Genomic DNA, 130,733 nt, shown 5'->3' with positions numbered 1-130,733 from the left:
CCACCGCCTAACTGAGCCAACGAGAAGATGCCACGTCGATCCGCTTGCAGCAGGCGCATTAAATGCGTAGACCGACTTAGTTAATTATAAATAGGAGGGTCTCACCCCTCACTTCTGATATCTGCATCTCACAACAACTGCTACTTACTACTTGTAACCTTCACCCTGTAATAGCAACCCACTCATAAGTTGCAACCTGCACTCTTGCGGCGGTCTGCACTTGTAACCACTTATTACTTGCAATACTACTTAGTCTTGGATCACTCAGTCGTTGCCCAGTAGACCGACCGATCGACCGACTGACCTACGAGCGCTTCATTCTACTCATTCACGAACATATGTATTCGTAGTGTAATTGTAACCCCCGGTTCAATTTACGTTATCACTCCTAAAATGTCAAAATACATCCTCGGATGTGATATGAACCTAGTCCAAGGTTCAAATAAAATGGAATATTGTCCCAAGAATGCTCTCAAAACTAAAGATAGAGATGGATCAAAATATCTTAAACCTCACGAGAAACCCTTTGTCTCGAATCCTCAAAGACTTGGAAGAATCCCATGTAGCTTCAAGTACCTCGATGTTGCAATCTTCAATCAACTAGAGTCGGATCTAGTTTCCTTCGATTCAAGAACGAGTCCACGAACCTAAATCTAAGGTTGAAGAAAGTAAGATTGATTCGAGTCCACGAATCAATTTGCTAGTCAAGTCCACGACTAGCCACTAATTGAGTCCACAATTAGCCATAAGGTTTCTTACACAAGTGTAAAGAAAGACTTAAGAATTTTATTGAATTAAAGCCTGTTTCAAACTGATATGGATGTGCCCTATTTATAGGTATAGGGCAGCATTGTAATCTAAATACAATGGGAAAAAGAGTCCTAAACCTAATCTAGAAAACAAGTAAATAGAGTTTTATTTAGAAAGGGATTTAAGGAATCCTTTCTAAATACAACTAGTGTTTTCTCTTTTATGCCAAACAATTTAAATTAATGATGACCAAAAATAATAGGGCTGATTTGGGCCTAATTTAATCACCAAAATCAGCACTTAAACAATTATAAAAAAGCCTTGAAATCTTCTTCATCTTTTGCAAATAGGCTTGACTTGGATTTCCATCATCTTTGAATATCATCAATGAAGAGTTGTCTTAATCGTTTGGACTTGGGACTTGTGATTGGCCCAATTGGTACTCTTGATGGATCTTCATTATGTTGGGCCGCATCATCCTCACCTTCTTGAAAATGATTCGACCTCGAATCTTGTAAGCATTGTCTTCGATCCATGATATCACTTGAAATTGGCCACTATAATATTTTCCTCTATCGAATGGACTTATTATTGGTCTTTGTTGTTTCTTCCACCAATGATGTTTTAAGGTCGTCGTTATGGGCCTTGTGATGAGCCCACTATTTACCCTTTCTGGATTCCATGTGTACTGGTTCCTATTATTCTCACATTCTTGAAAAAGGATTCGTCCTCGAATCCAAATCTTCAGTGTAAGACAAAGTAGCAAGCTCACTTTCTGTTTTATCACGCTCATGGAACTTTTTCTTGGGATGCTTGACACGAGTCGCTCCAATCATCATCCTACAATCAACAAGTAAGGCAATTAAGTCTAATGACACATCAGGGAATTTAAACATTCTGGATGGTAATAATTCAACAAAATGAGACATATTAAATTTATGCATCTTGTTTGAATTGTCAACAAGCATAAAATCTTTCCTCCTAGAGCTTAAGGTAAAATCAAACAGAAAATTCATGGAAATATCAATTAATGATTTAGATGTATTATGGTGGTAAGTAGCACAATTCTGAACATAAGATTCTACATCTTTTTTCTTCTTTGGCCAATGAAAATATCCATGCAAAACATCATCAGTCTTTGGAAAATCAAAATGTCCCTTATGTGAATCAACAATTAAATCATTGTCCAAAACAAAGCAAAAGTGCCAACCCCATTGATTTTGAACCAAAACCCCTTGTGCAAGTAGTATTTGCCATAAGAAGTTTTCAAAAGTGCCTTATAACTTCCAAGTGATTCCTTATCTCTATCAAATAAAGTTTTAGTAAAATCAAAATTAAGGAATCTTGGATGTATGGAGGCAAACAAATTTCTAACACATCTAGCAAGTAGGTCATTAATAGAAACATGGCAAACAAATCTAGAGAATTTTAATGCATGCTTTTGAAATAAAAGTGTGTAAATAGTTACTCCCCTTCTTTTCTCTTGCTTAATATCCTTTGTAGTTACCAAGAGAGGTTGCACTTTGACACCTTGGGCTGGTCCTTTCCACTGTATCACTGATTGTGGTCCCTTTGTTTGGCTACAAACCGAAATAGAAGATTGGAGTGGTGATTGCAATTCCAAACATGGAGGTTCCACTTTTCTCTCTTTGATTTCTTCCTTTGATGCTGGTTTGAGAGCTTGCATCAATGTCAATTGAATTTCTTCTACTTGTTTAAGATACAAACGAGGCAAGACATATGTAACTCCATTCATGTGAAACACATAAGTGTTCCTCATTCCATCATAACTTATTTTTCTGTCAAATTGTCATGGTCTACCTAACAAGATATGAGCATCCTGCATTGGGATATTATCACACAAGATTTCATCAGAGTAACTGTTAATAGATAAAGGAATAAGAGCCTGTTTGGTTACTCTAGCTTCTCCTACATCAGTTAACCATTGCAAACAATAAGGATTTAGATGATTAAGCAAAGGTAACTGAAGAAATTTAACCATAGTTGCACTAGCCACATTTGTGCAACTTCTAGAATCTATTACCATAGCACACACATTCTCTCTAATTGACCCTTTAGCACAAAATATATTTTCTCTTTGAGACTGATCTTCTTTTAAAGGGTGAACATTCAAAACCTCCTTAACAACAACAATATGACTAGACTCACTATCAACATATTTAGAATCAGAATCTAAAGGTATGGATGGTTCTCTCTCAACATGTTCATTGGGGGTTTCAAAATGGTCACAAACCTCATCCTCAGATTTATATTCAAGACAAGAAGTAAAATTTTCAGATTGTGTTGTTATCTTAACTACCCTCTTGTTAGGGCAATCACGAGCTATGTGGCCTATCCCATTACATCTATAACAGATCAATTCTCTATCACGTTGAGGCTTCACTGCCTCACTTACCTTTTCTTTACCTTTGTCTCGTGAATCATCTCTTGGAAGAGGACGTTCATCACGTCTTTGAGAGGTAGAACAAGTGTTGTTCCATTTTGATGCACCATTGTTGGCCTTGTACATTTTCATCTCTTTGATTTTTGCCTCAGATTCACGTGCAGCATACAAGGCATCATAAAGGGTGTCATATCTCTGAATACTCATTCCACATCGAATTTCTAAGTTCAATCCATGTACGAATCGAGCAATAGATTTTGCCTCTTCTTCATGTACGTTTCCCTGTTCAAGCAAAATATTTATAGTTTGGTGGTACTCATCAACTGACATTGTTCCTTGCACGGTTCCCTGCAATTTTCTTTCAAGATCATAGAAAAAAGATTTAGGACGAAAGGTTAGGCGCATATCTTCCCTCACTTGAACCCAAGATTCATAGGGAATAAAATTAGCAACTCTCTCTCTATTTCTTTTTCGCCACCAAGACAAAGCATACCCCTGAAAAGATGTAGCAACTAGCCTAATTTTTGTAAGATCAGAATAGTGCTTTAAATAAAAAAGAGTTTCAACAGCATTCTCCCATTCTATGTATTCGGTAGGTCCTTTCTCACCAGTGAAGTTAGGAATTTCATGTTTAATGTTTCCTAACTCCGCATTACGCTGCTGGATCCTTTGCCATCTAGGATCCACTCTTCCTGCTGGTGGCAGGTATCGCTCATCATTGTGTGGTGGTTGCACTTGCTGTGAGCGTTGCTCCAAATTATTCATTCGTTTGAGTAACCTGTCTATCTTTTGTTCTAATGTCTGGGGCAAGTTTGGAACTTGTTCAGCCATCTGTATAGAAAAAAAAATCTAAAAACAAGAAGATGGTGTGAGTAATCACGTTAGTGAAACCAAAAAGTTGGCTCGCTCCCTCTCTATTTTCAGCTCACTGGTAAGAGGTGGATTATATGGCTCTGGGGGTACACTACACTCTTACAAACACACACTCCACTCGTGTATCACTCCAAGTGGCAGATACTCTCACAAGCCTTTTTCCAAAAAGGAAAATTCTAGTCCGGAACTCAAGTTGATATGGATTCAACCTCAAAGTTCAAGAAAACGTACCTTGAAAAACTTCACAAGCCTTTGAGAGTAAGGGTGTATCGCGAGATAGGTAATAAAATTGAGAGCAAGAAGCAAAGAAAAAGGACAATACGAGCAAAGAAACTAAATAAGATTTGAAAGAAAAAGGAAACTAAAGAAGGAAGTATGGCAGAAAGATGTGCAAGACCAATATCAAAAGATAGAGACCAATTAGGAATCTATCAATAACTCCTTCCAACCTTATACTTTTCCCCTTCCTTGTCCCTCCAAAATTCTCCTACCAGCCAAATTCTTTCCCCAACCTTATTCTTCTTCTTTATTGCTTTTTTTTTTTTTTCAACTTTCTTGATTTTTTTTTTGATTTTTTTGATAAATAACCTCCAAATAATTACTGTAAATATCACCAAAAATTTCAGACCAAGTGGTTCCACACAAGCACTTCAAAACAGAATCAAGAATTTCAAGAATCATCCAGAAAAACAGAAACGCTGCCCTTACTTCGAAGATCAATATCTCAATGACCGTAAGGAATTAGCAAGTGTATAATATATCAATAAAACGCCCCAGAAGAGATCTAAAACATATCCAAATTTCAGATAAAACTAACCAGTGGATCTCGAGATATAGGTCATTCTTTAAAACTGGTCACAGAATGCGGAAATCTGGACAGGGTGTGATTGCGACGTGATTGCGCGTAAATGCGCTTTGGATATAGGTAAGATTGAGATGGGGTTGTTTTCTTGACAGAATATATGGTAATATGGTGCTTAGGAGGTGTGAGGTCTCGTTGATATTGGACGGGAAAAAGGGAAAACTCTTTCAGGATTGTTTTTCAAGAAACTGGAGAACATGTATCAAGATTCAAGAACACAATCAAGAATGCAAAGGAAAATTTTTTTGGGTGTTTTTAATGAATAAGACACGAATAAAAGTAGTTTGTAAGATAAGAACGAGATAAACCTTGGGAACCAAAGAAATCAAATTTCTAACGATAATGAGATAAACCTAGGCTCTGAATACCAAATTGATATGAACCTAGTCCAAGGTTCAAATAAAATGGAATATTGTCCCAAGAATGCTCTCAAAACTAAAGATAGAGATGGATCAAAATACCTTAAACCTCACGAGAAACCCTTTGTCTCGAATCCTCAAAGACTTGGAAGAATCCCATGTAGCTTCAAGTACCTCGATGTTGCAATCTTCAATCAACTAGAGTCGGATCTAGTTTCCTTCGATTCAAGAACGAGTCCACGAACCTAAATCTAAGGTTGAAGAAAGTAAGATTGATTCGAGTCCACGAATCAATTTGCTAGTCGAGTCCACGACTAGCCACTAATTGAGTCCACAATTAGCCATAAGGTTTCTTACACAAGTGTAAAGAAAGACTTAAGAATTTTATTGAATTAAAGCCTGTTTCAAACTGATATGGATGTGCCCTATTTATAGGTATAGGGTAGCATTGTAATCTAAATACAATGGGAAAAAGAGTCCTAAACCTAATCTAGAAAACAAGTAAATAGAGTTTTATTTAGAAAGGGATTTAAGGAATCCTTTCTAAATACAACTAGTGTTTTCTCTTTTATGCCAAACAATTTAAATTAATGATGACCAAAAATAATAGGGCTGATTTGGGCCTAATTTAATCACCAAAATCAGCACTTAAACAATTATAAAAAGCCTTGAAATCTTCTTCATCTTTTGCAAATGGGCTTGACTTGGATTTCCATCATCTTTGAATATCATCAATGAAGAGTTGTCTTAATCGTTTGGACTTGGGCCTTGTGATTGACCCAATTGGTACTCTTGATGGATCTTCATTATGTTGGGCCGCATCAGGATGGATTCGTGAAGTACTCTGGTATTAAATTGCCAGATACTCAGTTTTCATGGTTTAATAGCAGTATGAACCTTCAAGAGTGTGAGCAAGTTTGCCTCAACAATTTCTCTTGTACGGGTTACTCAAGTTTAGATATAAGCAATGGACAAAATTGGGGATTTAATTACAATGCAAATCATCCAAAAGAAATCCACAATATTAAAATAAGCCAAATCAAACCAAAAGATTCCATACCAAAGTCGTCGTCAGAGCGAAAAATAAGAGAAAAACAAAATCAAACAAATAAAACAAAAATATGCGATGAATTGAGATAGCACTCAAAATTTCTCGCGCAGCTCGGTTTGGATGTTGGCTAGGGTCAGTTTCAAGGCCGGATCTTCATCACGAAAATATATCTGGTTATACTTATCAGCGCGAATACACAACAGCAACAGCTTGAGGGGAATTTCTTCAGCATCCTTGCGCTTATGATTTTCTGAACGATGACCGGTGAGGGCTAAATCCCGAGCGGTTTGGCGTAAGAAGATATACTGGCGAGGTTTTGTGTAAGGTTTGACGTAACAAGATATACTTAACGGTGATTCTTAATATTTTAACGAATGAAGTAACGGTGTGTGGGTATTTAAGGAAATCTCAGTGTAAAATTTAAATTTGATCAATCTTTTGATCAATCTAAGCCATTCATTTGATTAAAATCTGTGACCGCCATTTTTCTACCCATTATATGCCTAACTCTCTTCAGCGCTTATTAGTATAGTAGATAGTAGATATGGTACAAACAACACTACATACATACAACACCCTATGCCCATGCCCTACATTTTTTTTTCTCTTTCTTATCTGGTCTACATTTTCTTTGTTTATTCCTATGCCCTACATTTTTTTTCTCTTTCTTGTCTTGTATACATTTTCTTTGTTTTGTTTTATTTTATTTTATTTTGGATGACGAGAAAAATGTTCAGTCGTTAATTGAGAGTATATAAAAGATTAATCTCGCTTTATAATTCTAGTCAACAAAGAAGATTTAATTCCATCAGAGGTCTTTTACTTTTGGTGTCAATTTCAAATTTAGTCTCAGATTATTGTTTTTACCATTTAACATCCCAGATTATTATTTTTTGTACACTTTTAGTTCTTTTCATGACTTTTCCTATTTTTAGTAAGGGTACCTTTTGCAACATTTGAAAACTGAAATGCTACATTTTGCAACATTTCAATTTTGCATTTTGAGAAAAGAATAACATTTTCCCAAAACACTATTATATTATATTTAATTTTTATTTAAAAAAAAACTTATAACTGAAGCCATTAAAGACTCCTTAAATGAAGGAATGAAGGAGCCTTTTAGGCTATCAATGCTTGCCCAGCAAATAGAGGAGCTCAAAAGAGCTCATCTTCTGAAGCCATGCTCCTTTTTATATAGAGCAGCTCTTTGAGCTCCTCTTCATTTAGTAACGATGTGGGATCAAAGGTTATTCCACATCAGTTACATTTTGTTTTGTTTTTTTTTTCTAAAATTTTTATTTTATATATATTATTTTGCTTTGTATGATTATTATTATTATTATTATTATTATTATTATTATTATTATTATTATTATTATTATTATTATTATTATTATTAAGGAATTCATCTTTACGCAAATAAATTAAGGAATCCATATTTACGCAAATAAATTGAAAAAGAAATCTTCAATAATTACTATTACACAAAATACTATTCTGTGTGTAGAATTAAAATTATTATTATTTGTGTAAATAATAATTAATAAATTATTATTTCCTTATAAAATTAAACAGAATTTCCAAATAATTTTTTCATTTATTACGCAGAATTTGTTTCCATTATTCTCACAATTATAATGGTTTAATTATTCTTAGAATTTGGTACCCATTTTTCATTTTTAAGTATATATTGACTTTAATTTGTGGTAACAATTCATTAGATATTAATTAATTTCCATATAAAGTTTTGTTACCAATTAAGCTTTATTAATATTAATTAATATGCATATTAGTTTTAGCGTGCAAGTTGAAGATGGAGATTTTACTTTTATTAATAGTATAGATTATTATTGTTACTACTAGTATTTTCACCCGTGCGATGCACGGAATGGATTTGTTATAATATATTAAGAATATTTGAATCGATATATAATTATTTAAATTAGAACATCAAATATTATATAGTGCAATTAAAGTTATGGTTTGGATCGTTTATGTATTTTGATGTTATCATTGCTTGAATTTTCAGTCAATTAATCAATTAGAATATCAATTGTAGTGATATTTTTACCTAATTTTCATTCTATTTTTAATTGATGATGTAGATATTTTTATTGAAATATTTATGTTCCATTTTAATTTACCTTTACTATCTTTTAAAATATGCATTTACTATTGATGATATAGAATATTATTATTGAAATATTTTTGTCTAATTTTTAATTTCCGTTCCATTTTTAATTAAAATGCAATGATCTGACAATTTCGTTCCATTTTTTCCTGTTCATTTTCTGAAAAATGAACCAAATACACAAAGACATTTTCTGAAAAGTGACTCAAATACACACAGAGACAATTTTTCAAATACACAGACATTTTCTGAAAAATGAATCAAATACACAAAGACAATTTCCTGATGTGCAGCCAAACATTGAAAAGAAAAATGTTTTATGAAAAATAACTCATTTTCATAAATCAATTTCCTACTTTTCAAACGAATTTTAATATCTGTACAATTAATTTGTTAATTTCCATAATAATTATTAGAAAATGACATTGATTGATTATTGACAAACTCCCCAAAATCTTAACAAATTCACCATTTTAACATTTTGTCTTTAATCAAAACACCAAAAATATTATTTGATAACTTAGCGATTTGTTCCGAACTACTAAAAAATAAAACAGCACATATACATTTTGGGGAAAAATTAAGATTAATCTTTCCCAAAACCCCCTAATAAATAAATTAATTAATTAATTAATTAATTAATTAAAATTAAAATTAATTAATATAAATTAATAAATCAATAAAAAAAACTAAAATAAGAAGCCATTAAAACTTTTTATATAAGAGTCTTTTGGCTTCTCAATACTTGACCACATTGATAGGCAATCAATTATGTTTGTAAGACGAGTAGTACTCCTCTTTCCAAACATTTTTTATGTGGGATCAAAATGATCCAACACCGTTTACAAAGGGCAACTCGTGTGGTATCAAATAATTCCCCAATTTTCTCGAAACTACTAAAAACAAAAACAACACATATACATTTTGGAGAAAGATTAAGATTAATCTTTTCCCAAAATCCCCTAATAAACAAATAAATTAATTAAAATTAATAAATTAATTAAAAAAAATTAAAATAAGAAGCTATTAAGACTTTTTATATAAGAGTCTTTTGGCTTCTCAATACTCACCCACATTGATGGGCAAGCAATTATATTTGGAAGAGGAGCATTGCTCCTCTTATATAAAGGAGCTCAAAAATTCATCTTTCCAAATATTTTCAATATGGGATCAAAATGATCGCACACCATTTACAAAGAGCAGCCCGTGTGTCTCTCCTTTGTTTTTTGTTTTTTTTTTTTTTTTTTGTTAATTTTTTTATATTTTATTTTGTCTATAATTTTGTTTTGATTATTATTATATTATTATTAATTAATATCATTATTATTGTAATTTTATTTTATTATTACATAATAATAATAATAATAATATAAATTTCCTTTTAGGTATACACTTATTGTTACATAATTGTAATTATACTAATATTATGCTAATGATTAGCTTGATTACCATAATAATTATTAGTCAATTATAATATTATTTGTGTAATTATTAGCTTAATTATCATAATAATTATTAGATTCATATAGTAATAATTTGGGAGATATAAAAAAGCTTTTATATATATATATATATATATATATATATATATATATATATATATATATATATATATATATATATATATATATAAATTAAAATATTGAAGTATACAATTTAACTCATTTTCCAAAAAATGAACAAAAAACCAGTGTTGCAAAAATCACGCCTAGGCGCCCGCCGGCCGCCGCGAGGAAGGCCGGAATCGGCCTCCTCCGTGGACGGCCGGCTGAACCGGCATTGATTTTTTTAAAAAAAAAATTTTGTTGTAAAGTGCGAAAAGTTCGGGAAGACATAACTTTTGACTCGGTTGTCCGTTTTGGAAAAAAAAAATTTCAAATCGTGTATTTTTTTGAGATCTATATACTGGCGGTTTGGCCCTCTAATTTCTCCAAAAAATGCTTTTTTTGCTCTTATTTTTAATTTTTTATGTATTTAGATGGTTTCAATAATATTCTGAACGATTTTACAACCACTTACGTAAATAATTTGTAAGACAAAACTAGATGAACCTTATGTTTTATTAGTGAATTTTACAATTATTAAAAATATATATATATATATATATATATATATATATATATATATATATATATATATATATATATATATATAAATCGGCGCCTAGGCGCCCCCTTGGAAGTCCGTAGCTGATTCTTCTCTTTTTATTTACTGCTCGAATGATGTAATTGTATACTTTTTAGTCTACGTAGACGATATTATTCTGACAGGCAACAATGATGCGTTCATTAGTGCGTTTGTGGGTCGCCTTGCGCGTCGGTTTGCGCTTAAAGATTTGGGCCCGCTTCATCACTTTTTGGGTGTTGAAGTAGTTCCTACCACCAGAGGCCAGAGGTCTGTTTCTATTACAGTCTCAGTATGTGGTTGACGTTTTGGACCATTTTGGTATGACGGGGGCGAAAGAAGTGTCGACACCAATGAGTGCTTCTGTGGACTTGTGCGCTACTTCACCGGCCTTCGATGCCACCACGTTCGGCAAGCCATTGGCCGGTTGCAGTACTTGGCTATTACCAGACCGGAGATTTCGTTTGCAGTCAACCGGCTGGCTCAATTTATGTCTTCTCGCACTGAGCTCCATTGGCAATAGGTGAAACGAGTACTTCGCTATTTAGGGTACGTTACATCATGGGTTGCATTTTCGCAGGGGTCGGTCCCTTTCCTTGGTTGCCTATTCAGACTCAGACTGGGGTGGCACTCGTGATGGGAGCCGCTCGACTACCACCTATGTTGTTTATTTTGGTCCAAATGTTGTGTCCTGGAAGTCTGCTAAGCAACACTCTGTGTCTTAGTCCCTATGGAGGCAGAGTTTCGGGCTCTGGCTAATTCTGCTGCTGAAGTTATGTGGGTCCAAAGTCTGCTGTGTGAGCTAGGGGTTCGGTTACCATCTTCTCCCATTCTGTTACTAACAATTTGAGTGCTTCCTACGTGTGTAAGAACCCGGTTTTTCACTCGCAAATGAAGCATTTAGCTCTTGATTACTTTTTTGTCCGAGAACAGGTTACTTCTGGCTCGCTGCGAGTGTGCTACGTCAAGTCGTCTAACCAGGTTGCAGATCTTTTGACTAAGCCGCTTGGCAATCAGCTGTTTACTAAGTTCAGAACCAAGATTGGTCTCACCGATGGTGCCTCCATCTTGCGGGGGCGTGTTGAGACTTAGTTAGTGGCTGTTAATCTTTTGCCTAGTCTTCAGGGTTTTCTGTAACTAGTTTCCTGCTTCTATGCTTTATTCTCTATTTAATCCCGTTCTCAGTTATTGAAAAAATAAGTTCAGTTGTCACTCTCACACTCTGAATCTCCACTTTACCTTAACAGAAACCCAAAAAGAAAATCAAATCACAAAACATATATGGAGTAATTTTTATTATGAAGGGTTGACTTGGTTTGGAGTTTGGACCCATCATTTTAATAAGATTTGAAATGCCAGACAATTGATATCGCAAGAAGGTTATTATACATACAATCATATGGATAGTAATGCAAATGAGATAGACAAATCATAAAATTTAAGTTCCATCTCACCACTATAGCAGGTCATAGGAGATAAAACATGTAAATATTCTAACCAATACCAACAGGAAAAAAAACACACACAATTTAAATTGGATATATATTCAATATGCAGATCATGTGGAAAGTTGTATATTCCCTTTAAATAATGCCTTCTCATGAGAGCAAAAAAGAAATGAAGCATGTCCAATGCTCTATAAAGATTAAAAAAAAAAGAGTTAATTACCAAAATGGTCCCTTGACTATAGCGAAATTACCAATTTGGTCCTTGACTATTTTTTTAACCAATTAAGTCCCTCAACTTTAAAAACTTTAACCAATTTGGTCCTCCGTTTGTTTGACCGTTAGTCAACCGTTAACTTGGGACGAAATTGGTAATTTCGCTATAGTCAAGGGACCATTTTGGTAATTAACTTTAGGGGTGGGCAACTCGGTTTAGTTTTCTCGAATTGAACCGTATCGAACCGAACCGAACTGGTTTGGTTTGGTAATATACCGAACAACCGAACGATATTGGATTCTTGTATACCGAACGGTTCGATAAACAACTGATCCGAACCGATCCGAATTGTTCGATAAAAAATTGAACTGAACCGAATACCGTTTGATTTTTTTAAATATAATAATAATAATAATAATAATAATAATAATAATAATAATAATAAATAAATAAATAAATAAATAAATAAAAAGTAAATCCAAGTCCCTTGCTACTTGCTCTACCGTTCGGTATACAAGAATCTATAACCATTCAATTTTTCGGTATACTACCGAATATAATCTAACTAGTTTGGTACGGTTCGGTTTGAGAAAACTTAACCGAATTGCCCACCCTTAAAGTTAATTACCAAAATGGTCCCTTGACTATAGCGAATTACCAATTTGGTCCCAAGTTAACGGTTGACTAACGGTCAAACAAACGGAGGACCAAATTGGTTAAGATTTTTAAGGTTGAGGGACTTAATTGGTCAAAAAAATAGTCAAGGACCAAATTGATAATTTCGCTATATTCAAGGGACCATTTCGGTAATTAACTCTAAAAAAAAATAGCAACCTGACAAAATCTCCCTTTACAGAATATTGGATACTTATATTCCCCATGATTAGCCCACACTGCACATAAAATTGAAGGGTAAAAAGAAAACAGAAGAGTGTGTAGGGGCATAAAAAGGAAGAAAAAGAGATATAATGCATGCTGAATATCTTATAAGGTAATGAACTTTCTATACCAACGGCAAAAACAGTCTATACATTGGAAAAAAACCATAATCATAATAATTGCTTGATATACTCACAGATTTTGATAGAATATATTTACGCATGGAGTATTTGTAGTGCCAAATAAAATATATTGTCCTATTGTACGAATATGAATTTTAATGTAGAATTATTGTACAAATAAGAAAGAAAAATTTTAATGTAAAATTATAGTACAATATGAAAGTGTAAAATAATATATTCTATTATATTAAGAGTTATATTAGAATGTTTTCTCTCCCTCTGCGTAAGGGATTCCCTCGTTTCTCTCCCGTAATTAGGGTTTTAGAATTTTCCTTCTCCGATCGTAAAACAGGTCGACACAGTATAACGCTACAGGATCACGCTCGGCAGACCCGTCTAGGGGATTCGCTCTTGATCTCCTGTGTTTAGGTTTCTTCTTGTTTCCGTTCGCAGAGCAGATTCCGGCTGTTTGTTTACGCAAAACAGACTCGTGCGGCAAGCTACTGGTGCGCAGATATGGCTGAGTCTGAAGAGGTCATGGCGGGGCTGACGAACCGATGGGCTGATATTGTATTGGAGGATGAGGACGCCGGTGTTGAGGCGCCGGCGGTCGACGATAGCGCAGCGGCGATCGCGGAGTCTTGGATGGTGGTTGGACGCTTCTTGACTCAACGTTTGATTAAGGTTGAGTATATGCGTCAGGTTATGGCCTCGGCATGGAAACCGGTTAGTGGGGTGCATATCACGGAGCTACAACCAAATCTATTCCAGTTTGTTTTCCATCATATAACGGATGTCCGGAGGGTTATGGATGAGGGGCCGTGGTTTTTTGAAAATTGTACACTCTTGTGTAAGGAGGTGAAGGATGGTCAGTTGCCGGAGGACATGGTGCTTGATACTGTGGATTTATGGGTGCAGGTATATAATCTACCGGTTGGATATAATACGGTACCGGTTCTTGAACAGACAGGGAATTTTCTGGGGAAGTTTCTAAAAATTGATGAAAGACAGATGAAGGGACCCCTCAAAACATTCTACCGAGTTAGGGTTTGTATGCCTGTGGATAGACCTCTGAAAAGAAGGATGAAGTTGATTCGGCGGGACAAGTCTTGGGGATGGGTGAACTTCAAATATGAGAGACTGCATACTTTCTGTTTTTTCTGTGGACTCTTAGGGCATTCGGAAAAATTCTGTTTGAAAGCTAGAAACTCGACATTGACTCCTGAGCAATACCCTTATGGTGTATGGATGAGAGCGGGTCAAGCAAGAGGACCACGGCCAGTCGGAGAATCGTGGTTACTAAACTCGGATGACTCGCCGATCCGTAATGTGGCAGTGGGTGGGGCACCAGTAAACCCGGGTGGTACTGAACAGGCACACGGCCGAGCTGAGGAGGAGGAGGAAGGGGTAACGGCATTGGCTAAACGGCGTAGACAGGATAATGGACAGTTGACTGATACAGATATAAACATGGCAGAAAGTTCAAAAAACTTGCTTCAGGCGGGATCTGGTTCCCAGACCCGCCCACAACAATGAGTACTCTGAGTTGGAACTGTCGTGGCTTGGGCAATCCACGGACAGTTCGCGCGGTAGTGGACATGGTGTCCAAGAAGAAGCCTGATTTTGTATTTCTGATGGAAACGAAGGTGCCACGAATACATGCCGAACGTGTTCGTGTTACGATTGGGTACGAGGGCCTTTTTTATGTTGATAATACGGGCCGTAGTGGTGGATTAGCATTACTTTGGAGAAAGAACAACACTGCAAGATTACTGGGTTACTCGAAGACACACATTGATGTTGAGGTTAGTATTACTGGTCTCCCGAACTGGAGAATGACTTGTTATTATGGCTATCCAGAACGAACACGAAGAACTGAGTCATGGGACCTATTGAAACGGTTGGCAACACAGTCTAAGCTACCTTGGGTTTTGATAGGTGATTTTAATGATCTCCTGTATCAGTATGAGAAGAAAGGTGGAAACCCACACCCGAATAGACTCTTACGCGGCTTTGGAGAGACTATTGATCAGTGTGGTTTAGCACAGTTACCAATGAGTGGTAACCAGTACACATGGCAGACGGGCAGAGGCACTCCAGGATGGATCCAGGAAAGACTAGATAAGGTATTAGTCACTACCCCCTGGAGAGATATTGTTAATGGGGTCACGGTTACAAATCAATGGACAAGACGATCAGATCATTCAGCTATTTTCATGGGGATTCGGTGGTATGGAAACGGAAGGGGCGGGGGCCGGAGATTCCGCTTTGAGATGGCATGGCTCTATGATGAGGGATGTAGAGCAGTTGTGGCTGAATCATGGGAGGAGGGAAGGAGTAGGGGTGCACAGAGTTGTATTGCGCACTGTGGAAAGCGGTTAACCCGATGGGGGGGAGATCGTTACCATAAGTTTGGGGAAAAGATTGAACAGCTCCGAAAACGACAAGATCAACTTAAGGGATGTATTGATCAAGCATCCCTGGATGAGTACAATAGATTAGAAGCGGAGTTATGCAGAGTGGAGATGCAGGAGGATGCATACTGGAAGCAGAGGGCCAAACAGCACTGGCTCAAGGATGCTGATGCCAACACAAAATTTTATCACAGGTATGCCTCGAACCGAAGAAATAAGAATGCTTTATTTAAAATTATGGATAGACATGGTCAGTGGGTGGAAGGGGATGATATGACGAGTGTGGTTCTGGATTATTTTAAGCACATTTTTACAACTAGTAATCCTATGAGCGGTGATCTGATTTATAGCAATATTACTCCACGAGTGACTCAGGCACAGAATGAGTTATTAATGCGGCCCTTTGAGGTTGGTGAGGTGAAAGATGCTCTATTTGAAATGTATCCTGATAAGGCACCAGGGCCGGATGGGATGAACCCAGGTTTTTATCAAAGTTTTTGGGATATTGTGGGAGGTGATATTTCGGTCTTTATTATAAACTGTCTGAATGAAGGATCAATTCCGCCTGGTCTAAATAATACTGATGTTGTGCTAATCCCTAAGAAAGATGTTCCTGAGCAGGTCTCTGATTTGAGACCAATTGCACTTAGCAATGTAATTTATAGGATTATGGCCAAAATGATTACCCGGAGGATGAAACCCCTAATGGATAGTGTTATATCTGAGTCCCAGAGTGCATTTATACCAGGCAGATTGATAACAGATAATATTTTGATTGCCTCAGAGGTAGGCCATTATTTGAACAGGAAACAGTGTGGAGCAGTTGGTTGGAGTGCCTTAAAGCTGAATATGGCAAAGGCCTATGACCGGATGGAGTGGCCGTTCTTGAAAGGTATGATGGGGGCCCTGGGATTTAATGATAAGTGGATTGATCTTATTATGATGTGTGTTACGACCGTATCCTATAGTTTCCTGGTAAATGGGACACGAAGTGATTCACTAATACCAACTAGGGGCTTGAGGCAAGGGGATCCGTTGTCTCCGTACCTTTTCATAATTTGTGCTGAAGGGCTCTCGATGTTGTTACAACAAGCACAAGGAAGGGGTTTAATACATGGATGTAGAGTAGCAAGGGGTGCCCCGCCTATCTCACATCTTTTCTTTGCTGATGATAGCTTATTATTTTTTAAAGCAACTGTGCAGGAGGCAAATGAAATTAAAGCATGTCTGGCTCTATATGAAAATCTGTCTGGGCAAGCTGTTAATTACCATAAATCCAGTATATGTTATAGTAAGAATACGACAGAGGTGACCAAGGAAAATGTGGCGCAAGTTTTGGGGGTGGTCCAAACACCTAACTATGGGAAATATCTTGGGTTGCCATCTTTTATTGGAAGAAATAAGAAAGCGGCATTTGCTTATATAGAGGACAAGATAAGGCAGAGAATAGGATCTTGGAATAAGAAACTATTGTCACAGGCAGGGAAGGAGGTCTTATTGAAAAGTGTGGCTCAGGCTATGCCTACTTTCTCAATGAGTGTTCTCTTGTTACCTACTGCTATCTGTACGGCTATTGAGAGATTGATGAATAGATACTGGTGGGGCTCAGGGACTGACCGAAAAATCCATTGGAAGGCCTGGGATAAGTTATGTATTCCAAAGAAATTTGGTGGATTGGGTTTTAAAGATTTAAGGGCTTTCAATGTGGCACTATTGGGAAAGCAAGCTTGGAGACTTTTGACTAATACAGATTCTCTAGTTTCAAAAGTTTATAAGGCAAGATATTACCCGAAACAACATTTTACTGATGCGATGCTTGGGAGCAACCCAAGTCACTGTTGGCGGAGCATTATGGCGGCGAAGAGCTTAATTTGTAATGGGGTAAGAAGACGAATTGGGAACGGAAATTCTACCTTGGTATGGGGACACCCATGGTTGCAAGATGAGGACCCTATGATCCAAACAGAAATGCCACCCCAACTGAGTGATGCCAGGGTAATCAATTTAATTGACCAGGATACAGGCACTTGGGATTATGATCTGCTTACTGATATTTTTGGGCCCAATGATGTGGCTAGAATCCTAAAAATACCAGTCTCCCCAGAGTATGAGGATATGTGGTACTGGCATGGCGACCCTAAAGGCAACTATACGGTTAAACATGGGTATAAATGTATGTTGGGGAATTATGAGAATATGGCAAATGGGGGTTTCACGAAATGGCTAACATTGTGGAAACAAAAAATACCACCCAAATGGAAAACTTTGTTATGGAGGGCTTTGAGTGATATTCTTCCTACTACCAATAACTTGCTTATAAAGAGGGTGGAGGTTGATCCGGTGTGTGCCATGTGTGGAGTTGCAAATGAGAATATCATGCATGCATTGGTTTTGTGTGACTATGCAAGAACCATTTGGACACTATCTAACCTTCCATCTATAAGTATTGTGACAAATATTTTTTATGAATGGTTTAGTGCAATGTTAAATATTTTAGATTCTGATGGTATTGCCTACGCAGCTGCAATTATTTATCATTTATGGAAGGCTCGGAATGGTGCGGTTTGGGATGCATATTTGCCCAGACCACGACGATTGCTCGCCGCGGCCCAGGCCGAGATAGCTGCGTGGCGCCGTGTACATGCACCAAGAGAAGGAAACTATACTGCTATGCCAAGAACCCACGAAACTGCCGCCCCACTGCCTATCCACGTAGCTGCTGCCCAACCGGCACCAATACACGGCCCAGTGGCCAGTATGGCTTACGGAACTGGCAACATGCATACGGAGACTCACGGCCCAGCACAGCTATACCCCAAATGCTATGTCGATGCTGGATATCACCATACGGACAATGCATCAACGGTAGGAGCAGTATTAATTGGCCCGGATGGTTGTTTTATGTCGGCATATGCCGCACCTTTGCCACATTGCTTTTCCCCACTAATGGCGGAGGCATATGCTTTGAAGGAGGCCTTATCTTGGCTACGCGAACGAGGAGAACAAAATGTTGAGCTTTATACAGATTGCCAGATGTTACAGAGTTATATAACCACGCCGCAACTGAGCACACGATCATATACTGGCTATGCTATTGATGGATGCAGGAACTTATTATCTATGTTTAATTATAGTCAGGTTAATTTCATTATTAGATCGCAGAATTTATTAGCGCATAGTTTAGCTTCTACAGCTTTCCAGTATGACACAGCTATGTATTGGGATATTATCCCACCTGATGCTATTACAGCTTATCTATGAATACAACCCATTGGTTGACCTTAAAAAAAAAAAAAAAAGAGTTATATTAGAATATGAATTTTAACTTAGAATTATAATACGAATATGAAAATAGAAAACAATATATTTTATTAGAAAACGGGGGTTTTTTTTTTTATTGTTATTGTTATTATTATTAGTATTATTATAAATTATAAATTTTATTTTATTATTGCATAATAATAATAATAATAATAATAATAATAATAATATTATTATTATTATTATTATTATTATTATTATTATTATTATTATTATTATTATTATTATTAATGACCTTATATGTCTTTTTATATTTAACCGTCAATAGTAAAAAGTTAATTTTAACAAACATCTTTTTACAACTCGCTAATGCAATCCGCTGGTCAAACCCGCTAACACAATTCGCTATTCGTTAACCGCCAACCGCTAACCGCTAACCGCAAATTATCAAACAAAGCCGAAGTGTATAAATAGGAAAAAGGAATTCATCTTTATGCAAATAAATTAAGGAATCCATATTTACGCAAATAAATTGAAAAAGAAATCTTCAATAATTACTATTACACAAAATAGTATTCTGCGTGTGTAGAATTCAAATTATTATTATTATTGATATAAAATCAATATTAGAATTATTATTATTTGTATAAATAATAATTAATAAATTATTATTTCCTTATAAAATTACACAGAATTTTCAAAGAATTTTTTCATTTCTTATGCAGAATTTATTTCCATTATTCTCACAATTATAATGGTTTAGTTATTCTTAGAATTTGGTACCAATTTTCATTTTTAAGTATATATTGACTTTAATTTTTGGTAACAATTCATTAGATATTAATTAATTTCCATATAAATTTTTTTTACCAATTAAACTTTATTAATATTATAATTAATATTCATATTAGTTTTAGCATGCAAGGTGAAGATGAAGATTTTACTTTTATTAATAGTATATATCATCATCATCATCGTCTTGGAGATCCTAACAACTAGTCATAACTCATTTTCGTGTGTTTGTCTAGCTTAACACGAATTACAGAGGAGTTATGGCAACTCTCATCTAGGACGAAAGCAGCGATCGAAAAAGCTAATAGTTAGGGGTCTACTTTGTATATCACACTTAAATGAAATTAAATGAAAGCTATGACCCAAATCCAGAGATTCTTTAGTGTGTATCTGTTGGTCCCGATAGAATGTAGCGAGAGTCTAGAGAGTGGGGGGGGGGGGGTGAATAGACTCTTTTCGTGAAATGCCCTAAAAGTCACCTTTCGGTGTTTTGGCACAGCAGAAAAGTCAGATTCGTTTTAAATGCTTTGCACGAGTTTACGATATTAGGAAAGCTTTCGTTAAGGGTGATAATGAGGATGATATGAATGCAGAAATAAAATGCATAAGTAAAGAGATAAAAGGGACAAGAGATTTTATAGTGGTTCGGCTAACATTGCCTACTCCACTCTTCTTCCACAACTGATGGAAGGATTGCACTATCACTCTTTAGTACAATTACACAAAGACCTCCTTGATCACTAAGCCGGACAGCCTTCGTAGGTTTTTCAACTTCTCGAGTTTACTCCGCCTCAATCAACTTCTTCTTCAGAGTTGAGGTTGGTAGAAAATGATTTCTTGATTTCTCCAACGTGATGAAGTCTTGACAGTGAGAGATGATTGCTTTGAACAAATGGCAAGACTTCTTTAAGGTGTAAGAAAATGATCAATAATCTTCTTCAAGTAACTTAACACCTTAACACTGGTTCACAAAAGCTTTTGGAGATTTGAGAGAGTTCAAGAGCTTTTGCAAGTGAATGAGTCGAGTGAAAATGAACCAGCACCTTCTTAGTTGATGAATGTGGGTTTATATAGGTGATGAAAATTCATCCGTTGGAGGGAGATGAGATTTTTGAACCTTTTACCCAGTGGACAAGGACCGGGGAGCCTCATGCATTAAATGCTTCATTAATGAGGTTATACCATGTAGCCGTTGAAGATATGGAAAGCATTAGGGTTTTGTCCTTTAGCTCCAGGAGATGGTACACCTTCATTTAATGCTCTTTGATAAGTGTGTCCCATAAGATGAGGTCCTTATTGTCCTAGGATGTTGTCAAATCAGACAGGTAGAACATTCTTCTCGTTATTGAAGAGAAGTAATGCTTGGTAAGAATCGTCTTTAACAAAACTGTCCTTTCGTGATGGTTGACAACTCCTGCTTTACTTTCGTTGTTGTTCATCATGCCTTGTGTCTTCTTTCGTCTTGGAGATCCTAACAACTAGTCATAACTCATTTTCGTGTGTTTGTCTAGCTTAACACGAATTACAGAGGAGTTATGGCAACTCTCATTTAGGACGAAAGCAGCGATCGAAAAAGCTAATAGTTAGGGGTCTACTTTTCTACAATACATTGGTATCATCAAAATCCTAATACAAGGTTCCTAACAGTATCACACTTCAATGCTTGAGTTCATTGCCAAAGCATAACTCTGAATCTCCACTTTACCTTAAAAGAAACCCACAAAGAAAATCAAATCACAAAACATATATGGAGTAATTTTTATTAGAAGGGTTGACTTGGTTTGGACCCATCATTTTAATAAGATTTGAAATGCCAGACAATTGATTTCGCAAGAAGGTTATTATACATACAATCATATGGATAGTAATGTTGTTAGTGTTACTATTATTATTATTATTATTTCATTATGTAATATAGTTTATATTTGTGTGGTCCTAGAATTAGTCTTGTACAGCTAGTCTACTTGTCAGGAGAGATTAGTGGTAGGATTAGATATACACTTCTGTATTCTCTTTCTGTTGAAACTGAATGAGATAATTGTTCTAATCTGGTATCAGCCTAACCGATCCTTCTGATCGCTTCTCGCTTGCCAAACCACCACCTTTCTTCTCCGATTCCCACCACCCAAAAGCCGCCATGTCATCCCGGTCCTCCGATCAGCCCTCCTCCGCCGGCGGTGCACCAACCCCGGCCGGTAACAATCCCCTCCAAGGCGCGCACCATTTTATTTCTATGAAGTTAACAAGCCGAAATTTTCTCTTTTGGAGAACTCAGCTACTGCCGTTTCTCTGTGGGCAGGACCTTATTGGGTTTGTGGACGGCTCCACTCCTTGCCCATCTCCGACGATCGCCGCCACACCCGCCGGCGAGTCAGGCTCCGACGCCACCTCGGTTGATCTGGTTCCCAACCCGGCGTACAAAGTGTGGGTGCAGCAGGACCAGGCAATCCTTTCTCTCCTCATATCGGCGATGTCTGATGAGGTACTCCACCTCGCCGTTGGACGGAACACTGCTGCGGACGTTTGGCGTTCCATTTGCACCGCTCTCGGCTCAAACACTCAGGCCCGATGCCTCAACTTGTTGAACCAATTTCAGACGATGCGACAAGGCAACGCGTCTCCGGCGGAATTCCTCGGACGAGCAGAGCTTCTTGTCGAAGCACTTGCTCAGGCCGGCCAGCCTCTCTCGTTGGGAGAGCAGAACCTGTACGTTCTGCGCGGGCTCCGTCCTGAATACCGCACCTACGCTGCATCGCTCACCGCCACCACTCCTCTCACCCTACCGCAAATGGCAGACCATCTCCAGGCTGCGGATTTCTTTCTTGCTGATGATTACGGATCATCAGTGGCAGATGGTGTCGCTGCCGGCTCTCACACGGCGCTGTTCGCTGGCCGTGGGCGTGGAGGCAGTACGTCGCACGGTGATGGGGGTCGCCGAGGCAGCAGGGGTGGCCGGAACAATAACCACGGCCGGGGCGGTCGAGGCGGTAGAGGTGGTCCACGGTGTCAAATATGCCGCTCCCACGGGCATACGGCAATCTATTGCTTCAAGAGGTACACCACACCACCACCGCCGGCGCAGGCCAATGTGGCCGTTTCCACTGATCCCGCCGCGGCACAGGTATCTCCGGCGGATTCTTGGTATCCCGACACCGGGGCATTTGCACATGCCACTCCTGATGCTGCTATGTTAAACAATTCGGAGGAGTATGTTGGCCAGGACACGCTACGCGTAGGAAACGGTACAGGTTTGGCTATCTCGCGGATTGGTCATGCATCTATTCCATCCGTGTCAAAACAGTTGGTCATGTCAAATGTGTTACACGTTCCCAAATTAACCGTACCTTTACTTTCTGTGCAAAAATTTGCTAGAGATAATCATGTTTATTTTGAATTTCATGATAATTCTTTTTCTGTGAAGGATTCCAAAACCAAGGTCACGCTCCTTAAAGGTCCAACCTCGGGCGGTCTGTACAAATTACCCGTGTCACGTTCCCACTTCGCGTTTGTGAGTTCCCGTGCTACGCCGGCTGTGTGGCATCGCAGGCTCGGTCACCCGCATAGTGTGGTCCAAAATAAAGTCCTTCAGAACTGCTTCGTTCAGGAAAATAAATCTCAAGAGTTGGGGTCGTGTATAGCTTGTCATCTCGGCAAGTCCTCCCGTTTCAAACTAGATAGAGTTCAAGATTCTAGTCATCATGTATTAGACCTTTTGTTTACAGATATCTGGGGCCCTGCTCCTATAGTGTCAAGTAGTGGATGTTGTTATTTCGTTTTATTTGTTGATGACTTCACACGTTTCACCTGGTTTTATCCATTACGGGTAAAATCAGATATCTATAAAATTTTTGATGCGTTTCGTTTGTTGGTAGAGCGACAGTTTTCGCGCTCTATCAAATCAATTCAGTCAGATTTAGGGGGTGAATACCGCAAGTTACATACCACTTTTCAAAACTTGGGTATTGAACACCGGCAGTCATGTGCTTATACACATGAACAAAATGGAAAAGTTGAGCGCCGTAATCGACACATTGTCGAAACGGGCTTAGCGCTTCTTGCTCAAAGCTGCGTACCGCAACAATATTGGGACTACGCGTTTGAAACTGCCACCTGCCTAATCAACTATCTCCCCACCTCGGTCTTAAAGTTTCAAAGTCCATATTATCGTCTCTACCAAAAATCTCCACACTATGAATTCCTTCGTGTCTTCGGGTGTCAATGTTACCCTCATCTGCGGCCTTATAATTGCCACAAGATAGAGTACCGTTCCACCCCATGTGTCTTCTTAGGTTACCCACCGTCCTATAGGGGATATAGATGCATGGATCCAGTCAGTGGGAAAACCTATATCTGCCGCCATGTGCGGTTTGACGAGAATGTTTTTCCCTTTGCAACAGGTTCAATACAGCAGGACTCTACACCTGCAGCTCCTCCTTGGGCTTCAGCACCCATATCACCTGTGCAAGCTCAACAAATTGTACCAACACTGGGTCCAATTCCGGACCCTGAGCCTGTTCCATTGGCTCAAGAGGCACCCTTATTGGCCATTGAGTCAAATGCTCCTAGGCGGACCAGGAAGCGAGCCACGGTCCCACCTTCGGCTATGCGCCTAAGGCATATGACCCGGGGTACTAATGAAGAGTTTCATGCCCTAACGGCGACAACTGATCCAACGTGTTACTCCCAGGTTGTGGGACATCCACAGTGGCGTGATGCAATGGATCAAGAATTCAATGCCCTCCTGTATAACAACACTTGGCGATTAGTACCACCGGACCCTACCATGAACATTATTGGTTGTAAATGGGTTTTCCGTACTAAACGCACCGCGGATGGCTCGGTTGAACGCTATAAGGCTCGTTTAGTAGCCAAAGGCTTCAATCAAGTCGCAGGGGAGGACTTCTTCGACACCTTCAGTCCAGTTGTCAAACCCACTACTGTCCGCATATTATTCTCTTTGGCTATCTCGCACAAGTGGACTCTACGTCAGTTAGATGTCCACAACGCTTTTCTTAATGGCCATCTAGCTGAGACAGTTTACATGAAGCACAACCGGTTCATCCTGATCATGTCTGTCATCTACAGCGCTCGCTCTATGGGCTTAAACAGGCCCCGCGTGCGTGGTTCAAAAGACTACACGACTATTTGTTGTCTGCAGGGTTTTTCTCATCCAAGACTGATGTGTCATTATTTTACCACTCAACGGGTGCATCTAAAGTTTTTCTCCTCGTCTATGTGGACGACATCATCATGATGGGCAGTGATGCAGATATGGTCGAGTCTTTGTTACGCCGTTTAGCCACCGCGTTCAAAGTTCGTGACCTCGGCACCCCAGGGTTCTTTTTGGGCATAGAGACGATTGCAGCAGGTAACAATATGATTCTCTCTCAGCGGCGGTACATGATCGATATCTTGGGTCGTTCTGGAATGTCGGACTGCAAGCCGCTCACTACACCGGCTTCGGTTACTCAGGCTGTGACTCCGTCTGAGCAGCATTTTGAGAACCCTACGCAGTATCGACGTATCGTCGGGGCACTTCAGTATCTGACTATCACTCGGCCAGATCTAGCCTATGCAGTTAATCGCCTGTGTCAGTTTATGCACTCTCCGACTGACGATCATTGGGCAATGGTGAAGCGTGTGTTACGGTATATCAAAGGCACTCTGGGTTACGGTCTGCGGCTAACTCCCTCCGACTCAAGTGCCATCCACGCCTACTCTGACTCTGACTGGGCTGGATGCCCGGTAGACAGGAAAAGCACCAGTGGCTATGCTGTTTTTTTGGGAAGTAATCTGGTCTCCTGGTTATCTCGGAAACAGCGCACCGTAGCTCGTTCCTCCACTGAGGCAGAATACAAAGCTCTAGCCGATGTCGCGGCCGAAGTCACCTGGATTGTTTCTCTGCTCCGTGAACTTGGGCTACACACTGGACATCTCGCTAGCTTATGGTGTGACAATTTAGGTGCAACTTATCTGTGTGCGAATCCTGTTTTTCATGCCCGGACGAAGCATGTCGAGATAGATTATCACTTTGTGCGTGACAAGGTAGCCTCGGGTGACTTCGTGGTGAACTTCATCTCCACCAAAGATCAACTAGCTGACGTTCTTACCAAGCCTAGCTTTACCAGGACCCCGGTTTGCGGCTCTGCGGGACAAGCTCAATGTTGTCAACCACGAACCTTGTGCTTGAGGGGGTGTGTTAGTGTTACTATTATTATTATTATTATTATTATTATTATTATTATTATTATTATTATTATTATGTAATATAGTTTATATTTGTGTGGTCCTATAATTAGTCTTGTACAGCTAGTCTACTTGTCAGGAGAGATTAGTGGTAGGATTAGATATACACTTATGTATTCTTTTTCTGTTGAAACTGAATGAGATAATTGTTCTAATCAATGCAAGAGAGACAGACCAATCATAAAATTTAAGTTCCATCTCACCACTATAGCAGGCCATAGGAGATAAAACATGTAAATATTCTAACCAATACCAACAGGAAAAAAAAAACAAACACAATTTAAATTGGATATATATTCAGTATGCAGACCAAGTGGAAAGTTGTATATTCCCTTTAAATAATGCCTTCGCGTGAGAGCAAAAAAGAAATAAAGCATGCCCAATGCTCTAAAAAGATTTTTAAAAAATAGCAACTTGACAAAATCTCCCTTTAAAGCGAGGAGTACCAGAATATTGGATACTTATATCATCATCTCCATGAATCCATGATTAGCCCACACTGCACATAAAATTGAACGGTAAAAAGAAAACAGAAGAGAGTGTAGGGGCATAAAAAGGAAGAAAAAGAGATAAAATGCATGCAGAATATCTTATAAGCTAATGAACTTTCTATACCAACGGCAAAAACAGTCTATACATTGGAAAAAAGCATAATCATAACAATTGCTTGATATACTCACAGATTTTGATAGAATATATTTACTCATGGAGTATTTGTAGTGCTAGATAGAATATATTGTCCTATTGTACGAATAGGAATTTTAATGTAGAATTATAGTACGAATAGAAAAGTGTGAAATAATATATTCTATTAGGAATTATATTACACTTTTTTTATTCCTAGATCAGAAAGTTATTTAGCTCATAGTTTAGCTTCTTCTGCTTTTATACACACTGCAACTATGTATTCGGACTCTGTCCCTCCAGATTCCATTGCGGAATATTTTGAATAAATGCCATGTTGGCTCCTTTCAAAAAAGATTACACTTTTTTTTTTTTTAATAATATTAGAATATGAATAGAATATGAATAGGAAAGTAGAAAAAATAATATTTTATTAGAAAATCAGATTTTTTATGAATTGGACGGGAAGTTAAAGTTTAGGATTTTTTGTTTGTATATAGTACAAAGTATAAATATATAGGATGCCCTTAGCTGCATACACGGCATGCAAATGGGCTTATCTAAGATAGTCTTCTTCCTGGTAGCAGGTATCCACACCACAGACTCGTGTATTTTGTTTTATTTATATATTTTTTGGTTGCATCTTTGGCGGATTGATCTGATCTAATCAATTTGTATTCATGTGTTAGGGTACACTGTATTCATGTGTTAGGGTACACTACTGCCGTGCTTCTGCACGGTAAATTGTCAGATGTGCTGGGCCAATTTCAGGTCCTTAAATTTTTCTGCGCTTTCTGCGGTGATTGAATCTACTCTTTGATTAGTTAGCTTCATGTTATTGTCATTACATGGGTTGAATGCTGTAATTGCATTCATAGAAATACTAAAAATAAAACATTCGATCAAACAAAGGATTTGATATGATTCCTGCATTCCTATTTCTTAAATTTAACGTTATTGCTTTGTAGGTCCGATGGTTTGCTATGGAGGTTCAATCAAGGGCCTCCCCACGACTAATCACGGTTCTCAATGGGGTCTCCCCACGACTAATCACGGTTCTCAATGGGGTTTTAATGGTATTTTTGTTTATACAAGATTAATTGATAAAGTTGGCCCATCTTACTTTATCTTATATAAAGTGAAGTCTAAATAGACTGACTTAACCATTTTTTAAAATTTATATGTTTGACCTAACTCTATTTCTATTGCACACTCTGTTAGATAACATAGCAAATCTGGTGGTTCTAGCTGCTGTATGATGGGCCCTGAGTTATGGATACATGTGGTGGATGGTGAATTCTTCAAGTTCTCTATTTACTTGGCTGGGCCCTGAGTTATGGATACATGTGGTGGATGGTGAATTCTTCAAGTTCTCTATTTACTTGGCTAGGATATTTAAGCTTTTAAATGCTTAGTTCTCATGTGCATATTATACCTTTATGCCTCAACTAAATACCCCTTAAAAGAGGAGAAACAATAAACTTTTCAGTTATCTACCGGAAGATGTTAAAGTTTTCTTGCCCCTGAATTGTGTTCAATGACTTGTATTCTAATTTCATGTCTATGTGGTAGGCAACAAAGAGGCATTTGAGAATGTAGAAACGAAAATGGGACAAATTGAGATATCAAACAGATCCGAACTGAGGTAAACTCAAAGTAATTCTTATTTTCCATTCACATGATGGATTTTGGTTTAAGTGAATTAATTCATGCTATTCTTAACATGAACATATTAGTGAAGGATCCAGATTGTGATTGATGTCTTAAATAAAATGAGAAAATGAATTTATATTCCAAATACTATTAAGCATATTTTATCATATATTTTCCAACCAAATGATGTGCCAAGAATTTTAAATATCCCGATCTCGCAGGAGTACGAGGATATAATACTGGTTTTGATAAGTGGCAAACTCTATGGAAATTGAAAATCCCCTAAGTGGAAGACATTTCTATGGAAAGCTTTGGGTGATATATATCCTCCCTACTACAAACAATTTGCTTATAAAGAGGGTGGAAGTTAGCCCAATATGTGCCATGTGTGGAGTTATGGATGAGAGCACAATGCATGCATTAGTGTTGTGTGACTATGCTAAGTCCATTTGGGATCAATCTAACCTTCCACTTCCCCATTTTGTAACGAATATTTTCCACGAATGGTTTAGAGTAATCCTAAATGTTCTAGATGCTAATGGGATATTGTTTGCAGCTGGGATATTATACAACATTTGGAGAGCCCGGAACGATGCTGTTTGCAGCTGAGGCTTTTAATCACAATACGACTATGTACTAGGATGCTATCCCACCTGACTCAATTTTGAGTTACGTATAAATATAACCACATTGGTTTTTCAAAAAATAACCAAATTTTGGAATGATGTTCGGGGTGATCTTTCTCAAATTGGTTTACTAATTACTGCTATTACAACTATGGCAACAGGAGTTTTCACATGCTTGTGTCATGTATCTCTGTGGCATTTTTCAAAGAGTAAAAATGTCTGAAAAAGTCCAAGTTTGTACAAATTATTTTTAACAGAAGTGAAATTTTACATTTTTTATGTTTATCTTTTTTGGATGGGTGGTGCTTTTGCATTACAGTTTGGGTAAATACAAAAATCTTTATAGTCAGTGGTGTTGAAAACTAAAAATCTTTAATTTCATGGAAAATAGATTTCTTATAATCCTCACTCATCCATGCTTTTAAATTCTTATTGTTGAATTATTGTATGCTTGATATCACGTAATCTATGTGTTTCTTTCTACTTCCTTTTTCAGGAACAGCTCCGTTTTGATGGATAGATGAACTTTCTTGTGTTTACAAACTGAACTCCTACTGTCTATAGCATAGGCAAGTGACCCATAGAACCATGTGGCCATGTGACCATGGCATCAGCTAGCTCTGCAACTTATATTCGAGCAATTTATCGCTTTAATATGTAACCTCCCGTTTGGAGATCGACAAAAGTGTTATTGAACTACAAGTTACTTGGCATTTGTAAATATGTTATATCTAGTTTTCTTTGTGTTGTACTTTATTTTAGAATATTTTTCTAGGAGTGAAGGACAAATAAAATTGGGGTGGTGCAATCAAAGCAGCCCATTCTTGGGAACATTAGGCTGAAACCAAAGCTAAAAACTCACGGGGTTTTGCAGCATTTGTCCAATCAAAATTCTTTACCAAATCTCTAGTACCCTTAGAGTATCCACACTAGAGCATAATTCCAAGTTATTTGTACATAAATCTCTCAAGCCCAAATTCAAATCTGATGTGAGTGTGAGTTATTTGAGAAATCATCCTCCTCCAAAGAAGATAATAATGTCAGGGAGAAAAGAAATAAAGAAAGAATGCAGTGGCCGCTAGCTGGGCAATTGAGGTTTTTTTTTTTTTTTTTTTTTTTTTTTTAACTTCATATCGCAGGCATGCAGTATACATGCATCTTTTTTGTTTTTAACATTTAATTTATTTTTTTTATTGTTTTATTATTTATATTTTAAATTTTAAATTTTTCACAAATTTCAGAAATTCTCATTTGCAAATTTTTCACATTTAAAATTTTCTATTTGCAAATTTGTTTTTTTTTTTATTGTTTTATTATTTACAAATTTTTTCACATCCATCTTTTTTGTTTCATTTGCAAATCCAGTAGGCATGTTTCACTATTTTTTATTAAAATTATAAATTTATAAATAAAATAGATAAAAAATAATTAAAATATAGTGGGTTAAATGGTGGGTCTGAAATAACTTAAAATTGATGTGGAGAAGAGTTTTTTGTGATTGACTGAGATGCAGGAAGGGACGTAATAAGTGAACTGCCAGTAGAAGGGAAGGAAATTATAGGATTTTGGAGTGCTTTCCTACTCGAGACGCTGCCAGAACTGCTTTGCTCTCTACTCACTGGAATGAGGTTTGGCTGCGGCATGGGCATCTTGTGTTTTTTTGAAAACCAAAAATAGCACTGCATTAATCAGATGTTAAATACAACTCGGAATAGAAGAAGTCCACACAATGGGACCAGATTGAAAACGAGTCGCACTAGCTAAAGCATGAGCAACTTTATTCACTGATCTAGAGATAAACTGAATAGACACATTAATAAAGTGTCGTTGAAGTAATCGGCACTCCTACAGAACACAACCTGCATACGTACGATCCGGTAGAGAAGCCTTAAGCAAATTACAAATATTCTGACAATCCGAATATACCTTAGCTTGCATAATACCCTTCTCTTTAACCCATGACAATGCCTCCTTCACTGCAACTGCTTCAGCTAAATGAATATCATCCATGCATCAAATAGGGCTGTTTTTAGCCGCAATGTACTCCCCATCTGCAGATTGAAGAAACACGCCAAAGCAAGCTTCATGCGTTTCCATGAAGACAGCAGCATCCACATACACTCTGACCATATTTTCCGTAGGCCCCTGTACTGCCACAATATTAGAGGAATGAGAATTGCTACCAGTAACCATTTCCTTCATCGATTAGGTAGCCAAGGCTGGTTCCAAACATTAGTGTCCCTTCCATTGCCAATCCGCTTATAACTTCCCTGCTTCAACAACTGCTGCCCCGCAAGTATCGATCTCCAACAATAAGAGGGATTAGCACCAATACTAGCTTCTAAAAAACCAGAATGTGGGTAGTACCCTGCTTTGTATAGACGAGCAGCCAAGGAATGTGGTTGTGTCAATAATCTCCACCCCTGCTTAGCTAACAAAGCTATATTAAATGTGCTTAAATTCTTGAAGCCCATCCCACCAAACAACTTTAGAGAATTCTTGTGTCATACTTGTTTAGAACCGTGAGAATGGAACCAACACATGCTTCTCAAGCTCCCTCAGCGGTGGAAAGCTGTGATGATAACTTGACAAAAGGGGTTCAACTGCATGTGTCTACGAAATCAAGAATGAGAGTTGGGCGACTACCAGACCCAGTATGACCCGAGGGACCGATCATCTCCTGTTGGCAGAACATCACCGGTAAAAAAAGGTTAGTAAGTAAGAAAAGCTATAGGGCTAGCTCAGAAGAGACCAAACAGTTGCATTATTAAGCAAGATCTGAAGATTCTTAACACAATCATAATTGTCGGGTTTAGTGAATTTACACTTGAAATGCTTTTTGTGAAAATGCTGCTCTCAAAATCTCCTACACTAGAGAGAGTTGCTATTATGGAATATGTTGATATTGATATAGAAGATACCTTCGAAGATGTCAATAGTGGACGAAAGGAATTGTTTTGTTTTCGTCGCGCCTTATTTCCGAAAGCACAACTTGTTTGCACTGAAAATGACGATTCCGTGCTCGAACTATTTGATTTCATGTGGTTTTAACCTTGTTGCAGGAATTTAGTATGATGATGCTCCATGGGTTAAGTTTGGATGCAACCTAGAAATGTAATTAATGGTTGTGGTGGAAGTTTAAATCTTGTACCTAAGTATTATGTTGTAATTAAAGTATTTTGAATCTGCAAATAGTGGGCTCCAAGAATGTTCTTTTTTATTCTGTTAATTGTACATAGTAGGTTTTACCTATGTAGGGTGTATCTTATGACTTCATTCAGAACTACTCCAAGCATGTTTCAAACTCATTTGTCAATGTCTAGGATACCAAACTTGTTTAATAATATATACCGAAACAACTTTAGAAACAATACTAACAATAGTGAATTGAATTTGTGTATTTATATTAGTAAATTTATGAATTATGAATTATAAATTTATAAGTTTATAACATTATGATTTTAACTACTCTAACCGGTATGGTTAATTGTACTTCAAATTGAATTAACCATTAACTATAATTTAAAAAAATTCTTAATCATTAATCAAATCAAAATATTTCGATTAAAAATGACTAATTAAAAATTTTCAGTTTTATCGTTTAATTGTGTTTTTTCACCAAATTGTGTACACCCCTAATCAATGTCCAGAAACCTTGCTTATGAATTTCAAATATTCTCATGACCCAATTAACTTTTGTGCTTCAATTTCCCCAACTCAATTGGCTTTAGACTTGGAGTCCATTCCACCTACATATTTGGCAAATTACACAGTCCATAGTTGTGTAGACCATAGTCCAAAACGACGTCGGGTTGATGTTTAAAAAATTATGTTAGTCAATAACGACGTCTGTTTAGTCGTTATGATTTAGAAGATTTCAAATATTCTCATGAATTTCAAATATTCTCATGACCCAATTAACTCAGTTGCTTATTAAGTAAGATTTGAAGATTCTTAAAACAATCATAATTGTCGGGTTTAATGGATCTACAGTTGATTTTTTTTTTTTTTTTTTAAATTTTGCTCTCAAAATCTTCTATACTACAAAAGTACAAAGGCTTGTTATTATGGAATATGTTAATATTGATATAGATACCTTCGAAGATGTCAATTGCCTAAAGGAATTATTGTGTTTTTCTCATACATCTCTAAAAGCACAAATTATATGCATGAAAAATGACTTGTGAAATGTTCCCGTGCGGTTGAATGCTTCCCGTGCGGTTGTGCCGTTATTAATGTGCGTGAGATTTGTACTCAATGTGCGTGAGTGTTGTGTCTAATGTGCCTGAGATTTGTACTTAATGTGCGTGAATGTGTAAAATGCAGCAGAAAATATGGATATCAGCTTCTTCTTCCCCATCCCCAGTACCTGCACTCTGTGAGTTGCTTCAGAATAACTTCGATTATTGGGTTGCTCATAATGTGGTATGGAATATGCTGGCCTGTGCTTATTCGACATCTGAGATGGTTGCTGATGCTCTTTTTGTTCTATCCAAGATGAAAGATTTGAATCTTCAAGTTTCAATAACGACATATAATAGTGTGTTGCTCTGCTTTACTGATGTTTACAATGAAATAAAAGCTTCCCAAAGTGAATACACAAATTCTATCCTTATCAATGGTCTATGCAGACCGATCTTGGTGCGAGAATCTGGAACTTCTGTTGTTTGCTTCAATTCCAGATTGTTGAAAATTCTCTTATTACTCACACACATTAAGCACAAATCTCACGCATATTAAGCACAATACTCTGACACATTAAGTACAAAACTCACGCATATTAACATGACGCACATTAAGGACAAATCTCAAGCATATTGAGCATAACACTCACGCACATTAAGTATAAACCTCACGCACATTAATTCACCGCATGGGAAGCAACAAATGCACCTGATCCCTTCCCTATATATATATATATATATATATATATATATATATATATATATATATATATATGTAATTTTGGTTTGTACCAAAATAGGTTGGAATTAATTTTCTACAAATTAAAATCCATTTTCAAATATATATATATATATATATATATATATATATATATATATATATATATATATATATATATATATATATATATTGTGTATCGATTTATTCACCAATATATATATTGTGTATCGATTTATTCACCAATATCTAACAAAATGTAGGTCGTGTGAAAAAAAAATTGTGCGACCCACGTCTCTAAATTAACGGCGTTGTATCTTCTTAAATGAGAGACGATGTCGTTTTGGACTGTGGCCCACAGAGCTGTGTGGACAACAGTCCAAGCAATAACGATTGCACAGGTTTAAACCAAGACGAGAATTGAGGAGCAATCATCATTTGAACCCAACAAGATGAATAGCATTCCGGTTCCCTTCGGTTATCGTAACTGGCAAAGGCCCAAGCCAAACATCAGAGGATAGGGGTTCCGTAACCGGCAAGTGATTAAGTTGTACGAGTCAAGTGTTTCATGTAGAGAGAAGCTTACCTTTGTTTTGCAGTTGCTTGAAAAAATTCCTCCAACCTATGCAAGCTGAATATTGCGGCATCAGATGGTGTAAGGCACGAAACCTTTGGACTATAAATTTGGCAATCATATATGATTGTTTTCTTTTCAATTCCTTGTTAATTCATCACGACTGTGTTGTAGCTATGTTCTTGTGATATAACAATGGGGTACAAGACTTTTGAAGGATCTAAACACTTGCATTATTAAGTAAGCTTTGAAGATTCTTAACACAATCATAATTGTCGGGTTTAATGGATCTACAGTTGATTTTATTTTATTTTAAATTTTTTTGTATAAATTTTGCTCTCAAAATCTTCTATACTACAAAGGCTTGTTATTATGGAATATGTTAATACTGATATAGATACCTCTGAAGATGTCAATTGCCTAAAGGAATTGTTGTGTTTTTCTCGTACATCTCTAAAATAACAAATTGTATGCATGGGAAAATGACTCCGCGCTCAAATTATTTGATTACATATGCTTTTAACCTTGTAGGGATTTAGTATGATGAAACTTCATAGAATCATAGGTTCAATTTGGCTGTAAAGGATGCACCTTGTATAGACTTCTAAGAATGTTCTTCTTTTTGCTAATAATGTTAATTGTACAAGATTTTACATATGCTTATGTTTCTTATTATTTCATTTAGAACTACCTAAGCACATTTCAAACTCATTTGTGAATTGTACGATAACAAAGTTTAATAATTTTCAGAACAACTTTACAAATGACTTAACAATAGTAAATTTATATATTTACGATAGTGAATTTATGTATTTAGGGTGTGTGTGATTCATAGGTAAATGAAAATCAAAATCATAGTTAGTGTCTGGTTGACAATTTTATATAAAACCATGATTAGTAACATTTTGAAACTTAGAGAAGAAGAACTAAAAAGAATGAAGATGCATTTGCTAGTCCAAAGGCTATATTTTCATTTAAAAATGGAAGAATAACATGAAAGGACATTTTTGCCCTTCATTTACACGGTGCAAACTGAGCAAATTAATGGCTGGATCACGGTTGATAATATTTTAAAACTCGAAAGATCACCGTTGATAACATTTTGAAACTCGGAGGGAGGATCATGGATGGTCACTTTTAAAGTTTAGAACTATAAGTAGCAAAACCATCATATTCGGACGACCCCAGATAATATAAATAAATAAATATGTAAATATATATATAAGGTAAAATCTAGATACAAAAAATATAAGGTAAAATATCTAAAACTAAAATGAAATCCCTAGACTCTAGTTCAACACTCTGTCTCTCCACCGCGATTCTCCACTCTCCACTCAGCTCCACCGGCGGCCGGCCTTAATCTTCTCTGTCTGGCGTATGCTACTCTGCCCCGTTTCCCTTCGGCTTTCCTAACCCGCAAAGGCCCAGACCAAACATCAGAGGTGAGGGTTTCTGTCACTTTTCCCCAATCTCTGTTTTCTCCCCAACTTTTAGCTTCCTAGTTCCTAATTTCCTTTCTATTTACGAAATATGGAATCCTGCAGTTGAAGAACAGAACGATTTTAGGTTCCGATTTCGACCGACGCCTCATTGTTCTTTCAATTTAATGGCTCGGCGACTCAAACCCGTACCGGATGCAAGTACGGATTTAATAAGTGAGCTTCCGGTAGAGGTAATGAACATAATTTTGGGGCGTTTGTCCCCTCGAGACGCCGCCAGAACTGCTATGCTCTCAACGCACTGGAATGATGTTTGGTTGCAGCATGGGCGGCTTACGTTCAATAGGGAATTCTTCCAAAGTGTCGAACAGTGCTATGATGATGAAGGTAGAACCCTTGTGAACATAATCAATAATATCCTCTTTTTTCCGTTCTGGGCCGGTTAAGAAATTTACTCTACAGATTTCATGTGATGATCCTACGCCACAGCAGTCTGATTTTGATAAGTGGTGTCTTCTTCTGTCAAGAAATGGTGTGAGGAACTTAACATATCTTTAGCGAATAGTTATGTGGAGGAATATAAGCTGCCATTTTGTTTACTCTCTTGTAGGACAATTAAGCAACTGATAGTCTGTGGTCCCTTTATTGATTTGCCTGTAAATGCTTGTGGTATATTTTCCAATGTCACTTCATTAGCTTTCTACAATGTTGAATTTAACTGTAGTGGTAGTGGAATTGCCTCTAGTATTAGTATTCCTAAACTTGAGAAGCTGGCTTTCGGACGTTGTCGAGGGATCCATAAGTTTGAGATCAGTCCTCCAAAGCTTGAAATGTTGTCCGTTATTCATTTTATGGACGGGGTTGAGTCGAGATGGTTGGCGCCACATTTGAAAGCCATTAAGACTCTTTGGTTGTGTGGCTTTTCGTTGTCGGTGAGAATCTAACTCATTTTACTTTATGCAAATGCATGGATAGATATAATTCTTTATCTTTGGCTTGTTAATGTTCTTGTGGTGGCTAATTTTGTTTCTTTTTTTCCTATTTTTCAAGGGTATGGATGTATCTGTGTTTCCAACTGCAATAAATTTGCAAGTGATGAAGCTATATCAGTTAAGTTTTGGTTTTTGGAAGCACTGCGTCGTTGCAATGCAATTGCTTCAAAAATGCCCCAACCTATGTGAACTACGGATTATTGCAATTAAGGTAGAGTATATATTTGGTAATCTTGTATGATTCTTCTTGTTTTGATTTTTCAAATGTCTCATAGTTGTGCTTGTTTTTCATTTTTTCTTGAGTTATAGTCCCGTGGGAAGGATGACAAAGAAGCTTCAAGGCTTTTGGAGGATCCAGACAGTGGCTTTGTTATTCAGGAGCTGAAGATGCTTAAAACGATCAAGATTGAATTATTCAGTGATTTCGCACTCGAAATGCTTTTTATGAAAATGCTGCTCTCAAAATCCCCTGCGCTAGAGAGAGTTGTTATTGTGAAGTTTTGCGGTATGAATGCCTCCGAGGTGAGAAAAATCCAAAGGGAGTTGGAGTGCTTCCCTCGTGCATCTCCAAACGCACAAATTGTCTGTGCGGGCGATTACTATGCATCTATGCATGATGACTAGTTGGATACCCATGGTTTTACCCTTTTCGAACCTTAGTATGGTTAATCTCCATGGGTTCTATTTGGGTGCAGCTTAGAAATGTAAGCAAAGGTTGTGTTGGAAGTTGACATGTTTTCTAAGTTGTTCAACATGATCGATGTATTTGTAATCAGCAATCAGCGAGCATTGTGGGCAATTAAGAATGTTTCTAAATTTGCTTTTGTTAATAAATTACTTCAATTATGTTGTTTTTTTTTTTTTTTTTTTGTTTGTGCGTAAATTATTTCATCTAACAATGTTAAGTGAGGCATTTGATAGTCAGAAAAATTCCTTCCATAGATAAGCCAATTACTAATTTACTAGTCATTAAAGCATTTTCATATAAATGAGAGGTTCTCTAAGCATAACATCATCAAAAGAATGATTAATAGATCAAAACATAATGAAGATGCAACTTCTCCCGTGTAAGGCGGAAGCATGTAATAAAAACAAATGTGCATTTTATCAACTTCTTTTTGCGTGTCAGAACGTTACAAGTTATCAATGTCATACAATGGACTATTATTATCCTCCATAGCCGGATGTGCCTTGTTATCATTAAGACTCAAATTTCCGAATAGGTCCATTGTGCTACATACCCAACAAATGGGCACATGTATTTGAGTTGTTTAAGACTGGACCAAATATCTCTCAATCCAGTGGACAATACAACATTCTAGCATCTTTTGACAACAATTCCAAAATATTTTCAAGAATCTCTATCAGAAGTTCACTAATTCTATCTCTCTCCGACATAATTTAGATAACTCTAACATATATGCTAATTAAAGAGCAAATACATTAAAATTAAAACATAATCTTTAAATTGGTGGACATGGTAATAGTAGTTAAGTAAAATAGAAATAAGAGCAATAACTTACCAACTACCATGTAGTATGATGACATCTCAGTTATCATTCTAAATGGATGATCATAGGTTCAAATCTCGGTGATAGGGTCTTAGATTCTTAATACTACCTTGTAAGAAATTATGAGTATTTAACAAAAAAAAGAAAAAACAATAACTCAAAATCTGAATTGAAATTATATTGCTTAAATACTAAATTTCTAAAATATGAGTTCAAAACCAACAAATGAGTAGAAAGTTAGCATTCAAATTGTGTAAACCCTATCATTCAATCCCAATATGTAAAACTCTAAACTTTTTTGCATTATAAAATGACAATATTTATGTTATTTTAGTACATTTTAGTACTATTGACTCTATTACAAGGTAATATATATTCTATACTTTCTTTATTTATTGCAGTTCAAAGAGTCAATACCCCACTGAGATTTGATCCTGTGACTTTCTCTCAAGGAGAGGATGTGACAATATTTATGGTATTTTAGTTCATTAGAAAACTAAAATAAATAAAAAGAATCACTGTACAAAAATCTAAATCTTAATATAATATGATGGCTTGCACTTTATTTGGAAGCAATTAATTAAGGTTCTTTGCTTGGATTACCGCAGCTTGTTCTTGGTGAGAATCGCTCTTCCTTCATATAGTATTCAGAGATTAAATACTCATTTCCTTCTGGTTTGTTAGAATTTTGGCTCATAATTTTTAAAATAGTGTGTTGCGAATTGAAGGATTTAGTGGCGTTTTTTTACAACCACAAGTATTAGTGGGAAACTTATTTTGCGACAGTCTTTGACTGCATTTAGTGACGATTCATCATGAACCACAACTAATATTTACTTAGGCTATGTTTGGCAAACCTAGCTGAAAAGCTATAAGCTAGGAGCTGAAAGCTGAAAAGCTATAAGCTTGGAGCTGAAAGCTGAAAATTAAAGGAGCTGAAAGCTGAAAAGCTATAAGCTTGGAGCTAAAAACTGAAGAGCTGTTAAGCTAGCGGTTATGACTGAAAGTGTTTGGTAAAATTAGCTTTTTGATAAGTTGGTAAATGTAAAAAGACTAAAAAGGGCATCTTCATAAAACTTAAATTAGTTTGTTTACGTATTAAAATTTAACATTTTGTCTTTAAAGAAAAAACATTTTGAAATAAAACTATTAGCATAATCATGATCTAACATCTCATAATGAAGTAGCGATATTGTTGCAAATCTCATAATAATAATAATAATAATAATGATGATGATGATGATGATGATGATGATGATGATGATGATATTATTATTATTATTATTATTATTATTATTATTATTATTATTATTATTATTTGTGGTGAAAGTTGTGGATAAAGGAGAAGAGAAAATGGTTTTAATTGGGAAGGGTAAATTATGTCATTTCTTTAAAATAATAAGGAAAAAGATGGAAAAAAAAAATTAGGAAACTAGGAGCTTATTTTGAAACGCTACCTAAGGTAGCGTTCCAAAATAAGCTCTTATTTTAAGCTAGGAGCTTATTTTGAGAACATTACCAAACAGAGCTTATAGTTTATTAGTAGTTTAAAATAAGCTATAAATTCCTATATAAGCTCTGCCAAACAGAGCCTTAATATTAACCTTAAACATCAATGACGGTTAAAAAGTGTCGCTTGTAAAAAAAATACTTTCAGATTTTAGTGTTATTAGTAGCGATTTTATAACTATTGCTAAAATATATTTTCATTTTTTTCTTACTATTTTCTTATTTAAAAATTATTGATCATAATTGCTACTAAATTTTGTATAGTATTTTTTGTTATATATTTTTGTAATTGTCATCAAATTACTTTTTGACGTAAATCTTCCAAACACAAATAAATACACGTTTAATTTAAAAAAACCAATGTAACTTATATTGCCAAAGACTAATATTTAACGATAATCAAGGAAGTTTATATATTAAAAAAAAATTTCACTTTTGGTTTTATGACTATTGAGATCTTGTTAATTTCAATCCACAACTTTAAAAACTAACAATTTAGTACCCTAACTATGCAATTTTTAACATATTTGATCCACCAAGCCAAATTTCACCGGAAAGTTGTAATCCATTTTAAATTATATAATAATAGGGTAAAATCGATCATTCTAAGTTTTAAAAATAGGAAAGTTGAGACTTGAGCTAGCTATTAAACCCATTTTTTGTCTCTGCATTCTGGAAGAAGGAATAGTTACGCAGTACGCACAACGCAGAGCAAAGCAACGAGGAAGAGAAGAAGGAAGAGAAAGAGGAAGACACACACACCATTCTCCATCTACTCGTCCTGGGTATGACTAATTCCTATTTGTCTTGTTCTTCTAACGATGGTAGTGTTTACTATGGATTTGGAGAAAGGTTTTCAATTATCCACTGTAGATGTGGTGAGCAACTGGAAATTCAAACTTCATGGATAAATGAAAATCAAGTTGTAGATTTTGACAATGCTCTGGTGGTATTGTAAGTTTTTTTTTTTTTTAATAAAAACCATTAAACTTTATTAAAAATTTTTTTATTACACAATATTTTAGTACTTTTTAATATTTCTTTTTAAATTACAATATTCTTTATTATAGATATTTCATTTGTAAAATAAAAAATTTGATTTTAACATGTTTGTGTAGGGAAAATATGAACAATGTACCACAATTGAAGATGACTTATATTTAAGGAAGAAGGTATCAATGATCTATTTTGCATATGAAATGCTAAAATTGAAAAGTCATAAACAATAAAGATAATAAAATTATAAAATATCGATGTACTAAGTAAAATTTGAATAGAGTAATAATTTGCTAGATGGGTTCTAAACAATCAAGTCACCGCTTCGGAAAGCTTCCAAAGATTTATTGATGCTGCCGAAAAGGGGGAAAGACTTGCAAGTCATTTTGTACCCGCATCCTATGCACCATAGCCGAGAGGACCAATTGTTGAGCTCATTCGGCCAACAACATCTAGAGGAGCATCTCGAGGAGAATCTAGTAGAGGTCGTGGTGGAAGCATGACCGACTATCTCATGGGTACACATGCTAGTTCAAGCTTAACCCCACAAGGTGTTTCACAGTCCACGCCAATTGCACCACTGCCGAAACCAATTGCAACTAAGATGCAAAAGTTGCAAGAGCTACAAACCGAGTTTGGATATCGAAGTGAGCAAATGTGTGATGGCCGATCCTTTGATGAGTGCATTGTAACATTTTCCTAATTACATTATTATAATATTAAGTCAACTTTATAATAATTAAGGTAATATGTTATGTGGTGCAATTCTTCCATACATACTCCTATCAATTAAGGTAATATTTGATTGTAAAAGATAAGGAGTGTGATTAGGAAGGGATTCAGTTACCATATTGATGGCATATGGTTATTATATAAAGAGTCCTTAATAGTCCTCTCACTACTTAACATTCATTCCTCATACACCATCCAGAGAGGGTTGAGAAAGTGAGAGAAACATATACTGTTACTCTGCCGCAGCAGTCCCGTGTCTATACAACCTTCATCAATCGGAAGCTATGGCTGGAGGTTAGTACTTAGTACTTAAATAAAGATCCTGTCACGTATTTAAGTTCCTACGTGATTAATATGCTTACAGTTGGTATCAGTTGCCTGTATAATCTCTGCCTAGCTTAAGTGTTTTTTGATTGCATATGTTAGATATTCATACTTGAATAATTATATGCAATTGTTTGGACTGCTGAAATTTTTTTTTTCCGCATTAAGTATCTTTTATTTTATGTTTAAATCAATTGGATAAAGGCTATTTTACGGAAGATTAAATATAAATACAAATAAAAATGGTTGGATTTTTATTTTTTTTCTTGCTGTCTTCCTGGTGGTTCGGCCAGATAAAGAAAGAAGAAGATGATGAAGAACTTTGGCTGGGTCTGGCCCAATTTGGGCAGACCTGGATTAAAAAAAAAAAAAGGCATGTTTGGTTTGGGCTTGCTTAAGTATTATTTGTTCATCATATTTAGACTTCTTCTTATTAAAATTATCCAATTGATTTTGCCTAAAGTCAATATTAAATTATTATTCATTTTTTTGAACAAATTATTAAGTGTTAAATTTGTTTGAATATTAATTTAATATTGAATTTTCAGATTTAAATTGTATTAAGTGTTACAATTTATTTATGGAGTATGAGTAATTGATATGCATAATCTAAGCATGCCTTATATGTTTATTGCCATAACTATTTTACTGTTATAATTATGTCTTTAGAAATGCATGCTCTTTTAAGGACTAATTTAGAGCCTTTTAGGTATGATTTAAATGCCTTTTAAGCATGATTTGGTGCCTTTTAGGTAAATTAGTGCCTTTTAAGAATAGATTGCGCATATCATTATTTACTCATCAATTATTACTCCACTCGTGCTTAAAGTTCTTAAAGCACATAAAGTACATAAAAATTATAGTTTACCCTATTAAAGCCTTATCCATAGGTGTATCCAATCTTATAGATCTCACAAACAATTTTACTTCAAACATGAGAACACATGACTTAGGGAAGTTTCTTGGGGAGGAATACTAGTTCTATGGCCTTGGCTTAAAAGCCTTGTTGCTACTAGTCCTCTTGCGACGTTACTCTGTCTAAGGAGTTGGTATTTAACCGAGTTTATCTCGACCAACTTTCCTGGGAGTATACCTAATGATTGTCTATCATGTGTTGGTTTAATATGTTTGCTAGGCTTTAAATTCTCGTTTTGCCAAGTGATTACAATTTTTGTAATTAAAGAGTAGCCACAGCATCTTTAATTGCCTAAATTGTCTTTTTAGTTTAAATCACATTGAGAATAGGCAATACCTTTGTAATTCATTCTACGTAATATTGCAAGATTTAGCCCACATGCAATTTTGTTGTATTTGTAGGATGAATTAGGATTAAATACTAAACTATGATCATAATTTGCCCACAGGGATTATGAATCGGCATATAGTTTGGTAGTTTTATCATTAAGGGTGGAAAAACCAAATCAAAATCCGTACCCATTCCGTTTCCACTATTCAGCTTTGATAGATTTATTTTGCGTAAAAATTTAGCCCACATGCAATTTTTATGGCATTCAAGTCTATCTCTTGCATAACTTACATTGGTAATAATATGCACATCAGTCTTTCTCTATCTATGTGCCTCGGAAAAATCTAACCAAGCTTTTATTATACTTTACAGAACCTCAAATCTCAACTCAAAAGACAATAATGATTGACGTTCCTATGCTAAGCGATGATAATCACCAAGAGTGGAAAGACGTTGTTCTCCTACACTTAGGGTTGTTAGAGATGGATTTCCCCTATTCACAATAAAGAGCCTGCTCCTATCACTAATGATAGCTCTGAGGCTGACAAGAAATTTCATTCACAATGGATTAGATCTAATCGGTTGTGTGTGTATTTCATTAAGACACGAATCCCAAGAAGCATTCGTGGGTCAATTGAGCATTGTGATAAAGTCGAACCCTTGTTCAAAGCTATTGATGACCAATTTGCTACATCCAATAAAGCTTTGGCAAGTACTCTAATCATGAAGTTTGTTGGTCTTCGTCTTTCCACTATTAAGGGCACGCGCAAACACATCATGCAAGTAAGGGATATTGCGGCTCAACTGAATAAGTTGGACATAATTTTGCCAGATACCTTTGTTGTGCACTTTGCACTTAACACCCTCCCTCAACACTATAGCCCTTTTAAGATCTCCTATAACACACATAAGGACAAATGGTCTATCAATGACTTGATAACCATGTGTGCACAAGAGGAACATAGGCTTATTGAAGAGGTTGGGGAGAGCGCAATGTTGGCCACAACAAACCCCAAAGGAAAATCTGGGAACCCCAAGGGATTCACTGCAAAAGCAAAGGGAAAATTGACCCCAAAAGCTGATATTAAGAAGGTACAAAAGTGTTTCTTCTGTAAAAAGAAAAGACACATGAAGAAAGATTGTACCAAATTCAAGAAGTGGATGTCTGATAAGGGTAATATTTCCCCCTTCTTTATATATTCTTAATCTAATATATCAGATGTTAATACTAATTCTTGATGGATTGATTCTGGTTCACCAATCCACATTGCAAATTCTTTGCAGAACATGCAGAATCTAAGGCAGCCGACGGGAACTGAGTGAAGCATCTTATCTGGAAACAAGATTGCATCACTAGTTGAAGCTGTTGAAATTTGCGACTTAGTTTTTTGAATAATGTTTTGTTTTGACATTAGGTGAGACCTTTTATGTTCCTAGTTTTCGAGGAATTTAATTTCAGTTTCAAGACTTGTACCCTTTTGGATTTACATTCGAATTTAATCACAAGTATTTCAAATTATTCAATAATTCCACTTGTGTTTGTGATGGTACATTGTCTGATGGTCTCTATCGTCTTAACTTAAAGAATGATTTAAATCATAATTCTTTACATGTTCAAAACGGAACCAAACGATGTAGTATTAACGAAAATTCATTCACAAATATTTCATCACCATCATTAATGATTTATGAAGATCTACCTATGTTAATTTTCTTCTATAATAAGCATGAAACATTGGATGCCTTTAAATTATTTAAGGCTGAAGTTAAATCCAATGTAACAAGAAAATACAAATAGTTAGATCTGATGTGGGTGGTGAATACTATGGTAGATACACTGAAAATGGACAAACACCAGGTCCCTTTGTAAAGTTTCTTCAAGAGCATGGGATTATTTCCCAATACACCATGCCTGGGTCTTCGGACTAAAACGGTGTTGCTGGATGAAGGAACTAGACCCTTTGAATATGGTGTGGAGTATGCAAAGTAAATCTTGCCTTCCAAAATCGTTGTGGGGTGAAACACTTAAGACGGAAACGTATATATTAAACCGTTTTCCAACCAAGGTTGTCCTTAAGATACCATTTGAGTTCTTCAAAGGTTGGAAACCGAGTTTGCAACATATGCGTATTTAGGGATGTCCGTCTGAGGGGAGGATATATAACCCGCACGAAAAGAAGCTTGACCCAAGGACTATTAGTGCTTTCTTTATTGGATATGCACAATCTTCTAAGGGTTATAGGTTTTATTGTCCATCTCATACTACAAGGATACTGGAATCAAGGGACGCTAAGTTTCTTGAAGATGACTTGATCAGTGGGAGAGATTGATTAAAGGACTTAGTTCCTTCATTCGATCATAATGGCTCTCAACCTTCTACGTCATCTAATGGGGTTGTAATTATACGCAATGTTCCTTCGGTCCCACTTGCGATTATACAACCTACTGTTAAGATTCCACCAACTGTTAAGACTCAACCTTTGGAAGAATCACTTCAGGACTTATAGCAATTTCCTGAACTAGATTCTAAACTTATGGTTGAACCAATTCAGGATTTACAAAATTCTGAACCCCGATACAGACTAAACCAATCCAAGGACTGCCCCCAGTTTTTGAAGAGGTAGTTGCACCACAACCTTTGCAAGGTGATGGAGGTTCAACATTAAGACGGTCTACTCGGTTGAAAAGATCAACAGTACCTAGTTATTACGTTTCGTATCTACAAGAATCTGACATTGGAGTCGAAAATGATCCTAAGATGTTTTCTCAAGCCACTAAATGAGCCCAATCCGACTTATGGTATAAAGCCATGAAATAAATTCCATGAAGTGCAATGGGGTTCGGGAACTTGTTGAATTGCCTTATGGTTTGTAAATTGGTTTTTAAAACCAAAAGAGATTCATTAGGCAATATTGATAGATACAAAGCCCGACTTGTTGTGAAGGGATTTACTCAAAAGGAAGGAATTGATTACAAGGAAATGTTCTCCCTTGTATTAACGAAAGATTCACTTCGAGTCATTTTAGAATTAGTTGCACATTTTGAGTTACAACAAATAGATGTGAAAACTGTGTTTCCTAATGGTGATCTAGAAGAAGAAGTTTATAGGTTTCTCTTCTAGGGGTGGTGAGAATTTATTTTGTAAGCTTAAGAATCCATATACGGTCTAAAACAAGCTTCCCATCAATGGTATATCAAGTTCGATGGGGTTATTTCTTCATTTGGTTTTGTTGAAAATCCTCTTGACCATTGTATATACCGGAAGGTGAGTGGGAGTAAAATATGCTTTCTTGTTTTATATGTGGATGACATTTTGCTTGCCACCAATGACAATGAGATGTTTCTTATGTGAAACAATTTCTCTTGAGGAGAGTTTTGAGGTATCTAAAAGGAACTAAGAGTCACGTGCTTGGGTTTAGGCAGACGGACATCCTAGATGTTGTCGGTTATTCTGATACGGACTTCGCTGGTTATGTTGATTCTCGAAGATCAACTTTAGGGTACATTTTTTATTATGGCCGGTGGGGCTATCTCATGGAGAAGTGTTAAACAGTCTTTAATAACTACTTCTACCATGGAAGCCGAGTTCGTTTCCTGTTACGAGGCCACTTCATAAGGTGAGTATATTATTACATCTACTATCTACTTATATATACTAATAAGAGCCAAACAAAGTTAGGCCTATAATGGTAAAAAATATGGTCGTCAAATTATTAATTCAAATAAATGGTTTAGATTGTTCAGATTTTAATTTTTCCTTGAGATTTCCTAATTTATCTTTAATTATATGATTATCCGTTAACTTTCCCGTTAAATATTATCTTTTTCGTTAATTCACCGTTAACATTGCCTAAAAATCCTTATAAAATTCTAATATTAAAGTCTTAAGAACTCTGATCTAACCCACAATTTTGTTAATGATATATTTCTATATATTAATTTTTTTCTACAAAAAAGAAAAATTAAAAATAAACTTAATTTTTTTATTGAAAACAAAATAAACTTAATTAAAAAAAAATAGAATAACGTGCCATGGTATATGACTATATGGTATACCCGTTATTATCAATAACATATCTTTATCTATCTGGATTTGATAGTTCCCACGTTTACATGCGAGTGAAATTTTGCATACATCATCTTTAATCTATATCAAGTCTTTCTAACGTGTTGCATGTTTTGAATCTCTCTTTGAGCACCGCACAATCAAGCATAACACTTTACCGTTACATATTCCGCTGTGCACACTCTAAGTTGTTTAACTTGTTTATACTTGTTATTTAGAGTTGAAATTACCAAAGTGTTGTGTGTTTAAGAAAAGTTTGAAAAGTTAGAGAAGTCTATTAATCCCCTCGAGACTTCTCGCCACCCATTCGGGACCAACACATGTATCAATTTTAGTCCTTGACTATTAACATTTTCAAATTTGGTGCATAACTATTTAAGTTGTATCACATTTGGTCCTGCTGTTAAATTTCCGACCAAGTCACCAGTGACCGACTAATTTATTTATTTTTTATTTAAAAAATTATTTTTTAAGTTAAAAACCTTTAAAAAAAAAAAAAAGAAGTCCGGCCACCCTCCTACCCTCCTCCTTCGTCTCCGGCAGAGACGATGGATGAGGGTGGCCGGCATTTTTTTTTTTTTTAATTTTATTTTGTTTTATTTTTATTTTTATGTTTTTAAATTTAAAATTTATTAAAATAATTTTTAAAATAAAAATTAAATAAATTAGTTGGTCACCGGTGACTTCGCTAGAAATTTGGTCAAAAAATTTAACGCCAAGACGAAATGTGATACAAATTGAATAGTCATGCACCTAATTTAAAAATGTTTATAGTCAAGGACTAAATGTAATACAAGTTGAGTAATTATGCACCTAATTTGATAATTTTAATAATCAAGGACTAAAATTGACTCATGTATTCTTGTCGAGGGACTAAAAATGATATGTTCTAAAAGAATTGTATATATACAAGTGCAAACTCACTTTTTTTTTTTGACAATAGTGCAAACTCACTTCTTTCTCCAATGTGAGAAAAAGGTTTCATCAAAGTCTTCCAATTTTTTTCAACTCAAATGGTTCTTGAAAATCAATTTCCTATTCACATATTATTATCCGTTTTGACTATATTATATATTAAATTAAAGCTCTTACTTTGGAAAACTTAAGTCCACTTAGATCAGAGCCAAATTCAAAGTGGATCCACTCAAAACATGCCCGAAAATAGTCATTTCACATGTCAAAAATAACTACTTTTTCGACATAATAATTGTAAGTGTACAAAGTTAGTACACATTAAAACTTATGTTTGCTAATTTATTTTATTTTATTTTTAATAGATTTAAGTTAGGCTAAGCTTTTGGAACATTTCCTATCATATGATATTTATTTGAGTGGCTATCAATTATTGGTTACATGAGAAAGGAAAGTCAGCAGAACTTGTATTTGGTGGATGCTCATTATGAGGATTTCAAAATTAAAAGAGTGGTTGTGGTTCTTCGAAGCAAATGGCATGCTATTAATATAGATCAAGCTGGTTGAGTAAGTATTACTATAAAAGGAAGGCATCCCATTATGGAAACTGACGAATTGAGAACTGCCAAATTGAGAGAGAGGAAATTCTATACAGTGCTATCTTCTTAATCTATTTTATTACATTGCTCTATGTGGGTTTTATTCTGAGTTGTACTGTTTGTACCTGGGTTAGTTGAAACTTCACTTGAAGATTGTTAAGACATACACGGTTAAGTTCTAAGTAGGTGTTAGGAAAGGTTGTGGTAGTAACGGTTGATAGTCATTTGTACTTACCTCTTGTAAAACTCCTTGGTGAACATCTATAGTGGATTGGGCAGACGTGGGTTGCCCCGCAGATGTAGGAGAAGCGCTCCAAACTGCGTAACAATTTATTGTGTACTTGATTTATTTTTTGTACTTAATTATCGTTATTTATTATTGATAAATGACTAAATTAATGAATATGATTATAACTTAATATAAAATCAAGTTAGTATCATCTTGCATTCAAGATTCACGGCACACTTACAATGATCTATGGTAAGAAAATGTAATAGGAAAGTATAGAACTATTTTCTAAGAACACTTTACAAGGCATTGGCTCATATTAAGAATAAAAAGTTATAAGTTAAAAAATAAAAGTTAAATTAGATGATTATATATATTGGAGTTATGAGTGTTTGGTAAACTTGTTAATTAATTAGTAATTTATTGTGTGTTTTTATTATTTAGTTACACTTTTATTAGGATGTAAATTTGTTAGATTAAAGGATTAGTTTTGAAATTTACAAAAATTAATAATGATTCTGTATTTTGCGATTTTAATTTTCATCTTCATCTCTTAAAATTTTAAATATATATTTAATTAATTAGTAAAATGAATATCAATTAATTATTAAAAAAAGTTGTTTGACAAAACAATTGACAACGTTTATTTGATAAAAGAGTGACAATGCATATTTAAAAAAAATGGAAATACTTTTTTTTTTTTTAGCATTTAATCTATTTTGTGTTATGTGAAAATTTCAAAAGTAATGTTTGACGTCGATCAAATTCATATAATTATATATTTCATACATTATTGCACATAATATAATTAAAAATAATTATCAACAATAATCAACACAATCATGTATAGTATGTATAATGATATTGAACTGTTGGTACTAATAATGTCGACTGACATGATAAATTTGTTCTATAACTTCGGCTCTTCAACTCAAGTTTTTTGGCTCTGTCCCTACTTTCAGGTCATTGTTACAGACTTACCGCCAGTTTGTTCACTGGAAAATATTTGAAAGGAAATGGAATTCAAATTCCATGGAAAACAAATTACCAGAAAAATAGATTTTATTGTTTGGTTAGTGGAAAACAAATTAGTGGGAATATGAATTCCATTTGTTTGGTTGAATATGGAATGGTAAGAAATTATGAATAAAAGACCAATATGCCCTTATCAATAATATATACATGTGTAATTAATAAACTTTGATGAGGGTAAAATAGTCCAATTTTGTTAATACTTTCTTCCCAAATCCTTTGGAAAACAAAATACCAATCTTTTGTTAAGATTTTGTTTTCCTTCACTTTTAAAAAGCCAAATTTCAATAAAAAAATATTTTCTATGCAACGAAACAACATAAAACAATATTTTTCTCCTATTTTAAAAAAATATTTTTCATGAAAAATATTTTCCATCCCACCAAACACTCCCTTATAATTGATTCGAATGATAGTAACTCGTCTATCTAATTAATGAAGAGACGAACGTATTGGTAGAAAATTTCTTGAAATTGTTGCCATCGAATCAGGAGATGGCAGAATTGGACGTCCAAGAAGACTTGTTGGCAAGAATGACTTATTCTCCACGCTCATATATACAAAAATGTTTAGCAGCGGCGAGTTCTCAACGTCATAAAAAAAAAAAAAATTATATGAATGAAAGAAAGCTTTTAGATTATACCATTCAAACACCTTTAAAAAATTGTATATATATTAATACAAATTTATTGGTGCAAACTCGCTTCCTTCTTCAATGTGAGACAAAAATTTCGTCAAAGCCTTTTCAATTTAAATGGTTATACTTTGAGAATCAATTTTTCATTCATATATTATCCGTTTTGAGTATATTATACGTTGAATTAAAGCTCTCACTCAAGAAAATCGAGTCCACTTAGATCCGATCTAAATAGAAAGTAGACCCCACTCAAAATTATGCTTGAAATAGTCATTTCACATGCTAAAAATGAGTTAATACCCAGTATAGTCCTCGACTATAGTGGTTTTACTCAATTTAGTCCTAAATGACATGTTCTGCTCAATTTAGTCACCGACTTTAATGGTTTTACACAATTTAGTCCTTTGTTAAAAATTCTGTTAGTTGATGGTTAGAATTGTGGTCCTAACAGTAATTTCTCATCCTTCATCCCATTTGAGATTTTTCTTCCCCTTATTAAGATCCACACAGAAATACAAATCTTCATACCCAAATCCAATTAAAAAGGCTATTTAATTAAAAAAAAAAAACATTTTAGGCAAATATTTATTTATTTAGGATTGAAGTTGATTTAGGGGTGAAGATCTCCATTTATGCGTTGAACTTAATAATGGAAAGAAGAAGGAATCATCCGAAATGAGGTAAAGATGATAAATTATCATTAGGACACTATTTCTAACATCCAACTAACAGAATTTTTAACAAAAGGATTAAACTGTGTAAAACAATTAAAGTCGAGAATTCAATTGAGCACAAAAAAGTCATTTAGAACTAAATTGAGTAAAATTACTATAGTTAAAGACTATATTAGGTATTAACTCTGCTAAAAATAACTAATTTTCCAACATATTGATCCTTTTGTAAGAAAATGTAATAGGAAAGTATAGAAATATTTTCTAAGAACACTTTACAAGGCATTGGCTAATATTAAGAATAAAAAGTTAGAAGTTAAAAAATAAAAGTTAAATTAGATGATTATATATATTGGAATTACGAGTGTTTGTTAAACTTGTTAAGTAAGCTGCTAAATATAAAATGACAATAAAGAATATCTACCTGAAGTAAAACATGTGGATTAAGGTTTTAATTTTCTCCAATTGTTCTCAATTTCTCATGCCAGCACTTGAACAACCATATGCTCAATGGACTGAATAGTAGAGAGTGCTCCATTGTGTGACACAAAAGTTGAAATAGTTGGGATTCGTCTCTCCCTCCATTGGCGCCAATCATCAATATATGATGGATGGTCGGGACCAATGCTTCTAAGTTAGCACTCTTTGAAATGATTCAGGATATTCTCAATTTCACGCAAAAGGATAGCTACTTCACAAACATTTTTCACCATTTGCTTTATGGCATTGTAACATCACTTGGTAGTTATTAGATGCGGCAAATTGGTAAGACGATGAGAATATAATTGTGTTGTATTCCGTGATAATGTCTGAGAGTACATGGAGCGAATATATAGAGATGCGAGATAGAATCCTAGTCTAACACGAATAATATAGTTCTAGTCTAATATGGATAATAGTCCTAATACTCACCCTCAAGCACAAGGTTGGTCAGCCAAAACATTGAGCTTACAACGGAGTAAATTAAAACGTACAGACGAAAGAGACTTAGTAAAAATATCCGCTATCTGATATTTGGTAGAAATAAAATTGACTTATAATTCATTCTTCGCGACTTTATCACGAACAAAGTGGTAGTCGATCTCAATGTGCTTGGTGTGAGCATGAAACACCGGATTAGCACACAGATAAGTAGCTCCCAGATTGTCACACCAGAGTTTGGGCACAGCAGGTGGCGCAAACCCGATTTCCTTCATCAGAGAGACGAGCCAAGTAACCTCTGTAGAGACATCAGCCAGTCCTTTGTATTCAGCCTCAGTTGAGGAACGAGCCACAGTACGTTGTTTTCGACAAACCCATGAGACAAGATTGGTCCCAAAAAATACAGCAAAACCGCTAGTAGATTTTCGATCATCAGGATTGCCAGCCCAATCCGAATCAGAATATGCATGAATATCTAGAGAATGAGAAGAAGTAATCTTAAGACCAAGATGTAGTGTCCCATTTACATACCGTAACACCCTCTTGAGAGCCGCCCAATCCGCAGTAGAGGGAGAGTGCATGTGCTGACACAAACGATTGACTGCATAGGAAATATCAGGCCGAGTTATCGTAAGATATTGCAGAGCACCTGTAAAGCTGCGATACTGAGTGAGATCAGCATACGGTACCACGACATTAGTCTCGGCCTTCGCGGTTGAAACCGGAGTAGCCACGGGCTTGCAATCAACCATACCTGCCCGTTTTAGAATATCCTTCATGTGCCGTTGTTGAGACAGAAGCATGCCATCAGACAACGGAACGGTCTCAATACCCAGAAAGAATGAGGGCACACCCATATCACGAACTTTAAACTTAAGAGCCAACTTGTCAATAAGAGCAGTCACATGAGCCGGATCAGAACCCATAACCAAAATATCATCCACATAAACCAGAAAATATAGACGAGTATTGCCATGTGAATATATAAATAGAGAGACATCCTTCTCGGAAGGTGAGAAACCAGCAGAAACCAGAAATCATGCAAACGAGTGAACCAAGCACGGGGAGCTTGCTTAAGCCTATACAAAGAACGTTGAAGGAGACAAACGTGCCCGGGCATCGTTTTGTCTTCATAGCCAGGGGGCTGACGCATATAAACTGTCTCAGCGAGATTGCCGTTTAGGAAAGCATTGCGTATGTCTAGCTGTCGAATAGTCCATCCACGAGAAATAGCTAGGGATAAGAGAAGACGTACCGTAGTCGGTTTAACAACGGGACTAAAGGTCTCAAAGAAATCCTCACCGACAATCTGATTTAATCCCTTGGCAACTAACCGAGCCTTTTAATGCTCAATCGAACCATCAGCCTTTCTCTTGGTTCTAAACACCCACTTACATCCAACTACATTCATACCTGATTTAAAGGGAACAAGCCTCCATGTATTGTTGTGCACCAAGGCATTAAATTCCAAATCCATTGCATCCCGCCATTTAGGAAATTTAACCTCTTGAGCAAAACATGTAGGTTCTGGAGTAACAGCAGTAGCAGATAAAGCAACATGATCGTGTGGTCCCAAATTTCTCGTATTCATTCCATGAGAGCGAACGGGTGAGAGCGCGGGACGAGACCGACCATGAGGCCAGCCTCTTGGCCGAGGAGCTGGCTGGTCCGTGACTGTTCGCTCGGACTCGGTCACGGGCTCGACAGTAGCAGCCTGCTGGCGGTCGTGGTCAGAAGCGGATATGGGCGCGGCAGGAGGGTCATGAGCCGTGACAATAGTTGGACCACCACCAGAAACAATTGGTGCAACACCCCACGGCTCCGGGCGTGGTTTTGGAACCTGCGAATCCACAGAAGCAACAAAAGGAAAGACAGCCTCATCGAATCGCACATGGCGACAGATAAAAACCTTGTTAGTGTTAGTGTCTAAACAACGATAGCCACGAAAAGATGGAGGATATCCTAGAAAAACACAAGGGGATGACCGAAACCGTAGTTTGTTGCGATTATAGGGACGCAGATTTGGAAAGCATAAACACCCAAAAACACGCAGATATGAATAAGATGGAGGAGACCGATGCAAGAGATAATGAGGAGATTTATCAGATAAGACAGGAGTGGGCATTTTATTGATTAGATAAACCGCAGTTTCAAAAGCATAATCCCAAAAACGAGACGGAACAGAGGATTGAGCCATTAATGCTAGTCCCGTTTCAACAACATGCCTATGCTTACATTCTACCCTGCCATTTTGTTCATGAGTATACGCACAGGATTGCCTATGACGAATACCTAAGGATGCAAGAGTGGAACCAAGCTTTTATATTCTCCCCCTAAATCAGATTGAAAAGAAATAATCTTGCGAGAAAAGGAACGTTTAACTAGTGACCGAAACTTATCAAATATAGCATACAAATCAGATTTAGCACGCATGAGATAATACCATATATAACGAGTGTAATCATCCACAAACAACACAAAATATTTAAAGCCAGACGCAAAAAGTAATGGCGCAGGGCCCCAAATATCTGAATAAATTAATTCCAAAGGATGCGTACTAGTAGTTTCGATACGAGACAAAGGAAAACGAGAATATTTTCCTAATTGACAAGAGGAAGAGACATTGGGAAGATCACTAGAATTAAATGTACCAACAGACGAAGACGCTAAAATTTTACGTAATACTCGAGAATGAGGATGCCCCAACCGCATGTGCCAAACGTAAGAGGACCGTGCAGCAACAAATGCAGCAGGGGAAGCAGAAGACGCAGGCCATGTGTAGAGACCCCCAGACGCATGTCCCTTAAAAAGAACCTTCTTGGTCAAAATGTCTATCACATAGAAACAAAGAGGGTGAAACTCAAAGAAAACATTATTGTCCTTTACAAAACGCTGGACAGATAACAGAGAAGAAGAGAGACCAGGGACATGCAAAACATCATGTAACTTAAAAGACATAGAATCAGTGGCTAACGAAGCAGAACCAACATTAACAATAGGCAAACCTGTACCATTGCCGACTCGCAGAGTCTCCGGGCCATCATAACTTGTCGCAGAAGTCATCAAAGAGGAATCACGCGTAGCATGATTTGTAGCACCAGTGTCAGGGAACCACTGATGAGGACCGTTGGAATCACCATTATCACCAGAGACGGCCACATTAGCCTGAAAACCCGGAGCCCCTGAATAACGCCGAAAACAGTTGGCTCATGTGTGACCAAATCGGTTACAAATTTGACACGGATCATCATAGCGCCAAAAACAATTGGCTCCCGTGTGACCAAAACGGTTACAAATTTGATACGGATCATCATAATGCCGAACACAATTGGCTCCCGTGTGGCCAAAACCTTTACAAATTTGACACGAATCATCAATGTCACGTCGTTGACCGGACCGCTTCTCATACGGTGTATCTTGGTTTGATGCCATCGGCTACTGCTACGAAGTGAGGAACATGGATGTTGGAAAAGAAAACCCTGGCTAACTGATACCAGATGAGAATATAATTGTGTTGTATTCAGTGATAATGTCTGAGAGTACAGGGAGCGAATATATAGAGATGCTAGATAGAATCCTAGTCTAAAACGAATAATATAGTCCTAGTCTAATATGGATAATAGAGTCCTAATAAAGACAAGCCGTCAATATGTATGCAATCATGCAAATTAACTTTCAAAGAATCTATCCAGGTTGCTGGCACTCATCATTTTCATAGCATAGCAAATAGAGCCGTCAATATGTCCCGCCCCCTCATAGGTACGGGGTGGGTTTCGAAAATCGCATCCCGCCAAGGAGCGGGACTTTATGGCCCGCGGGCTACCCGCCACATTTTAAAAAAATAATATATATATATATATATATATATAATATTTTACTGTCCCGAGAAAATTTTGTATGGCGCAGTCGGAAAAATAAATTTGCAAAAAATACTTCCTGAACTCTTTTTTGCTTGAATTTATTTTTGGAGAACCTACACTTATATATCTTGATATCCATAAAAAGTTTGGGTTGAAAACATGTTCCAATAATCACAGAAAATTCCGTTAATTTCTTGGCAGTGTGCTGTCCAAAAAAATTCTGGCTAATGTAGTTTAAAGAGTAAATTTGAGAAAATTACTTCTATGTCATGGATGTTAGAATAATTATACAATCAAACACTTGTAATGATCTAACCTCATAGCGGAAGCATAGGAATCGAGAAAAACTCCAGCCATAGTTGACACCTTTGTGTATTGCGTTGTGAATAATCGTAGTAGAAATTTCCGCAGAGTAACGATGTCTCTCACTTGGTCTCCGGACAATATAGATGGTGTATTTCAAGTGTTCCGGAGCAGTGGTAGGACCTAAACTTATATAGCCTTATATGCGCTTTGTAACGGAAAACGTTACATCCTTTTCAAACCGCAACATAATGGTCATAAATGACCTATTAAACTTGCACCACTTAATGGTGAAATAATGAAAAATGTTACATTCTCCCAATTAGTGCAAGTATTAACTCAAAGAAGCCAAAAAAAAAAAAAAAAAATACATGTGTGAACCATAAAGATAGTTCCTCTTAATCAGAGTAGTATCCACTTATGATTACAATATAACTTCTTCTCTAAGTACCTTATGTGGCATAAAACTTAATGAATAAACCTTATGTTCATTCTTGATTATAATTCGTTATCAAAAACTAATTATTGCCGCAATGGCTAAATTTGGCCTAATTAACTTGCACAACCTCATTGTACAATATTAATGGAAAATGTTATAATTTTCCATTTGGTGCAAGTATTGGCACAACCTTTGTTGAAGATAAAAAAACATGAATCATAGTGATATGTCATATAAATTAAAGTGTGAGTAATACCATCTATGCATCACATGCATTTTGATTCCCAACTCAGGTCCTTTATGAATAAACCCTACGTTTATTCTTGGTCCAACCTTAGGGATGTTTCTCAAATAAATATGCGCATAACCATAGGAGAAACCATCCAAATTATTACATAGAAGTGACAACATAAATGTATGTATAATATAGTTACTTAATAAGTTCCATGTGCCATGTATGATCCCTAAAATTCTTATAAGCATGCCTTAAATAGGGATCCGAAACTATTAGCAAAATGCTAATATATTACATGACTGACTCATAATCTTTAATATTATCGCTGACAACTAAGTTTTCAGAGTTGACACGTCTGCCACTCCTACTCTCATTAATCTTAGCCAAAAGATACTAAATGAGTAGTCCATATTCCAACGACTTAGATAACAAATTCATGAGTCTTAAGCCCACAAAATGAAATGTTAAACATACACCTTATAAATAATCTCCAAAATAAAAAAGGAAGTCCAACTTTTATGTCCGAGAGCAATAACGAGGATTTATTAATGTAATGTTATGAAACAATAAAAAAATATTGTATCATCATAAAAACAAAAAATCCCCAAGATTCATCTATATGAACCAACATCATGAGTCTTTGCATGCTTTATATCTCTCAACATTGAATCTTGAACCTTTTAAATCTTAATGGCCCAGGATCAATTTGATGAGACGAAAGACTCCAATAAATTCTAAAGAATCTAATTCGTGATAGTTCACCATAAACATAATGCCATTGTTATAATAATAATAATAATAATAAACTATTAATGTTGTTACAACATTTTCAGAAATATGTTGCACAACTTGTAGTTCAACAAATTGAACTATTGATTTTATAATAACAAGGCGAGGTGTCTTATCCTTGAAGTGGACCAATCTTGAAGTGGGACATCTTTAATGATTTTTCCAAATGATCACTCCCACTGATCAAATGGGGCATCTTATTGATCTTTTAAATGATCACTCCCGTTGATCAAACCATTACTCCCACTCTTAAATTTATTCTTGAGCATAAATGGTATACCCACTAATTATCAGCAAGTCCAACTAATCTAACAAGGATTATAATTCCCCACCATAGTTGGACATGCTAAATATGTACATGTAACAGACACAATTTTCAACTATTTAAACAAATTAAATTGCTTTAGTTGAAATTTGGCTAGATATGTATAATTCCAACATAAGGATCCAAGAGTATATCATGTCCAAATTCAAAAGCTCTATTGTGGTTGGGCTGAAAAACCAAGTAAGCCACATACAATAACAATTTCAAGTTACTAAAGTTTTGGAGTTTAACAAAATACATGTGTTGCCAATGCAACCCATGTGACAGAATTATAACTGGCCTTAATGTTATAAATTCTAAAATTGGTATGATAAAATTTTATCTTGATTATCAATTTAAACAGAAGAATCCAGTGACATAAAACTTGCCTGTAGGCTAAAGATTTATTCAATTAGACTCAACTGAGACTTTATGATAATCAAATAGAAGAATCTAGTGATACAAAACTTGCCTGTGGGCTAAAGTTTTGTTCAATTAGACTCAACTAAAATTATATGATAAAATTATTATCAAAAGGGATAGAAGAATCTAGTGACATAAAACTTGCCTGTGGGCTAAATTTTTATTCAATTAGATCCATTTACAACTTTATGATAAAACTATCAAACCATGTTCCTTTTCTCAATCCTTGTGGGTAAATTAAGAAATATGATTTGATATTTTATCTTGACTATTTACATTAATATAATAAAATTCATGTGGGTAGATTTTATTATACTTTATGTAATTAGTCACAAAGTGATCAAAATAACTTAATAATTTTAGTTATGAAATTGTATTGATCACTTGATATTTGTACACAAAAGAATATTAATGTACCAAGCTATTAATCCAAATTTCTTCCATGCATAATAAATACACATAAAAGAAACTAGACTAATACCACAAAATGTACACATAAAAATACCTTTGAATATGCACATATATCATAACTTTATGATAGAAGACGCCAATTTATTTATATTATAACCATATGTTAAATAAATTGACCTTCCTATCTGTAATGATAAAACTCACCAAAACTATATTCCGATGCATAATTTCCTGTGGGCTAAATTATGATCATAGTTTGGTGTTTTTACCCTAATTAATTATATAAACATAAAAAATTGCCCGTGGGCTAAATTTTATTATATCATATAATTAATCACAATCAATACGTCTATGACTGTATGTGATCTCAAAAAATTTCAATTAATCAAAGATACCGTGGCTATTACTTAATTAATCAAAATTATAAGATCACTAGACAATTTTCTTAATATCTTAGGCATCAACTTTAAAGCCTAAAAACAATTATGCAACAATATGATAAACAATTTCAAGTGTACTCCCAGGAAAGTTGGTTGGGACAGTGCCTCATTAAAAAAACCAACTCCTTATACAGAGAAAATGTTTCAAGGGAACTAGTAGCACATTGGCCCCTTCCCGAAAAATTTTTCACCGGTTCATGTTTTCTCACACTAAATGCCTAATTGACGAGCAATCTTTCCAAATCTTTAATAGTTCACCTATGGAAAAACTTTTAATCTCAGGTGAACATAATGCACTACCGTTTATTATTCCACACACAAAGTTCATCTTAACAAGGAATTATTATAATTCCTATCTTATGCAATTCCAAAGGCATAATTAAATTCACATAACTAGAAAATATAATGTTATATGCTAGTGAACAATTATATGTGAAATTCAATATGCTCATATCCAAATAAATTGTACACCATAATAACAATTTAAAATGAGCTATAACATTATTATTCAAATAACAACATAAATCCAAAACTTAAAGGATTATAAAATTTGAATAATAATTTATAATAACCACATACTTTTCAATTATTGAAAATTTTTAACTTGTAGGCCCAATACAAAAATGATCCAATGCATATAGTAAACTTTATGAGAACTAGCTTAAAATTGTAAATTCTAACCATAATAAAACCATATGATATGTTGACATTTACGAATTAAATTCTCACAAAATTGAATAATTTAAACAATAATAGTATGCACTTAATTTAATTATATGCATAAAACAAACTCAAAAAATATGAATATAAAATCAATATTCATACTTAATCAAAGTGGGCATCACAATCCAAAAACAATAATGATAACAATATCATTATTAACACATATGTTTTGGATCAAGAATGAAATAGTTTCAAAATTATGATTTCAAATCATACTATCAAAATCGAAACCAAATGATGATAGTAACGACACAAAACATTGATCCATCGGTTCAAAAATCAATAATCGTTATTACTATATTAATTCTAATAATTATTACATATCAGTAATAACGGAATAATCAATTTTCTTAATTGTAACCGAACAACATTTAATTATAATAATGAAAATCATCATTATTATTAAATGTTACATAATATCATCATTATTACCATAAAAGTTTTGGACAAGAAAATTCAAAAGAATTTCAAAATATGATTCTTAACATCACAATCTAAATTATTATGAAAATAATAAAATAATATTCAATTGTCATAACTATATGTTTTTCCTTAAATCCTTAATGTCTCAAAGCAGGTCAAGACAATAATTATAGCATTTAATCACTCAAATTAGGCTCATAAACCTCAATGGCCTAAGTGTATTATAACATGGAAAAAATGGTCTAGTACTGATATAGACCCAAAACTTAATATTATTACCAACGATGAATACCAAAATATGGTAGTTAGTAATAATTAAAACTTAATAAACATGTTATAAATCCAAAAAGGAGCTACAATTATTATTAAAATATCAATCAAAATGGTAGGATCCATACTTTAATGACCCAAGATAGGTCCCAAATAACTTGTTAAAAATAGGTTCTAAAGTCCCAAATGAAAAATAGGACTAAAGTATTCTCAAAATTAAATGAGAGAGGAAATAATTCATTTGAAAAAAAAAAGCTAAAGATAATTCATTTGCAAAGTTGAATGATAATTTAGTAATGAATGAGAGAGAAAATAATTCATTTGGAAAAAAAAAAAAAAACTAAAGACCCAAATGAAATAAAGGAACTATTAAAGAAAATTAAGCAGGCCCAAAATAACTAAAAATAGACTCACAGTGAATGAAAAAACTGATAGGGGCTATTCGGGTTTGGGCCTAAGCCCTACCCATTCCTTTTTCATCCTTTCTCAAACCAGAAGTGTTGAGTATTCTCCTCCAGTGCGGCGCCGAGAAGAAACAGAAGCAGCATCGCCGAGAAAGGAGGCTCGCCCGCTCCGCCGTCGTCCTCAATCGTGACGCCATCACCGCACCTCACTGTAACGCCAACCGCCCTTAGTTGCCACCCAGCGCCGCCACCACTCTCGTCGACGATGCCATCCACCGTCTGTCCGTCTGTTGGATTTTCCGTAGATAAGAATTGGGGAAGAAGAGGTGAATGTGAAAGTGTATTGAATGAAAAATATCAAAATCATATTATAGAGGGAAGCTGTCTGCTCTATATACAAGCTAGCTAACTAACTGATTTGCAGAAGTAGAAAGTAAAATACTGTTAACTGATTGTAACTAACAAACTAATCTTCAACTAAATCTTCGTGACTTGACTTCTTGTTTGACCTGTTGTATGAGTTCACAACCCCCCCTTCCCACCCCGGAAGCTGGAAGATACATATTATGTAGCTCAAGCTTGGAAATAATATCATGGAAACTATTCCGTGCAAGGGTTTTGTAAAGACATCTGCAAGCTGATTAGAGGTGGAGACATGTAGAAGTTTTAGGACTCCTTTTTGTAGCTTTTCCCTTACTAGGTGACAATCTAACTCAATAGGTTTTGTTCTTTCATGGAACACAGGGTTCTCAACTATGGCAATGGCAGATTTGTTGTCAAAACACAATGAAGCTGAAGGATTTTCAATAACCCCTAAGTCTTGCAGAAGGTATAGAAGCCATTGAATTTCACATGTTGTAGATGTTAAAGCTCTGTATTCAGCTTCAGAGGAACTCCTTGAGATTGTGACCTGCTTTTTGGATTTCCAAGATACCAGTGAGGTGCCAAGGAATATGCAAAATCCAGTGAGTGCTCTCCTGGTGTCTGGACAAGCAACCCAGTCTGAATCAGTGAATCCCTTCAGCTGTAAGGAAGACTTTGCTGAGAAGAAGAGACCCTGACCTAGAGCTGCCTTAATGTATCTTATAATTCTGTGAGCGGCTTGCATATGTATGTTGGTAGGACAATCTAAAAATTGAGATAATTGTTGAGTGGCATAGCTAATGTTAGGCCTTGTGATTGTTAGATACAATAGCTTTCCCACAAGCCCTCTATATTGAGAGACAACTTCAAGTTTTTCAACAATGTCTTTGCTGAACCTAGCTGAGGTAGCCATAGGTGTTTTTGCTGGCTTGCAGTCTGTAAATACTATTTCCTCTAAGAGTTCTAATGCATATTTTCTTTGTGTCATGGAAATTCCAGAGCTATTCCTTGCAATCTCTAACCCAAGAAAGAACTTCAAGGGGCATAAATCTTTAATATGAAAGATATTGTCTAAATGCCTTTTGATCTGCTGAACTTGATTTGAATCTGGACTTGCTATCACAACATCATCAACATAGACAAGTAGAGCTACAAAACTATCTCCTTCAACTTTAAGAAATAGAGAGGAATTAGATAGAGCTTGCCTGAAACCCATATGTAACAACTCTTGAGTCAGCTTCATATTCCACTGTCTACTTGCTTGTTTCAAACCATAGAGGCTTTTTATTAATCTGCACACCTGACTAGGTTTTTGAGGAGTAAATCCAGGAGGGAGTTTCATGTAGACTTCTTCAACTAGGTCACCATGAAGAAAAACATTGTTCACATCTAGTTTGTGTAGAGTCCATCCTTTAATAGCAGCCAATGCCAGTAGCATTCTTATTGTGGTTATTTTTGCAACAGGACTGAAGGTGTCCAGATAATCAGGCCATGAGTTTGTGTGTACCCTTTTGCAACCAGCCTAGCCTTGTGTCTCTCTATGGTGCCATCAGCTTTAAGCTTGGTTTTGTACACCCATTTGCAGCCTATGGGCTCTCTGTTTGGAGGAAGTTCTGTCAGTCTCCATGTGTTATTGGCCTCCAAAGCATTGATTTCATCCTCCATAGCCTTTCTCCAACATCCTTCATTTATAGCTTCATTGTATGTATTGGGTTCTTTGGTTATCAGGACATTTACTGCAAAAGCCTTAAAATTTTGAGATAACTTGTCATAAGATAGAACATAATAAATGGCATGTGGGGATGTCCTTTTTACAGTGGCATTATGATAGGTGTAGTCAGCAAGATAAGTGGGAGTGGCCCTGGTTTTGGTAGACCTTCTTGGTTCCCTTACTTGAACTGGGGGTGCAGGGACTGGTTCTGTACTGAACTCCCTTATTTGAACTAGGGTTTCAGATTGAGCTTTGACATCAGTGTCCTCTTGGCCTTGATGCTGATCATTTGGACTGATGAAATCTTCTTGCACCTGTTCATCAATGTCTAAATAAGTTACCCCTTCAGATGGTAAAATAAGGTCAGTTCCCAGGCTGTTTTCATTGTCCTGTGCACTTTATTTGCTTTGATAGGGAAAAGTACTTTCATAGAAGCAAACATCCCTAGATAAGAACACCTCTTTGGTGTGTAGATCATACAACTTGTACCCCTTTACTCCATTAGCAAAGCCCAAGAAAATGCATTTTCTTGCTCTTGGAGAGAATTTGTTCCTTTGACAGCTAGGAGCAACTGCAAAGGCTAGACAACTAAAAACTCTTAGATGTTGATACTATGGCACCTTGCCAAAAAGGATTTGATAAGGTATCTTGTTGTCTAGAACAACTGATGGAAGTCTGTTGATAATGTATACTGCATGAAGGATGCAATCACCCCAAAAATGCTTAGGTAGATGAGCTTGAATTCTGAGAGCCCTAGCCACTGCCAAGATGTGGCCATGTTTTCTTTCCACAATGCTGTTTTGTTGAGGAGTGTATATACATGATGTTTGATGAATGATACCCTTGGTTTGATAGATTTCTTTCTAGAAGAATTCCTTCCCATTGTCAGACCTCACACATTTAATAATTTTGCCAAATTGTGTGTTAACCAGCTCACAGAAATCTTGTAACAGCTGCTTTACCTCACTCTTCCACCTCATCAGATAAACCCAAGTAGCCCTGCTGTGATCATCCACTAAGGTGAGAAAATACCTGTGTCCATAAACAGTGGGGGTTTGATAGGGTCCCCAAATATCAACATGTATAATATCAAAGCAGTTATCTGAGATATTAGTGCTAGGTTTAAAAGGCAATCTTCTTTGCTTGGAAAAATGACAACAATCACATACATTTGGTTTGTCATTACAGATTGTATTATCAATGGAATGTAGAAATCTAATCTTGCCTTCTGAGGCATGTCCCAATCTAGCATGCCAAAAACTACAACTATTTATAGTAGGTTTACAAAGAATGAAGGCAGTGAGATCAAGTTGTTAAAGTCTCTTCTTCAATTCAGCCACCCCAATCATCCTCCCATGGAGTTGATCCTGTATAATACATTTGTTAGAGTGAAACAAGATGCTACACTTGGATTGTAACACCCCTGATTTACCACATATTTAAAACGTAAATTCAAGGTAAACATCTAAACATCAAGACATAAAGCAAGCAGAAGCTATATAAAATCGGTAAGTGTTATGCCACACCTATCTCAAACATAGGTGCACAGGCGGGAAAACTAACAAGTCAACAAAACATAAAGTGTCTAGGCACACAGGCCGCTAAACTAAGCTCACAAGCCAACAAAAGATAACGTCTAAACATGGTAGCTAATCTATCTAGCGCTCTCAGCATCTACTCAAAACCTGTAGAATAAAGGGATAACACCCAATCAGCCCGAATATTGCTGGTAACCCATCAATACGCGTTAAATAACATATATAGATAGATATAATCAAAACCATTTGAAACAGGAATACAATATATATCATTTCAAAACCAAGGAGGGAAATCAACTTCAAAGACTCAACAATCACTCACAAGAGAGATGAGGATCTTCATCCTCACAATACAATAAGACCACAAACTTGAGAGACTCACAACTCAGGATGCACCCTACTGATCACAAAGTAGAGTACACCAAGACATGCTCAAAGGCAAGGAATCACATTCACACGGTGACAACTACATGTCACAAGTATCATAGTTCCAACCTTATGGCTACCCCCGACCTTATTACAGTTCCAACCTTTACCTCCAACATACCACCGAACTCTCAGTACACGAGGGTACCATTAATTTCATTCACACAGCCTCCAACATGTGAGCCAAGCTCAGATACACACCACCAATCACAATCATAGTCACACAAGATCATCATCATTACCAAGAAGACTAAGGCTCAACAATAGCCTCAACCAAGTATCAATCAAGGGTACAACGATTTACATATGTTCATATCATAGGAATCAATCAATAGATCACAACAAAGACATGAGACCATACTCAACAACGAAGGATCACAATCCAACACCAAATGATTGTCAACAAGGGTTGCTAATCCCAATAAGAAGGAACAAACTGCACATACTAGCATTTCAACATGAAACTAGCATGCTTATCAAACGGGTAAACCAAACATAGTTCCATAGAACATTCAAGACTCACAATAGCCCAACAAATCACAAATTCGGACCCTTAGTACGATTCAAGACACCAAATCCTACATGGATTCCTAACATACCGTTCTAGACATACAAAACATCAAGAAGACTCACAAATTGCCCAATAAAACAACATCGGGAGGTCAAAACATCAATACCGAGACAAAAGAATCACGGGGAAAAAATCACCGCACGTCGCCAACAACGTTCCCCTCGGGTGGGGCGGCGGGTAGGCCTCTGCCCGTCGTTCCGCCCGCGGGTATGTACATGTACACCAAAAATATCCCTTCGGGGATTTCCAACAACACAGCCAAGTTCAAGTCCAAAACACCCAAAATCTCACACACAACAACAATATGACTTGAACCCAAGAAATAACCAAGCAATGGCATTCAAGAACCCTAAGAACAAGCTCTAAACATGCATCAAATCTCACAAATCAACACAAGAATCACAAGTAGAAGCCAAGAATCTTCATATAAGTAAGAAAATAGGTTTTGTAAAGCATGGGCTACCTTTGTAGCCGTACAACTTTCACTTATCCACCCTTAAAAGCCTTTCCTAGAGCTGCTCTTCCACACCAACTTCTTACACATAACAAAACACAACAAAGATCCTAACTTTAGAAAAAGACACCTAAAAGGATATTAGAAACACCAAAAAGCCAAGGATCTTACCCTCCCCTATGCTCAAGATGAAGAAAGTAGGAATCTTGGGAGAAAATCTTGCAAGACTTGGATGCTCAAATTATAGCTTGGAGAAGCTAAATCATTTTAGAGAGAGACTAGAGTTTTTGTGTTTTAGGTTGAAGGGTGAATGAAATGAAAGAGTCTTGCTAGGTTAGCTTGAATCACAAACTTTTGGTAGAAAGACATTTCTACCCTTACTAATGTTGGAAAGACAAGGGAACAAAGGCACAACTCAAGAAGCACAATGTACAACCCTTTGACTTAAGTGACTAGTCAAAATCTAGTCCATCGACTATTAAATTTCAGGATTTTAGAAATAGATTAGCAAGGAAACTTGGATTAATTCTTCAATTAATCCTTGATTAGTGTTTGGATTTATGGGGTGTCACATGGATCTCCTTGTAAGTTCACCCAAGGAAATTAAGTTGCAGTGAAAGATAGGCACACAGAGAACATTGAATAGAACTAGATCTTCTGACAACTAAATTGTCCCTGTTAGTGCATTTTTTTTTAGAAAAACCCCAACATATAATTGACAATATTATTATGGCAAATTAAGATAGAGTTTAGCTTGGTGTCTATTTTGCTCCAGAAGATGAATGATTGATCAATACAACCAACAGACGCGCCGCTTGGTCAAGCCACCAAAGATCTAATAAAGGAAGGTTTCTAAAACATGGAACACGGTTATGAAATGATAGTTTTGGAAAGAATATCAGCGAATCAGCTTAAGAGGTATGGATCGAATCTTAAGATTTCTTTCTTCACAAAAAGTCCTACCATCTACGATCAGAGATATATTTGGAGAGTGTCCAAATCAAAGAAGTACATATATTCTTATTCGCTCAGAAGTTAGGGTTGCATTGAGTGAAGCCGCAACACTCTATACTAAACAGAATATACATCTCTGGTTGTCATGCCTCTTCTCAAGACTATGCGTTCTTGGTGATTGCGAAGAATAACTTGAGAAGCATCAACATTGCTTAATTTATAGGTCGCGAAGATCACTCAGTTGTAGGAACAGTGTGGGACTGTGTTATTAAAGCGGACTGCATCAGAGTTAGCTCTCCAATTGAAGGGATTTCATTGGACTTTTGAATGCGTGGCTCTCCGACTTCAACAATCCACTAAACCTTTGTAGACTGGGTACTGACCTTGTGTGGGGCACTTGGGTGAGATTTTTTTTCTCTTCCTTTGTACATTGGATTATGAGTTAGTGGATTGGACGTATCGGTGATCATCCCCCAGATGTAGATACACACTGTATCGAACTGGGTAAACAATCATATGTGTTGATTTACGTACTTTTTGCATTAACCTTCCGCGTGACTGTTTAAACTAGAATCTAAATCAGTCAATCCGTATTCAACTGCTAGAAACTAAATCTTAATTTGGATTAAGAGAATATGCAAAATTATGTGTGGTATCAGAGCATTTAAGTCTATATAGTGTCTTGATCCATACGGGAAAAGCTTTTTGCCTTTTATCTCCCTTTTAGAAGCTGGTTGCTTGGTTGTCTGTTGGATTTTAGACTGCTCTCTACTTGTGTGTTCTGGGCAGTTGTCTGTTTTTGAATCAGGATGGATGCAAATATGAAACCACCAGAATTGGATGGTCATAAATATTCCTTCTGGAAGGCTTGAATGGAGATTTATCTTCAAGCTCAAGGCACCAGAGTTTATCGTACTGTCCTCACTAGATGGAGTCCTCCGACAGTTTAGAATGCTGATGGAACCACTGAGATCAAACCATTGGAGACACGGACTGAAGATGAGATATCGTCCTCTGATCTGAATAATAAAGCACTAAATTCTATTGTAGGATCTCTACATGAATCAATCTTTACTTTGGTTATAGGAATAAAAGAGGCAAAACGTGTATGGGAAATCCTTGAAACCAGGTTTGAGGGCACCAGTGATGTAAAACAGTCAAAGCTCCAGATGGTCCTATCAGAATTCGAAGCTCTCAGGATGGGTGAAGAAGAAACTATCTCTAACTTCCACAGTCGTGTTCAGAATTTGATGAATAGAGTATCAGTACTTGGGGAACCGTTTACTGATGAAAGAGTTGTCAAGAAGATCCTTCGTTCTCTACCCAAACGATTCCGAATGAAAGTGACTGCAATTCAGAAAAACACAGTCTGGGAGAAGAAGAGTGTATGAGAGCTTATGGGGAATCTGCATACTTATGAACTATAGGTGTTGGCTGATGACGATCCTGTAGTCAACAGAAAAGGCAAGTTAGTGGCTTTTGTAGCTAAGGCTGATCGAGAATCTGACATAGATGATATAGATGATGCAGACTTAGCCTTGTTAACAAAAAAACTTCAAGAAAATTCTGAAAGGTTTCAATTGAAGGACTCAAGGACAGCCTAACAGGACTCAGTACAAAAGTGGAAACTTTTCATATCAGGAATTGGAACCGACCTCTTTCACAAAGAATAGTCAGTCCCAGACTGGATGAATAGGACAACTGAGAACCACATCTACAGATGGAGTTAAACCGTTAAATCGGTCAGTGCAATGTCAAGAGTGTGAAGGGTTTGGACATATACAGTCTGAATGTGCAACTTATCTCAAAAGAAAGAAATCTATGTCTATATCTACCCTAAGTGATGATGAAGAGGAAACAACAGATGACCCGTCTGATGATAATGTTGGAAACTTCGTAGCCTTCTTCATAGCAACAGAGGTTCACTTAGAAGAAGATGAAACTGATGGTGAATCCTACATATCATCAGATGATTTTGAAGAGCGACAAGTTCAGCTAGAGATGGAATTTTCCAAACTGGTTGGTAGTTGGGAACAACTAGTGAAAATCAACAAGAATCTGAATGAAGATTTGAAACACCGAGATGAACTACTCAAGAAACTAAACACTGAACTAGTATCAAAAGATGATCTTATTGCTCAGATTAGATCTCGAGAAGGAAAGCTGATAAAAGAACTGGAGGATCTGAAGAAAAATATCAAGATGATGGATACCACTTAAACCTCAGACAAAATCCTGGATTCTGGTTGAAATCCTAATGATAAAAAAGGGCTTGGATTTGAACGTGGACAGTGCTCAATGTCAGCTCCTGCATTTATCAAAAAAGGAACCTCTGGTGGTGATTCAGTTCTCTATCATGAACGTGGTCAATCATCAAGATCTACTCAGTTCTATCAGAGTGGAAGCATGACTGCCTTGCTCACTAAGGATGAATCTAGAAGAGTCAAATTTCTGTCCCAACACTCAAAGTTTAAGACCAAGTATGTTAAAGTCAGATCATATGTACCCATCTGTCACTACTGTCTAACAAAAGGGCACACCAGACCTGAGTGTTACTTCTTTTACAGAGATCAAAGGAAAGAAAAATATCGGAACAAGACAATTACTCCATTCATAAAGCAAGTTTAGGTCAGGAAATCAGAAGTAATCTGTTATCCCACAATAGTATTGACTGCCTCTATGACCAAAACAAGATGGTATTTCGACAGTAGATGCTCCAGACATATGACTGGGAATGCCAAGTGTCGTATGTCTGTTCATCATAGTAGCGGATCAGTGACCTATGGGGACAGACAAAAGGGAAAGATAGTTGGTAAAGGTACTCTAAATGTGTCGGGGCTGCCACATCTGGAAGATGTTCTCGTGGTTAGTGGTCTGAAAGCAAATCTTATTAGCATCAGTCAGCTGTGTGATCATAATTGGAATGTGTGTTTCAACCGAGACTGTTGTAGGGTTCGTGATAAGGCAGATCAAGTGGTAATGGAAGGAACTCGCTCGTCTGACAATTGCTATGTTTTAAACAATGATACTACTTGTTTTATATCTAAAGCAGACGAATCAAAACTATGCCATCGACGTTTGGGTCACGTAAACTTCAGAGATATGGACAAAGTGATCAAATTTGATGCTGTTCGAGGGATACCAAAGCTTAAAGTGGAACAGGATGGAGTTTGTTGTGCATGTGCTATTGGAAAACAAATTAGGGCTCCCCACAAAGCAGTAAAAATGACTACTACTGAGAGATGTTTAGAATTGGTTCATATAGACCTTATGGGACCAACACAAACTGAAAGCATTGGAGGAAAGAAATATATATTTGTGTGTGTTGCCGACTTTTCACGGTTCAGTTGGGTATACTTTCTAAGAGGAAAGTCAGAAGCGTTTAATGCTTTCAAAACTTGGTGCATAAGAATACAAAAGGAAAAGGGCGAACCCATTGTAAAAATCCAAAGGCTGAGAAGTATCATGGAAAGGAGTTTGAGAACATCCTATACTCAGACTTCTGTTCAGAAAATGGGATAGCTCATGAATTCTCTGCTCCACGAACGGCACAACAGAATGGGGTTGTGGAAAGGAAGAATCGAACCTGATGCGTAGTATATTTGCAAACAAATAATACTCGGAGTACAAGTTATCGATCCACAAGGAAGTGGTTGTATCAAGCACTAGTTACATTATTCATTAGAACTAATCCTAACAATTGTTTGGATGATTGATTTGCATAAAATAAACAAAATAAAGTATAGATTCAGGATTTTGAAAACAATTAGAGAGAAGATGAGATTCATGGGATTCAAGTATTTAATCACCTAGTGCCAAATCTTAATGACAATATTAAAATCTGGGTTTAACAAGTGTGAGGATGCAAGGTGGTATAGAGCTGCTCTCATAGTCACTAACACTAGTGAATTTCCACTCTCGTGGCTTAAACACCCAATAAAACAAGATCAAACATCATAAATTCCTAACTTCTACCATCTGTCGATATGCAATAATCAAGAATTAAGCTCCCTAACAAAAACACTAATCAAAGTAATGCCCAACTCTCGTTGTGACACAAACAAAGCAAACGAAACAAGTAACTATGGCCACTAATTACAAGCATCAAACAATATTATCACAATTGCAACACAAGTATTAAACCCAAATAATAATATATTAAAGAATCTGAGAGCACAGACACATAGGTTTGTAAACACTTTCTACCCAAGAATCTCTATAGAATTTAGCCAAGCATGGCTAAATTATACATAGCAAATAATAATAAAGGTAATACAAATTATCAAAAGAGCACAAGAATGAACCAGACGATTTTCTCAAATCTCCCTAGTCTTCTTTTCCTTCCCAAGATAACTTGTGGCTCTTGATTTCTCTCCTTATTCTCCAAAGATCTCTGAATTCTGAATTCTGAATTTTCCCTTAGGATTGAGGAAGGTGGGGTTTTATAGTTGGAACCAAACCGGGACGAAATCAGAATTTTCTTATTTAACTTTAGAAATTGCCGCCTAATGATATTTAGAAATTAATGCCGCCTTTTTATTTGATTTGCCAATCAAAACCATGTGCTTTAAATTGGAATTTGTTGCAGGTGATTCAACGCTGCTCTTCTTTCTTTCAGAATTTGAGACTGCCCCTTTAATTATTGCAATACAGCGCAATGTAGCGTCATTCGCTCGACGCGTCGTGCGATGACTCGATGCATCGAGACCTGATGGTCTCGACAGGAAAACTTTCTAGGCTGAAGCAGTACACATTGCCTATCATACAGTTAATAGAATCTATCTCATACCCGGTACCTCTCAGACACCATATGAGATATGCAAAGGGAAAAAGCCAAACTTGAAATACTTTTATCTGTTTGGAACCAAATGCTATGTTCTAATTGATCGGGAACAAAGAGGAAAGTTCGAACCCAAAAGTGATGACGGAATATTTCTTGGATACTCACCAAACAGTCGAGCCTATTGGGTCTACAACAAAAGAACTCAGACAGTCTTGGAGTCAGTAAATGTGGTTATTGATGACAATCCCAAAGAATCAAATGAAGCATCTATGACTGACTCTGAGTCAGATTCTCGTGTTAGTGATCCACCAAAATCGTATGATACAACCAAACTGACCGACACACATAAATCATCAGAAGAAAATGAGGGAAATCCAGACAAAGACAAATTGCTCTCTGATGAAGATGACAAAGACAAGCCCACCAGAACTCAGAAAAATCATCCATCAGACAACATAATTGGTGATCTAACTGATGGAATGCGCACCAGAAGCAGAGTAAGAAGTAATCTGATAAAAATAGCTGGTTTCGCCTGTTACACCTCAAAAATAGAACCAAAAATTGTGAAGGAAGCATTACAAGATGACTTATGGGTTAAGGCAATGCAAGAGGAACTACATCAGTTAGAAAGAAATCATGTATGGGACCTTGTCCCAAGACCTGACAGTGTAAATATAATCGGAACAAAGTGGATTTTCAAAAACAAAACTGATGAAGCAAGTAACATTGCAAGAAATAAAGCTCGACTAGTTGCTCAAGGGTATACTCAGATAAAAGGAGTTGACTATGATGAAACATTTGCACCTGTTGCTAGATTGGAATCAATCAGAATCTTACTAGTAATCGCATGCATACCGGGTTTCACACTATTTCAGATGGATGTCAAGACAGCATTCTTGAATGGATATTTACATGAAGATATCTATGTGGCACAACCTAAAGGGTTTGAAGATCCAGTTTATCCAAATCATGTCTACAAACTTTGGAAAGCTCTCTATGGACTCAAACAGGCTCCATGGGCATGGTATGAACGACTGACACTGTAACACCCCAGATTTTCGAAACTTTTAAAACATAAATAATAAAGGTAAATTCTCATTAAATCCCAAACAGAGCAGTACTAAACATAAGAGCATGGGGTGTTATGCCACATCTGAGCTGGAGAACTCAGATGCACAGGCTAAACTATCTAATTATCCTTAAACAACATCATTACATCATTATGGCACGCAGGCCGAATATGAAACTATCTATCTAAGCCTTGGGTCCTCTAGCGTGCTCCGGAGCTAATCGTCTGTGCCTGAAAGCCAAATATCTCTGTTCAGCGAATAATGCTGGTAACCCAGCGAATAATCGTCTGTGCCTGAAAGCCAAATATAAGAAAAACCATTTTGAAGCAGGAATAGATATCCTAGGAAACTCTAGTTTCAAAACCGGAATAGACTCGACAGATAGGGATAAGCACATTCAACAGTTATAACCAAGCATATAAAGATACTAGCATATATCCTACGGTCACAGATTCACTTTATCTCATTCATATCATCATTCATCTCATCACACAAGCACACTTTGGTGGCGCCATAGGACCAATCGCATGCCCATACATGAGGGTCAGCGCATATAGCTCTGACACGGCCCCGCATATAGCTCTGACAGCGCATAATGTTTGATTGCAACCAAACAGTGGACCGCATCCCAAGAGTGATCATCTGACCGCAGCCAGGAATATGAACCACAGCTCATGTAAAACATTTGATCGCAACCAAACGGTGGACTGCAGCCCAAGAGTGTAATTCTGACCGCAGCCAGCTTCTGAACCGCAGCTCAGGAATAACCAATTTGATCGCAACCAAATTGGGGTATCATGCACACATAACACATAGCAATCACATGCAACCCACATTAACACATTGGGAAAGGGGAGAAAGCGTATAATGAAACTTATGCGTGATCATCCACATACTAGGAATAATCTTAAGGGGTTCTTACTTCTTTCACCTAGGCCAACGGGATACCAATTCAACTAGCATGCGATACACAAGACTCTTTTATCCTACGAACGGTACCCGAAACATCAAACTAGACTTAGGCACGATAAACGGAGTCCGTTGGGACACCACGAGGGTCGGGGAAACATCAAATGGAGGAAACCACCATCCCGACGTGAGAAAACCAGCGGGTGGCCAGCGGGTGGAGGACCACCCGCCGGTAGCGAGGCTACTGGGCAGCGGGTGCCCGGCGGGCAGTCGCCTGCCCGCTGCCGGCGACGCCCTTAGGGGCAGCGGGTAGGTGGCGGGTTTCCCCTATCCCCCACTGACTCTTTATCAAAATAACCGTCCCGGGATCCTTTGTGGAACCCGAAACCATGCTTAGACACTTTTAAACGCAATTGATGACACCACGTAGACAATTAATGGATCAAAAGCAAGAATCAAATAGCACATATCCTATCATGACTTCTAAGCATAATTAACACCCGAACATGCGAATTCCCACCCAAATATATCAAGAATACCACAATATGAATTTCACGATTCATCCTAGGGCTCTAATCATATTTAAATAATCAACATCATAGTTCATCTTTTAACATCAAGGAACATCAAGATTTATCTAGAACATCACATAATCATCAAAAACTTCCTATCATCATCAAGATCATATCATCAATATCACAAACGATTTATCAAGACACGAGTATAGAGGAGAAGCCAAAGATGGAGATTATAGCAAAGAAAATAGGTTTTGTTAAGACATGGGTTACCTCTTAGCCTAAATTAATCATTCCTTGGCTATTAAGGTTTTTCCCTAAGATTTCCATCCGTTTTGATCTCCTAAGGCTTGGTGGTGGGGAGTCCCTTGGGAATTCTTGTGTGGTGATATCTATTGTGGTGTGACTTCTATATATATATATATATATATATATATATATATATATATATATATATATAGGAGTCCTAATTAGGGTCTGAATGGTATGGGTTTACTAATTCTATTCCTTATAGGACTAAGGACTTGTTTTAGGGATAAGGGTCCATGGTCCATGGTGGACCATATTAATTAATTAAAGAGAATCCTAACCATAATCTGAATAGTAAAGGTATACTTTCTTTATTTCTAATGGGCATATGACTCTAGTTTAGGCAAGGGTCCACGATCCGTGGTGGACCACTTTAATTAATTAAAGGGATTTCTAATCAAATTAAATCATTTTTAATTATTATTAATGAAATTAATTAAATAATTAATTTGGGATTAAAGGCCATAACACGGGGTGTTAAAGACGCAGTATCTATTACATCATGGTTATAATCGAGGAAGTATGGACAAAACATTGTTTGTCAAGACCACTGGGAGTCATGTTACAATTGCTCAGATCTATGTGGACGATAATGTGTTTGGATTTACTCTACAGAAGTATACTGATGATTTAGTGGAAGTCACGAAGAAAGAGTTTGAAATGTCCATGGTTGGTCAACTGACTTACTTCCTAGTTCTTCAAGTTAAACAAAGCCTCGAAGGATACTTTATCTCACAAGAAGAGTATGCGAAGAACCTGGTTAAGAAGTTTGATCTGGAATCATGTAAGACACCTAGGACCCCTATTTCAACCTCTGCAAATCTGTCCAAAGATGATGTCGGTCAGTCAGTAGATTCCACAGTCTATCGAAGTCTGATTGGGAGTTTGCTTTATCTAACAGCTAGTCGTCCTGTAACACCCCAGATTTTCAGGATATTTAAAACTTATAAAATAAAGGTGAAATCTCATTAATTCCCAAAACATAATACGAGAGTATGGGGTGCTATGCCACACCTGAGCTAGAGAACTCAGGTGCACAGGCTAACTAACTAATATCCTCAAATAGTATCAATACTAAATCATGGCACGCAGGTCGAAAGGGAAAAACTATCTAAGCTATGTCCAAGCTTCTAGCGCACTCCAGTGATCTACTCGTCTGTGCCTGAAAGCCAAATATATCTGTTCAGCGAGAGATGCTGGTAACCCACTCCAACGCGTTGAAATACAATACATATATAGATATATGAAAAGTCATTTTGAACATGAGGATATCTCCTACGAACTCTAGCTTTTAAAACAGGGATAGACTCAACAGATAGGGCGAAGCACAGACAGCAGTTATACCGAGCATATACAGTTTACAACAGGCAAGACAGATAAGATAAGCACAATTAATAATCATAACCCAACATATACAATCCCCGGTATAAATCTCATAGTCTCATCCCCAAGATACTCATAACAACAACTCATCCATTCTTCATCACATAGCACACTTTGTTGGCGCCACAGGACCAATCGCATGCCCATACATGAGGGTCAGCGCATATAGCTCTGACACGGCCCCGCAGCACCCTGCCCCGTCTCACAGCACGGAGGGGTCGATCGCAACCGACCGATGAGCCGCAGCTCTATATAATATTTATATACCTGACCGGTCTCTACCAGCCTGGTTAACAGTTGGGATGGTTCTCAACCCATTCAACTGCCCGTATAGTGGACCTCTGTCCTATATAATCTTTATATACCTAACCGGTCTCTACCAGCCTGGTTAACAGTTGGGATGGTTCTCAACCCATTCAACTGCCCGTATAGTGGATCTTAGTCCTATATAATATTTATATACCTGACCGGTCTCTACCAGCCTGGTTAACAGCCGGTATGGTTCTCAGCCCACCCGACTGCCCGTATAGCCCGATTGATCTCAACCAAGTCGGGGTAACATGCACACATAACACATAGCAAGCACATGCAACCCACATTAACACATTGGGAAGGGGGAGAAAACGTATAACAAAACCTATGTGTGATCCTTCACATACTAAGAATATTCCTAAGGGGTTCATACTTCTTTCACCTAGGTCAACGGGATACCAATTCAACTAGCATGCAATATATAAGACTCATACGACATACGAACGGTACCCGAAAATCAAACTAGACATAGGCACGATAGACGGAGTCCGTTGGGACACCACGGGGGTCGGGGGAACATCAAACGGGGAAGCCAAAATCCCCAATTGGGGTGCAAACCAGCGGGTAGCCGGTGGGTGAGGGTTCACCCGCCGGCGGTAGCCATTCCAGGCAGCGGGTGCCTGGCGGGCAGCTGCCCGCCCGCCGGCTGCCCGCTGCCGGCGTTGCCCAAGAAGGCCGCGGGTAGGTGGCGGGTCCCCTACCCCCACCTACCCCCCACTGACTCTTTTCATCAAAAACGCCCCGGGAACCTTTGTGGAACCCGAAACCATGCTTGGACACTTTCAAACGCAATTGATAACACACGTAGACAATTAACGGATCAAAATCAGGAAACAAACGGCACATAACCTATCATGCTTTTTCTAAACATAATAAACACCCAATCATGCAAATTCCCACCCAATATACCAAGAATAATTCCATACGATACAACCTAGGGTTCTAATCAATTTTAAATCAATAAGGTCACGATTCATCTTCTAATATCAAGATTCGGTAAGAATATTATATAAACATCAAGAACATCCTACAATCATCAAGAACATCATATAATCATCAAGAACGTCATATAATCATCAAGAACACCATAATTATCAGGAACCTTTCATCCTCAAGATCACCCATGGAATTATCCCATCAATCATCAATAATAACACAAATCATCAATACACAATAATATGGGGAAATCCTAAGAGGGGAATCATAGCTATGAAAATAGGTTTGGTTGAGACATGGGTTACCTCTTAGCCTTAATTAATTCCTTGGCTATGAAGGGTCTTTCTTTAAGCTTTCTTGCTTTCTTGATTTCTTCTAAGGGGATTCTTGGAGCTCTTTGGGGTGGTGGAACGTTTATTGTGGTGGGGGGTTTCTAGGTGCCTCTTAAGCCCCCTATTTATATATTTAGGAGTCTTAGTTAGGAACTAATATTATAGGTTTGCTAATTCTATTTCTTTTGGAACTAAGGATTGGGTTTAGGGATAAGGGCCCATGGACTATGGTGGGCCTTTCCTAATTAATTATTGTGATTTAATTCCTTCTTTTGGGTAGTTGGCTAAATGATTTAATTGATTTTAGGGATCGTAACACGGGGTGTTACACGTCCAGACATAATGTTCAGTGTTGGCATGTGTGCAAGATATTAATCAGATCCCAAAGAGTCACATCTAATAGCTACAAAATGGATTTTGAAATACATCAAGGGTAAAATTCAGTATGGATTATGGTATTCCAAGGACAGTGAACTGAGTTTGATCGCATACTGTGATGCTGATTGGGCAGGAAACATCGATGACAGGAAAAGCACATCAGGTGGATGCTTCTTTGTTGGGAAAAACATAGTGTCATGGCTAAGTAAGAAACAGAGCTCAATATCCCTGAGTATGGCCGAGGCATAATACATAGCAGCTGGAGGGTGTTGCACTCAACTTGTCTGGATGAAGCATATGCTGCTGGATTATGGCCTCTCTCAAGACTCTATGACACTTTATTGTGACAATATTAGTGCCATAAACATTTCAAAGAATCTAGTTCAACATTCCACACTACTACAAAATACACCTACCACGGCGGTTATTTTTATAAATACACGGCGGTTCTTGAAGTGCCGTGTAAGTGACCGCCTTTGTAAATATAGACTTTCTACGGCGGTTTTTTTGAACCGTCGTCTATACTTCATATATACGGCGGTTGCTAACAGCCGTCTAATCTTACAATGTATGCCGTGTAATCTCAACAATTATATTTATAGACAACGGTTTTCTTGAGGAACCGCCGTCTATACATATAATTTGGACCTTAAAAAGTATGTATAGACGGCGGTTCAAAGAAAGAACCACCGTCTATACATATGTTTTAACGTTCAAAATATATGTATAGACGGCGGTTTTCTTGAGGAACCGCCGTCTATACATATAATTTGGACCTTATAAAATATGTATAGGCGGCGGTTCAACGAAAGAACCGCCGTCTATACATATATTTTTTAATATTTATAATTTTTTTTTTTAAATTTCCACTTTGTAAATCTCTAATATCAAATACAATTAAAAACTGCACAATTGCATCAAAATGCATACAATAATTCCAGTACTACAAATTTGTAAATCCCTAATTTCATATGTAATAAAAAGTTGTTCAATTGCATCAAAATGCATACAATACATCAACATGATATAATCAATCACAACCAATACTAATAACTAATACTAATTCATTGTCATAATTATATATATAGCTGTAATCTAAAAATCAAAAAAACTTTTGCACCATAAATTTCTCATCCCATCAATTTGTTCTTGTGAACATCTTTGAGTATTATCGAACATCTACAAATTTAAACTCAAGTTAGAAAGTTAGTATTATGAAAATAATTATAAACCGAAACCGATAGCCAACTAAGAGCTATCATTTAGGAATAAACTGATCATTGTCAGCACTGCCTTCTCCTCAACTTCTTAGGCTTGGAAAGACAAGGGAACAAGGGCACAACTCAAGAAGCACAATGTACAACCCTTTGACTTAAGTGACTAGTCAAAATCTAGTCCATCGACTATTAAATTTCAGGATTTTAGAAATAGATTAGCAAGGAAACTTGGATTAATTCTTCAATTAATCCTTGATTAGTGTTTGGATTTACGGGGTGTCACATGGATCTCCTTGTAAGTTCACCCAAGGAAATTAAGTTGCAGTGAAAGATAGGCACACAGAGAACATTGAATAGAACTAGATCTTCTGACAACTAAATTGTCCCTGTTAGTGCATTTTTTTTTTAGAAAAACCCCAACATATAATTGACAGTATTATTATGGAAAATTAAGATAGAATTTAGCTTGGTGTCTATTTTGTTCCTGAAGATGACTGATTGATCAGTACAACCAACAGACGCACCACCGGATCAAGCCACCGAAGATCAGATAAAGGAAAGTTTCTAAAACATGGAACACGGTTATGAGATGATAGTTTTGGAAAGAATATCAGCGAATCAACTTAAGAGGTATGGACCGAATCTTAAGATTTCTTTCTTCACAAAAAGTCCCATCATATACGATCAGAGATATATTTGGAGAGTGTCCAAATCAAAGAAGTACATATATTCTTATTCGCTCAGAAGTTAGGGTTGCATTGATTGAAGCCGCAACACTCTATACTAAACAGAATATACATCTCTGATTGTCATGCCCTTTTCAAGACTATGAGATCTTGGTGCTTGCGAAGAAGAACTTGAGAAGCATCAACATTGCTTAATCTACAGAATGCGAAGATCACTCAGTTGTGGGAACAATGTGGGGCTGTGTCATTGAAGCGGACTGCATCACAGTTAGCTGTTCCAATTAAAGGGATTTCATTGAACTTTTGAATACGTGGCTCTCCGACTTCAACAATCCACTAAACCTTTGTAGACTGGGTACTGACCTTGTGTGGGGCACTTGGGTGAGATTGTTTTTCTCTACTTTTGTACATTGGATTATGAGTTAGTGGATTGGACGCATCGGCGATCGTCCCCCAGATGTAGATACATACTGTATCGAACTAGGTAAACAATCATATGCGTTGATTTACTTTCTGCATTAACCTTCCGCGTGACTGTTTAAACTAGAATCTAAATCAGTTAATCCGTATTCAACTTCTAGAAACTAAATCTTAATTTGGATTAAGAGAATATGCAAAATTATAGTCCCTATATGTGAAACTTGGGCTTGATGTCCATTAGGTAAATCAACAGATATTCCTTGGACCTTCTTGGGATTTTGCAACAGATTTAATTTGTAGACAATGTGATGTGTGGCACGACTCTCCAAGATCCGTAAGGATTCTGAGTCTGTCAAAGCATTGCTAGAATTAATGCCCTTACCTTCCATTAGCCTGGGGAGCCATTTGGAGAGGAGAACTAATAGCCTTAGTCTACTGCATGAATTCCAAGAACCTCCTATAATCTTCTTGATTGAAAGAGGAAGAATTAGCTCCTATATTGATATGTTCTTGTGGGGTGGACTGCACTTGATTAACAGCCCCCATTCCTTTGTTTCTTGGCTTCCACCCGGGAGGATACCCATTTTTTTTGTAACATTTCTCAATTGTATGCCCAGTATATCCACAGAAACTACACACTGGTTTCTGTTTCTGTTTGTTCTCATACTTTGTGAAGAAGACTCCTGCCCCTGCTAAGCTTTCATTCACAGAAATGGAGACTTCATGAATTTGTCTTTCTTGTTGTGAGACCATAGCAAAAGCCTCCCCAACATCAGGTAATGGTTTCATCAACATAATCTGTCTCTTAGTGTTATTGAGATCATCATTTAGGCCAATAACAAAAGATGATAGCATATCATTCTCTAATTGTGCCCTAATTTTCTCAGACATATTGCTACCACATTCATAACTGATTGGTGTGAAATCACATGAAAGAACAGGTCTCAATACTAATAATTCGTCCCATAGCAGTTTAAATTGAGTGAAATAGTCATTCCCAGATGATGTACCTTGTTTTGTTCTATAAATCTCGGATTGGAATTCTACAATGCAGAAGACGTCTTGCTGGCTAAATCGTTTCTTCAGATCCCTCCATACACCCTCAGCAGTGTTAATCCAGAGTATGCTTCGTCCAATGGTGGGAGACACAGCTCTAAAGATCCACGATAGGATCGTTGTATTGCATTGATACCAGTAAAAGTACTTGGGATCTGATTTGTTGGGGATTGCTAGGGTTCCATCAGCTAGAACCATCTTGTTCTTCGACCTCAATGCCATCTCCATGGCTCTTGCCCATGGATGGTAATTCGATCTGCCTTCCAACTGGACTGTCACGAGCTGTAATGAAGGACTCTCATTGGGGTGAAGATAAAGGGGATTAGATCGATCCTTGGGGTCGTATGTTGCGAAGATTAGAGCTGGTGCTGGTGTATTCCCTGCTTGCATGGTTGGGTTGCTTATTGCTGGATTACTTGCTGCCATTTGAGGACAATTCAGAGGTGTCTGCCAAGCCATGAGCTTAAAAGCTCTGATACCATGTTGGATTTTCCGTAGAGAAGAATTGGGGAAAAAGAGGTGAATGTGAAAGTGTATTGAATGAAAAATATCAAAATCATATTATAGAGGGAAGCTGTAGGCTCTATATACAAGTTAGCTAACTAACTGATTTGCAGAAGTAGAAAGTAAAATAGTGTTAACTGATCGTAACTAACAAACTAATCTTCAACTAACTCTTCTTTACTTGACTTCTTGTTTGACTTGTTGTATGAGTTGACACCGTCCGCCATCGTCGACTAGAGCTTGAAGAAGCAGGACGCGCTGGGAAACCCAGCCTCGCCCCACCGTCTCTCCTGGTCGCAACGACAACATCGCCTGTGATTCCAAGTCGCGCCGTCGTCGTCCTACGCCGCAACGCCTCGAATCCCTTTCGTTGTCGCCCGGAAGGTGAGGACGAAACCTCAGCGTCTCACACGGCTCCTAACAGTGCTGGTTGGAAGATTGCAACGACGAAAAGAAGACATTGGCAACCCATCTTCTCCTGCCTCACTCCGCCGTCAAATCGCCGGTCGCAGCCATCCCATGATGCTCATAGCGGAAAAAAAAAAAAAAAAAGACAACTCATCCAGACAAGAACAAAAAATATACACAGGTATATTGATATTAAAAAATAAATATACACAGTAATATATATTTTGGTTCCAAACATGCATAGCAATGCACTTACAAGGCAAAACCACTCTCAAAAAGCACACATTATGTATACGTATATGAACGGAGTAGCTTAATGTTTATAATTTCAAAAAACAATTTATAACACTCAAATTGCAACAGAGTAGCTTAATGTTTTCCAAAAATGTTTCTGCATAATTGTCCTGTACATATATCCAGATATATATATATATATATATATATATATATATATATATATATATATATATATATATATATATGTATGTATGTATGTATGTATATATGTATGTATGTATGTATGTATGTATGTATGTATGTATGTATATATATATATATATATATATATATATATATATATATATATATATGTATGTATGTATGTATGTATGTATGTATGTATGTATGTATGTATGTATATATATATATATATATATATATATATATATATATATATATATATATATATATATATGTAGAGATTAACAAGAACAAGAAAAATAATAATGACAAAAAGGTAAAGAAGACAAGATTTACGTGGTTCGGCAAAATGCCTACATCCACGAGAGTGAAACAATAATCTTATTCATAGTGATGGTAATAGTGGTGACACAACCCTTTAGGGATACAACCAATATATTTATAGGCATCCAATCCATATACAATAGGTCTACCCGTTTCACTCCTACTCCTAGTATGAGACAAACACTTATTCCTAATCCATATATGAGACAAACTAAACAATATATATATATATATATATATATATATATATATATATATATATATATATATATATATGTATGTATGTATGCCCAGAACTATCAAATTCAAATTGCATATGCATTCAAACTAATCAACTAGGCAGAGAGCAATACATGCTCTGATACCAAATGTTAGAATAAATATACAATCAAACACTTGTAATGATCTAACCTCATAGCGGAAGCATAGGAATCGAGAAAACTCTAGCCATAGTTGACACCTTTCTGTATTGCGTTGTGAATAATCGTAGTAGAAATTTCTGCAGAGTAACGATGTCTCTCACTTGGTCTCCGGACAATATAGATGGTGTATTTCAAGTGTTCCGGAGCAGTGGTTGGACCTAAACTTATATTCAATATAGGCTTTGTAACGGAAAACGTTACATCCGTTTCAAACCACAACATAATGGTCATAAATGACCTATTAAACTTGCACCACTTAATGGTGACATAATGAAAAATGTTACATTGTATTGATATGAAAATTTTTGTATGTTCTAGCTTGCTGAACTTCATATCTGGAAAAAAAAGTATCAAAATTCATTACCAAATACCCTCAGAAAATTTCACAATATAGGATAAAAATTTCTGAATTTTCTGTCAGTTCTAATTTCTTATATATATATATATATGTGTGTGTATATATATATATATATATATATATATATATATATATATATATATATATATATATATATATATATATATATATATATATATATATATATGGTTGAGTTCAAATGAGGACAAAAATATATAGAGGACTGTGAGGACAAATAATGGGCACACAACAAATTAATAACAGGCACACAACTTAAAACATAATGACACACAAGAATAAATGTAAACATCAGGTTTCGAACCCAGACTCTATAAATTAACAAATCTAGCACGCGACATACAAACTGTGGCACACGACTACATTCGGCCATGCACACGACATACCGGCTAATGGCACACACTACATCAGGTTTCGAACCCAGACTCTATATATCCTTTATATAATAAAGCTATATGCTTTGGGAAATAATTAATGTTACAATTAATGCCACAACATCCTTTATTATATAAAAAAAAAAAAAACAAGCACAACATTTAAAAAATAAAATAGCTATATATTATATAATCATATAAAAAATATACTTTTGAAAAATAAAATAGCTATATATTATATAATCGTATAAAAAATGTGTTCAATTAGAGTTTAAATTTACACATACAAAATTTGAAATTTGCTTTTCAAATGTAATTATCTTAGTTATTATTTGTATTGTGAAAATTATAGTATAGATGAAATACAATTAAGAATAAATCAATGTAATTATGTAAATTATCTCTATAAGTTTATTTGAATATGCACATAATTAGAGATTATATTAACCATACAAAATTATAATTATAATTATAATTATAATTATAATTATAATTGTAATTTTGTATTCTATAAAAATAATAAATACTTGACCAATGGAAGCTCAAAAATATTATTATATTAAATAATTTAAAATATTTTAGTTTTTCTATTTTTTATTTATATTTATAAAAACATAATTTTTTTCCGTGCACCGCGCGGGTGAATTACTAGTATGTATGTATGTATGTATATATATATGTATATATATATATATATATATATATATATATATATATATATATATATATATAATCTAACTATAACCTAATAACTAATAAGTAATAATCATAACCCTTGTTTAATGTTTTAAAATTTTACGACTATCAACTTTATAATTATTGTTATGCATTATGTAATGTCTAATGTGTAATGAACTATGTCTTACGTGAGATAAGTAAGAAGTTATTTTAATTATTTTTAGAATATACAAATGGTAAAACTTAACAAAGTATCAACAATCGTTATGCCTTGGAACCGTGTTCACCATCCATGGTGAACACGGTCCCAAACGGTAACGGTGCCTACGGGCACCGTTATCTTCCACCAATTTTTTATTTTTTTTCTCAATTAATAGCGCGACTTTTCTTCTTCATATTCATATTTTGAGGTTTCACTTCTTCTTCGCGCAAGTTTCTTCAACACTCATAAATTATGAATGTGCAGGCATGGATTTATGAATGTGCAGTTATGAAATTATGAATTTTCTTTGATGAGATTATGAATTTTCTGTTATGAAATTATGAATTTTCTGTTATGAGATTATGAATTTTCTGTTATGAGATTATGCATGTACAGAAAATTCATAATTACATAACTGTAAATTCATAATCTCATAAAAGAAAATTCATAATTTAATAAATGTGTTTCTTTTATGAGATTATGAATTTTCTGGTATGAAATTATGAATTTTCTGTTATGAGATTATGAATGTACAGAAAATTCATAATTACATAAATGTAAATTCATAATCTCATAACAGAAAATTCATAATTTTATAAATGTAAATTCATAATTTGAACAAAAAATGCAAAACATCGTTAACAACACATTAACTAAAATTTTTTTTGGTAAAAACAATGCCGTTTGGGACCGTGTTCACAAAGCATGGTGAACACGTTTCCACGACATAATTTGCCAAGTATCAAACTAACAACTTAAAGGTTAAAGAAATAAAAAAAAAAAAAAAGTGGCGGGGACTCGCCTAGCCCGCGGGACAAGGGTAGGGCGGGGTGGGCCAGTAAAACGCACGCCCACCAAGGAGCAGGCTTTTTTTGGCCTGTCCCGTCCCGCCAGCTCGTATTGACAGCTCTATCTGTTAGCAAAATGATATGGCTAACCTTGTACATTGGATTAGCCGCTAAGACATTTACAAGCTAATAGAGAGAATTTTCATCTAAAATTCTATTTTCCTCAAAAAGGAAATTACCAAAATTTGTCCCTCCATTATGTTGATTCACCATTTTAGTTCTAGTCATTTTAACTTGACTAATTAAATTCTTCGACTATCAATTTTTTACACGAAATGGTCCTTCGGCGATTATTTGTATAGAATATTGTATGACAAATTGTCATTGCAGTAACCTAGTTTCATATTCCAATTGCCACAACTACAACTTGATAACAATATTCTGCCTAAACAAAAATAAAAATGGACAAGTCATTGAAGTCTAAGTCATATTGTAAATCATTTAAACTGTAGTCTAAGTCATTAATTATATTGTATCTCATTGTATACTAATAACAGACCAACAAATTAAAGTTAGTGGACCCATATGCTATACAAATAGTCGCCGAGGATTATTTTGAGTAAAAAATTGATAGCCAACGGATTTAATTAGTCAAGTTAAAATGACTATGACCAAAATGGTGAAATCAACATAGTAGAGATAATTTTGATAGTTTCCTCTTTCCTCACACCAAAACTCCATGACAATCCTTTCAGCTTCAACAACAAGAGCTTGAATTATCTTCTTTTGCAGAATTTACTTGGTCAGCTTTTCTCTCAAAATCAACGTCCAATCACTTCTTGTCAAGCTCAACTCCCACCCACAGTACATTTATTGCACTTTCTATGCCTTTCAAGTAATACTTCTCATCGTACATAGTGGAGGCCTTTCGTCAACAATACTTACCAACCAATCAACATGGGGGCTTGCAATGCTTTGAAGTGTAATGGCGATGCTTGTTAGTGTCACTATTGGAAGTTTCCAACAATTAGGAAGTTCATCATATAATAGACTTAAAACTTGGTTACTATCAAATTCTCTCACCCCATTAAAGAAGAAACTTTATTTGATTGAGAAGATCAAAAGAGTTTCTTTGAATTGCCAGCTTCATCTTACCCTTCTCAATATGTACATCCACCGAATCAACAATATTTCTCAAGAAAGTTGTTGGAAATTTTTCTTTTTCTTCTCCTTCAAGAAGTATAAGATAGCAACTATGATCTCTCATCTCTGATGAGCCCATAACGACAATACATTTTTCTAAATGATATATGATAAATACAAGTGGACGCATGGTGTAATAGAAGAAAACACAACTGAACGTACTTGCACCACTTGACAACCACGGTCTAAAATCTAATGCAGAGTGTCAACACTACTACAGAAATGATATACTACATCGCTTAATAGAAGACGATTTTTTAAATAACCACCTTCTATTATATTTTTTTATACTACGACACATAATAGACTACAGTTTTCTAAATAACCGCATTCTATTATATACTATGGCACATAATAGACGGTTGTCTTTAAATAACCGCCTTCTATTATATACTACGTCACTTAATAGACGGCGGTCTTTAAATAACCGCCGTCTATTATATACTACGTTACTTAATAGATGGCGGTTGTTAAATAACCATCTTCTAATATAAATTTACATCACTTAATAGACGACGGTGTTAAATAACCACTGTCTAATATATATTTAAGTCAATTAATAGACGGCGGTTGTTAAATAACCGCCTTCTAATATATATTTACGTCACTAAATAGATAGCGATTTTAAATAACCGCCTTCTAATATATATTTACGTCACTAATATACGACGGTGTTTAAATAACCGTCGTCCATAATATATATATACATATATATATATATATATATATATATATATATATATATATATATATATATATATATTTAGTGTAATACACGGCGTACAATAACCGCTGTGTAAAGGTAGACACAAGCTATTGAATAATATAGATATTATATGTAAAGGTAGACACAAACTATTGGATAATATAGATATTAAACGTTTAGGGGTTTTTTATTTTAATTTATTTCTTCCATTCCCGCGCGCCGCACCGGACCCTTCAATCTCTTTGATCACGACGTCGTCTTTAGCCACTGTAGCCCATCCACAGCGCCATCTTTGATTACCACACCGCCTTCTCCAGTCACGCCCTTGTCGCCGGGACTTCTTGACGTATGTGTGTGTGTATATATATATATATATATATATATATATATATATATATATATATATATATATATATATAGGGTCCCATTCAGGTGAAAACCCCCTTAAAATACAAACCTGTGGATAAACATGGGCCATTAGATTAGATTAGATTAATGGCTTAGATGTAAGTGGAACAATTTAAGCCAGCATCATGAAACGACATCCACAAGGGCAATTAAGACAATTTAAGAGATTACTAATTAAGGTAGAAATATGATTCTGATATGTAGCCTAATTTAAAGAAGATTAATTTGACTAGGACTAATTCATCTCTGTTGCGCACGACAGCCGGACTCCAACGCCAAACACCACCTCAACGACAACCGCCACTCCAGCGACAACCACCACTCCACCGACAACCACCACTCCACCGCAAATCGCCGTTCGGACTAACGTCTACCACAACGCACCGACCTAGAACCCACACAGTAAAACATGGAGAATACGTCATCAACCATTCCAGGTAATCATCCAACCTTGATTATGATAGATGTACAACAGAGCATGAGTTATTATTCAATAGTATGTGCACATAAGAGTAATCACAAACCCTAATCACCAACACGCAAGCAAAACTGTAATGTCCGTAGGGGAAAACTAGAATAATGACACGCACAAATACAGACACACCCGTGCACACATAGAAGACACCATATTTCAATGACATAAGGAAGAACAAAGACAGCGGTAGTGAATTACTGGAAAAAACGGACCAATGAACCCAGATGCACAACATATTGGGCTTGCATGCACAGTAGCGAAAACCCCATAAGCCTTAGTCATAGAAAACACAGAAATAGAGCATAGAAATACCTTGCACACCGTACTACCCAGCATGCACGGGTTGGAACCCCCATAAGGCTGTGATAAACCACATGCATAATAATACAATCTTAGGGCAGGGTTATTACGTAACAAAACTGAAATTGGACCAGTGCACCCAAATATAGTTTAGCATGCATACATCTAGAAACCAGCATACGGCAGTATCAAACACTCAGGGAAAAAGTTGTAGAGTACACACATTTTGGCTTACGCACTAGAGCCAATTTAACCCCATGCACACAAAAAGAGTCTAGCATGCACCCTTTTCAAAACTCAATACGGCTGACATATTTAAAAAAAAAAAAAAAAAAAAAAAAAAAAAAAAAAAAAACCAAACACCCGCCCACATTAATTGAACTTTCAGACTACAGCACATCAACCATAATCAACCAAACTAAATATGTGTATTCGTTGTGTGCAACAGGTGCATACCAAAATGAACACAGAGACTGCACAATGCAAATACAAGAAGATGGTGCGAAATACTGGACACCTACAACCCAAAACGAGAAGACACCATACGAAGGACAGCGATTTGAAACAATTGACATCGGGATTGATTTCTACCAAGCATACGCTAAGGAGGCAGGATTTGATGTTAGGCACGGCTCAAAGCGTAGAAACCGAATGGGTGACGTGTCAATTAAATACATGCTATGCTCACGAGAGGGTTACAAGGCGGAAAGGAACGAAGCCACAAATACCGCGAACAAACGAAAGAGGCGGAGGAGAGTGTCAAACAGGATAGGATGTAAGGCACGTATGGTAATGAAAAAGTGTGACACTGGTGGATACAAAGTCCATGCAATAGAGCTACGCCATACACACTGTCTATGCTCGGATAAAGCCAAACCTTTTTTAAAGATAAATAGGCAGCTTGACATCGGCCACAAAACCTTTTTGGCTCACTGTGCAAAGGCAAACATAGGTCCCACAAAAGCTTTCAGACTCTTCAAACAGATGGTGGGAAGCTTTACGGATCTAGGAGCGACATGCATTGACTTTTGCAATTTCAGGCGAGACCTGTTGGCCTATATAGCTGAGGCAGACGCCCAAATGGTGATAGAAGACATGTTCAAAAGAAAACAAGAAAATCCGGACTTCTATTTCGATTATGACATTGACGAAGAAGCTCAATTATCCAGGATATTCTGGGCAGACGCAGAATCCCGAAGGAATTACGCATGTTTCGGCGATGTCATGTCATTCGACGCTACATACAGCACAAACAGGTACATGTCACTGTAGATTGAATTTGATGAGTACTGTGTGTGCTAGCCGGGTAAAACAGTTGTGCGCACGGAATAATGTAGTGATATATGAATTTCTCTGCAGTTGTGCGTGCTGTATGAAACATCTGTGCACAGTATATAAACGGCTATATGCAATACTAACTACCACCGTACTTACATTGCAGGTACAAGTTAGTCTTCGTCCCTTTCACGGGGGTGGATAATCACAAAAGAAGCATAACATTTGGGGCAGGCCTGATTGCGAAAGAAGATGTAGAGTCGTATGAGTGGCTACTAAAGAACTTCAAAACTGCAATGGAATACGCACCAAGATGTACTATAACTGACCAAGATCCAGCACTCAAGATAGTAGTACCACAAACTATGCCAACAACAAGGCACAGATTCTGTATGTGGCACATTACCACAAAAGTGGGGGAAAAGGTAGGGGCAGCCCTGTGGCATAACGCGGACTTCAAAAAGGCATTGAATAGTATCATATGGGATGAAACGTTAACCACAGATGAATTCGAGAGAAAATGGGAACAGGTAATGAAGGACTACAATCTAGAAGAACATAGGTGGTTTACCCAGTTGTACGAGGCACGTGCATCATGGATACCGGCATACTTCAATGACATACCGATGGGAGGACTGCTCAGAACAACATCAAGATCAGAATCAGAAAACAGCTATTTCGGTAAATTCACAAACCACCACTGCAGCTTGGTAGAATTCATGGCACAATACAACAGTGCTATCGGAGAACAAAGACATAATCAAGCAAAGCTAATCGCAGAAAATGAAGGTTCATACCCGGAAACAAAAACCCCTTTGAGTATTGAGAAGAATGCTGCTACAGTGTACACTATAAACATATTCTACGAAGTCCAAACAGAGATATGGGAAGCCAGTTTCACGAACCACATCATCCACAAACACAACGTAGGTGATATATGCAAGTACAAAGTTGAGGACACAGATGGAAAAATGTTTGAAGTAACAGAAACCCCACAAGCGGAGGAAATAGAGTGTGCGTGCAAGAAATTCAACCGTGTTGGTATACTATGCAGGCATGTGTTGTTGGTGATGAAGACAAATGGGTATGAATCGATCCCACGCAAGTATATTGTTCCACGATGGACAAGAGACGCATGTGCACACCCATTACACAATGTTCCATGGGCAAGAAGAACGAATATTCCAACATCGAATGAAACAACAAAAGTTGCCAATCAACTATGGACTGAATTCTACAACTGCATGGGATTGGTGAATGGTTGGCCAGATAAAATGGACCAAATGTTGGCAACATTGCAACAACTGAAAAAAGATCTGGAAAAGGAGAGGCAACAAACAGAAAATGGTGCCAACAACGCATCTGTGCTCGAAAGACTAGTCGGATCAACCAAACCAGGAGATATTCAAATAAAACCACCCAAAGTTGCAAAGAACAAAGGAAGTGGGAAGCGACTAAAAAGCAACAGAGAGAAAGCCATGTCGAACACACAAAAGAAAAAAGAAAGGACATGCAATACATGCGGCCTCCCAGGCCACAACAGTCGCACCTGTCCAGATAAACTTGCATCAGACGAAGTTTAGAATACATTTATTTAAAAAAAAAAAGTGAACAATGCAATCTAGTTTATTATTACGAACTGTACAAGATTATTTATATTCAGCAAGCATTTTATTAATAATACTTGGTTTAATTAATTAAAAAAAGGGGGGGGGGTGGGGGGTGGGCCTTCATTTAAACTGAATAGTACTGGCATTACTATGGTTTTATGACCACGACACCATTACTCATATTTATAACAATATTAAACATGCTAGGACGTGAGAACTAACAAAAAGACTGCATGAATTACCCAATGCACACATGAAAATATGTATGGGCACACGACCCAACACACTGACCCCAGCAAACGACTAGCCAAAGATATATCCCAGCCACGCACGCAACAACCCACCACGACGCACATCGCAACACCATACCATAACTGCAACCCAGGTGGCACGCACACAGTAAACAACATCAGAGCAAACTAGCTAAACACAAACCCAGCAGCAACGCCCCGTGAGGATGAGGCCAAAAGCCTAGAAAACAAGTAACCAAAAATATATTCATACACACGCACGCAACACCCAACCTCGATGCACACCGCAACAAAAGATATATTCCACAAATATAGACTAAACCAAGCATAAATAAAAGCCATAATTGGCGCCCTAATAAAAACATCCAAAAATAGTATGGCCACAATATTCTGCACACATAAATACACGAAGGGGAGGCCACATGTTTACACATCCAAAACAATAAAACTGACCACAGTTAGCATTTATCGTGTGGATGACACGCAGAAATCAAAAAACAAAAAACTAAATATCAAATATCACTACACGGCCGAAGGAGGAACCGATATTGATTGATACGCACGAGAAAGGTTGGTCGACCGATGCACATTATGCTCACAAAGGACGAGCTCCCACATGTACCGCATCCTCAACTTGTGCAGAATCGTACTGTCCCCCTTAACTAGACCACAATCCCAATCAAGAACACGCTGCCCGAGAAACGTCTCCATGTGCCACATCATAAAAACCCCGCAATCAATTTGATTCTTGGAATCCCGCCAAGCCATCTGCAAACGCTTAGATTCCAAACCAGCAAAAGCAGCAGACATCCCAGGAGCAACAACTTTACAAAATGCCGATAGCATAACCTTCTGCAAACGAACATATCAAACATTAACTCAACATTCAAAGCAGAGACCAAGGAGGAAATGAAAATCAAACACAACAAAAGAGGGGAAAGTGTGCCACCATAGAAACACTAACCATTTCCTCAATACAATCGCCGTACTTCTGCACCTTTGCTTGGGGATTAGCGTCACTATCAATAATCTCATACCGACCGCGTTGGAAATCAAAGCATAACAAGAAATAGTGGCTACGGCGCAAAATGGGGAAAAATAACTGCACAAAGGACAACAGAAAACAAATCAGGTGACGGAGCTGTGCACAGAAAACAAAGCCCATGTGCACAAATAAGAATAGTGTGCACGTGTGGACAACATGATGTGCGCAGGCAAACTCATAACACAGCAGAAAAAAAAAACCCAAAAAAAAAAGGAAAATACACAACACATATACCATGTCAACTTCAAAAATGTCTTTATAAGGCGACAAAATGAAGTCCATCCCCAACCTCTCACAAAACCAGCCGATCCTCTTGTCCAACGATTGAGCAGTATCAACAACCGTAGACAACTACAAACCACAACGAAACCAAAAAAAATAAATAAACATAATGAATAGACAAAGAAAAAAGCGGCAACGATTATAAATGGAAATGGAATTTGTGGAATTCAAACTAACCGTAGTGAAAGTAGACGCAAAGAGTCGTGTAGGTGCCAAAGCAGGCTTAGTAGCCTCCCGACAATTGAGAACCGCTGCCCAAGCATCAATAACACCAACATCAACTTCTGAGCCCGGGATAAGAGTCAACAAACTCTCCCACGACAAAGTACGTTCACCAACACTGAATACAGTTTGACTCCTAATATTGCCAAATAAACAGACTGTAAGCACAAACAAACATATAACATGCACACAACAATAAAAACACAACGACAACACTACTACAAACTAACATGTCAGAGGCAGACCCCCCCAGCAACCAATTTACTATTAACGCGTCTTCGGGTAGGTCGGGCGATGGAAACGTAACAGGTACAGTGACGGCGGCATCCTGATACTCCAAACGAGAGACGGCAACTGGTACAGAACAACCAAGAGGCTTAAGGGGATGAGCAACTTTAGTAAGGGCACCACACACTGGGCCAGCTGAAACGGAAGGATCACTGCAACCACTAACCCTCAAGCACTCCTGCGAAATAACAAAAAATACAACACATACATTTCAACAAACACAACCAACAACAAAGCTAGCCACCCTTAGAAACAAGACAACTACAGACAAAAGAAAGCGCCGACTCGAACACCAACAACAAAATAAATAATAAGGACCCAACCTCAACTGGGGTAGTAAACTCCGGACACTCCGACACAGGGGAAAGAGCCAGCCCTGAATCGACATCAACATCACCTTTATCAACAAAGTCGGGCAAAGCAGCTTGTTTGTCAGAGGTCCCCAACCCTGCTTGCTCCACGCACACCTTCCCGATCCCCTACACAGAAACACAACGCTAAATTATTAAAACCCACACAAAACACAAAAAAAAAAAAAATAATAATAATAATAAAAAATAAAAAAAATAAACACCAAACATCAGACTTATAAAAATCAGAAAACACAAAGCTCACCCCATCCATATCATTAACACAATCACGATCAGGACCCATACACTCCACAGCAATATTGCCAGCCAACTCATTCCCCACATCCAACCCAGTGACATCCACACCAACACGACCAAACTCCTGGGTTAACCCAAGGCTAAAAGAGGGGACATCATTCAAACCGACCCCCTCAGCAATCGCGCGAAACGCAACATCAAGAGCCTGCAAACGGGGTTGGATAGGAGCATACAACTGACGACAGACCGCCCCCTCCCTATCCCTACCACGTGCCATCGCGAAAAACTGAGACAAACTAGTAATAGCACTTGCAAATACAGCAGCCACCTCACTAACCACACATTCAAAAGTCTACAAAAGCACAAAAGAGAACACCTAAAGTTAGCATGAGGCCTACATGCACACAGAATAAGAATAACGTGCACAGAAAGAGACCATAAATGTACAGTTCCATATAAAATGAAAAAGACCAAGCTACAACTACAACCACAATGCAAGCACAAAAGCCAACACAACATTTAGCATGAGACCCACATGCACATTGAATAAGAATACCGTGCACAGGAGGTAACCATAACTGTACACAGACTACTAAAATGAAAAGGACCAAGCCACAACTACAAACACCATGCGAGCACAGAAAGCCAACTGGCAGTGCACACCTAACAAAACCAGGGGGCAATGCCATTAATTAGAACAAACAGGCCCAAGCAACCAAAAAAATGTATGCACTAATACCCACAAAAGGATCACCCAACTTGATTAAGAAGCAACACAAAATAGGACTACGTTGGGCCAGCACATGATACACAATCAAATAAAAATAAGAATGAAAACACTGTACCTTTGGACCAAATTCAGCACAAGCCTCATCATCATCAGTAGACAGCACCTCAACCATTGGTGGCTCAATCACTCCACGCCCAAACCCCCCACTACTTATCTCTGCACTCTCACGAGCCAATAGTATCTCAGATGTCCACCCCTGAAACGAAGGCACCAATCGAGGGACAGAACGCTCAAAGGGCAAGACCCGGTCGACATAAAACAACTGAAATCAAATTAGAAAACTAAATCAAGTAAATAAAATATCCACACACAACAAACAACACCAAAAACAAAGGAAAAAAAAAAGCATACCGCAACAAACTCCGCGGGGCCAACAAAGCACTGATGCCAACCAGATTTCCAAGCATCCTGCGTCTCCACCAACGAATCCAGAAGAAGCTTGCACCAATTCAAATCCCGGATGCGTCCAACGTCATCAAAACAATCAAAGTACATTTGATTCGCATACCCATTACTCATAGAACAAACCAACGTGGAAAGAACCAACATAGAGAAATGTCGCTGGAACCAAACACCCCCATCCACCTCGCCAATGACCTTATCTGCAATAAGAGACGTAATCACCGTATGACTGACCTTCTCAAACAATCCTCTCCAGTGCTTCAACAGATTACTAATACGATGCTTATCACGTTTCACCATCTCGATACACCCACGTGGAAACCCCAAAACCAGCTCAACATCACGCTCATTCACCGACACAGATCTTCCACCACCAAGATCAAACGTCCTCGTCTGCCCATCAAAATTAGTTAAGAGCCAATGGACAAGACGAGGAGGACACTCAGCCACCTTGAAATCCAACAGCGCCCCAAATCCCAACCTCCTAATATCATCATTTTGCTGTGTCGACAGGTCCACAAGCGCGTCAACAAGAGTAGAAGCTTGCGCCCGAAACTTAACAGTGGGATACTCAAATACCTCATCGGAATTCTCTTCACCACCATCCTGCTCAGAAGGAGGAACGGCACCGGGGGCAACATCAGGAGCAGCATCTAAGGCATTCCAGGCAGGGTCTTGTTGCAATCTCGCTAGGAACGCCAACGGAGGTGAAACAAAGTCATCATCACTAACGCAAATCCCAGCACCACTCGGAGCACACCGCCCCGCTTTGAGCTTCTTACCTAGCAAAACAAGAACACCTCCACTTATATTAGCTCAGACACAGACACGCACGCAACATGGTACCCCAACGCACACAGTACAAGTCATCACATGTGGCACTACCATACTGGCGACATTTACACCACATGTTACATGACAAACCAAATCTCCAAACACAGCAAAACCCATAACAAATATTGACACCCTACATTTATTGAACCATGGATACATAACATTCCTATGAATCAAGAATAGTACTGCCCATCTATTTAAAGAACATATAACCCTGAAATGAAAGATGTTTTGATATTTGCCAAGTGGTGTTCTTACAAGTAATTTCTTGTTGTATCTTTGCATTATTGTGTTCATATACATCTAGCATGCCTCATATGAAGAAGTCATTTTAGATTACAGTCCAAAACCCATGTCGGGAAGGGAAAAAACTGCTTGTTCTAGATATCGACTATACTATAATTCATCACACGTCAGCAGCACAGAACCCATATCAACTCATGAGACCTCGTGAGTTACTTTTTGCTTAGATGCTTTTCTTACTGCCTAACTTGGTGGTCATAATTGATATCTTATCACATGCAGATCTGCATGAATTTCACTTGGATGTCTATGCAGAGTATGATATCATCAGCTGGTCTAAAACCAGGACACAATTTCGTCCCTGGTCATTGCAATTATGATGATATATTCACCATTGAATGGTTTGCTAAAACGATGATATATTGTCAATGCTTCCTAAAATGATCTATTAGGCCATATGTACAGAAGATAACGACCATATGCACTGCACTCTGCACTCATCATTTCTATTTTTAAAAACCAATAATTAATGAATAAAACTAGTGGTAATTTCTACACCAAATATAAGAACAGAGACAAGCCCTAAATCCGGCTAATAAAAAAAAAACAGCCCGCCACCGTCGTAAACAACCACCTCAGAAACGCCACCAATGCTACCAAACCAGCAACCCCCCCCCCCACCCACCCAACAACACAAAACAACCCAAAAAGCACCAAACAGAGGAAATCCCTAAATTCGACTACCCGTAAAAACACCCCCCACCGCCGCAAACAACCACCTCAGAAATCATACCAAACCAGCACCCCCCCACCCAACAACACAAAACAACACAAAAAGGATAGAAAAACAACAATACCGAACAGAAAAACGGGAAAAAAAAAAAAGGGAACAAGAAATCGCACCTCCACCGACAGCTCCAACCGGTGGTCCCCCCCTCTTTAGCGAAACGCGGTCCCCAACCACTACCATGGCTACGTGGAACGGAAAATGGAATGAGACGAAGCTGCGAAGAAGACGCGACAAAGTGAAGTTTCCACCGCACGGAGAGAGAGAGAAAGCGACGCGGAGAGCTTGAGGAAACGTAACCTAGCGCGTGAATGTGGACTACTCGGACTAGGACACACTAATAAACAAAATACCAAATAAACCCCCCCTTCCCATAAAAACAAATGCACTTAACGTAAAAACCCACAGCCACACGCTTGAATCACCACCGTCCGATCAACACATCCAACGGCCCAAACAAGTCCACAGGTTTGTATTTTAAGAAGTGTTTTCACCTGAATGAGATTCTATATATATATATATATATATATATATATATATATATATATAGGTTCTGGTGCGGTTGGCAGCCTCATGTGCGGTTGTGGGGTTAAATCTGAACCATTGATCTTGCTTAAATCAAGGTCCAGGATTACCAAAAAAAATTTTTAAAAAAATGCGGTGACAATTCGATAATTTTTGCATCTGAGTCAAATTTAAGGTACGTGAGTTTTGTGCTTAATGTACGTGACATTTGTGCTTAAGGTGCATGAGTTTTGTGCTTAATGTGCGTGAGTTTGTGCTTATGGTGCGTGGGTTGTGCTTAAGGTGCGTGAGATTTGTTCTTAAGGTGCGTGAGTTTTGTGCATAATGTGCATGTGTTTTGTGCTTAAGGTGCATGAGTTTTGTGCTTAATGTAAGTAGTTGGTAAAACTTAAAGTGTATGGGTTTTGTGTTTGAGGTGCGTGAGATTTGTGCTTGAGGTGTGTAAGTTTTGTGCTTAATGTGCGTGAATTTGTGGTTTAGGTGCGTGAGTTTTGTGCTTAATGTGTGTGAGTTTGTGCTTAATGTGAGCCATTTTAAAATCTTAAGTGCGTGAGTTTTGTGCTTAATGTGCGATGTTTATGTACTTAAGGTGAGTGATTTGTGTTCTTAAGGTTCTTTATTTGTGTGCTTAAGGTGCGTGGTGATTTGTGTACTTAAGGTGCGCCATTTTAATGTTTAAGGTGCGTCCAACTACACAACTTCATGGGAAACTATTCCCGCACTGAACGCTTCCCTATATATATATATATATATATATATATATATATATATATATATATATATATCCTAACCACACTGAGAACCTGCTCAAATATCATATCACAACTACATAGAATTTAATATTTCTAATCTTACAATTAATACAAGTAATAAATCTCACAATATAGCCAAGCACCTTGTGCACAAATGGCACTCGGGTTGGATCCCCATATGGGAGGTTGTGAGTTCGAGCCTCAGTGGAGGTGTTAGTCAATAGCATCCAAAAAAAAAATTCTCACAATATATCGTACGTGAATGCAACATAAGTGATAAAAAATGTCATAAATATAATAAAGAAATTAAGCTCTTGGCATATAGGTTTATAAACACATTCACTCAGAATTATAAAAAATGTCATAAATATAATAAAGAAATTAAGCTCTTGGCATATAGGTTTATAAACACATTCACTCAGAATTATAAGCTCTATTACCTAAGGTGTTTTAGCCACTCATGGCCATAATAACAATCAAATAAAAAACAATCAAATCAAAATCAGGAATAAACAAAACAATGATTGAAGTAAAAGAAAAAGGGAAAGAAAGAATTCTCCCGAATCTTCCTAGCGATTTCTCTACTCCAAGGCCGATTGTAGATCTTGATCTTGTTCCTATTGAATTTGCTCTGTTGTTGTCTCCAAAATCGCGGTCTGGGTGTAACACCCCGTGTTACGGATCCTAAAACCAACTGATTAATTAATTAATTAATAACCCAGGAGAAAGAATAAATTATAATGATTAATTAGGGAAAAAGGCCACCATAGCCCATGGGCCCAATTATATAAACCCAACCCCTAAACCCAATAGGAATAAACTCTAAATAAGCCCTTGGATCTATAAATAGGGAACTTAGTGAGCACCTAGAACCCCCACACGCCTAGACGCCCCACCACCCCAGGAGAGCTCCAAGAATTCCCTTAGAAGAAATCAAGAAAGCAAGAAAGCTTAAAGAAAGATCCTTCACAGCCAAGGAATTAATTAAGGCTAAGAGGTAACCCATGTCTCAACAAAACCTATTTTCATAGCTATGATTTCCCCTTAGGGTTTCCCCTGTATGATTGTGAATGGCGAATTCCTATAATTATTATTGATGTTGATTTAATGATTCCATGGGGAATCTTGGTAATCTTGATATTGGGAGTTTCTGGATAATTGGGATGTTCTTGATGATTAATTGGGATTCTTGATGATGATGTGTTGTTCTTGATGATTATGATGTTCTTGATGATTAATTGCTATCCTTGATGATTATGTGTTGTTCCTACCGAATCTTGCAATTAGAAGATGAATCGTATTCTTGTTTGATATAAAAGTGATTAGAACCCTAGGTTGCACCGTATGCTTTGCTTCTTGGTTTATCGGGTGGGAAATCGCATGTTTGGGTATTGATTATGATTAGAAAAGCATGATAGGTTATGTGTCGTTCGTCTATCGTATTTGATCCGTTAATCGTCTATGTGTTGTCGTTAGTTACGTTGAAAAGTGTCTAAGCATGGTTTCGGGTTCCACAACGGTTCCCAGGGCGAAAAGTGATGGAAAGAATCAGTGGGGGGTAGGGGACCCGCCACCTACCCGCGGCAAACTCGGGTAGCTCCGGCAGCGGGCAGCCGGCGGGCGGGCAGCTGCCCGCCGGGCACCCGCTGCCCGGAACAGTGACAGCCGGCGGGTGGACCCCCACCCACCGGCTACCCGCTGGAATCTCACCCCACCCGGGACCTCGGCTTCCCCGTTTGATGTTTCCCCGATCCCCGTGGTGTCCCAACGGACCCCGTTTGTCGTGCCTATGTCTAGTTTGATGTTTCGGGTACCGTTCGTAGGTTTATGAGTCTATTATATTGCATGCTAGTTGAATTGGTATCCCGTTGACCTAGATGGAAGAAGTATGAACCCCTTAGGACTATTCTCAGTATGTGATGGATCACGCATAGGGTTGTTATACGCTTTATCCCCCTTCCCGATGTGTAACGTGGGTTGTATGTGCTTGCTATGTGTTATGTGTGTGTGCTACCCCAATTCGGTTGCGATCGGATTGGTTATCCTGAGCTGCGGTTCAGAAGCTGGCTGCGGTCAGATTGGTATTCCTGGCTGCGGTCAGATGACATTCTCTTGGGCTGCGGTCCACCGTTTGGTTGCGATCAAACGTTTCTATACGAGCTGCGGTTCGTCCTTTATCCTGGCTGCGGTCAGATGACACTCTCTTGGGCTGCGGTCCACTGTTTGGTTGCGATCAAACATTATGATGAGCTGCGGTTCATCGGTCGGTTGCGATCGACCTCCCCGTGTTGCGATACGGGGTATGGTGCTGCGGGGCTGTGTCAGAGCTATATGCGCTGACCCTCATGTATGGGCATGCGATCGGTCCCGTGGCGCCAACAATGTTTGTTATGTGTGTGATATGGACGAGTTGTGACTATGAGTGCCTTGGGATGTGACTATGGGTTTCGTATCGGGGTCTGTTTATGATGGGATTATGTTTACCGCTTATGCCTTGTCGTAACTGCTTTATCTACTGTGAAATGCTTATGCTTGCTATGTCTACTGCTGGTGTCTAGCCTTAACTGTTGAGCCATTCCCGGTTTTAAAAGCTAGAGTTCGTAGGATATATCTTCATGTTCATAATGGTTTTCGTATATCTATATATATCTCTATATGTATTGTATTTCAACGCGTTGGAGTGGGTTACCAGCATCTCTCGCTGAACAGATATATTTGGCTTTCAGGCACAGAAGAATAAGTCACTGGAGCGCGCTAGAACTCGGAACGTAGAAGTAGATAGTCCCCTTTTTCGGCCTGCGTGCCATATTATGCATTTACATTATTGAGGATATTAGTTAGTAGCCTGTGCACCTGGGTTCTCTAGCTCAGGTGTGGCATAGCACCCCGTACACTTGTATTACGTTTGGGATTTAATGAGATAATACCTTTATTTTATAAGTTTTAAATGTCTTGAAAATCTGGGGTGTTACACTGAGCTCTAGAGTTGATAGAAGGGGTCTTTTATAGTAGAGGCTGAATTGGGGGTAAATTGGCAAGTCTTCACGCCTTTGGAAAATTCTGGAATCCGCAACCTCGACGTGTCGAGCCTTTGATCCTTTCTTCAATTTAGCTACTGGAAATTCTCAACGCGTCGAGAGCTGGGCTCGACACGTCGAGCCTCCGATTTCAGCCCAAACGTAGCTACTGGAATTTCTTGACGCATCGAATTTGTGTTTACTTTCTTCCAACTTCATTTTGACTCCGCCTTTGCTTGGACAGTCTTCCCCGCTTTTGCAATAGTCCTGTAATGACTCAAAAACACTACCAAATATCGTAAAACATTCAAAGCAAGTATAAAAACATATTTTAATGCGAAAGTAAGGAAAAAGGCATTGGACATGCCAATCTATTGAATTTAAGCTTCTAAAATGAAATAAATAACCAATAAAAGTCAATGTAATTGCGATAACATCACCCCCCCCCCCACCCCCGCACACTTGAACATTTGCTTGTCCACAAGCAAAATATTCTGGTGAATCACAAGACAAACACAAAAATCACTCCTACTCTTTCATGCACAGCCTAACATACCACAAACTAGCTTACTGCATAACAACACGCTTCAAGAATTATCTCCGCTTGTTCTTGAAGTGCGTTGTTATGCAGTAAGCTAGTTTGTGGTATGTTAAGCTGTGCATGAGAGAGTAGGAGTGATTTTTGTGTTTGTCTTGTGATTCACCAGAGTATTTTGCTTGAGGACAAGTAAAGGTTCAAGTGTGTGTGTGTGTATGGGGGGGGGGGTGATGTAATCACAATTACATCGACTTTTATTGGTAATTTGTTTCATTTTGGAAGCTTAAATTCAATGGATTGGCATGTCCAACACCTTTTTCCTTACTTTCGCATTAAAATATGTTTTTATACTTGCTTTGAATGTTTTACGGTATTTGGTAGTATTTTTGAGTCATTACAGGACTATTGCAAAAGCGGGGAAGGCTGTCCAAGCAAAGGCGGAGTCAAAATGAAGTTGGAAGAAAGTCAACACATATTCGACGCGTCGAGAATTTCCCGTAGCTAAATTGAAGAAACGATCAAAGGCTTGATGCGTCGAGCATATTCTCGACGCGTCGAGGTCGCGGATTCTAGAATTTTCCAAAGATGCGAAGACTTCCCAATTTACCCCCAATTCAGCCGCTACAATAAAAAGACCCCTTCTATCAACCTTAGAGCTCAGACCGCGATTTTGGAGACAAGAACAGAGCAAATTCAAGATGAACAAGATCAAGATCTACAATCGACCTTGGAGTAGAGAAATCGCTAGGAAGATTCGGGAGAATTCTTTCCCTTTTTCTTTTACTTCAATCGTTGTTTTGTTTATTCTTGATTTTGATTTGATTGTATTATGGCCATGAGTGGCTAAAACACCTTAAGGATTTATGGGTGAATGTGTTTATGAACCTATGTGCCAAGAGCTTAATTTCTTTATTATATTTATGACAGTTTTTATCACTTGTGTTGCATTCGCATATCTGAATGTTGTTGCTAGTAATTAAAGGCCTAAATTGCTTGCTTCATAGTCATATTCATGTCTGAACGAGAGTTAGGCATAAATTAGGGCACACTCGTTTGCACTTGACTGTTGCGCCTTGGGAAAGGGCAATTTTGTTAGGGATTTAATTAATAATTATTGTCAGTTCGGAAAATGGTAGTAATTAGGAATTAACGAATGTCGTTTCTTGTTCTTATTGAGTGTTTGTTGCACGGGAGTGGATAATCACCAGGGATTGAGTGTACGGCAGTAATTCAATTCCACATCTGCATTCTCACACAGGTTTAGAACTGAATTAAATATAACATCTTTGATTGGCACTAGGGGATTAAACACTTAGATCCCAGGAACCTTATTTTGCTCTTCTGTTTTCATTAATCTGTTTATTTAGTTATTTAATTTTCTCAATCGCCAAAATCACCTGTTTTGTTAGGACTAGCTTCACGTGAGTAGTCTAGTAGCTAGTGCTTAGTACCCCACTTCCCTGTGGTTCGACTACCCGTACTCCAGGTATTTATTTGTTTGCAAATTTACTACGTTTCACTCCCCACGGTGAAGTACTAGGGCGGATATAGCCCTTGTCCAACAAGTCTTGTAATTGTACCTTCAGCTCTTGCATGTCTTTCGGTGCCATTCGGTAAGGGGTCTTTGATATGGGAGCGGTGCCTGGCACCAAGTCCACCGTGAATTCCACTTCCCTTGGTGGAGGCATACTAGTGATTTCTTCGGGATAGACATCCGTGAACTCACTTACCACCGGTATTGGTTGTGTTTCATCATTCTTGGTGTCCAAGTCTTCCATGGTGCACAGAAAGGCCTCGCATCCCTTGGTTAGATACTTCTTCATTTTTAACATGGACACTAGTTTAACTTTTGGGTCCTTGACTAAGCCACGGTAAGATACCCGTTTCCCATTTGGGCCCCTCAAAACTATTTTCTGTTCGCCACACAAGATCTGGCCTTGAACTGTCCTAGCCAGTCCATTCCCAGAATTACTTATATACCGTCCAATCTGATCTGAACTGGATCAAATCACTAGGAAAGTCCACTCTGCCTATGGTGACCATAACACCCATGAACATCCGGTCACACCTCATTACTTCTCTGGATTCCACTTTGACCTTAAACTATACACTATTGCCCATTGTCAAACCCAACTTTACTGCAAACACGGTTTCTATGAACGAGTTGGTAGCTCCCGAGTCAAACAACACAAGGGCAGGTACGGAGTGTACGAGGAATGTCCCCGTCACCACATCACTGTCCCCGACCCGAGCTCTACTCATAACAAGGATCCTTCCTTGTGAAACCTCAGGTTTGCCCTTCATAGGCGCCCCACTTCTAATCCCACGTCCCAACGTCCCTGGGTTATCCTGAGGTGAGACAATCCTAGTTGCTCTCAATTTACTTGGAGGGGTCACCATATTTCCCTCGATTTTCTTCTTATTCAATTCTGGGACTCTCCGATGAGTGTGTTGCAATTGATAGTGTAACACCCCTAATTTTTTTTAAAGCGATTAAAAGCTTATATAAATAACGCAATCTACCATTAATCATCCCAAACAGAGCATAAACTAAACACAATTGTCTGGGTGTTATGCCACACCTAGGTTTGAGAACCTAGATGCACAAGCTAGGACTATCCATGCAAGTAAATACACAAGTCAACAATCAATCACAATCCATGGCATGCAGGCCAACCACTACCGCTAGGAATAACTAGATTAAGACTACGGGTCCATCTAGCGCGCTCCTCAACTAACGATCATCACCTGAAAAACATATCGTAGCAACCGTCAGTGAATAATGCTGAGTAACCCACTCCCACGCGTTAAGTACAAAAAATATAAATATAGGAATCATTTTGAAACTGGAATACATATATAGTCTAAGCAACTCTAGCTTCAAACCAAGATCAAGACTCGAGACACAACAACGGACTTAACACTATAGAACAATCATACAGACTAGCATGCGCTCTTAGAACACAATACAAGAAATAAGCTCATAAATAACAAATAGAGACAACAATGGGATTCAAAGGCAGTCAATTAGTAAGTAATCATCAAGGCACACAATCCATCTTCCAACCTTATACCAAGTTCCAACCTTTTCGCTCCACTCCATCCTTATATCAGTTCCAACCTGTACTTACATGCCCCACTCCGTAACCACCAACAAGTCCACCAAAATGGTAGCACCGAAGTGTCATTCGCATGGTCTGTGCCTCTAGCACCAATACCAAGGGGTCAGCGCATATAGCTCTAACATGACACCGCGGCGCTCCGGAGGGATAAGGACGTGGTGTGTAGGGTAGCCTGGAGGTACAGGTTGGAATTGTTTTAAGGATGGAGAGGCGTAAGGGTTGTAACTTGGTATAAGGTTAGAACATGGGCGTGTCTTGTTGTGTGGCCTTGATGTGACTTGTTATTTGTAGTATTGTTCTCTTGCTTTGTGGTCCTAGCTGCATGCTGTGTCTTTATGCATCTTGCCGTGTCGAGTTTATTGATATGCCTTGAGTCTGATTCCTGGTTTTAAAGCTAGAGTCGTTAGGACTATATTATGTATTCCCAAGTCTCAAAATGATTTCTTATATCTATATGTATTGTACTCAACGCATGGAAGTGGGTTGCTTAGCATTATTCGCTAACGGTTGTAATACCACATGTTTTTCAGGTACTGATTAGTTGATCGAGAGCGCTCTAGAAGGAGCTACGGTTCCTGGCTGAGTTAGTTTAGCTAGTCGGCCTGTGAGCCACGCCTGTATTCAGATAATGACTATAGATTGTACTTTGTTTAGTTAGTTTAACATGTGCATCTAGGTTCTCTAGCTTAGATGTGGCATAGCACCCCAACTCTGATGTTTAGCTTCCGCTCTGTTTGGGTATTAATGATAGTCTTGCCTTTATTTCATAAGTTTTAATGGTTTTAAATTATGCTGAAAATTGGGAGTGTTACACGTTAGCTACTGATTCTAGGTCCTTTAAGTTATGTGATGTCCTGCATGTTCCTGGTCTCTCTAATTCGTTATTATCTTTTCAACGTTTTGCCAAGGATAATTATGTGTTCTTCGAGTTTCACCCTTTTTGTTTCTATGTGAAGGACATTTCGACCAAGACGGTCTTGTTTAAGGGGCATGCTTCTGGAGGTCTTTACACATGGCATGTGTCCTCTTCAGCTCATGCTGCCTTTGTTACTGCACGTTCATCTTTCGTTTGGCACATGCGGCTGGGGCATCCTTATTCCAGAGTCTTACGTCAAATTTTAGAGTCTTCGTCTGTTAGTAAATTTAATTCTAGTGATCTTCCCAATGTTTGTTCATCTTGTCAATTGGGAAAATCTTCCCGTTTTTCTTTATCTCGTGTTGAAACTACTTGTACGCAACCTTTGGAATTAACATATTCTGATATTTGGGGCCCTGCGCCGTTACTTTCTGTGAATGGCTTTAAATATTTTGTCTTGTTTGTGGATCATTTTACACGTTATATGTGGTATTATCTAATGCGTGCTAAGTCTGAGCTATATGGCATTTTTTATAAGTTTCGGTCACTTGTTGAACGTTCCTTTTCTCGCAAGATTATTTCTTTTCAATCTGATTTAGGGGGAGAATATAAGAAACTTGGTACCACTCTTGCTTCTTTGGGTGTCCGTCACAGATAGTCTTGTGCGTATACTCATGAGTAGAATGGTCGGGTAGAACGCAGGCATCGCCATGTTGTTGAGACGGGTCTGTCGTTAATGGCTCAAGCGTCTGTTCCATCTCATTTTTGGGATTACGCGTTTGAAACTACTGTCTATCTCATTAATGAAATGCCTACTCGTATCCTATCTGATGACTCCTCACTTTCGTTTGCATCGTTCTCCCCCATCCTATTCTTACATGCAGGTGTTTGGGTGTTTTTGTTTTCCTGTCTTACGTCCATATAATCGTCATAAACTTTAGATTCGTTCCGTAGATGGTAGGAGATAATGGGTCGGAATTATGCCATTCCCGATGGGGTAAGTCACACTTCTTTGAGACCCTAAGCCGTCTACGAGTATAAGAGAAAGAAAGATAGTCAACAGAGACTCAAGAAATAGAGTCAACAGAGACTCAAGTATGAGAGTCATTTTAGACTCGATAGAAAGAAAGAGAGTCAAGAGAGACTCGAGAAAGTAACAAAGAAACCTCCATAGAAAGTACTCTATTTTATATATGAGTGTATGATTATATTGCTGCACTAGATTGCATAAGAATATGAGTATATTGTTGCATGAGATTGCATAAGAATATGAGTATATTGTTGCATGAGATTGCATAAGAATATGAGTATATTATTGCACTAGATTGCATAAGAGTAAGATTATATTGTTGCGTTAGATTGTATAAGAGTATGATTATGTTGTTGCACGAGATTGCATAAGAGTATGAGTATATTGCTGCACTAGATTGCATAAGAGTATGACTATATTGTTGCACTAGATTGCGTGAGAAGCATGATCATAATGTTACACATGATTGTCTGCGAATAGAGTATCGTAAAAGATTGTTTAATGAGAAAACTAACTGGAGATATTCTCTTGAGCACGATTATTTTGATGTAGTAGAAGTTCTACTTAATAAGTTATGTAATAAGAGCGTGATCGCATGTGAACATCTGTTATATGATCTTTAAACATGATCCTATCTGTAAGCATGAATTGCTTGATAAGCTATTTGAGAAGTCTACATGTTGATGAATATACGTGATTAGTCTTATACATATATAAGCATGTCAGTTGTTATTATAGGGTGCAAGCATCTAGAAAGAATACGATAATTTAAAGAGATGGTTTGAGATTAATTTATTGATATAATGATATCAAATGTTTTCCAAATACATGCTAGAATGCTTTACAGGGTTGGGTGTGGTTATACTTAGCTTCGTGCTAACGGGTGTTTTCCTGTTTGTCTATGTGTTGCTTGCAAAACCCTTTCAAGTGGGCCCAACAGTGAGAGAATATCGAGTTAGACTACTCTCTTAGTTTGAGCTGTCTAAAATCTAGTTCTATTTATGATGTCTTTATGGATTTAGACCTATGACCCTATACTTTATGGTGATGTTTGTAGACTGTTTTGGGGTGACGTATTTCCCCCTTACTTTTCAGCATTTACTTTAGTACCCAGACTTAATCGTATGTCATGGTTTTACCCCTTTTAGCATGTGCATTCACCAAGAGTGGAGGTTGTGGCGGTGACACGCTCACTACTTTTATCTAGGTTTCCGCTGCTTAATTTATGTTAAAGTCTGTTTAGAGAGATAATTAAGAGTTAGAAAAGTGGGGTGTTACATTTCGGTTATGGGTTCTGATTCGGAACGTGTTGCTGATCTTGTTAATAAATTGGCTCTTGAGTTTAAAGTTCATGATATGGATTCTTTCTAGGCGTTGACACTGTTCAATTATATGGCGGTATGCTTCTGTCTCAACAGCGCTACATGAAGGATATTCTCAAACGAGCTGGTATGGTGGACTGCAAACTAGTGGCACGCCGGTTTCCCCTGCTAAAATCGTGGCCGAACCCGCAGTGCCCTATGCGGATCCTACTCTGTATAGGAGTCTGGCAGGTGCTCTGCAGTATCTTACGGTAACTTGTCCTGATTTATCTTATGTAGTTAATCGTCTGTGTCAGCACATGCATTCTCCCACTACTGCTGACTGGGCTGCCCTAAAGAGGGTTTTACGGTACGTCAATGGAACACTGAATCTTGGTCTTCGTATATCTCGTTCTGACTGTCTTGATATTCATGCTTATTCTGATTCGGATTGGGCTGGCAATCTAGATAATCAAAAGTCGACTAGTGGTTTCGCTGTGTTTTTGGGTAGCAATATTATCTCTTGGGTGTGTCAGAAGCAGCGAACTGTGGCCCTCTCCTCGACTGAAGTTGGGTACAAGGGATTAGTTGATGTATCCGCGGAGGTCACCTGGCTCGTTTCCTTGATGAAGGAAATTGGCTTTTCTGCTACTTCCTCGCCTAGTTTATGGTGTAACAATCTGGGGGCTACCTATTTGTGTGCTAATCCAGTATTTCATGCTCGCACCAAACATATTGAGATTGACTATCACTTCGTTCGCAATAAAGTGGCCAAGAAGGAGTTGCATGTTCACTTTATCTCCACCAAAGATCAGCTAGCAGATATGTTTACTAAATCTCTTTCGTCTTTACGTTTTAATTTACTTCGTCGCAAGCTCAATGTTTTGGCTAGCCAACCTTGTGCTTGAGGGGGGAGTATTAGAACTATATTAGTTGTATTAGACTAGAACTCTATTTCGTAGCTTTATATTTGTACTCTCAAACTTTGGTATTAAATACAATACAATTCGTATCCTAACTACTAAGAAATCCATTTGGATTCACACCCAAAAAAAAAAAAAAAAAAAAAAAAAAAAAAAAAAAAACCTTCTATTCTTGACTATTGTTTAAGAAATATATATATTTTTTGAAATATTAAAATAATAATCCAAGATAATATATGAAACTCATGACATAGAAATCTATATTATCTAAGATTTTTCTCTTTTATTATAGTTATATACTCCTCTAAGAAGTCAAGCACATTCTGTTTAGATGGCATGTAATGATCTCTCCCATGTGGGAGGTTATGAGATTGAGTCTTAGTGTAGGCATTGTTGACTCTTTGTGCTTTATTAGGTTGAGAAAGTATGTTTGAACATATACTAGAATGTAATAGAGTCGGTAGCATTCAAAAAATATACTCCTCTAAGAAACTCTATTATTTTTTGCCTATAATCCATGAATATTGAATACGGCCAAACACAAGTTTGATCTCTACATCTTATGATGTGAGAATGAACCACATTTCTAAACATGACTGGCCCAACTTAACTTTATTGTAAAGTTAGGAGTATATCTAAAAATTTTAAAATATAAAGACTAAAACAACTAACCGTACATAATTGAAAAAGAGTATATTTTTATGATAAATCGAGATAAAGTTCATAGTATTGTCACCACTACCAAAAAGAGATATTATGTCATCAAATTTACGTTGATTTTGAAATAACTAACCTAGAAAATAACATACGACATCGGTTTGCAATGAATTAACATCGTATGAAGGATATAACATCGGCTAATAATAGAATCGACGTTGTATCCTCAATTTAAAAATTATTATTATTATTATTATTATTATTATTATTATTATTATTATTATTATTATTATTATTATTACTAGTTTTTTACGTGTATTGCGCGATTGGGATAATGCCCAATACATTTTTTTTAAAATAAGTACTTTAAAGTATATTAAGGCAGGATTATATTGAAATTGTTCATGCATAGATAATTGAAGGTTGAATTTGCGTATTTAAATAGGCAATTCTTCTCCCAAAGGTTGAGTCCCCAACCCCAAGGGCCCCCCACACTCCGACCCGACAGAGCATTGTAGGAAGTTGTAAATCATGGTGACTCAATGGTTCAGCCGACAGGGCCAAATGCTGATACGCACAATGAATCTGCTCACTTTGGACATAATTCCCGCACTGCCGCTGCCGAGGTTCAAACCTTGGTCTCTTCTCCCAAATACTACCCACTAAACCATTGAGCTAAGCCCGTGCGGGTTAAATAGGTAATTCTAAGTTTACAAATGCAAGATAATATAGTCAAGATTGATTATAATTGTCAATAAAATAATTGTATAGGTATGGTTGAAACCAAATACGGGACATAAGAGAAAACAAATAAAAATTAGGGCATAAAATATTAAATATATACTAATATTGTTTGAGGAGATTCCGACATTATGATTTGTGGTTAAGTTCTATTAAGACTTAGCTTTAATATTAGAATTAGATTAATGGTGTAGTTATAATTCTATATTAGACTTTAATATTAGAATTAGACTAACGGTGAATTAACGAAAAAGTTAAATGGATAATCATATAATTAAGGATAAATTATAAAATCTTAAAAGAAAAAAATTAAAACCTGAACAATATGAACCATTCATTTGATTTAATAATTTGACGGTCATTTTTTCTACCCAATGTTAATAATTAAATAAATTCGCTGGTCAAATCCGCTAACGCTAACCGCTAACTGCTGATTGTCAAACAAGGACATTGCGAGGTAGTTCTCACTTCAATTTGTTGTGTGATTTGAATACTCTCTTTGTCACAAAATCTCTCAAGTAGTTAATATGGTTGGCTTTATTAATTATTTTTTTTTTTAATTTTTTCATGGTATTAATAAAATACTTGGTAAATAAATATATAGCATTATTTTGTATTATAACTTTGATATTTAATTAGAAAAATAGTGCACAAAAAAGATAATAGATAATGTAGTGAATATAATCAATTGATGAATTTGAATGTAAAAATTTTTACATTTGAGAAAAATAAAGACAATATAACTAATGGAAATATTTCTTTTAATTAATTTATTGATAATTAATAATTTTTTTTCACTGAATAAAGACATTGTAAGGATAATGTAGCGAATATAATCAATTAATAAATTTGAATATAAAGAATTTTTATATTGAAGAAAAATAAAGACAATATAACTAATAAAATTATTTCTCTTATTTAATTTATTGATAATGAATAAATTTTTTTTGAATAAAGACATTGTGGACACATAATTCTAAATTAAAGAAATGCATATGTATTATTTTTCGTTGTAACTACTAAATTATTATTTATATATAATTTAATAAGAGTAAAATAGAGTACTAATTATGTCAACTTTGATTGGGATGAGGTTCGAACCTAAGACCTTTTTTTATTAAAATCAATGAGTAAGTTAACGGTGAACTAACGGCAATTCTTAAAATTTTAACGGAATTAGTAACGGTGTGTGGGTATTTTAGGAAATTTTAGTGTAAAATTTAAATCTGATCAATCTTTTAATCAATCTGAGCCATACATTTGATTAAAATCTGTGACCGCCATTTTTTCTACCCATTATAAGCCTAACTCTCTTGGGCTCTTATTAGTATAGTAGATTATTGTTATTGTTATTATTATTTTTATTGTTATTGTTATTGTTATTATGAAGAGTTAATAGCCAAAATAGTCCTCCGACTATTATCTAATACTTGATTTTGTCCCGAATAATTAAACGTACTCAATTTTAGTCCTCTTAATTTTAAAATTGTACTCAATGTGGTCCTCCGTTACAATTAACATCAATCCATTGTTAAAGTGAGGACAAAAACGTCATTTTATTTTCTAAAACATGTTTCTTCCTCAAAACGATTCGTCGGCAGAGAAGGGACGAGGAGAGTGAGCCGTCGGATCAGGGTGTTGTTTCTTCCTCAAAATGACAACTTGTCCTTGGAGAGTGAGCCGTCGCTGGCGACGCAACCATTCTTCCCGGTTGATGAGTCGGAAATGGGCCATGTTTGCTTCCGGCTGATTTTGAACTATATTTTGAACAACCTCCAAAATCGCATCTGCTGTTCCATGTTTGCTTCCGGGTGATTCCTCCGTTGATCTGTTTCATTGGGGTTGTGTACGATGACTGGAATGCGAAAAAATGAGAAAAAAAAAAAAAAAAAAAAAAAGAGAAGGGCGATAATGGGCAGAGAAGAGCATGGCGGACGATGTGGAGACAAATCTGGAATAGAGGATGGGCGTTGAGCGTTCGGAGGAGGCAGACCTCAATGACGCTGCTGGAGTCTGAAGCCACACGGTGGTGGAGCACCTCCACCGGAACCCAGCCCGCATCCGTCGTTCTCCTCACCGCAGCCCCACCGTCAACAGTAGTCGGCGACCATTCTTCCCGTAGACAAGGTAGCTTAGAACAACAGATCGACGAGCTCCATTGGTAGCCACGAGCAGCGGCAACAACGACGTGGTGAGTTCTTGCGGTGACAACGGGTTCGGCGTCAGTGAGCAACTTCCCTCCGACCCTTGGCAACGTACGAAGATCCGGCATCCCTTGTAGCGAAGTAGAGCGGTGACTACTTCCTCCAACGAGTCTTGGTTTTCCGGCAGCAACTCAGTGGCTTCGGCGTAGCAGCTTCCTGGAGATATGGCATCTTGACAGTGGCATGGAGGTTAGATGAGGTTAACTATGATGATGAAGCTGCCCTACCAGCAGCAACGCTCACAGCGGAGAACCGAAGCCGCAGCCCCACCGTTAGCAAACACAAAATCGGATGACGTTTTTGCCCCTCACTTTAACGGTGGTTGGAAGGGATTTGTAACGGTAGACTACATTGGGTACCATTTGAAAACTAAGAGGACTAAATTGAGTACATTTAATTCTTCGGGACAAAATCGAGTATTAGCTAATAGTCGGAGGACCATTTTGGGTATTAACTCTTATTATGAATAAGGGTCAAATATGGCATACAACTACACACCAAACTGCAATGGGTCTCTGAACAATGCAAATTTAAGCAATTGAACCCAAAATGACCTATTAATCAGGTAGTTAGATGACGTGGCAGACAGGCGGTTACCAAATTACTTTAAACAAAAAACTTTTTTTAAAAAAAAATCTGTCAGCCACCCCTTCCCCTCTTTCGTCTCCACCACTATGAATAAACCCAAAATTTTCTTTTTTTCTACATTGATTGGGGAGAATCTGTCATTTTATATATGAGTTAATTATCGAAATGGTCCCTTAACTATAGTGAAATTACTAATTTGGTCCTCGATTATTTTTTTTTGGTCAAATTAAGTCCTCAACTTTGAAAATGTTAACCAATTTGGTCATCCGTTAAAATTTCATCCATAAGCCGCTAAATTTAAGGATAAAAAGGTAATTTCATTTATCTTATTTCTTAAAGCTTTTCTTCTTCCTCGTCTTTCCACTCCTTTACTGTAAAGCTCCTAGGAATCCTTCGCAAAAAACCATCAGTAAGAGAATATTTGCAAGGTGGTGGCGCATCTACCAATTTAATTCAAATGTTGAAGTAACAAGTGGTAGACAAGTTCAATCCTTCCATGCATGAATGATAAACCACAACGATTCGTATCAAACAACAAGGACTTGCAGACATTAACATGCACAAGCAGAATGAACGATTGAAACGCAAATAGGATCAAATAATGTGATGTTAGAAATATACAAATCAATACACATGTAATCTAACCTTATAGCGAAAGCATATGGTCGAGCATCTCTAGCCATAGTTATAATCTCCGTTGCATTGCTTGAAGAACAGTAAAGAACTTTAGAGTTATGTCTACCACTTGGTCTCCTATACAACTAGATGGTGTAGTATCTCAAGTCACAAGAGCAGTGGGAGAACCATACATAAGTGGATAGCCATCCATGGAATCCCTGTGTTACCAGCCGGTTGGAAGTTTGCAACGGCGAAAAGAAGACATCCGCAACCCATCTCCTCCAGCCTCACTCCGCCGTCAAATCTCTGGTCACAGCCATCCCACGATGCTGCTTATTACCCTCAAGGAAGGCTCATAGCATAAAACGAAAATGACAACTCATCCAGACAAGAACAAAAAAATATACACAGATATGTTCATATTAACAAATAAATATACACAGTAATATTTTGGTTCCAAACATGCACAGTAATGTACATATATACAAGGCAAAATCACTCTCAAAAATCACACATTATGTATACGTATATGAACAGTGATTTGTAAAAGTAGATATATCGATGTACACTGGAGAGATGCTCAAATTTCATTGGCAACAATATTAGTATAGCATATATATTTTATTCAAAATATATCTCTTGCAATTTTGACCAACTAGGCAGAGATTAAAGAGGCTCTGATACCAAATGTTAGAAATATACAAATCAATACATGTAATCTAACCTTATAGCGAAAGCATATGATCGAGTATCTCCAGCCATAGTTGTAATCTCCGTTGCATTGCTTGAAGAACAATAAAGAACTTTAGAGTTATGTCTACCACTTGGTCTCCTGTACAACTAGATGGTGTAGTATCTCAAGTCACAGGAGTAGTGGGAGCACCATACATATATATAACCTACGTGTCATCATTATAGGTTAAGTAACAGAAACCTTTACTTCCGTTTCAATCCACAATATAATGGCCATAAATGGCATATTAACTTGTACCACTTAATAGTGACATAATGGAAATGTCGCTACAAGAAATTTCACATTTAGTGATAACAGAAGTTATCGCCAAAACTATCGATTTTGGTCACTATTGAAATTAGTGACCAATTTTTGAAGTCGTCACATGTCGTCACTATATCCTCCGTCACTGTTGTAGTAGTGACGATTTTTGAAAAGTTGTCGCAATTACTAAGAATTTTGTGACAATGTTTACGTACACTAAAAGTAGTCTTTGATTAATATCAATAGTAGTCACAATAAATGTACATTTGGTGACGAAGTATGTTATTACAAAAAAAGTGATCTAGTGACAACTAAAATTGTTGCAATTAATTATTTTATTGTGACAACACTTTAATTAGTTGTAATACTTATACTTATTTGTGAGGATTGTTCTTGACTCAAAATTGATGATTAGTGACCTAAAAAGTGGTAACAAATAATTACTTTGTTGTGACAACAATAATGGTAACAAATGTCGTATTTATTTATGACAAAAGAAGTTAACAAATTTGTGTCACTAAAATAAGTTGAAATAGTCCCACTATTGTCAATCTTGATATTTTTATAAGAGTAAATACCCAAAATGGTCCCTCAACTATAGCTAAATTCACAAATTGGCCCTCGACTTTCAATTTTAACCAATTAAGTCCTTAACTTTGCAATTTTAACACGATTTGGTCCTCCGTCTATTTGACCGCTTGTTGACCGTGATCTCTAAGGATATATATGTAATTTCAATGCCACCTGCCCTCATCCCCTGCCATGACACAGTCTATCGCCCAGCCACAAGCCACTGCCCAGCCACCCTAATCTACTGCCTTGACACACTCCACCGCCTAGCCTTCACATACTGACACGACACAATCCACTGCCCAAACAGCTTCGCATAATTCATCATTGTCGGCGCTACATCCCAATTTGCAATCTTCATCAGGTCCAACGCCACAAACAACCGTATTTGAGTCTACTGGGCGGCGCCGCGATTCTCGTGTCCAACAAGAAGCGCGATTCGGGTCGGGCCAAGTTCCAGCTCATGCACGTGGTCCGCACGCACAAGGGCGCCGACGAGAAAGCCTACCGCTGCGTTTATGAGCAGGAAGATCCGCAAGGGAAAGTTGGAATCAACCTCTCAAAAGACCTAATGGTGATGCCGACGAAGCCCTCAAATCCAACATAACCACAATCGGCCCGCTCGTACTTCTGTCGTCGGAGCAACTCCTCTTCCTCTTCACCCTAATCGATCGGAAAATCATTAATACCAAATAGAAACCCTACATTCCCGACTTCAAACAGGCCTTCGAACACTTCTGCATCAACGCCGGCGGTCGCGCCGTCATCAATGATCTCCAGAAGAAACTGCAACTCTCGTCGGAGCATGTGGAGGCCTCCAGGATGACGTTGCACCGATTCGGAAACACGTCGTCTTCTTCGCTCTAGTACGAACTCAACTACATTGAATCCAAAGGGAGGTTGAAGAAAGGCAACAGGATTTGGCAGATTGCTTTCGGCGGTGGATTCAAATGTAACAATGCGATCTAGAAATGCAACCGGAACCTTAAAAAACCAACGATGGACCATGAAATTACATATATATATATATATATATATATATATATATATATATATATATATATATATCCTCAAAAATCACAGTCAACAAACAGTCAAATAGACGGAGGACCAAATCGTGTTAAAATTACAAAGTTAAGGACTTAATTGGTTAAAATTGAAAGTCGATGATCAATTTGTGAATTTAGCTATAATCGGGAACCATTTTGGATATTTACTCTCATTTCAAAGGCAATATACCAACTATATTGCTTTTGCCATAAACTTGACTTATTATTATTAAGGCTCTGAAAACTATTGATAGATTAAAAATAATCAACTTAAAGAATAGTTATAATATTTAATGGCCAAAATAATAATTTCAATGGCAAATTATGCTGTGGAAAGGTGGACACGGTTCCAAAACTGTTCATAATTATGAATATATAGTTCAAAAATTATGAACATATAGGTCTATAATTTTGAACATAGAGTTGTGAATATAATTATGAATATATAGTTCTGTAATTATGAATATATAGCTTTATAATTATGAACATATAGTTCTGTAATTATGAACATAGAGTTATGTAATTTTGAATATAGAGTTCAATAATTATGAATATGAAGTTCAAAAATTATGAATATATAGCTTTATAATTATGAATATATAGTTCAGTAATTATGAACATTGAACCGTGTCCACTTTGCAAGGTGGACACAGTTCCACAGCATAACGTTTGAATTTCAACCTTAATGGCTCAAAAATAAGCCCAAGACAATAATTATACCACTTAATGACTCAAATTAGGCTCATAAACTCAATGGCCCAAGTGAATTATGACGGCAACTTATTGTGTGGACTATGGTTCACACAGTGTTATGTGGACGATAAAAAAAGTACATTTTTAATATAATAAATGTACATTATTTTTGTACTGAATGTACATTATACAATATAATGTACACTCAGAACAAAAATAATGTACATCTCCTGAATAAAATATACATTATTTTTGTAATGAATGTACATTATTTTACAGTAGACAAAATATGGTCCACACAATAATGATTGAGTTATGACATAATAGAAAATGATCTAAGTACTGAAATAGATCCAAAATTAATATTATTATCAACAATGAATACCATTAACAAAATATGGTAGTCAGTAATAATTAAGACTTAGTGAACATGTTACGCATTATAATCAATATTATTACCATAATAAACATTATTAAGTCAAAATGAATTAGCTATAATTATCATTAAAATATTACTCAATAAATGTGGGATACATACTTTAATGATCCAAGATAGGTCCCAAATAGCTTGTTCAAAATAGGTTTTTAAAATCTCAAGTGAGACATAAGAATAAAATATGTCTACTATACAAAGAGAAAAAAAAAAAAAAACAAACAAGTTGTCTTAGTAGGTCATAATGCCCAAAATTAACCTAAAGATCCAAGGTTGAAGGATATTTAATAAAAGACTATGAGTTAATAATATGTTAAATCCAACCTTAATGCATGCTTTTATGAATGTATAATTATAATAATAAAATAATTATTTGACAAATATATGCAACACGCTTGATTTATACATATTAATATATTATTAACCCATATATCCTAAATAAATTGCAATACTTCAGGCAATTTAATATAAACCTCAATATTAAATTAAAATTCAAATAGCAAATTGAATTATAATTTAATAATAAATTAAGGATGAATTAAACTGAAAATTAAACTAGAAGAAGTCGAAAATATGATGATGAAAAACTGAAGCAAGCCCAAATAAACTAAAGCATGCTCAACTTTTTTTAAAAGAATATTGGACCAGGTCTGCCTAATGGGCCTGACCCGGCCCAAAACATTATCCATCACCAACTTCATCTTCTTTCTCCAACGCCAGAAGCCCTAGCCGCCATGGTGACCAACAGGCAGTAGCGGCAACTTAAACAAGGAGGAGTAGTAGCTTGATGTCGCCGGCGTCGCCTGAAGGAGGAAATGGAGTAGGAATGTCGCGGGAAACCCCTACTTCGCTCCGCCGCCGTTCGCCTTTGTTTGCGACACCGCCCACAACTCGATCAACCGGAAAGCCAGCGTCATCCGAACCTCGAGGAGAAGCGACGAAGCAGTGACGCCCTAAAGGAGGAGGGGACGCCGAGGAGCCATGCCCGCCTCCGCCGGACCACCTCGCTACAACGCCAAAGGTTGTTGTCGTCAACCCAAATCAGCAGCCCACCGTCGCGACATCATCACCCGAAACTCACCGTCGTCCCTCCGCCACCCAAAAGCGTCTGCCGGCAAGTCAATGAGGACGAAATCCGGTTAAAATCAAGCAATGGGCGAAGAAGAAAAATTCCAGCAGTGCAAAGTTTTTTTTTTTCGAAGAAATTCAGATTCCTCACTTAATGCCAAAAATAAAATTCCAGCAATCCAAAATCAATTACAATTTAATTCATTCAAAATATACACGCCAAAATACTCAATTATATCAAAAGATATATTTTTATATGCATATTTTAACGAATTTGGATGAATATAATTGAAAACCAAAACTTGATGTATATGAAATTAATGTTGATTTTTAGGCAATAACAATCAACCAGGCAGATGTTGTAAAGGTTCTGATAGCAAATGTTAACGATACTGAATAATTGTATACGAGAAACTTGACCTCGTATAAACGGAAGCAATAGTCGTGTTGATCTCCAGCCATAGTCGGTGTTCTTATTGTGGCCATAGTTGGTGAAGCAGAAGCAGTAGTCGTGTTGATCTCCAGCCATAGTTGGTGTTCTTATTGTTCTTAGTCGTGTTGATCTCCAGCCATAGTTGGTGTTCTTATTGTTCTTAGTCGTGTTGATCTCCAGCCATAGTTGGTGTTCTTATTGTTCTTATTGTACCGTTAGCCATATTTTGTCTCATTTAGTATAGGTGTCTACTGGGCAATATGAGTACCGTAACTGAATGTTTGTTATATGATGAATACCCTGTATCGATCCAGATTTATATTAGGCACAAAGTCTGATTGACTAACAACTTCTAGTTATTTAGTCTAACCAAACTACTCAATAAGCCTAGTCAACTTGCACCACTTAATTAAGACCCTTTTATATATATATATATATATATATATATATATATATATATATATATATATATATATATATATATATATATATATATAATATTATTTCATTACATATCCGTTTCAAGTTTTCTAAAATATTCATGAGGTAGTGCTTCATAATAGGGGTTCCTATCTTTACATATTGATCAATTTTATTGAACTTTACCAAATGGGGGATATGATATGACATCTAGGTCAATACCTACATACGTTGTAAACCTCCCCATTTGTGTACTTCAACCCATCACCTTTTACACAATATATTTCCCCACGGTGGATATCTAATTTTACAATTTCCACATATCTACAAATTATTTAATGCTATTAGAGACAAATTTAGGTCATTATCACTTTCCAATGCAAAATAGGAACTAACACTTTTATATCGATTTTATTTAAAAGGGAAATTAGATTAATTATAATATAAAAAGGTAAATCAACCCGCATGGATGTCATCTTGTCAAAATTACTGATTGAGGAGGTAATCCGTTGACTACTTGGTATAATTGGAGAGTTTTGAATAGTCGAGTGTTGGGCAGAGGTCGGTAAGGGCCAAGTCTAGCATCATGTGGTTATGGGGATTGTTAAGGGTCAAGTCCAGCATCTTGGGCAAATTATATTGTGGAACCGCAAGGTAGACACGGTTCCAAAACTGTTTATATTTATGAATATATAGTTCAAAAATTATAAACATATAGTTTTATAATTATAAACCTGGAATTTTGAACATAATTATAAACATATAGTTCTGTAATTATGAATATAGAAATTCAATAATTGTGAATATGAAGTTCAAAAATTATAAATATATAGCTTTATAATTATGAACATATAATTCAGAAATTGTGAATATATAGAGTTCAATAATTATGACTATGGAGTTAAAAAATTATGAATATATATCTTTATAATTATGAACATATAGTTTTATAATTATGAATATAGAAACGTGTCTACCTTGCAAGGTGGACTCGGTTCCACAGCATTACGATTGAGTACCCTAGGTCTTGAAAATGTGTGGTGGTATAATAAAATAAGGTTACACATTCGCTAATAGCTATAGTTTTTGGCGTAGTGAGAAGCACCTAATCCTAACATCGAGGTAGCTAATTACACTCTTTTTAGGTTCAATGGCCTAACCGCACTTTCCGGGGATGGCAAAGTCTTTGAGCGCTATGTTGTTGGCATGAGTGCATAGTTGCATAAAAAAAATCTCTTTATTTAGATCATTCCATTGTGTTCATTTGTGTTATCTTGTAAATCCATCTTGTTGTCATTTCACCACTTCATTATATTCACTTGTGATCCCATATTCGTTTTTAATCATTGTCTGTTTGTGTTCCTTACTCATTCTCTTCTCTTCTTGAACATTTAAAATTGAATTGCATTTGAGCTAACTTGCAACTACTTTTAGTTGCAAAATCCTTCTCTTGTCTTTGAGTCTTTAATGCTAGATTGATCCTTCAAGTATGGACTATCAATGTTATGATTATGATGATGAGCCTTATGAACCTTACCATTTCCCCTACCAACGAAATTCCCCACCACCACCCCAACCACATTCTTATTCTTACAATCCCCACCACAAAAACCTATATTATACTCTATCACCACAAGAACCATGTTCTCAAAATGCCTACTAAAATTCTCATGACCCTTACCATTTTCAATCTTATTCTTCAAACCATTTTGAGAACAATGATGACTACTTCCCACAAAGACGCCAACATAAACCTATTATACTCTGCTGGTCTCCGCACCACCTCACCTTTCTGACGGCCGAGGTGAGTTGACCTCTCCGTCCACTGGCGCCTTAGGTGCCCGAGGCACGTGAGTGCTTGGACGATCGCGTCTCCTTGGAGGGGGTGGGGGCGGAGGTGCCGGGGCACCCCTTTGGAGGCCCTCCGCGACGCGGTTCAACACAGTCGCTGCCTGTTTGAGCGTGTCTGTCCTTTCTCGGAGGCTCGGGATTGGGGGTAGAATGGGCGCCGTCTACCCGCCCTGGGGGTGGTTTTTGAGCCGACCCTTGAGGTCCTCCGCCGAACCTTGTCGGTTCCCATTAAGTTGACCCCTAAAGTCCTCTCCCGACCCCATGGGTAGGGTCTACTGACTCGCCGTTGTCCCATTGGGGTGGTTGGCATGGTAAAGATTGCGAGTGTTGCGTGAATCGTGGGAATTGCGGGTGTTTGACCTTAATCTCGTCATAGCTGCGGGTGAGTAATAGAACGGAGAGCACGCTAAGCTTTTACAGCCACTGTCAACAAGACCACCAATGATGGAATTAATTAACTCAGGGTCCGGATCAATTAACCCGAATAATAGGGGTTGAAATAATGATACAAATATAGTCACGGAGACTAATGTTGTATTAATTGCATGTGAAATGCTATTACAAAGACAATGATAATGTAATAACAAGACAAGTGTAAGTTTTGGACATGAGATGTCTGATTAAGACACAAATGGGGGTTTTTATACCCAATATTGCCCCAACAACCTCGGAGGACGCGGTGGGATCCGCTTGGATACCAACCGCCGCAAGACCTCATCAACACGAGGACCCCGCCTCTTGGCCGAGCCCGGAGCTCGGCCAAGTGAAGAGCACGAGGTGGCCAACCTCGCGGCAGCTAACCTTCCGCCGACCCCTTCGTGGTCTGCCCGGGCGCATGCGTAGTCAAGTCAGGTTCCGGGTCTGATTCGCTCCATATTACGTCGCCCCGGATCCGCTCCGTAATTATTCCATCAATATTTAAATATTTCTGTTAGTATTTTAGTATTGTTGGGAATAATGAACCAAATCGATTTAATATTTTAAAATAATATTTATATATACACACGAAAGTATATAAAATATTATTCGATATATATCTCTGAAATATATATATACACACAAATATATATAAATCAGACCCCTACGGTTCTCTATATATATCTACGAAAAAAATATATATATCAACCAAAAGAAATGGAATTTATAATCCTCCAGATTATAATTCCAATCAACAAGAAAGGAGATAGGATTTGTTGCTTAGAAACATAACCCAAACCGAAAGAAGAAAGAAGATGAAGAAAGAGGGTAAGTACGAGTCGAGCGTAACACTCTTTTTCCTTAAAACGTACTACCGTTCGACGTTTGAGCACCCAAACGAACGAAATGGGCGAACTAGTGCAAGGACTGAACACAATATCAAGAAAGGAGTAGAAGCAGAGATTTTGGAGCAGGGAAAACAATATTTTTTGTGTTGTGTGTGTTGTTCTGAGTCTGTGCAAAATACTGCTGCTCCACTACAGTCTTATATAGGAGGTGAATGATCAAAAGCATTTAATTTTGACATTAAATCTGACATAAAATCATATTGCAACAACAAGGTAACAGCAGACCACTACCTGGAGATTAAATTCAGAATTCAAAATTGGAATTAACGCAATATTAATTCCGTAACGGATGAATTTAATCTTCACAATAGTCAGAACTTTCGGGTTCTGATTGCGGTAATTTGGGGCAATCAAATAATACCCAGAGTATTCGCATTGTCGAACCACAAGGAGATGGGGTACTAAGCACTAGCTACTAGGTTACTCATATGAAACTTGTCCGAACGAAACTTGAAGATTGGGTGATTGCAGAAAATAACAAGCAGAATAAAATAAATAACGAGGTTTTGTAAACAATAGAGCAAAACAGGATTCCTGGGATCACAATGTTTAATCACCTAATGCCAATTAATGCTTGTAATATTTAGTTTGGAATTAAGATTTGTATGGGAATGCAAAGTGGAACAGAATTACTCTCGTAATATATACCCCTAGTGAATTTCCACTCTCGTGGCTTAAACACCCGATAAGATCAAAGGTCAGCATTCAATTATTCCTAATTACTATCATCTCTCGATGCGCAACAATCTAGAATAAAGTTCCCCCAATAAATTCCCCTTTCTCAATGTACAACCATTAGGTGTAATCGTGTGTGCCTTAATTTATGCCCCAACTCTCGTTGGTGACGCAAACATGGCTATGAAGCTAGTAATTTATGCCTTTAATTACCAATAACAATAGGTTAAAACAAGATTGCAACACAAATCATAAAACCAAACATAAATATATTAAGGAATTAACGAACTAGGCACATAGGTTCATAAACAAATTCACCCAAAAATCCCTAAGGAATTTAGCCAAGCGTGGCTAAATTATACATAGCAAATATAAATAAAGAATTAGAAATCATCAAAAGAGTACAAGAGTTAATCAGACGGTTTTCTCAAATCTCCCTAGTCTTCTTCTTGCTTCCCAAGACAACTTGTGGCTCTTGATTTCTCTCTTTCTTGTCAACTCTAAAAAATCTCTGAAAAATTCTGAATCCTCTTTAGAGTTGAGGACGGTGGAATTTTATAATGAGTACAAAGCTGGGGCGGAATTGGAATTTTCCTAATTTAATTAAGAAATTGCCACCACTTGATTCTAAATTGGATTTGGAATATGAAATTTGAATTGGGAATTGAATGCACCCTCTCTTATGGAAATTAATGCTTTGTGATTAGGAAATTATTGAAATCACACTTTGATTTGCTTAGAAGTTGGAACCAGCGCCTTTCCTCTTTAATTAAATGCTGCGTCTCGCTTCAATTTGCTACAGCGTCGTTCTCGACGCGTCGAGCCCTCCTAGTCTCGACCGCAAAATCTTTCTGGAAATTTTGGAGGCGTCGAACCTTTGGCTCGACGCGTCGAAAGTGCTGTGTATGTGCCTTTCGGTCCATTTTGACTCCAAATTTGTACTCGAACTTCCCTTGCTCATAACTTTGACCTACAATGGTTCAAAAACACTAACAAACACCGTAAAACATTCAAAACAAGTGTGAAACATAATTAAATGATAATAGTAAGGAAAACATGTATTAAATAAGCAAAATTAAAGAACTTAATTACCGAGATGATTCAAAATAACTATAAAAACAAGTACAGATGTGATAACATCACCCCCTCACACTTAAGCATTTGTTTGTCCTCAAGCAAAACCAAGGAATAAAATCACAAGTCAAAACATACAAATTACTCATGCTCTCTCTTGCACAACCTTTCAAACCACCAACCAACTTGCTACAAAACAACAAGCTTCAAGAATCAAATTAGTTTGGCACGTAAGAGACCCACTTCCAAGCCAATAACCAAGCACCAAGAATTTAAAGTATGTGAGGATCAAGTGTGTACAAGTACTCAGTTGAGATTATGCAAGACACGGTTCATGAATGAGATCCCATAAGCTTGCCTTTCATACTCCCCTAGATCAAATCTAAGAATGCATTCTAAGATCAAATAGGACTTTATTAAGCTTGTAATGGGGCTACGGGTGATGGCTAACAAAGAAGTGGTATGGAAAAATTAATCAAAAAGAAAGAATGTCGCAATTTATCTAAACTTTTCAAAATTTGAAAGAGATGAGATAGTCATAATTGCAAGGAGAAAATTTCTTTTAATAACTTAGCAACTCTTTGGTAAAGTGGGAGTCCAAACTCAAAAACTTTCAATCTTTCATCATTTTTTTTTCATTCTTTTCTTTTCCCTTTTTTTTCGATTCTTTTCTTTGGATTTCTTTTGAATACTGCAAGACAATTTTAATCCAATCTTTCAATTCCTTCACACCTGAACATTTGTAATATCAGCTGCTTTTTGGCACAACTCCATAAAGAAAGGAGGCGACGGCAGGCAGCAGCAGCTGAACGCCAAAGGAGACCGGAAATGGCTAGTGGCGGTGTCGGCGGGGCGACGACGGATGAAGAAGAAACAACAATGGAAATGGGGAAATTTAGAAAAATGTTTGATGGTTTAGTTTCATTTTGGGGAAGAAACGTCGAGGCAATAAAGAAGACAAGGTAGATGAAGGAAATTCGTCCTCTACCAATGAAATAGATGGGATTCGAGACTTATGAGCAAAATATTTTTTGGAAGAGTATGTGTAACTTTTGTTTTAGATTAAATGTTATATTGTGTTGAAAGTATTGGATTGATATAAAGTATTGTATTGATAGTATTTAGTTGAGTGTTGATAATATTGTGTTTTGATAGTTTGTTGATAATATTATTTTTGATAGTTTGTTGATAATAGTGTTGATGGTTAGTGTTATCTTAATATGTAGTGTATGAATAGAATTTTTATAAAACTTGGGGCATTTAAAAATAAAAAATAATAATGAAATTTTCTTTAAAAAAAATAAAAAACAATCCGCTACCCTTCTTTTGTAAAAAGGGCAGCAGATGCTTAAATAAAATAATAATAAAATAAGAAAATTCGCTAACCTTATATATTTAGAAGGGTAGCGGATATTCAACTTTCCGCTACCCATTCAAAAGGGTAGCGTAAAGCTCAAGGCTTTCAGCATCCCTCAAATTCGCTACCCTTATACAAGGGTAGCGGATAACCCTTTACAAGGGTAGCGGATGTGCATATCTGTACTAGTGGGCAGTGTCAGTTTGGATACATTGTAGTTTCAGTTGGTAATTAATACACAAACAAATGCACGCTCCGTTAACTGTAATGGCGCGCCGTTTCTTTACTTAAAGAAACAGCGCCATTTTGACCGTGGTCCATAGTATAACGAATGCGAAACTACTCAATAAGCCTAGTCAACTTGCATCACTTAGGCCCCAATATATAATATATATTATTAGGGAATATCTTACACTTACATCATTACATATCCGTTTCAAGTTTTCTAAAATATTCATGAGGTAGTGCTTCATAATAGAGGGTTTATATCTTTACATATTGATCAATTTTAATGAACTTTACCAAATGGGGGATATGATATGAGATCCAGATCAATACCTACATACGTTGTAAACCTCCCCATTTGTTTACTTCAACCCATCACCTTTTACACAATTTCCCCACGGTGGATAACTAATTTTACAATTTCCACATGTCTACAAATTATTTAATGCTATTAGAGACAAAATTAGGTCATTATCACTTTCCAATATAGATATGCAAAATAGGAACTATCACTTTTATATTGATCTTATTTAAAAAGGAAATTAAATTAATTATAATATAAAAAGGTAAATCAACCCACATGGATGTCATCTTGTCAAAATTACTCATTGCGGAGGTGATCCATTGATTACTTGGTATAATTGGAGAGTTTTGAATAGTCGAGTATTGGGCGAAGGTCGATAAGGGCCAAGTCCAGTACCATGTGGCTATGGGGATTGTTGGGCGAAAGTTTGCAAAGGGGCAAGTCCTGCACTCTGGGTCTTGAAAATATATGGCGGTATAATGAAATAAGGTTACGCATTCGCTAATAGTTATAGTTTTTTTTTTTGCTAATTACACTCTCTTTTAGGTTCAATGGCCTGACAGCACTTTCTTCATCAGTTCGATGACCATTTTGAATGTTTTTTTTTTACAACTAAACATTTGTTAGCATTAAAATTAATATAAAAAGTGAATAATTCCTTGAAAAATAGAGTAAATATCACTTTTGGTCAGTTGACTATCATAGCTGAAGCACTTTTGGTCCTTGATTATTTGTTTTTTTTTTTTTTTTCAGATTAGGTGCATAACTTTCTAACTAGTATCACTTTTGGTTCCTCGGCCTAATTTTCCAGCCACATATTACCGAAATTCCAACCGGAAAAATAATATGTTATAATTAGAAGGATATTTTGGTCCTTTTAAAATTATTTCATATCCATCTTTGGTCCGAAGAGTTGAGGAAGAAAGGGGAGGAAAAAAAGATTAAAAAAAAGGAAAATAAAATAAATTTGAAAAGACCAAAATACCCTTCTAATTATAACATATTATTTTTCTAGTTGGAATTCCGGTAATATGTGGCCGAGAAATTAGACCGGAGGACCAAAAGTGATACTAGTTAGAAAGTCATGCACCTAATTTGAAAAAAACAATAGTCAAAGACCAAAACTGCTTCAGTTATGATAGTCAAGTGACCAAAGATGATATTTACTCTTGAAAAATATTATAATTGTTACGCATGCAACAAAATACAGTTACAAAGTTCAGAGTTGGACACTTAAAATCCTACTTTTAATTACTACTTTTTTTTTTTTTGAAGAAAGTTTAATTCATTAAATCAGAACCAAGAATGTTAACAAGAAAGGCAGGTGGTATATCCAACCACTCACCGCAACCTGACACAGAAAAGGTCTCCCTAGCAACAGAGTGGGCAGCACAATTCGTAGATCGCTTTACATGACAGAACTTTACATCCTCAATCTCAGATGCCAAATTCTTAATATCATCTACTATGTAACCAAAAGCTGAAATAAAAGAGGGCGAACTAATAGCATTAAAAACAACTTGACTATCCGTTTCCACGTCCACAGCGCCCATTCCTGTGCCCTTGAGCCAGCTCAACGCCTCCCGGATACATAGCGCCTCTGCTTCCTTAACCATACAAATCCCGGGCAATTTCATGTTCTTGGCAGCTAGGAAATTTCCACCATCATCTCACAATCATAGGCCTCGTCCAAATAGTCTCGGCCGTGTGGGCAATACTAGTTGGCAGCTTGTGACACCCCAAAAATCCACACTCCAATCCATGAATTAATTGATTAATTAATTCTATTTTTCTTGAGGAATTGATTCCTAAAATCTTGATTTTTGATACTCAAGGACTAGTATTTGACTAGTCAATCTTTAAGTTGTGTTGTACCTTGTGCTTTGAGAGGAGTTCCCTTGTTCCTTACACTTTCTAAGAGTTAGTAAGGGTATCCTTGTCTTTTCACCAAGAGTTAGTTTTGTAACCTAAACCTAGAAGACTTCTTCATTTTCATCCCTTACAATTCCTAGAAAATATCTCTACCTTCTCTCTAGAAAAGAAGAGTAGCTTGTTCTTCAAGCCAAGTGAGACCTTTGTCAGGATTCCAAGTTTTGCTTCCAAGATTCAATCTTTCATCTATTTGGGCATCTAGAAGGGTAAGATCTAAGCTTGTCTAGTCTTTTTGGTTCCATCTTAGTTATCTTTTCTTAAAGGTAGGATCTTTATGATCTTTTGGTTTGATCTTGAAGTGGGTTTGGCTAGTGAGCTTAGTAGAGAGCTTGTTGTGGTGTAAGAGGAGTCTTTTGGTCTTCAAGAGGTAACCCATGCTCTACAAAACCTATTTTGCTTACCTATATATGATTTCTTGGCTTCTATTTGTGTTTTGCTATGAAATGTGAGAGTTTATGCATTTATCTTGTGATATTGCATATCTAGAGCTTGTGTTTAGGATTCCTTTGTGCCATTGCTTGGCATTTTCCATGATTCAAGTCATTTTGTTGTGTTTGGTGAGATTTGGCATGTTTTGGACTTGAAGTTGTGTTTGGAGAAGAAAATCCCCGAAGGGATTTGTTGTGGTACAGGGATGTACCCGCGGGCAGAACGGCGGGCGGGGCACCACCCGCCGGCCTGCCCGCGGGGAACATGTTGCCTTGTGGTTAGTGTACCCGCAGGCAGGACCACGGGTGGGGCACTACCCGTGGGTCCACCCGCGGGGAACACAGTGGTGTGGTGATGGGATTTGTTCCCCGTGATTTGTTTGTCGTGGTGTTTGATCTTTTGACTTCCCGTTGTTCTTTTGTGGAACTATTTGAGCGTCTTCTTGATGTTTCGTAGGTCTAGAGCTTTATGGTAGGCATCCATGTAGGATCTTTGGTGTCTTGAATCGTGCTAAGTGTTCAACATTGTGTTTCGTTGAACCAAGAAGTGTCTTGTGTGTTCCTCGGAACTATCTTGAGTTTCCCCGTTGATAAGCATGCTAGTTTGTTGTCTTAATGCTAGCGTGTGTGTTGTTCGTACCTTCCGTTAGGGTGATGATAACTTGTGTTATTCATCGTTGTTGTCATTGGGTGGTGACCCGTTCCTTGATTGAGTGTGTTTCATACCTTCTTTGCAATCCGTTGATTGATTCGTGTGAGTGGTGGTGCGTGTGTGGCTCTACCTGGATTGCACGATTAGTGGTATGGGACGCTAGTCACCAAGGTATTGCAGCAGTCCTCGTGGTGGCCGTGATGTGATTATGGAGCTGTGGCTGAGTCCACGTGATTGGGGGATAACATTGTGTTATCCGGGCATGTGTTGCCGTGATTGGTGGGTTTTCGTTGGTGGTTATAGGTGGGGGACGACGGTCCCGGAGGAATAAGGTTGGACTTGGCTGTACAGGGGATTCTGGAGGTAATGGTTGGCTTTGAAGGTACAAGGTTGGGGGTAGCCATAAGGTTGGAACAGGGCATAAGGAAGGCATATCAACTCGTGATGGGTGATGTCACGGGGGCTTGTGTAGCCGTTGTTGTGTGATCTTCTCTCGTGACGTGTGTAGTCACGGAGGCTTGTAGTGTTTTGGCATGTGTTGCCGTTGGGTGAGTCTTTATCCTTGTGTGTGGTTAACCTTTGTGGTTTGGGATGTGTTCCCGGTGTTATCCTTGTGAGTGGTGAGTCTTGTGTTGTCTTTTGATCTTGGCTTTTGACTTATATATATGTATTCCGTTT

The 130,733-nt window shown here is 37.1% G+C and overlaps 6 protein-coding genes and 2 long non-coding RNA genes across 8 annotated transcripts; 5 read left to right on the top strand and 3 right to left on the bottom strand.

The window, feature by feature from the left end:
* Positions 1 to 14,815: 14,815 nt before the first annotated feature.
* Positions 14,816 to 18,892, top strand: LOC109156284. The gene is made up of 2 exons (XM_019304136.1): positions 14,816 to 18,074; positions 18,129 to 18,892. Exons 1-2 carry the CDS (start codon positions 14,816 to 14,818, stop codon positions 18,890 to 18,892), a joined length of 4,023 nt encoding a protein of 1,340 aa, XP_019159681.1.
* Positions 18,893 to 27,095: 8,203 nt separating this feature from the next.
* Positions 27,096 to 27,587, top strand: LOC109156388. Its single transcript, XR_002050015.1, has 3 exons — positions 27,096 to 27,141; positions 27,267 to 27,325; positions 27,523 to 27,587. It is a non-coding gene; the product is annotated as an uncharacterized LOC109156388 (long non-coding RNA).
* Positions 27,588 to 35,583: 7,996 nt separating this feature from the next.
* Positions 35,584 to 37,466, top strand: LOC109156380 (F-box/FBD/LRR-repeat protein At1g13570-like). The gene is made up of 6 exons (XM_019304226.1): positions 35,584 to 35,751; positions 35,854 to 36,135; positions 36,211 to 36,254; positions 36,359 to 36,680; positions 36,799 to 36,951; positions 37,050 to 37,466. The coding sequence occupies exons 2-6, from the start codon at positions 36,055 to 36,057 to the stop codon at positions 37,362 to 37,364; spliced, it is 915 nt and encodes a 304-aa protein (XP_019159771.1). The 5' UTR covers positions 35,584 to 35,751; positions 35,854 to 36,054; the 3' UTR covers positions 37,365 to 37,466.
* Positions 37,467 to 37,564: 98 nt separating this feature from the next.
* On the bottom strand, positions 37,565 to 50,161 carry LOC109156385. Its single transcript, XR_002050013.1, has 3 exons — positions 50,064 to 50,161; positions 49,147 to 49,152; positions 37,565 to 37,577 (listed from the first exon to the last, which is right to left on the bottom strand). It is a non-coding gene; the product is annotated as an uncharacterized LOC109156385 (long non-coding RNA).
* Positions 50,162 to 61,615: 11,454 nt separating this feature from the next.
* LOC109156283 (uncharacterized mitochondrial protein AtMg00810-like) lies at positions 61,616 to 62,950 on the bottom strand. Its single transcript, XM_019304135.1, has one exon. The coding sequence runs from the start codon at positions 62,948 to 62,950 to the stop codon at positions 61,616 to 61,618; it is 1,335 nt and encodes a 444-aa protein (XP_019159680.1).
* Positions 62,951 to 75,274: 12,324 nt separating this feature from the next.
* LOC109156281 (uncharacterized mitochondrial protein AtMg00810-like) lies at positions 75,275 to 78,342 on the top strand. Its single transcript, XM_019304134.1, has 2 exons — positions 75,275 to 75,593; positions 78,095 to 78,342. Exons 1-2 carry the CDS (start codon positions 75,275 to 75,277, stop codon positions 78,340 to 78,342), a joined length of 567 nt encoding a protein of 188 aa, XP_019159679.1.
* Positions 78,343 to 80,848: 2,506 nt separating this feature from the next.
* LOC109156280 lies at positions 80,849 to 81,931 on the bottom strand. The gene has a single exon (XM_019304133.1). It carries the CDS (start codon positions 81,929 to 81,931, stop codon positions 80,849 to 80,851), a length of 1,083 nt encoding a protein of 360 aa, XP_019159678.1.
* A 7,609-nt stretch (positions 81,932 to 89,540) lies between these two features.
* Positions 89,541 to 91,918, top strand: LOC109156279 (protein FAR1-RELATED SEQUENCE 5-like). The gene is made up of 2 exons (XM_019304132.1): positions 89,541 to 90,316; positions 90,502 to 91,918. The coding sequence occupies exons 1-2, from the start codon at positions 89,541 to 89,543 to the stop codon at positions 91,916 to 91,918; spliced, it is 2,193 nt and encodes a 730-aa protein (XP_019159677.1).
* The last annotated feature ends 38,815 nt before the right edge of the window (positions 91,919 to 130,733 follow it).

Source organism: Ipomoea nil, unplaced genomic scaffold, assembly GCF_001879475.1.
Source record: "Ipomoea nil cultivar Tokyo-kokei standard unplaced genomic scaffold, Asagao_1.1 scaffold2705, whole genome shotgun sequence".
Lineage (NCBI taxonomy): Eukaryota > Viridiplantae > Streptophyta > Magnoliopsida > Solanales > Convolvulaceae > Ipomoea > Ipomoea nil.
This window is presented reverse-complemented; position numbering and strand designations above follow the sequence as displayed.

Excerpts from the sequence above, each read along its gene's own strand:
- LOC109156279 (XM_019304132.1), top strand. The coding sequence starts at position 89,541 with ATGCAAATACAAGAAGATGGTGCGAAATACTGGACACCTACAACCCAA. Across the intron at positions 90,317-90,501 it reads GCTACATACAGCACAAACAG|GTACAAGTTAGTCTTCGTCC; the intron begins GTACATGTCACT and ends CTTACATTGCAG.
- LOC109156283 (XM_019304135.1), bottom strand. The coding sequence starts at position 62,950 with ATGCTACTGGCATTGGCTGCTATTAAAGGATGGACTCTACACAAACTA.
- LOC109156380 (XM_019304226.1), top strand. The coding sequence starts at position 36,055 with ATGATGTTTGGTTGCAGCATGGGCGGCTTACGTTCAATAGGGAATTCT. Across the intron at positions 36,136-36,210 it reads ACAGTGCTATGATGATGAAG|ATTTCATGTGATGATCCTAC; the intron begins GTAGAACCCTTG and ends TTTACTCTACAG. Across the intron at positions 36,255-36,358 it reads CAGCAGTCTGATTTTGATAA|GACAATTAAGCAACTGATAG; the intron begins GTGGTGTCTTCT and ends ACTCTCTTGTAG.
- LOC109156284 (XM_019304136.1), top strand. The coding sequence starts at position 14,816 with ATGGTGTCCAAGAAGAAGCCTGATTTTGTATTTCTGATGGAAACGAAG. Across the intron at positions 18,075-18,128 it reads ATCTAACCTTCCATCTATAA|ATTCTGATGGTATTGCCTAC; the intron begins GTATTGTGACAA and ends TAAATATTTTAG.
- LOC109156281 (XM_019304134.1), top strand. The coding sequence starts at position 75,275 with ATGGACAAAACATTGTTTGTCAAGACCACTGGGAGTCATGTTACAATT. Across the intron at positions 75,594-78,094 it reads TCTGTCCAAAGATGATGTCG|ATCCCAAAGAGTCACATCTA; the intron begins GTCAGTCAGTAG and ends GATATTAATCAG.
- LOC109156280 (XM_019304133.1), bottom strand. The coding sequence starts at position 81,931 with ATGGCTTGGCAGACACCTCTGAATTGTCCTCAAATGGCAGCAAGTAAT.